The sequence below is a fragment of the Hevea brasiliensis genome, chromosome 16, assembly GCF_030052815.1.
Source record: "Hevea brasiliensis isolate MT/VB/25A 57/8 chromosome 16, ASM3005281v1, whole genome shotgun sequence".
Lineage (NCBI taxonomy): Eukaryota > Viridiplantae > Streptophyta > Magnoliopsida > Malpighiales > Euphorbiaceae > Hevea > Hevea brasiliensis.
This window is the reverse complement of record NC_079508.1, coordinates 69,077,300-69,221,478: the sequence shown is the minus strand read 5'-3', so window position 1 is coordinate 69,221,478 and position 144,179 is coordinate 69,077,300. Positions and strand designations below refer to the sequence as shown.

General features: G+C 35.8%; 10 protein-coding genes, 1 non-coding gene and 1 pseudogene across 18 annotated transcripts; 8 read left to right on the top strand and 4 right to left on the bottom strand.

Moving 5' to 3' along the window:
• Positions 1-32,564: 32,564 nt before the first annotated feature.
• LOC131175169 (small nucleolar RNA R71) lies at positions 32,565-32,672 on the top strand. Its single transcript, XR_009145331.1, has one exon. It is a non-coding gene; the product is annotated as a small nucleolar RNA R71 (small nucleolar RNA).
• Positions 32,673-46,661: 13,989 nt separating this feature from the next.
• On the bottom strand, positions 46,662-48,743 carry LOC110643507 (5-amino-6-(5-phospho-D-ribitylamino)uracil phosphatase, chloroplastic-like). Its single transcript, XM_058137910.1, has one exon. The coding sequence runs from the start codon at positions 48,098-48,100 to the stop codon at positions 46,964-46,966; it is 1,137 nt and encodes a 378-aa protein (XP_057993893.1). The 5' UTR covers positions 48,101-48,743; the 3' UTR covers positions 46,662-46,963.
• A 2,167-nt stretch (positions 48,744-50,910) lies between these two features.
• On the top strand, positions 50,911-51,543 carry LOC131174710 (uncharacterized). Its single transcript, XM_058138492.1, has 2 exons — positions 50,911-51,176; positions 51,254-51,543. The coding sequence occupies exons 1-2, from the start codon at positions 50,911-50,913 to the stop codon at positions 51,504-51,506; spliced, it is 519 nt and encodes a 172-aa protein (XP_057994475.1). The 3' UTR covers positions 51,507-51,543.
• Positions 51,544-63,275: 11,732 nt separating this feature from the next.
• Positions 63,276-65,121, bottom strand: LOC110655169 (uncharacterized). The gene is made up of 3 exons (XM_058138491.1): positions 64,714-65,121; positions 63,543-64,642; positions 63,276-63,461 (listed from the first exon to the last, which is right to left on the bottom strand). Exons 1-2 carry the CDS (start codon positions 65,119-65,121, stop codon positions 63,809-63,811), a joined length of 1,242 nt encoding a protein of 413 aa, XP_057994474.1. The 3' UTR covers positions 63,276-63,461; positions 63,543-63,808.
• Positions 65,122-68,231: 3,110 nt separating this feature from the next.
• On the top strand, positions 68,232-73,108 carry LOC110643495 (uncharacterized). The gene is made up of 8 exons (XM_058138080.1): positions 68,232-68,841; positions 69,413-69,475; positions 69,677-70,414; positions 70,567-70,701; positions 71,802-71,885; positions 72,091-72,150; positions 72,257-72,343; positions 72,660-73,108. The coding sequence occupies exons 1-8, from the start codon at positions 68,473-68,475 to the stop codon at positions 72,942-72,944; spliced, it is 1,821 nt and encodes a 606-aa protein (XP_057994063.1). The 5' UTR covers positions 68,232-68,472; the 3' UTR covers positions 72,945-73,108.
• Positions 73,109-77,055: 3,947 nt separating this feature from the next.
• On the top strand, positions 77,056-78,172 carry LOC110643496 (uncharacterized). Its single transcript, XM_021795885.2, has 2 exons — positions 77,056-77,515; positions 77,598-78,172. The coding sequence occupies exons 1-2, from the start codon at positions 77,235-77,237 to the stop codon at positions 77,704-77,706; spliced, it is 390 nt and encodes a 129-aa protein (XP_021651577.2). The 5' UTR covers positions 77,056-77,234; the 3' UTR covers positions 77,707-78,172.
• A 3,747-nt stretch (positions 78,173-81,919) lies between these two features.
• On the top strand, positions 81,920-85,065 carry LOC110643494 (uncharacterized). 7 transcript variants are annotated; one of them, XM_058138560.1, is made up of 8 exons: positions 81,920-82,075; positions 82,417-82,565; positions 82,645-82,702; positions 83,337-83,411; positions 83,489-83,584; positions 83,872-83,961; positions 84,208-84,290; positions 84,813-85,065. In XM_058138560.1, the coding sequence occupies exons 2-7, from the start codon at positions 82,417-82,419 to the stop codon at positions 84,256-84,258; spliced, it is 519 nt and encodes a 172-aa protein (XP_057994543.1). In that variant the 5' UTR covers positions 81,920-82,075; the 3' UTR covers positions 84,259-84,290; positions 84,813-85,065. The 7 variants fall into 7 exon arrangements, with proteins under 7 accessions (XP_057994543.1, XP_021651572.2, XP_021651571.2 ...); XM_021795880.2 differs by lacking the exon at positions 84,813-85,065 and adding an exon at positions 84,658-84,768; XM_021795881.2 differs by lacking the exon at positions 84,813-85,065 and adding an exon at positions 82,172-82,288 and having other exon boundaries at positions 81,956-82,075; positions 84,208-84,646.
• Positions 85,066-86,007: 942 nt separating this feature from the next.
• Positions 86,008-91,670, top strand: LOC110643488 (AT-hook motif nuclear-localized protein 5). The gene is made up of 6 exons (XM_021795872.2): positions 86,008-86,452; positions 86,613-87,180; positions 87,662-87,729; positions 88,266-88,397; positions 90,513-90,671; positions 91,196-91,670. Exons 2-6 carry the CDS (start codon positions 86,733-86,735, stop codon positions 91,430-91,432), a joined length of 1,044 nt encoding a protein of 347 aa, XP_021651564.1. The 5' UTR covers positions 86,008-86,452; positions 86,613-86,732; the 3' UTR covers positions 91,433-91,670.
• A 1,118-nt stretch (positions 91,671-92,788) lies between these two features.
• On the top strand, positions 92,789-93,665 carry LOC110643489 (kiwellin-1-like; annotated as a pseudogene).
• A 63-nt stretch (positions 93,666-93,728) lies between these two features.
• LOC110643490 (probable glutathione peroxidase 8) lies at positions 93,729-97,011 on the bottom strand. The gene is made up of 6 exons (XM_021795873.2): positions 96,597-97,011; positions 95,498-95,574; positions 95,185-95,246; positions 94,703-94,821; positions 94,092-94,259; positions 93,729-93,980 (listed from the first exon to the last, which is right to left on the bottom strand). The coding sequence occupies exons 1-6, from the start codon at positions 96,648-96,650 to the stop codon at positions 93,948-93,950; spliced, it is 513 nt and encodes a 170-aa protein (XP_021651565.2). The 5' UTR covers positions 96,651-97,011; the 3' UTR covers positions 93,729-93,947.
• A 15,274-nt stretch (positions 97,012-112,285) lies between these two features.
• Positions 112,286-118,445, bottom strand: LOC110643493 (multiple C2 domain and transmembrane region protein 7). Its single transcript, XM_058138120.1, has 2 exons — positions 118,023-118,445; positions 112,286-115,635 (listed from the first exon to the last, which is right to left on the bottom strand). Exon 2 carries the CDS (start codon positions 115,561-115,563, stop codon positions 112,531-112,533), a length of 3,033 nt encoding a protein of 1,010 aa, XP_057994103.1. The 5' UTR covers positions 115,564-115,635; positions 118,023-118,445; the 3' UTR covers positions 112,286-112,530.
• An 18,290-nt stretch (positions 118,446-136,735) lies between these two features.
• On the top strand, positions 136,736-139,792 carry LOC110643487 (glutathione S-transferase T1). Of its 2 annotated transcripts, none has more exons than XM_021795870.2 (7): positions 136,736-136,893; positions 137,027-137,100; positions 137,715-137,775; positions 138,133-138,186; positions 138,500-138,579; positions 139,091-139,296; positions 139,438-139,792. In XM_021795870.2, the coding sequence occupies exons 1-7, from the start codon at positions 136,829-136,831 to the stop codon at positions 139,585-139,587; spliced, it is 690 nt and encodes a 229-aa protein (XP_021651562.2). In that variant the 5' UTR covers positions 136,736-136,828; the 3' UTR covers positions 139,588-139,792. The 2 variants fall into 2 exon arrangements, with proteins under 2 accessions (XP_021651562.2, XP_057994258.1); XM_058138275.1 differs by having other exon boundaries at positions 138,471-138,589.
• The last annotated feature ends 4,387 nt before the right edge of the window (positions 139,793-144,179 follow it).

Sequence of the window (144,179 nt, the reverse complement as noted above, 5' to 3'; positions counted from 1 at the left end):
TATTCTGATACCCAAGCGGCAGCTTCTCGGTCCAGTACCACATTGGTCGGGAACCTTCTTTCAGCAAAAATTTTTCCAACAAATCATGTGCGCAACATTTTGAAGCAAGTATGGAATTTGGCTTTTGATTTTCAAGTTAAAGCTCTCCCGGAGATGCAAAATATTTTCCTTTTCACTTTCTCTCATGAAAGGGACAAAGATAGAGTGCTGGATGGAATACCGTGGTTGATTAATAATGCCCTGATTGTGTTGAAACAATGGTTGCCCAATTTGAAATTGGCAGAAGTTGATTTTTCCTCTAGCCCCTTTTGGGTGCAGGTTCACGGGTTGCCTATCAATCAAATGACTACGCAGAACGCTAGGCTCATTGGAAATCTTTTCAAGAATCTTCTGGATATTGATATGGCATCTAATGACGATGTTTCAATTGGAAGTTGTATTAGGCTCAGAGTGGAAGTGGATATCACTAAGCCTATGTTGGAGGGGTTTACAAACAAGCGACCAGACGGCTCCCTCGAAAGAGTCAGATTTAGATTTGAGCGGTTGCCGGATTTATGCTATATGTGTGGTCTTCTTGATCACCAAATTCAAACATGCTCCAACATAAGCAGAGTTACCAGTGTAGAGAATCAAGGCAAACGTCAGGAATACGGACCTTGGATGAGGGCAGAGATCTTCTCCTCAAAATCAAGAAGCTAATTCAGAGCTCCACCAGTTCAAAGGCCGGTCCTAAGTTCATCTGGTAGCTTGCTAGGCGTGAATCAGGTGGCGCGTGAGGTATCTGAAGTGGACAAACAAGTGAAGACTTCCACTCAATCACCTGTTTCATTAGTCCCTGGCGAACCAACTGTCAGATGTGGTAGACATCATAACCTCGAGCCGATCTCTGTTGCTTTTACGGCTGAAGTGGCTGCTAGACCATCATTACCTCTTGGCAAAGGTAAAATCTCTCCTCCACAGTCCTCTCAAACAATCACTCTGTCTCAGTTTGAGTATTCTAAAACGGTAACTGTGATCCAAGAAGAGTTGAGTACAGATTATACCTTCACTTAGCCTGACATTCCCTCGTTGAAAAGAAAAGGTGACTCCCTCGATACTAGTCTTCCAAAAAAACTTAAAGAAATTCTTTCTTTAAAAATCTGTTCGAATCCACAGCCAAGATTTCTTTCTCTATCAGGGCTTTCATGGTCCAGATAATTGGAAAGCCAACCCATATATCCCACAAGCCAACCCAATTCTCAATCTTTCAGATCTACAAGCTTGCCTCCCCAACCCAAGTCCTACAAAATTATTGCCTAGCCCGCCTCAAATACAACCCAGAGAACATTCAAAACCTGAGCCCAAAGCAAAGGGTACCCGCTAAGGCGCCCGAAGCTTAAATCTTTAGCCCGTAAACCTTCTTCATCTGCTAGTGCAATTACTAAAGGTCAAAACTCCCTTTCATTTGTCTCTCCATGTCACACCTTACTCTTCCCCCTTTACCTTCTTTAATGCATAATACGATCCCGTATTATATTTAATAAATTGCTTAATTTCTCCCACCGATTACTCATTAAATATATGACAAATATATTACAAGTCATTTTAAACTAATTTTTACTTACTTTTAAAGTGGTGAAACATTTTGAACAGGGATTAAAACCTTTCCTTGAAGTTAGTTATAATCAATTTTAATTAATTTAAAATTTTCATAATTTTTACAGAAAATTCGACAAAGTGTCATCTATAATTTAATAAAATAGTTCTTCAAGTACTTGTGAAAATACTCTCAATATGCATTTAAATCCCAAACTCTAATATTCTTAACACAATTTAATCTTAACAAACACCATTTCAAGCAATTCATAAAAAAATATTTGAAAATAAACTGAGCATTTCACTAAATAATATAAGAGGTTTATATTACAAAATTTACACAAATCAAACATAAATTACAAAATTTATTACACAACTGCTCAAGTCTAATGCACTTACATACAGTGACATATACATCAAAATAAAATATACAAGGGTATAATCTAGATGCCCGATAAATATTCAAAATGCTGATCACTCCAGTCCCAAGCAGCCTATTCTGCTACCTTATCTACTTCTTTACTTGCAACAGCAATAAGAAGCTATCGTTGAGCCAAAAGAAGACTCAGTGGTGCATAACTTAAAGAAAATAATAATTTACACAATATTCAATCACAATTTTTCCAAAGTAAATTTATTCGAATATTAACTCATATAGAATTATACTTTATTTCTAAAGTCATCAAATTTCTTAAATAAATCAAATTTCATTCCATGAATTACAAAACAATTTCTTTTGAAATGTCACACAGCTTAATCCTGACATCAATATCAAATTCATCTCAATAGTCAAAGGCTAATGAGGAATACCAAGGCTAGCTAGCAAAAATATATGAGTATTCATTCAATTTCTTCCTCAACTGGCACACACTCCAACACTTCAGTCAGAGAGGGAATATAAAACTATTGCTTCCCACTAGGCAAGTTAGTGAGGAATCCAATCATATTGTTATGATAATTGTGGTTTCAAATCATATTAACTATTTTTTCAAGTATCAAATATCAAACAATTCACATTCAAATTAATTTTCCAAAATTTGGCCAGCAGCATATAATTTGTGTCATTCAAAATTTTCAATATAAACAAAGTCATAAATTAATTTCACAATTTATTCAGATCAAAATCTAAACTGAAATTCAAAAATGAACTAGTTGTTGTGCACAAACTTAGAAGAGTCGTCTCTTGGCCTTGACTCACTTTTTCTTTGTCCTTCTCAGTGTTTCGTTCTACTAAAACACATAATTCAAAGTGTTTCAATACTTATTCAATTTATTTCTATTAAGCAATCTAAGAATTAAATTTTGTAGACTTCATCTACCCCATAAAATTGAGTTATTTGTACTTGGTATAATTGTGGTTACTAGTTCTAATTGCACTCATATACTACATTTTGGGTTACAAATGTGTTAGCATTGATTGCCAATTGAAATTCAAAACTCTCTAGGATAAATTGTAATTTTTTAGTTTTGGTCTCTAAAGTTCACTGTTCCATTTGACCTATTCTACAGTGGAAATTTGGCCAACTTTTCCTCATCAAAGTTGTTCCTTAATGTCTTAACTTTAATTTTCTTTTTGAATCACTTTATTTGGAGTTTTGTAACTTAAGTTATGATTATTTAACCATAACTGGCCGGATTGGCCAAATTTCAGATTTTCAGGCAATTTTAGGGTTCTGGCAGTTTTGGTGACCCAACTTTGGTGGGCAATTTGATTTGGTCATGGTTAGAATTTGGGATTGTGTTCTTCATGAAAGTTGTTCTACTATGTCCTAGCTTTCTAATGGTATAAAAATCAGGTCATTTGGATCTTTCTACACTAAGTCATGACCATTTGAACATGTACTGTTCATATGGTCAGTTTTGCCCAGTGGCAGGGTACCTATTCTAGATTTAACCAATTTTTAGACCAACTTGTAGTCAGTTTTAGGGCAAGGTTTCTACATGAAAATTGTTGTTTTGGGTCTAAATCTTCATCTTCAATTGGCCTTACACCAATTGGAGCAACAGAATTTCAGTTATACTCATTTAAGTGGAACAAGATTAATCTGTCCAGAATTGGACATTATCACATTCACAAGTTCAATTCATTCCACTCACTTAATCATACTCATAACCATACCAATTGACCAATTTAAGCATCAATTAGGTTAATTGTGTATCAATTCACCAAAATTCCCAATTGCTGCCAAACCCTAATTCATCAAGAACCCTAATTTTCTAATTTGCGCAATTCATGAATTTCAAGTGTACAATGCATATCTACATGCTAAATTGAGTTCACATACATATTTAATTCCATAATTTTTCATCAAATCTAACATCTTCCTAGGCTGGTCGAATTTATTTAGGCTCCCTAACATGTCATTTTTGTTTCAATTTTACCAAACCTCACTCAATTTAAATGACTAATTATGAATTGAAAGAGAGGAAGAGAGGGATTTCACTAACCTTTTGTTTTGAATTTCTAATTCTTCAACTCTTCAATTTTTTTCTTTCTATTTCTTACTCCAACCTTCTTTTCAAGACTCAAAAGCAAGGTTTAATTTGAGAAACTAAGGAATTAGTGGCTGAATTTGGGATTTATTCACGCTCAAAATGAGCTTTAATGGAGGATTTATGAGAAAGGAATAGAGAGGGGGTGACGGCAAGGATAGGGATGAAGAAGATCAATTTTTTTTTTTATTTTAATTTCTATTATTTCCTTTATATAATTATCTATAAACAATTATTTAATTAAATAATTATTAAATTTATTTTATGATATCATGCTTTTCTCACCTTGATGATGTCATAAACCTTATTTAAATTTTCTTTTCTCTTTTTATATACACACCTCTTTATTTCTAATAGATTTTATATAAATTTAATTTTCTACATTTTAATGGACCTTTGTGTCACACCTTACCCCTCTATAAGGCATAACATGATCCCGTAGAATACCTAATGAACTACCGAACTTCACCTACCGATAACTCATTAAGTACCCTACAAGAGATTTTAAAACAATTTTCTTATTTTTGATAAGTGGTGAGCATTTCTAATAAGTATTTTAAACATGTAATTAAGTTGAAAGCTAATTGGAAATTTTAGCCCATTTTATTTTTCCGCAAATTTTATAAAAATTTTGACAGAGTTCCCTCTGTATTTTGAGAAAACAGTTCTTCAAATACCTGTAAAAAGCACTTCTAAAAATTTTCTCAACAACTGCTTCAATTTCAAACTCAATCTCAAACAATTTCTCAACACATTTATCAACTTTCAATTTCAAATCCAGTATCCAATGATCATCAAAATACTAACAATCCATTTCATTCAAATTAAATAAAATAGTTCCATTCATATTTCACTGGAAACAAAACAATTTAGATACAACATTACAAAATTCACATCAAAAGAAATACAAACTAAACTTTATTACAAATTTCATATAAATTTTTGTACAAGCTGCTCAAGACCCATTTACATGTCCATACCTTTATATGCAATACATACATCAAAATAAATATTTACAGGCAGGGTATAAATTATACCCGAAGACTTCAAGATGATAGCTCCTCACACCTCAGCAGCTCAGTCTGCTGCTCTTCTAGTCTCTGTATCTGCGACAGCAATAGAAGCTATCGCTGAGTACTAGGACTCAGTGATATACAACATACTAAAATAATTTTTATACAAAATATAAATCACGTTTATTCTAAAAATTTGACTAAACATGAACATTAAACACAAAACATGAATTATGAGGTTTTAATGCAAACCAAGTTCATTTCGAAGTATCAAAACACGTTTCATAAATCCCACAGTTAGATCATGCCATTCGAAACAAATAGAATCTCAATAGCCAGAGGCTAAAGAGAAATCACATCACAAGGCTAGCTAGCTCAAATATATGGATATCCATTCACATCCTCTTCTACTGGCACACCTCAACACTTCTCCAGAGAAGGAATCAAAATTCGAAACTAATTACCCCCACTAATCGTGTTAGTGAGGTGTTCAAATATATGGTCATACTGTGGTTTCAAAACTTATCTTAACAATTTGTTAAACATTGTCATTTCAAATATACACAATAACTTCCAACAATTTAAGTCAAAACATCATAACTAATGTCACAAATAAATTCTCAATAATTCAAAGCAAATGTAAAATACATATTTCATTCACTTTATCAACACATTTTAAAGCATATTGATGTTGTGCACAAATCTCAAATGAGTCACTTTTTGGCCTTAACTCGACTCCTCGGGTTCTGTCCCGGTATTCTTTTCAACTGAAACACACAATTTTACAATGTTTCAGTACTAGAACTTAACATAAATTCAAAATAAATTTAGCTTCACAATTACTTAGCTCTAACGTGCTAAATTCGACGTTCTTTAAATTTTGTGTTTCGGGTTACTATTCACTGCACTATTCAAGTCAAATAGTTGACTTTCTAAGGCTTAATAGGTATGGGAACTCCAACTTCACCTACATACCACATTTTGGTCATTAAATTTGTTGGTTTTGGTCATTTTCTCAAAGCTTAGGTCATTTTGGCAAAATTGCCAATTTTTGGTTTTGGTGCTCCGAAGTTGCACTGTTCCATTGGTCAATCTGCTGTTGAAATTTGACAAAACTTCCTTCATAGAAAATGTTTCTTATTGTCTTAAGTGTATTCTCATTTTTGGATCACCTCAATCGGAGTTTTGTAGCTCAAGTTATGGCCAAAATGCAATTACTGTTCACGTGCACTGTTCATGCTGAGATTTGGGTTCAGGCAGATTTTTGGTCCAACTTTGTTCAGTAATTTGATCAAGTTAAGTTCATAATTTGGTCTAACTTTCTTCACATGAAATGTTCTACTATGTCTTAGGTTTCCATCGATTCAAGAATCGCCTAAATCGGAGTTTTGTAGAGAGAGTTATAACCCTTCAAACATTACTGCTCAATAGAAATTCTGCAGAGTTACAGGTTTGGTAACTCAACTTTGCTCAATAATTTGAATGCGTTAATGGCATAATTTGGAGTGGTGTTCTTCATAACAGTTTTAGATCTATACCTTATCTAATTGCTGGTAAAATTTCAGGTCAATTTGACCTTCCTAGCTCGAGTTATGACCAAATGAACACTGTTCATTTGGTCAGTTTGGTGTAGTGGCAGCCTGCTCTCATTTCACTTTGGTCAATTTGTTCACCCAGTTTTGGTCAGTTTTTGGGCATGGTTCCTTAATGAAAATTGTGCCCTTTTATGTCTATTTTCATCCTCAATTGGTGGCATATCAATTGGGCTTGTAAAATTTGAGTTTTGGTCCTTCAAAGTTGGCTTGGTCATGCTTCAATTGCCCTACGAATTTGGCCTCCATTCTAACAATTCCCACACATTTCCTTTGGTCATTATTGACCATTTTTCAATTCACAAGTGGTCAAACATGCCATTTATGCATTTCTCCAAATTTTGCCTCAAAACCCTAAGTCCAAAACCCTAATCTCACTACTTTGTTACCATTAACAATTTTAAAGTTCTAAACTATCATCATTTAACTAATTAAGGTTTTTACACTCATTCTAATGCATCAAATTCATGCAAATCATACTCCTCTCAAGCTGCCCAAAAATTCAGTTTGGTCCTTCTCCCATGTTTGTTTCATTTAAATCAATTTCTAAGCTCACTTAATTACCTAAACATGCATTTGAATGGAAAAATAGTAAGTTAGCATACTAACCTCAACTATTTTGCCAATTCTCCAATTTCTCTCCTTCTTTCTTCTTTCTTTCTTGTGCTTAAGTTGAGATTGCAAGGTCTAACAAGGTTTTTATGGGATTTATGAAGATTAAGTGGAGCAAATTAAGCTTAAGTGTAAGCTTAAAGGAAAAGCTTTCATGGGAGATGAGAGGGAAGAAAGTGGGCGGCAACTTGGAAGGAAGAAGAAGGCAAATCTAATTTTTTTTTTTTGTTTTATTTTCCTTAGTCTTATCCCTTTTTGAAGACCAAAATTCCCTAATTAATAAAATAATTAAATTAAACCTTTATGACATCATACATGATGTCATCCCTTTGACTTTTCCAACCTCTTTCCTTTTCTTTTTTTTTCTATTTATTTTTTTTTTCTATTAGTTCTTTAATTTAATTCTCGATTCCGAAATTTTCTTTTCTCCGATTTTATTTGACAGTTAGGTCAGGAGTTAGCTCTCGAGGTCAATTGACCAAATTGCCCCTCGCCGGTTCATCCCGGTTTGCAAATAATCCAATATTTCTTAGGTTCACGACCTAATTATTTGGTGACTTAACGATTCTTTTCGTGATTTTCTCTTTTCCACTTTGTGTCCATAAGGGTCTTAAGGACCGCAGATGTCACTTTCTGATTCGAAATTTGAGTTTAAAATGACTTATGATCATTCGAGAAGGTCACCCATCGCTGTGACTCTCGGCTCGTTTAACTTCTTCTGTTCTGTTTTTCTTGTTTATACTTAACTAATTAAACATTACTAATTATTTGTGTTTATGGCTTCTCTAGTTGTCTTAAGTGTGGTTCTAATCCCCTTAATTATCCGGACCGACACCGGTCACCGGAACAGTGAAATCTACCAAGCTATGCAAACGGGGGTGTTACAATTCTCCCCCCCTTAAATAATTTTCATCTCGAAATTTTACCTGGTATCAATCTCTGAACAGCTGTGGGTGCTGTCTTCTCATGTCCTCTTCTCGTTCCCAAGTAGGGGTGTGCAGTTTTCGGTTTAAACCGAAAAACCGAATCGAACCGATTAATTCGGTTCAATCGGTTCGATTTTAAAATTTAATCGGTTCGGTTCGATTTATAATTTTGATAATTTCGGATTAATCGATTCGGTTCGGTTATTTTCATAAAAAAATCAAAAAAACCGAACCGAATCTAAATTATTAATATATATAGGAAATAAAAAAATGGAATCAAATTGAATCGAACCGAATCGAACCGAACCGAAATAAAAGAAAACCAAACCGAACCTTAAGATTTTTGAGTTTTGATTTCTAATTTTTTTTGTTTTTATGTTTTTATTATTTAGATTTAATGTTAAAAATATAAAATTTTATAAATTTCGATTTGATCGGTTTTAAAACCGAACCGAACCGATATTTATCGGTTCGATTCGGTTCGGTTTTCTCTTATCAATCGGTTCGGTTTTTAAAATTGTTGATTTTCGATTTTCGGTTTTATCGGTTCGGTTCGGTTCGGAACCGAACCAACCGTTTGCACATCCCTTTTCCCAAGTAGCCTCCTGGCCCGAATGATGGTTCCACAGCACTTTTACCAACAGTATCTGCTTGTTTCGTAGCTGCTTCACCTCATAAGTCAGAATCTCTATGGGTTCTTCTTCATATGTGAGGTCTGGATTCACTTCAATTTCCTCTACTGGTAGTACATGAGATGGGTCTGATCGATACGTCCTCAACATAGACACATGAAAGACATTATGTATCTTCTCCAACTCTGGAGGTAGTGCCAACCGATATGCCAAAGGACCTACTTTTTCCAGAATCTCATATGGCCCGATAAAACGAGGACTTAGTTTCCCCTTCCTGCCGAATCTCATAATTCTCTTCCAAGGAGAAACTTTGAGGAAAACTTTCTCACCCACTGCATACTCAATATCCCTTCTTTTCAAATCAATATAGGACTTCTGACGGTCTGATGTAGTCTTAAGTCGACCTCTAATCACCTTGATTTTCTCTTCAGTTTGCTGAACGATTTCAGGTCCAATCATCTTTCTTTCACCCACGTCATCCCAACACAACGGGGTTCTACATTTCCTGCCATACAAAACTTCATATGGAGGCATCCCAATGCTTGATTGGTAGCTATTGTTATAAGCAAACTCAATCAAAGGCAAGTGTGTATCCCAACTACCCTCAAACTCAATCACACAAGCCCGTAGCATGTCCTCCAAGATCTGAATTACCCTCTCAGACTGGCCATCCATCTGTGGGTGGAATGCAGTACTGAAGTTCAATCTAGTTCCTAGGGCTCTCTGAAGACTACCCCAGAATCTAGAAGTGAACCTAGGATCTCTGTCTGACACGATGGATACTGGCACTCCATGCAGTCTTACAATCTCATCGATGTATAACTTGGCCAATCTTTCTAAACTGTAGTCCATCCGGACTGGCAGAAAATGAGCAGACTTGGTTAGTTTGTCAACAATGACCCATACTGCATCATGACTCTTCTGTGTCCTCGGAAGTCCCATCACAAAATCCATTGTTATTCTTTTCCATTTCCATTCCGGTACTGGTAGTGGATGTAACAACCCAGCGGGTACTTGATGCTCTGCCTTTACTTGCTGACAAGTTAGGAATTTGGACACAAACTCTGCCACATATCTCTTCATACCCATCCACCAGTAATGCTCCTTTAGCCCCCTATACATTTTTGTGCCACCGGGGTGCATGGCAAAAGGAGATTCATGTGCTTCCTTCAAAATAATCTGCCTCAAATTAACATTATTAGGAACACACATTCTGCCCTGGTGTAGTAGTAGACCGTCATCTCTGATTGAGAATTCTGGTTTCTTGCCCTGTCGGACTTCTTCCATCAACTTCTAATGCTTCTGATCATTCTGAGCAGCCATTCTAATCTGGTCAATCAACACTGGCTGTACATGCCATGCAACTGCTATCTGCCCATCATCATTAATCTCTAAGCTGGCATGCAATGATCTCAACTCATGTACCAAAGACAAAGGAGTAACCCGTAGACTTGCCATAGTCTTGCGACTTAAGGCATCAACCACAACATTAGCTTTCCCTGGCTGATAGTCTATCAGACAATCATAGTCTTTTATCAACTCTAACCATCTCCTCTGTCTCAAATTCAACTCTTTCTGGGTGCCCAAATACTTCAAACTCTTATGATCTGTATAGATGTAACACTTTTCCCTATACAAATAGTGTCTCCAGATCTTAAGAGCAAACACAATAGCTGCAAGCTCTAAATCATGTGTCGGATAGTTCCTTTCATGCGGTTTTAGCTGGCGTGATGCATAGACAATGACATTTCGATCTTGCATCAATACACAGCCTAACCCATTGTGAGAAGCATCACTGTAAACTGTATATTCTTTACCCGGTGTAGGTAAAGTCAGGACTGGAGCCTCTGTCAAACATCTCTTCAATTCATCAAAACTTTATTGGCATTTATCCGTCCACTGAAATTTTACATCTTTTCTAAGCAGCTTGGTCAATGGAGATGCCAACATGGAGAATCCCTTCACAAATCTACGGTAGTATCCAGCTAAACTCGTAAAACTACAATTTACGTGACATTTAGGTGGCCTCCAATTGGGGCGACTTCAATCTTACTTGGATCTACCTTAATGCCCTCTTCTGATACTACATGCCCCAAAAAGGATATCTCCTTCAGCCAAAATTCACACTTCGAAAATTTGGCATATAGCTGTTTCTCCCTCAAAATCTGCAGTACAATCCGCAGATGTCTATCATGCTCTTCTGCATTCCTCGAGTAGACCAATATATCATCAATGAATACCACAACAAACTGGTCGAGGTATGGTCTGAAGATAGTATTCATCAGATCTATAAAAGCAGCCGGAGCATTAGTTAACCCAAATGGCATGACTAGGAATTCATAATGGCCATATCGGGTTACAAGGCGCTTTAGGAATACTCGCTCTTGTACTTTCAGCTGATAATAACCTGATCTCAGGTCAATTTTGGAGAACACAGCTGCACCCCTCAACTGATCAAACAAGTCATCAATGCGGGGCAATGGATATCTGTTCTTTATTGTCACCTTATTCAACTGTCGATAATCAATACACAAGCGGAGAGTGCCATCTTTCTTCTTTACAAACAATACTGGCGCTCCCCAAGGTGACACACTAGGGCGAATAAAGCCCTTGTCAAGCAGTTCTTGCAACTGCACTTTCAACTCTTTCAATTCTGCAGGTGCCATTCTATATGGCGTTATGGAGATTGGGTCCACACTAGGCATAACATTAATCTCAAACTGCACCTCTCTTTCTGGAGGTAATCCTGGCAATTCATCAGGAAACACATCCGGAAAGTCACATACCGTAGGGATGTCCCTCAGTGCTGGACTCCCCACTTGGGTGTCTATCGTATGTGCCAAGTATGCTTCACACCCCTTTCTGATCATCCTTCTGGCTAGTGCAGCCGAAATGATGTTTGATGGCAGTAAATGCCTCTCCCCATGTATTACCACATCACCGTACAAAGGGAGATCAAAAGTGGTATCTTGATCTCTGATCCAATCATGGCGTGATGCCTGGCTAACCAATCCATGCCCAAGATAATATCATACTCTCTAAAGGGCATTTCAATTAAGTCTGACAGGAAAATATGTCCTTGGATCATCAAAGGACAGTCTCTATAAATTCTGTTGACCCGGACCTCTTGTCCTACTAGCACTTCAAAATCCATTTGCACACATAGAACAGCAAGTGAACTAACTATGCTAGTTCTAACATATGAATGGGTTGAACCCGGATCAAACAACACAAATACTTCTTGATCAGAGATAGAGAATGTACCAGCTACCACATCAGAAGTCTCAGCCTCTTCTCGCTGTCTCATTGTGTAGATTCTGGTTGAAGCACTTCCTTGTCCTCACTGACCAATCTGCGTACTGATCTCAAGTAGTGCCTCTACCTCTACCTCTTCCTCTCGCCCATCGTGAACCTGCGAGCGGGACTGCAATAGATCCCTCTGCAGTGGTAGGAGCTGGACTATATCTCGGAGCACTAGTACAGTCTTTAGCTATATGGCCCTTGCCACCACAATTAAAGCAGGCTCCAGTGGCCTAGTAGCACTCCCCCCCATGAATCTTGCCACAAGTCTCACAGGGGCAGGCAGAATGTGAACCCCTGCTCGACTGCTGACCAGACCTAGGGGGTCTCTGTCCGGAGAATCGGCCCCTACTGAATCTTCCACCTCGACCCCTGCTGGGTCCACTAAACTTCTTTCTCTTTCCAGAGGTAGCACCAGAACTCTGTTCAACTGATTTTTTCCCCTTGTCTTTTTCTGATTTCTTAGCTTTTTCTGATTTTTCTTTCCTTGGGGTTGCTTCTGATTCAATTCTCTCCAGTTCAAGTGCTTGCGACATAAGCTCTGAAAAGTTGCTTTGTCGAAATCCCACAACTTGCATCCTTATGTTGAGCTTCAAACTCATCTCAAATCTCTTGCATCTTGCCTTGCTGGTAGTAAGGAGACTCCCTGCATAGTGACTCAGGCTGGAGAACTCCCTCTCATACTCTGCCACTGATCGATTTCCATGTTTTAAGCTCAAAAATTCTTGCAGTTTCTGATCAACATATGCATCTGGGATGTATTTCTGTCTAAACTCTCTAATGAAGTCATCCCAGTCAGCACTGGTGGTTCAGCCAAGCTGTGGGGAATGGTCTTCCACCAATCATACGCATCCCCTTGCAGTAACAACACAGAATATTCAAACTTCAGCTCATCTTGGCAGTGCAACTTCTTAAATACTTTGTCCATTCTTTTAAGCCATTGCTCTGCCTCTAAAGGGTCCACTGTACCCTTAAATTCTGCAGCCCCATACTTTAGTAATTTATCAAAGCCCATCTGGTGGAGGCGATGGTTGTGCCACAGTGGTTGGGGTGGAGCTTGAGCAGGCATACCTGACCATTTCTTTGAAACATCGCGACCATCTGGTGCTAATTGTCTGAGGCTGCGGCATTTGTGGGTCTTTCGACCCACTAACATTCAGTAAAGCTGGGGCTTCCCCTTGTGCCTCAGCTTCAACAGACTGCTCAACTGAGCGATCCTCTTCTTCCATTTAAATCTGAAGTTAGGGTATCTCCTGAACAAATAACATATGGAGATTTCCTTCCGTTAGTTCATATTCATGATGTAATGCACTGTATGTAACAATTATGGACATTGAGCAGTTGTACTTAACAAGGAAAAGATACAAATTCATAAGTTAAAACATACTTCAAAAATTTGCTCTGATACCACTAAAACATGTCACACCTTACCCCTCTGTAAGGCATAACATGATCCCGTAGAATACCTAATGAACTACCGAACTTCACCTACCGATAACTCATTAAGTACCCTACAAGGGATTTTAAAACAATTTTCTTATTTTTGATAAGTGGTGAGCATTTCTAATAAGTATTTTAAACATATAATTAAGTTGAAAACTAATTGGAAATTTTAGCCCATTTTATTTTTCCGCAAATTTTATAAAAATTTTGACAGAGTTCCCTCTGTATTTTGAGAAAACAGTTCTTCAAATACCTGTAAAAAGCACTTCTAAAAATTTTCTCAACAACTGCTTCAATTTCAAACTCAATCTCAAACAATTTCTCAACACATTTATCAACTTTCAATTTCAAATCCAGTATCCAATGATCATCAAAATACTAACAATCCATTTCATTCAAATTAAATAAAATAGTTCCATTCATATTTCACTGGAAACAAAACAATTTAGATACAACATTACAAAATTCACATCAAAAGAAATACAAACTAAACTTTATTACAAATTTCATATAAATTTTTGTACAAGCTGCTCAAGACCCATTTACATGTCCATACATTTATATGCAATACATACATCAAAATAAATATTTACAGGCAGGGTATAAATTATACCCGAAGACTTCAAGATGATAGCTCCTCACACCTCAGCAGCTTAGTCTGCTGCTCTTCTAGTCTCTGTATCTACGACAGCAATAGAAGCTATCGCTGAGTACTAGGACTCAGTGGTACACAACATACTAAAATAATTTTTATGCAAAATATAAATCACGTTTATTCCAAAAATTTGACTAAACATGAACATTAAACACAAAACATGAATTATGAGGTTTTAATGCAAACCAAGTTCATTTCGAAGTATCAAAACACGTTTCATAAATCCCACAGTTAGATCATGCCATTCGAAACAAATAGAATCTCAATAGCCAGAGGCTAAAGAGAAATCACATCACAAAGCTAGCTAGCTCAAATATATGGATATCCATTCACATCCTCTTCTACTGGCACACCTCAACACTTCTCCAGAGAAGGAATCAAAATTCGAAACTAATTACCCCCACTAATCGTGTTAGTGAGGTGTTCAAATATATGGTCATGATACTGTGGTTTCAAAACTTATCTTAACAATTTGTTAAACATTGTCATTTCAAATATACACAATAACTGTCAACAATTTAAGTCAAAACATCATAACTAATGTCACAAATAAATTCTCAATAATTCAAAGCAAATGTAAAATACATATTTCATTCACTTTATCAACACATTTTAAAGCATAGTGATGTTGTGCACAAACCTCAAATGAGTCGCTTTTTGGCCTTAACTCGACTCCTCGGGTTCTGTCCCGGTATTCTTTTCAACTAAAACACACAATTTTACAATGTTTCAGTACTAGAACTTAACATAAATCCAAAATAAATTTAGCTTCACAATTACTTAGCTCTAACGTGCTAAATTCGACGTTCTTTAAATTTTGTGTTTCGGGTTACTATTCACTGCACTATTCAAGTCAAATAGTTGACTTTCTAAGGCTTAACAGGTATGGGAACTCCAACTTCACCCACATACCACATTTTGGTCATTAAACTTGTTGGTTTTGGTCATTTTCTCAAAGCTTAGGTCATTTTGGCAAAATTGCCAATTTTCGGTTTTGGTGCTCCGAAGTTGCACTGTTCCATTGGTCAATCTACTGTTGGAATTTGACAAAACTTCCTTCATAGAAAATGTTCCTTATTGTTTTAAGTGTATTCTCATTTTTGGATCACCTCAATCGGAGTTTTGTAACTCAAGTTATGGCCAAAATGCAATTCGTTCACGTGCCTTCGTTCATCTTTGAGATTTTGGTTCTGGCAGATTTTTGGTCCAACTTTGTTCAGTAATTTGATCAAGTTAAGTTCATAATTTGGCCTAACTTTCTTCACATGAAATGTTCTACTATGTCTTAGGTTCCATCAATTCAAGAATCGCCTAAATCGGAGTTTTGTAGAGAGAGTTATAACCCTTCAAACATTACTGCTCAATAGAAATTCTGCAGAGTTGCAGGTTTGGTAACTCAACTTTGCTCAATAATTTGAATGGGTTAATGGCATAATTTGGGGTGGTGTTCTTCATAACAGTTTTAGATCTATACCTTATCTAATTGCTGGTAAAATTTCAGGTCAATTTGACCTTCCTAACTCGAGTTATGACCAAATGAACAGTTACTGTTCATTTGGTCAGTTTGGTGCAGTGGCAGCCTGCTCTCATTTCACTTTGGTCAATTTGTTCACCCAGTTTTGGTTAGTTTTTGGGCATGGTTCCTTAATGAAAATTGTGCCCTTTTATGTCTATTTTCATCCTCAATTGATGGCATATCAATTGGGCTTGTAAAATTTGAGTTTTGGTCCTTCAAAGTTGGCTTGGTCATGCTTCAATTGCCCTACGAATTTGGCTTCCATTCTAACAATTCCCACACATTTCCTTTGGTCATTATTGACCATTTTTCAATTCACAAGTGGTCAAACATGCCATTTATGCATTTCTCCAAATTTTGCCTCAAAACCCTAAGTCCAAAACCCTAATCTCACTACTTTGTTACCATTAACAATTTCAAAGTTCTAAACTATCATCATTTAACTAATTAAGGTTTTTACACTCATTCTAATGCATCAAATTCATGCAAATCATACTCCTCTCAAGCTGCCCAAAAATTCAGTTTGGTCCTTCTCCCATGTTTGTTTCATTTAAATCAAGTTCTAAGCTCACTTAATTACCTAAACATGCATTTGAATGGAAAAATAGTAAGTTAGCATGCTAACCTCAACTATTTTGCCAATTCTCCAATTTCTCTCCTTCTTTCTTCTTTCTTCTTTCTTTCTTGTGCTTAAGTTGAGATTGCAAGGTCTAACAAGGTTTTTATGGGATTTATGAAGATTAAGTGGAGCAAATTAAGCTTAAGTGTAAGCTTAAAGGAAAAGCTTTCATGGGAGATGAGAGGGAAGAAAGTGGGCGGCAACTTGGAAGGAAGAAGAAGGCAAATCTAATTTTTTTTTTTGTTTTATTTTCCTTAGTCTTATCCCTTTTTGAAGACCAAAATTCCCTAATTAATAAAATAATTAAATTAAACCTTTATGACATCATACATGATGTCATCCCTTTGACTTTTCCAACCTCTTTCCTTTTCTTTTTTTTTCTATTTATTTTTTTTTCTATTAGTTCTTTAATTTAATTCTCGATTCCGAAATTTTCTTTTCTCCGATTTTATTTGTGATTAGGTCGAGTTAGCTCTCGGGTCAATTGACCAAATTGCCCCTCGCGGTTCATCGGTTTGCAAATAATCCAATATTTCTTGGCTCACGACCTAATTATTTGGTGACTTACAGTTCTTTTCGTGATTTTCTCTTTTCCACTTTGTGTCCATAAGGGTCTTAAGGACCGCACGTCACTTTACGGTTCGAAATTTGAGTTTAAAATGACTTCGATCATTCCGAGAAGGTCACCCATCATTTGTGACTCTCGGCTCGTTTAACTTTTTATATTCTATTTTTCTTGTTTATACTTAACTAATTAAACATTACTAATTATTTGTGTTTATGGCTTCTCTAGTTGTCTTAAGTGTGGTTCTAATCCCCTTAATTGTCCGGACCGACACCGGTCACCGGAACAGTGAAATCTACCAGGCTATGCAAACGGGGGTATTACACTTTGGGCCATGAGTCACCTATAAGGGTGAATTGACCAAATTGCACCTTACCAGTCTGATCCGTTTTTCCAATAGCATTTAATTGCTTCCGGAACTCTGGTTCAATTTTTCGAACTGGTTTTCTATTCTTTTCTGTGGTTTTCACATCACCATTAACTTCGCAATAATTTTAGGCCTGGGGTGCCATAAGGTCCCACTCGAAAGTAGAGCATCGACTGACCTCGCAGTTACTTCCTGGTTCGGTTACCCATCGCTGTGACCCCGGCTCATTTAACCATTTATGTCATGTTTTCTTTATTTCAATTTTTTCTTCATATAATTGTTATTAATTTTCATTCATGGCTTTTCTAAATGACTTCAATATGGTTTTACACATCCCAACAGTCTAGGCATCATCGGAACAGTGGAATGTACAAAACTACTGAATATAGGGGTGTTATACCCCACGAGAGATAGCAGCTCTTCCTATGAATTCATGCTCTATCAATGATCATGAGGCTTCGGTGGCTAGCCTAAAGCCACCAAGGGCATCATGACTCTTCTATGTTGGAAATGTCAGATGATTGGGCAACCCCTGACAATGAAAGCTCTTAGGGAGCTCATCAATGTAAATAAGCCTTTTTTGGTTTTTTTATATGAAACTAAGAAGAGAACAGCTTTTTTAGAAAGATGGCGGAGCAGGTTTGGCTTTCATTGTTCTTTCTATGTGCCTCCAGATGGTTTATCGGGAGGGCTAGCACTGTGGTGGAAGGATTTATTGCCTGTGCAAATTTTGCAGTACTCAAAACGTTGGATTGATGTCATGGTTTCTCAATCAATTCCCTGGCATGCATCTTTTGTTTATGGAGACCCCAAAGTTCAAGGGAATATTTCTTTTATTGATAGCTTATGAGGTATAGATCTAAATGATAATTCTCCTTAGTTGATAGTAGGAGATTTTAATATTTGTAATTTTCAATCTGATAAATGGGGAGCCCACCGGATTAATAATGCTGTAGCAAGAGCCTATAATAGCTTCCTTTTTTATGGTGCTTTAGAAGAGTTACCGTTTAGAGGGCATCTTTTTACCTGGTCAAACAAACAGTACGGGCAAGCTAGGATTATGGCAAGACTGGATAAAGCAGTTACCAATTCTGAATGGAGATCATTATTCAGTAAATGTCAGTTGATTCATGTTAATTTAATTGCTTCGGACCATCGCCTATTAATTCTCTCTATGCATCAGAAATTTAAAAAAGCAGCTGGGGTTTTCCATTTTGATTTAAGATAGATGTCTTCATCACAATGTGAGGAGATTATAAAAGTTGCTTGGAATTTTCTTTCTGGTACTTTGGTTGAAAAACTGTCCTTTTGTAGGAATGTTCTAAGTAAATGGAGCAATCGAAATTTTGGTATAACTCAACTCAACTCAACTCAACTAAGCCTTTATCCCAAAATTTGGGGTCAGCTATATGTAGGGGTGAGCATTCGGTTCAAACCGAACCGAACCGAATTAAATTATAAAAATCAAACCGTAAATTTTAAAAACCGAACCGAACCGAAATGGGTAAAAAACCGAATCGAACCGAACCGTTCTATTTTGGTTCGGTTTGATTTTTATTGATTTTTGAATTTAGACTTGATTTTCAAGTTATTTGGTCTAATTTTAACTTTGGTTTGAACCTAATAACCATTAATCAATGAAATTAAATAATTAATATATATATATATAATTAAATATAATTCATAAATTTTTCATAAAAATAAATCAATTCAAAAATTGATTCGGTTCGATTTAGTTTAATTTGACTATATAAATTACTATTCGGTTCGGTTCGGTTTAACCGATTTTTTTCTCTTCAAAACTGAACCGAACTGAAATAACTGAAATTTTTATAATTTAAAACCGAACCGAACCGATTTAATTTTAAAACCGAATTGACTCAGTTCGGTTCGGTTTTTCGGTTTCAACCGAATTCTGCTCAGCCCTAGCTATATGGATTCGCTTTCTCCAATCTAAACGATTTTGGGTTAAATCCTCAGAAATGTGTAATGCTTCTAAGTTATGTTGTACTACTCTCCTCCAAGTCAATTTAAGTCTACCCATTTTTTTCTTTCTATCCTCTAACCTAATGTGTTTTACTTGTCTAATTGGAGCCTCCGTATGTCTATGCTTCACATGACCAAACCACCTCAATCTTCATTCTCTCAACTTATCTTCAATTGGCACCACTCCTACCTTTTCTCTAATACTTTCATTATGGACTTTATCTAGTCTAGTATGGCCACTCATCCACCTTAACATTCTCATCTTTGCAACTCTCATCTTAGACGCATATGACTCTTTTAGTGCCCAACACTTACTACCATATAACATAGCCGGTCATATGGCTGTACGGTAAAATTTTTCTTTTAACTTATTGGGAATCTTACGATCACATAAAACTCCCGTGGCACGTATCCACTTCAACCATCCGGCTTTAATCCTATGACTAACATCCTCCCCTCATCTCCCATCTACTTGAAGGACTGAGCCTAGATATTTAAAGTGATTACTTTGAGACAGTATCACTCCATTCAAACTAACTTCTTCCCTATCACCATTTTGGCCTTCACTAAACTTGCAATACATGTATTCTGTCTTCGTTCTACTTAACTTAAAACCCTTTGACTTTAGAGTACTTTTCCAAAGTTCTAACTTTCTATTGACTCCTTCTCGTGTCTCATCTATCAGAACAATATCATCCGCAAACATCATGCACCAAGGAATATTCTCTTGTATATATTTCGTCAATTCATCTAAAACTAATGTAAACAGGTAAGGGCTTATGGCTGATCCTTTGTGTAATCCAATTGAGATCGGAAAATCTCTTGTGTCTCCTCCCACTGTGTGCACAATAGTAGTTACTCCTTCATACATATCTTTCAACACTTGTATGTACCTAATAGATACCCTCTTTTGTTCTAACACATTCCATAAGACATCTCTTGGAACATGATGTGGCCCAACCGCAAGTGCACGGGTCGTACAAGTAATATAGAAAAGATATCGTTCCCACGAGGAGTTGTGCTAATGATTGGATTTTTGATATAAAAAGTTGACTAAATTGAACTATTCTTGAAATTAAAGTGATAAATTGATGGATATTTGAGTATGAAATCTATATGTGCAAAATTAATAATCTATCCAACAATGTATTAATTAAACTAAAATTGCATCAATTTGAAATAAGCAAGCTGAAATCTATATGGCAAAATTAAAATGGCAAGCAATTAAATTCAATTAAAAATTAACAATTATGAAAAGGCGATTCCGGAGTTCGGGATTTCATATTCGAGCTATTTTGGGATTTTAAATTGGTTATCCAATCTTGTGGAACTTACGGGTTTTAAGGAGATTAATTCTTAAATCCTTTGAATACCCTTTCAAGTGAGACAAAGAGTGCCTTAATCAATCTAATCCTACTTTCGTGGAGTTAGAGTTAATTAAAACCCATTAAGTTCTTTAATTAATCTGTAAATCCTCTTAATCCTTAGTCTATTTCTAGAGCGAAGTTAATTAAGTCCAATTTCTTGATTATCTATCACAAGGCCTTCTCCTTTCGGTGCCTCAACCATGGATTAAGAACATTACTCAATGGGATCCTACACTAAGCATGTCATTAAGCACACACGAAATGAATAAAACTCATTAAGACCAGAAAATATGGATTACCCAATCAAAATCCACAAAATATCTCAAATATTACAACCCTTACTCCAGAATCAAAATAAAACTACTCACTACCCATAAAGTTTACAAGAAATTCTTAGTTTGTATGGAAATAAAGCTTTAATCTAAGCTAGGAAACAAGAAACTAAATACTAGAAATGTAGGAAAAATGTAAGGAATGAAAGAAATCTGCAAATCTTGGTTGAAAATGGTGTGGAAGGTGAAAATGACTCTTCAGCTGCTGCCTCTCCTCTTTCTTTCCTTTTCTGCTCCTTCTCCCCCCTTTCTAAAATGGGAAATGGGACTATTTATAGCATTTTCTGACATGGAGCCCTAAAATAGTGTATTTGAGGAGGGATTTTCTGAGGGAATCTTCTGCCAGCTCATTAATGAACTCTTTATGGGACTGCATAAGTCATGCAGTCCCTTATGCAGTTTTCGGCTGGTTTCTGGTTCACTTATGCGAAATTGCATGACTTGGTGCATAGGTTATGCACAATTCCGTGAAAGTGCATAAGGGAGGCGTGAATGTGCATAAGCTATGCAGTCTCCTTATGCACATTTCGGCAGGTATTGGAACAGTGATTTTTCTCCTTATGCAGATCCGCATAGCTTATGCGGCAAGTTATGCACAATTTGGTCAATGCATATTTCAGCTTGAAAACTTGTTTTTGACATCTTTGGCTGTAGAAGTCACTCCTCAATGTCAAAATTTCTCTTCAGTCCTTCAAAAACACCATTTTTCCTACAAAACAAAGTAAAAATTACAAATTAATGCAAAATTGACAACTATGAAAAACTAACTAATAACTAATGAAATTGGCTAAAAATGACTAATAATAAAATAAAATGGCTATGAAACTAGACCTAAATGACTATGCAAAATGTATGCATCAAATACCCCCAAATTCAAGCTTTTGCTTGTCCTCAAGCAAACTTTAAAATGTGATGCAAAAAATTTTAGGGGTGCCTTATCCAAAGAGCTATGAAAATCACCTATTAAAGTAACTTAACACACCTTTAGCCATACCAGCAATCCATATACCCATCCTTCAAAATGCAAAGAATCTAATGCTTATCCAAGCTTTCACCGCTTAGCCATCAAGTCAATTATCATTCAAAATCTCCAAACCAACCAATCAAAAGAGAAAGTCATGCTCAAAAGAAATTCTAGGACAATCAATAGGCAAAGTGTCTCTATATAGAATGATGGAATTAAATGAATGAATAGATAATTTTCCAATCCCATAGGCAAATTTCCTACTCCTATCTCCACTAATGTAGCAAGTACTATCAAGAAATCAAAGGTCTTTTTAGGGATGCAATGGGGCCATGGGGTTTAAAATGAGGCTAAGAAGAAAGATGGGTAAAAAGGATTCAAAGCATGAGAATATTTTCAATTTTAACAACATAAGGTACACTTTTTATTTTATTATATTTTTTTCTTTTTCTCTCTTTATATATATATATATGTGTGGAGGAGAGAAATACACAATAAGAGTTGTCAAGTGCTAGCACATTTTACAAGACACATAAAAATGGAGGGACATTTTGATACTTTAACTTGTATTTTGCATTTTCTTTTGATGATTTTCCCTAAAATTTGCCACCCCCAAACTCATTTCTTTTAATACTTTGGGTGGATTTCTTTCATTTTGAATGACAATGGTAAAAAGCACATATACTAGCACTTTTACAAGGTGACAAGCATTTCTTCTCCCTTTTATTGCATTTCTTTCTTTTTTTTTTTTTTATGTACCTAATATTATGAATAGTTATTCTCATGAAAAGGGTTGGAGTGTTTGGTTCATTGGCTAGTTAGTAATAAGGGTTTCAAGAAAAATAAGGGACAAAAAGGCTCAAAGGGGTTTGCAATGGTCAATTTTAATTGGGAAAAGGGCCAAAAGTTTAAAATGAGAAGGTTTAAATCAAAGAATGCCTAATCATCTCTCTTTTCAAGTACAAGCTGGTATTTCGCCTTGAAATGTTTAGAAAATTTGTTCTAGGATTGGTGAGACATCATTTGACTACCTTATATCCAATAATTCCCTCTAAACACTTCCATCTCCAAATGACTAGTTGGGTGGCTTTTTGGCTAAGAAGATATAGGCAAGGGATAGACACTTCAAAACCTTGCACCTCTTAGGAAACTTTCAATCCACAAACCTAACTAAAGGTAAGTCAAATCACTCTCATAGGCAACTTTTCAATACTCAAGGGATTTGGCAAAAAATTTTAATGCATGATGCATGATTCCTAAAAATGAGTAATGCATTAACTAAATGGAGGAAATCTATTTGTCTATTTGTGTGCAATGTGTATAATTCTAAGTTGTGTATAATGTGTGTGTAAATGTGTAATGTATATGTATGTATGGATGTATATGCAAAATATTTACAATATATGTAAATGGAATGGGATGAGATGCTCTTATACTCAAGGGATTTGGCAAAAAATTTTAATGCATGATGCATGATTCCTAAAAATGAGTAATGCATTAACTAAATGGAGGAAATCTATTTGTCTATTTGTGTGCAATGTGTATAATTCTAAGTTGTGTATAATGTGTGTGTAAATGTGTAATGTATATGTATGTATGGATGTATATGCAAAATATTTACAATATATGTAAATGGAATGGGATGAGATGCTCTTATACTCAAAATATGAAAAATGAAACAAAAATCAAAATGCACCCCCAAACTCAAAATTAGACATTGTCCTCAATGTCTCAAGCAATGCAATATCAAAACTCAAAGCAAAGGGAATAACCAGGATTAGTGAAAATTAAGAGCAAAAAGAAAGAGTTACCTGGTATGGAGCAGAGGAGAATTCAAGATATAAAGGGATGCATAAGAAGTCGCATGAGTTATGCAGAGTAAAGTCTTTATCGAACATGTGCATAAGTAGGGTGCATAAGTCATGCGGTTCGCATGAGTGGCAATAAGGCTGCCACGTGCTATGCAGGACATTTGCATAAGGGGATTACAGCCTGTGCAGTTCTGCATAAGTGGCATAAAAGGGCTGCACAGGCTATGCAAAATATTTGCATAAGGGAATTCACAGCCTGTGCAGTATATTCAAAAGCTGCTGCATGATACTGAGCAAGGAAAAATGTGCAACCACCAGTAGATGCATGCAAAAATATACAATATATGGACAATTATGCACAAAAGGGCAAAAGGCAATAAAAATCAATGAAAAACTAATGTAATGGCCATCCAATAGAACTGTAATAAAAATAGAATTCAAAACAAAGTAATTCAAAACAAACTAACAGAATTCAAAACAAACTATAATTGTTTGAACATATGTACAAAGAAAAAGTCCTACAAGTTTGAACAAAAGTAAAACAAAAACTAGTCTAGTTCTATTGTTTTGCCCTTGTCCATAGATATTGCTAAGGGGCTGGTTGCATCTGGCTGCTGTCGAAATGATGGTGCTGGAGGAGGTGATGGAGGTGGAGGTGGCATTCCCAGAAAAATCATGAGTTTCTTCACCATATCCTTCAATTCTTTCTGCTTGTCCCTGGTTTCCATGACAAGGTCAAATAGGTGATCATGACGATCCTTGAGAGCATCAATACCAGTGTCAAGCTTCCTATCCACAAAGTATATATCATCACTAAGCCTTTCAAGATAGGTGAATAAGGCTTTAGTGTTGAATATAGGAGGGGCTGTGGATGAGGAGGGTTCAGCTGTAGGAGGTGTGGGTTGTGTAGATTGAGGGGGTGGGGTGGGTTCGATGAAGTCCGTGGGGTGATTGGGCGAGTTGGGCTTCGGTTTGTGCGATGGGTTCAAACCTGCTGCTGGTTGTCTGATATCAAAATGTGCAAATCGAACCTGTTTTGGATAGGTATGCAGCATCAAAATATAAGGTGTCCACAAGTGCTGGTATTTGGTGCTCTTTAGAATTAAAACCAAAATGCTTGGCTATAACTGTTATGAGCCCACCCAAAACAATGTCACCTATGGATTTAGTGGCAATATGCAACACATGCTCACAAAAGAAATAACCAGGAGAAACCTTGACCTTGTGAAATGCACACCATAACATGAATAATTCAGATTTCCCCACAGCACCAGAACTAGTCCCTCTGCCCAAAATAGTGCTAGCAATCAGTCTATGAATAAACCTAAGTGCAGGGTCAAGTATTTGAGAGGTTTTTGATCTGCCAACGGAGAAAGTTTGAGGTTGGTTTGTGATAATTCTCCAAAATTGGGCAGCATTCCAAATACCCTTGTTTGCTACCTCTACCCCTGTATATGGCACTCTAAATAGCCCATCAGTTGCAAAACCAAGAATGCTATGAAATTGATCCAATGATAACTCTCTGTTTTGCCCCAAACATCTAAATTTCATAGTTGGCTTAAAATCTACATCATGCAATTTCAGGGTGGCAGAGAATGAGGAAATAAACTCCAAAACTAAAGCTGGGTAAACAATTTCTTGCTTGTGCACAAATTCCATCCAACCCATACCATCTAGATAGTCAACCACATTGTAAAATAAACCAAGTGACTGGAGAGAGTCCACAGAAATATACCTAGTGGGTTGCACCTTTCTTTCCTTAAGTCGTTCAAATGTTGCTTTGTGAGTTGCATCAGAAAGGGACCAAGGGAGTTTTGAGACCTGTGAAGTTGCTGACAATTGCTTTTTGCTGGAAGAGGGTGTGGAGGCTGAAGTCTTTGGCTTTTTGGGTGGAGGCTCTGACCTTGGGGTGGTGGGTGGTTCGTTGCGCTTTGAGAGAGGAGGTGCAGATGACATGGGCCTAGTGGATTTCGACCTTATTTTTCGTTTATATGTGGTTGTGGAGGGTGGTGGGGGTGTCGCTTGTGGAGGGGAATCGAGATTGAGAGGTAGCGTTGACAATGGTGAAACACGGAGAGGGAATGGGAGGCGACTCCATTGCCGATGGAGAAGATGGAGGAGATGAGGGGAAAAGAAAATATGCACGGGGTAATTAGGGCTAGGGCGGCGGAAATGGGTGTGGAGAAGAAGGGAAGGAGGAAAATGTCGGGAGAAATGGAGGGGAACGGATGGTTGTGAACAGAAAAGACGGGAGGCGAGAGAAATGGGTGCCGACGAAAATTTTTGGATTTGGTTGTGTAAGACTGCATAAGGGGATTAATGGGTGTGCATAACTTATGCACCCTGCTTATGCATGTTTCAACTTGTTTTGGACTTCAGAGAAATAGCTCATGCACAAGTGCATAAGTCATGCACTGTCCTTATGCACCTCTCGGCAGCTTTTGGGATTTTGGGTTGGTGGTCATGCAGTTGTGCATAAGCTATGCACTCTGCTTATGCACCTCTCGGTGGGTTTTGGTTTTCAGAGTTTTCGGTTATGCAGTAGTGCATAGGTTATGCACTCTGCTTATGCAGGTCTCGGCAGCTTTTGGGATTTTGGGTTGGTGGTCATGCAGTAGTGCATAGGTTATGCACTCTCCTTATGTACCTCTCGGCAACTTTTGGGATTTTGGGTTGGTGGTCATGCAGTAGTGCATAGGTTATGCACTCTGCTTATGCACCTCTCGGCAACTTTTGGGATTTTGGGTTGGTGGTCATGCAGTAATGCATAGGTTATGCACTCTCCTTATGCACATCTCGGCAACTTTTGGTTTTTGGGTTGGTGGTCATGCAGTAGTGCATAGGTTATGCACTCTTCTTATGCACCTCTCGGCAACTTTTGGTTTTTGGAGTTTCTAGTTATGCAGTAGTGCATAGGTCATGCACTCTCCTTATGCAGACTTCGGCAGAGAGAGAAAATGCAGAATTTGAAATTATGCAAACGTGCATAAGTCATGCACTCACCTTATGCAAGTTTTGACAGATATGAAATTTGACAAAATGAGGTTATGCAGAATTGCATAGGCTATGCACTCTCCTTATGCACTTGCAATAAAGGTGAAAAATGGCAAGAATTGTGGTTATGCAGGATTGCATAAGCTATACAGTTGCTTATGCACAATTCAACAAGATTGAGATTGCAATGGAAAATGATTTGCAAGTGTGAAAAATACCCTAGAATGAGAAAACATAATTCTATGAAGTATAAATCATGAGAAATTATCACCAAAAACACATCAATATATACAAAGTCCATCAAAGTTTCATCACACAAGCATGTAAAAGTGAATCCTGCATAAAAGGTATTTGTGACCCATTCCATATTGACTCAAATCCTGCAAATCAACAATTGGCACATAAAACTCCATAAAATCTGCATAAAGTTGCATCTATTCACAAATGATGAAATGAACTTTCCAAGTTATGCCAAGAAAAATGCAGCATTTCCACCTTGAATTCCACAACCCAAATAAGCTCAAAACTACAAAGGTGACTCACTTACCACCATATTAACATTATAAGCACATATACTAAAAAGTTACACACCCAACCTCACCAAGAACATAAGCCATCTACTACAGACACCTTCTTTGCTGCAGAATTTCTTCTTCCTCTCTGCATAAACTAGGTAACAGCCCCTGCACAGGTTATGCAGCAAAAACCAATCAGTTTTTGGGAGAGTTTGAAGGACAAAATTTTCAAGTTAAGAATCACTCCCCAGCAGTTCACCAACCTTCCTCCATTGAAATACATCTACAAGGGATAAAATTCAACAATCTCAAAAATTGAATTTGGGGAGATTCAAGATAAAAACAAAAACAATGAAAATAAAAGTAAATCAACAAAAAGTAAAATAAAAGAGCTTGGGATGCCTCCCAAGAGGGCTAATTTATAGTCCTTAGCTGGACCTTTCATGAATTTCACTGAAAAGAGGTGAGGGATTGGAGAGCTTGTAACAGCTTGCTCCCTTTATTGGGTCTCCAGTTATGTAATGCTTCAATCTATGCCCATTGACCTTAAAATTTCCAGATTTTTCACTCCAAATTTCAATTGCTCCATAAGGGAAAACCTTAGAAACTCTATATGGACCAGTCCACCTTGATTTAAGTTTTCCAGGGAACAATTTCAATCTTGAGTTGAACAACAAAACTAAATCACCTTCTTTGAATTCCTTTTTCCTAAGATGCTTATCATGCCAAACTTTAGTTCTTTCTTTGTAAATACGGGCATTTTCATAAGCATCCATCCTTAATTCTTCAAGCTCATTAAGCTACAATAGTCTCTTTTCACCAGCTTGCTTAAGATCAAAATTCAAGGTCTGAATGGCCCAATATGCTCTATGTTCTAGCTCCACAGGTAAATGACAAGACTTACCATATACCAACCTAAATGGAGTAGTTCCTATAGGGGTTTTGTAAGCAATCCTATATGCCCATAAAGCATCATCTAGTTTGATAGACCAATCTTTCCGAGAATTGTTCACTGTTTTCTCCAAGATATGTTTGAGCTCTCTGTTAGAAATTTCAACTTGTCCTGAAGTTTGAGGATGGTATGGGGTAGCTATCTTGTGCACTACACCATACTTCCTCATTAAGCTCTCAAATTGCTTATTACAAAAATGGGAACCCCCATCACTAATTATAGCCCTAGGAGCTCCGAATCTGCTCAAGACAAATTTCTTTAAGAATTTTACTACCACTCTAGCATCATTAGTTGGAGTTGTAATAGCTTCCACCCACTTTGACACATAGTCGACTCCAACTAGAATGTATTTATTACCAAATGAAGAAGGAAATGGCCCCATAAAATCTATTCCCCAGACATCAAATAATTCTACTTCAAGAATACCATTTAGGGGCATTTGATCTCTTTTTGACAAGTTTCCACTCCTTTGACATTTATCACATTCCAACACAAATTTCCTCACATCCTTAAAAAGATTTGGTCAAAAGAAACCAGCTTGCAAAATTTTACTAGTTGTTTTAAAGATTCCAAAATGTCCTCCATAATCAGAAGCATGGCAATGATGCATAATACTCTGTGTCTCCTCATCAGGAATACATCTCCTTATTAAACCATCACAACATCTCCTAAAGAGTAAAGGATCATCCCATCTATAAAACTTCACCTCATGCAAAAACTTTTTCTTTTGTTGCCATGTCATACCTAGGGGTAAAACTCCACAAGATAGATAATTCACAAAGTCTACATACCAAGGTAGTTTAGCAACAAGAGAGAAAAGTTGTTCATCCAAGAAAAACTCATCAATAGGGATTTCATCCAATTCTTCATCATTCAATTTCAGCCTACTAAGATTATCTGCAACTACATTTTCAGCTCCCTTCTTATCTCTAATCTCCAAGTCAAACTCTTATAGCATCAGAATCCACCTAATGAGCCTAGGTTTAGCCTCCTTTTTACGGAGCAAATACCTGATGGCTGCATGATCTGAAAATATAACCACCTTTGAGTCAATGATGTAAGGTCTGAACTTTTCCAATGCAAAGACAATTGCTAAAAATTCCTTTTCAGTTGTTGCATAATTTGTTTGAGCCTCATCCAGTGTTCTACTAGCATAATAAATAGCATAAGCCTTTTTGTCCTTTCTTTGACCAAGAACAGCTCCAATTGCATAGTTGCTAGCATCACACATAATTTCAAAAGGTAGGCTCCAATCAGGTGATTGCATGATCGGTGCAGTGATAAGAGCTTGCTTCAACCTGCAAAAGGCATCCAAACACTCTTGGTCAAATACATATGGTAAAGCGTCTATAGAACCCAGCATGATAAAGCGTGCATAACTTCAACATTAGGCAAAGGTTTAGCTATTTTAGAAAAATCCTTGATAAAGCGTCTGTAGAACCCAGCATGTCCTAGAAAACTTCGAATTCCCTTGACATTGGTAGGAGGAGCCATCTTCTCTATCACTTCAACCTTGGCTTTATCAACCTCTATTCCTCTGTTGGACACCAGATGTCCAAGCACTATCCCTTCCTGAACCATGAAATGACACTTTTCCCAGTTTAACACAAGGTCAGTATCCGCACATCGCTGCAAAACTTTAGAAAGGTTAGCCAAGCATATGTCAAATGAAGATCCATAAACAGAAAAATCATCCATAAAAACCTCCATTATATCTTCAATGAAATCTGAGAAGATTGCCATCATGCACCTTTGAAAAGTGGCTGGTGCATTACACAACCCAAATGGCATCCTCCTATAAGCAAAGGTTCCATATGGACAAGTAAAAGTGGTTTTCTCTTGATCATTTAGATGGATAGGGATTTGAAAAAAACCTGAGTATCCATCTAGATAGCAAAAATAAGATTGCCTAGCCAGTCTTTCTAACATCTGATTAATGAAGGGAAGTGGAAAATGATCTTTTCTAGTGGCTATATTTAATTTTCTGTAATCTATGCACATTCGCCAACTAGTTACTGTTCTTGTGGGGATTAATTCATTATTTTCATTTTTGACCACTGTCCTTCCTCCCTTTTTTGGGACAACATGTACTGGGCTCACCCAAGTACTGTCTGAGATAGGATATATTATCCCTGCATCAAGCAACTTTAAAATTTCCTTTTTAACAACTTCTTTCATATTTGGGTTCAACCTTCTCTGATGTTCAATAGATGGCTTACAATTTTTTTCCAAAATAATTCTATGCATGCAAAAGTGTGGGCTTATTCCCTTAATGTCATCTATGGTGTATCCTAAAACTTTTCTGAATTGCCTCAACACTCTTAACAACTTATCAGCCTCTAAGGTACTCAAGTTTGCATTTACAATTACTGGATAAGTGTTATCGGTGCCAAGAAATTCATACCTGAGCTGAGAAGGAAGTTGCTTAAGTTCTACCTTAGGTGCATCTTCTTCCTTGAATGATGGTTGCTTAGATTCTGCTATTTCCTTTTGTGTGAGTTGAAAAACTGGAGCAGAAATGAATGGTGGACTTCCCTCTAGATGTTGAGCATATGCAGCCACATGAGGGTTGTCATAGTCTATGCCTTCTCCATGAACCAAACAATTTTCAAGTGGATCTTCTGGATATCTTTTTCTGAAGTGTTCTTCAACCAGCTCATCAATGATATCAACTCTCAAGCAAGTATCAGCTTCAGAATGATGCTTCTTCATAGTGTTATTAATATTGAAAACCAACTGATCTTCACCAACTCTAAGAGTCAATTTTTCTCCCTTAACATCAATCAATGCTCCTGTTGTAGCTAGAAAGGGTCGTCCCAAGATAATTGGAATATTAGAATCCTCCTCCATGTCCAAGATGACAAAGTCAACAGGTATATAGAACTTCCCAACCTTTAGAGGCACATTCTCCAAAATCCCTTCAGGATACTTAATTGATCTGTCAGCTAGCTGAAGAGAAATGTGGGTTGGCTTAAGATCTCCCATATTGAGCTTCTCATAAATGGAAAGGGGCATAAGGCTTACACTAGCCCCTAAATCACATAAAGCTTTTGTAGAACATGATTCCCCAATGTGGCATGGAATTGAAAAACTCCCTGGATCCTTGAGCTTTGGAGAAAGTTTCCTTTGGAGGATAGCACTACATTCCTCAGTTAAGGCTACAGTTTCATGGTCTTCAATTCTTCTCTTGTTTGAGAGAATTTCTTTTAAGAATTTCGCATAAGAGGGCATTTGTGAAAGAGCATCAACAAAAGGCACATTTATGTAAAACTTCTTCAAAACTTCTAAGAACTTCCCAAATTGCTTATCAAGCTTGGCTTTGTGAAATCTTTGTGGAAAGGGAAGCTGTGGCTTGTAGGGCTCAGGAGGTATATACTTCTCTTCCTTCTCTTCAATTTTCTCTTTACATTTTTCTGTACTCTCTTGTTTTTCACTTTCTTGTTTTTCCAGTTTCTTTCTCATTTTCTCTCTTCTCACTATTTTCACTCTTCTCATTATTTACAACTTTCCCACTTCTTAAAGTAATAGCTTGACACTGCTCTCTTGGGTTTTCTGGTTGACTTGGAAGCTTACCAAAAGTCTTGGTACCTGAGGAAGATGCTTGTTGTGCAATCTGATTTTCCAGCATTCTGTTATGTGTTTGCATCTGTTCTAGCCTTGCTTTCATCTCTCTCATCTCCTCATCATGCTTGTTTTGGTTAGCAAGAATCTGTTGTAATATAGCTTCTGTGGTGGGACTTTGTTCTTGCTGTTTTGATGGAGGATTCATATTTTTCTGCTGAAAATTAGGCAATGGTTGCCTATTTTGCTAATATGGAATTCCTTGTTGCTGTTGTGGTTGAAAATTTTGATTTGAGACTTGACTTTGCTGATTTCCCCATGAAAAGTTGGGATGATTCCTCCAAGTAAGGATTCCCCATTTGCTTGTTTCCATAATTACCAACATATGCAGCTTGCTCTCCATAGTCTACTCCACAGCTGGTAGTTCCCTCTGCATAAGCCACTTGTTGTGAACTTTCAGATGATGATGATGAACTAACCAACATACTCAAATCTTCCATCTTCTTAGCTAAAACATTTGTAAGTGCATCAAACTTTGCATTAATCATGTTGAATGGATCAAGGTCATACATTCCAGCAGCTTGCCTCTTTTGAGTTGGAGCTGGTCCTCTTGGACTACTCCAAAGATGAGTATTCTTTGCAATTTTCTCCAATAGCTCATAAGCTTCATCTTCATGCTTCATAATAAATTCTCCTCCTGTTTGAGCATCAATAATCCCCCTAATTGCAAGAGTGACATTTGTGTAAAAATTCTGATTTATCATCCATTTCGGAATGGCATGATGTGGGCATTGTCTCTCTAATTCCTTCCATCTCATCCATGACTCATATAGAGTTTCATCTTCTCTTGGTTTGAAAGCTATCATTTGATTCCTCAACTCTTGAGTTTTTCCAGGTGGAAAATATTGTGCAAGAAATGCATCAGTGAGCTGCTCCCAATTTGTAATGGAGTTGTGAGGTAAAGAATCAAGCCAATCCAATGCTCTATCTTTCAAAGAGAACGGGAATAGCTTCAATCTTGCTGCATCATCAGACACTCCAGGTTGTTTTTGCATGTCGCAGATCATAGCAAACTTCTTCAGATGTGTATGTAGATTTTCAGAAGGATGTCCTCCGAATTGAGAATTCTGAATCATTTGAAGAACTCCAAAATCCATCTTGTAACTATTTGCATCAATTCTTGGTCTTGCTATGCTCTCTCTCAAGTCATCAAAACGAGGAAAAGCATGATCCATCATACTTCCCCTAGGCACATTAGCATTTACAACTTCTTCACCTTGGGCTGCATTTTCATTGTTTTGATCATTTCCAGCATTAACACCAATTCTCATTCTTTCATCAGCCATGACTTCTTCTAATTCAATTTCTCTCAATGCTTCTTTTCTTCTTCTGGTTTCTTTCTTGTTGGCTTTACAAAATTTCTCAATTTCAGGATTGAATAATAAGGATGTGTCACTTGTGCTTCTAGCTCTTCTCATAAAAGATTAAAAGTACCTGAAAAAGAACAAACAAACACAAAATGAAAATATAACAAAAATAAAACTAAAAACAACTAAAATAATCAAGAATTCAATTTTAAACAAACAACTCCCCGGCAACGGTGCCAAGAACTTGATGTGGCCCAACCGCAAGTGCACGGGTCGTACAAGTAATATAGAAAAGATATCGTTCCCACGAGAAGTTGTGTTAATGATTGAATTTTTGATATAAAAAGTTGACTAAATTGAACTATTCTTGAAATTAAAGTAATAAATTGATGGGTATTTGAGTATGAAATCTATATGTGCAAAATTAATAATCTATCCAACAATGTATTAATTAAACTAAAATTGCATCAATTTGAAATAAGCAAGCTGAAATCTATATGGCAAAATTAAAATGGCAAGCAATTAAATTCAATTAAAAATTAACAATTATGAAAAGGCGATTCCGGAGTTCGGGATTTCATATTCTAGCTATTTTGGGATTTTAAATTGGTTATCCAATCTTGTGGAACTTACGGGTTTTAAGGAAATTAATTCTTAAATCCTTTAAATACCCTTTCGAGTGAGACAAAGAGTGCCTTAATCAATCTAATCCTACTTTCGTGGAGTTAGAGTTAATTAAGACCCATTAAGTTCTTTAATTAATCTGTAAATCCTCTTAATCCTTAGTCTATTTCTAGAGCTAAGTTAATTAAGTCCAATTTCTTGATTATCTATCACAAGGCCTTCTCCTTTCGGTGCCTCAACCATGGATTAAGAACATTACTCAATGGGATCCTACACTAAGCATGTCATTAAGCACACAAGAAATGAATAAAACTCATTAAGATCAGAAAATATGGATTACCCAATCAAAATCCACAAAATATCTCAAATATTACAACCCTTACTCCAGAATCAAAATAAAATTACTCACTACCCATAAAGTTTACAAGAAATTCTTAGTTTGTATGGAAATAAAGCTTTAATCTAAGCTAGGAAACAAGAAACTAAACACTAGAAATGTAGGAAAAATGTAAGGAAGGAAAGAAATCTGCAAATCTTGGTTGAAAATGGTGTGGAAGGTGAAAATGACTCTTCAGCTGCTGCCTCTCCTCTTTTTTTCCTTTTCTGCTCCTTCTCCCCCCTTTCTAAAATGGGAAATGGGACTATTTATAGCATTTTCTGACATGGAGCCCTAAAATAGTGTGTTTGAGGAGGGATTTTCTGAGGGAATCTTCTGCCAGCTCATTAATGAACTCTTTATGGGACTGCATAAGTGGACTGCATAAGTCATGCAGTCCCTTATGCAGTTTTCGGCTGGTTTCTGGTTCACTTATGCGAAATTACATGACTTGGTGCATAGGTTATGCACAATTCCGTGAAAGTGCATAAGGGAGGCGTGAATGTGCATAAGCTATGCAGTCTCCTTATGCACATTTTGGCAGGTATTGGAACAGTGATTTTTCTCCTTATGCAGATCCGCATAGCTTATGCGGCAAGTTATGCACAATTTGGTCAATGCATATTTCAGCTTGAAAACTTGTTTTTGACATCTTTGGCTGTAGAAGTCACTCCTTAATGGCAAAATTTCTCTTCAGTCCTTCAAAAATACAATTTTTCCTACAAAACAAAGTAAAAATTATAAATTAATGCAAAATTGACAACTATGAAAAACTAACTAAATAACTAATGAAATTGGCTAAAAATGACTAATAATAAAATAAAATGGCTATGAAACTAGACCTAAATGACTATGCAAAATGTATGCACCAAGAAATATTCTCTTGTATATATTTCGTCAATTCATCTAAAACTAATGTAAACAGGTAAGGGCTTATGGCTGATCCTTGGTGTAATCCAATTGAGATCGGAAAATCTCTTGTGTCCCCTCCCACTGTGTGCACAATAGTAGTTGTTCCTTCATACATATCTTTCAACACTTGTATGTACCTAATAGATACCCTCTTTTGTTCTAACACATTCCATAAGACATCTCTTGGAACACTATCATAAGCCTTCTCCAAATCAATAAAAACCATGTGTAGATCTCTTCTAATCATGCTTCTAATGAGAAGGATCGCTTCTATAGTTGAACGACCGGGCATGAAACCAAATTAATTGAGAGAGATAGAAGTATCATGATGTAGTCGATGCTCCACAACTCTCTCCCACAACTTCATAGTGTGGCTCATGAGTTTAATTCCCCTATAGTTTGAGCAACTCTATATGTCTCCCTTATTTTTAAAAATAGATACTAAAATACTCCTCCATTCATCAGGCATTTTCTTTAAGTTTAGAATTTTATTAAATAATTTAGTTAACTATGCCACTCCCATATCTCCCAAACACTTCCACACTTCAATTGGTATTTCATCCGATCCACAGACTTTATCCACTTTCATTCTTTTCTATTGTTCTATAATCTATATTGACGCTATTACCATTTTGACTATTATTAAAGAGATCATTAAAATAATTTCTCCATCTTTCTTTAATGTCCTCATCTTTCACCAACACTTTTCCTTCTTTATCCTTAATGGACCTATGGGAGTGGCATGGTTAACTAAATTATTTAATAAGATTCTAAACTCAAAGAAAATGCCTGATGAATGGAGGAAGAGTATTTTAGTACCTATTTTTAAAAATAAGGGAGACATACAGAGTTGCTCAAACTATAGGGGAATTAAACTCATGAGCCATACTATGAAGTTGTGGGAGAGAGTTGTGGAGCATCGACTACGTCATGATACTTCTATCTCTCTCAATCAATTTGGTTTCATGCCTGGTCGTTCAACTATGGAAGCGATCTTTCTCATTAGAAGCTTGATGGAGAAATATAGAGATGGGAAGAAAGATCTACACATGGTTTTTATTGATTTGGAGAAGGCTTATGATAGTGTTCCAAGAGAGGTCTTATGGAATGCGTTAGAACAAAAGAGGGTATCTATTAGGTACATACAAGTATTGAAAGATATGTATGAAGGAGCAACTACTATTGTGCGCACAGTGGGAGGGGACACAAGAGATTTTCCGATTTCAATTGGATTACACCAAGGATCAGCCATAAGCCTTTACCTTTTTACATTAGTTTTAGATGAACTGACGAAACATATACAAGAGAGTATTCCTTGGTGCATGATGTTTGCGGATGATATTGTTCTGATAGATGAGACACGAGAAGGACTCAATAGGAAGCTAGAACTTTGGAGAAGTACTCTAGAGTCAAAGGGTTTTAAGTTAAGTAGAACGAAGGAGAATACATGCATTGCAAGTTCGGTGAAGGCCAAGCGGTGATAGGGAAGGAGTTAGTTTGAATGGAGTGGCACTGTCCCAAAGTAATCACTTTAAATATCTAGGCTCTCCTTCAAGTAGATGGGGATGTGAGGAGGATGTTAGTCATAGGATTAAAGCCGGGATGGTTGAAGTGGAGACGTGCCACGGGAGTTCTATGTGATCGTAAGATTCCCAATAAATTAAAAGGAAAATTTTACCGCATCTGACCATACGACCGCTATGCTATATGGTAGTGAGTGTTGGGCCTTTGAAAGAGTCGTATGCATCTAAGATAAGAGTTGCAGAGATGAGAATGTTAAGGTGGATGAGTGGCCATACTAGACTAGATAAAGTCCGTAATGAAAGTATTAGAGAAAAGGTAGGAGTGGTGCCAATTGAAGATAAGTTGAGAGAAGGGAGATTGAGGTGGTTTGGTCATGTGAAGCGTAAACATACGGAGGCTCCAGTTAGACAAGTAGAGCACATTAGGCTAGAGGATAGAAAGAAAAAAGGGGTAGACCTAAATTGACTTGGAGGAGAGTAGTACAGCATGACTTAGAAGCATTACACATTTCTGAGGATTTAACTCAAAATCGTTCAGAGTGGAAAAAGCGAATCCATATAGCCGACCCCAAATTTTTGGGATAAAGGCTTAGTTGAGTTGAGTTGAGTTGAGTATCCTTAATGGACCTAACTTGATTGAGATCTTGACATTTCCTTTCTCTCCTCCTTGCTAATCTATAAATATCTTTCTCCCCTTCTTTAGTTCCAAGTTTCTCATATAACTTTTCAAAGGCCTGTGCTCTTGCTTGACTAGCTGCCTTTTTTACCTCTTTCTTTGCTATCTTGTACTGTTTATATGCCTCATTATTATCACATTTAGGTAATTTCTTATACCATTTCCTTTTTCTCTTCACTGCCTTTTGTACTTCCTCATTCCACTACCATCTCTCTTTTGAGGGTGGTCCATGTCCTTTAGACTCTCCAAGTACTTTTCTAGCTACTTCTCTTTGATGCCATTTGTATCCATATATCATTGGCCTCAATATCCAGCTTCCATACTTCAGACTCGAGAAGCTCATTTTTGAACTTCACTTGCTTTGCTCCTTTGAACTCCCACCACTCTGTTCGAGCTTCACTATTTCTTCTGACTTTACTTGAATTGTTTCTAAACTTGACATCCAAGACCACCAACCGATGTTGACTTGTTAAAGCCTCTCCTGGAATGACCTTACAATCCTTGCATAGAGCTCTATTTGTCTTCCTGGTTAAGAGGAAGTCGATTTGGCTTCTATGTTGCCCACTTTTGAAAGTCACTAAATGTGACTCTCTTTTTATAAAGTAGGCATTTGCTAGTATTACGTTATATGCCATAGCAAAATCTTAGATGCTTTTTCCCTCCTCATTTCGACTGCCAAAACCAAAACCTCCATGAACATTCTCATAACCTTGTTTATCACTTTCTACATGTCCATTCAAATCTCCACCAATGAAAACATTCTCTTTATTCGGTATGCTTTGCATTAAATCATCCATATCTTTCCAAAACATTCTCACTGTCTAGTCCTATTTGTGGGGGCATAAGCACTAGCTATATTTATTGTTTCTCCTTCTAGTACTAGCTTTACTAGTATAATTCTATCTTCTACTCTTTTCACAGCTATTACTGCATCTTTCAATGTCCTATCTATGATTATGCCCACTCCGTTCTTGTTTCTCTCCTTTCCGATAAACCACAGTTTGTACCCTGAATTATCCACTTTCTTACTTTTCTCTCTTACCCATTTAGTCTCCTGAATGCAAGCAATATTCACCCTTCTCCTTTCTAAGGTATCCACAAGCTCTATTAATTTTCCTGTAAGTGATCCAACATTCCAAGTACCAACCCTGATCCTCCTCCTATCCTGCTCCTTCCTAATTGGTCTCCTTCTATGATATCTTCTATTATTTTTTATGTCTATCTTGTGTTCTGTTCCACTATCTGTTCTACTATCTGTCCTATGGACTAACATCTTTACCCACACCTGTCCATGATGTGGGAACCCTTGCTCACTTAACACCACACTCGGGCGCCGGCATGACGCGTCGCTTTCGGTGAACGCTCTACACCCGGGCTCCGATGTAGCACGTCGTTAGTAGAGGATACCCCAACATTTAATCGTCAGTTAAACCATCAGTGGCGCATGGAGGAACTTTACTGTCATCAAAAATCAAGAGTAAATTGGCTCTCTTTTGGAAATAAAAACACCAAGTTTTTTCATGCTTCAGCTATTCAACGAAGGCAGCAAAATCAGATTGTGAAAATTAGGAATAGTAGAGGAGATTGGATCCAAGAAGATAGTTCCATTAAGCAGGAGGCACTGGATTTCTTTTATCACCTATTTACTGCAGACCAAGCAGTTGAATTTGAGGAGACTATCCAATTGATTCCCCAAGTGGTATCTCCTATTATAAGTGAAGCATTATATGCTCCAATAGATGAAAACGAGATTAAGACTGTAGTTTTTTCTATGGGTGCTTTCAAAGCCCCTGGTCCGGATGGGTACCAAGGAGTGTTTTACTAGCAGTATTGGGATGCTGTCAAACAGGATATGATTGATTTGGTGCAGGATTTTTATCACAGTGGTATTCTTCCTCGCCATTTGAATTCCACTAACATGGCGTTGATACCAAAGGTGCAGTGTCCTCAATCTTTTTCAGAATTTAGACCAATTAGTCTTTGCAACTTTGCTTATAAGGTTATCTCAAAGATTCTTGCAAACAGATTAAAACTGTGGCTAAATGATATTGTCTCTCCTTTACTAGCTGCCTTTATTCCTGGTAGAAGTATTCAGGATAATATAGGTATAGCTCATAAAGCATTTCATGGATTGAAAAACCGAAAGAGTGGCAAGAAGGGAGTGATGGCTATTAAAGTGGACATCCACAAGGCTTATGACTATGTAAATTGGGATTTTCTTATAGTTGTGATGAGGCAAATGGGATTCTGTGAGAAATGGTTGACTTGGATTAATTAGTGTGTGACAACGGTTGAGTACTCAGTCCTAATAAATGGAGAAAAGTCTTCCTCTTTCTGCCCATCTCGTGGTATCAGGCAAGGTGATCCCATTTCACCTTATTTGTTCCTTCTCATTTCAAATGTTCTATCAAGACTTATTGAGCAGGCAATGGCTAGCAATCTCTTAAATGGTTTCAGAATCACTAAGCATTGTCCTTCTTTAACTCATTTACTTTTTATAGATGACACGATTCTTTTTGGTCAAGCAAATTTGGAGGAAGCAGCATGTCTGAAATAGATTCTAGATGTCTATAGCCAAGCATCAGGGCAGAGGATTAACCAAGCTAAATTAGATATTTTGTCACACCTTACCCCTCCATAAGGCATAACATGATCCCGTAATATACCTAATGAATTATCAAACTTCGTCTACTGATAAGCCATTAAATACACTATAAGGGATTTTAAACTTTTTCTTATTTCTTTTTACAGTAGTGAGCGCTTTTGACAGGTGTTAAATTTTTTTTTTTTTTTTAACTGAAGTGAAACCAAATAAAAAATCTGAAATATCAATAATTTCTGTAAAAATTTCTACAAAGTGCCGTCTGTATTTGGAGCAAAACAGTTCTTCAAAAACCTGTAAAAAGTACTTCCAATATGTTTGTTCAATTCCAAACTCCAATATGACTCAACTCAAATCAGTATCTTCAACACAATTCAAACTCAATTCAATATCATTTTCAGCAATTCCAAAGATAAAGTGCAAAATAAATGAGTATTTCAAAAGTTGATATAAGAGAATTGTAATACAACATTTTGACAGGCCAAAATAATTTATAACTTTATTTTACAACTGTTCAAGACCAAGTACAATATACACACACAGTTCACATACATTATAATAATATTTACAAGGAAGTGGTATACTCAATATACCCGACAAAATCCCAAAGCGAAGTCACAAGCAGCCTACTCTGCTGCTTTATCTGTCTGTCTACCTGCGACAGCAATGAAAAAGCTATCGCTGAGTAAAATTTACTCAGTGGTGCACAATAACAATTTAAAATGCGGTATATAAAACTTTTATTGACAATTTACAATTCAAATAATTCACAATTTCATGTCATAATTTTCAAAGCTCATATAACACAAATTTGATCAAACAATTGAATAACATAGTGTTGCCAATCAATAATACAACTTAGGTCATGACACAAATTTTCCGAACATGCCGTGTTGTACACCACAACAAGGTATACTCACCCCACTAATTGAAATCAATGAGGGAGGTGACTAGCTAGATAATGAGTACTCATCTATACTCACCCCAGACTGACAAGTCAAAGAGGGATGAATATAGTCATACTCACAACATAAATGGAGGAGGAACACATTGATATTGCCATGTCAAGTGTGAATAAAAAATAATTTCAAATCACAATATTTAAATATTTCATACAAATCACAAATCGCATTTTATCTCAAAATTTCCATTTACAAAGTAGGCAACACAATAATTTCCAAATAAAATTCCCAAAGCCAAAACAATAAAAAATTATTCATAACTCATTTCTCCAAATAAATATTCTAGTAAAAGTAGTGAATATAAAAAGTATTTATTTCTCCAAATAAATTTTCTTATGCATTTCAATATCCTTTTCAGCTGAAACACACAATTTAAAGTGTTTCAGTACTCAGTCAGATTATTTCTAATAATAAAATCCAATATCTAAATTTTTTTGGTACTATTCCCTTCAATTCATTTCATTAGTCAACTTATAATGTTGACCATTAATACACACTAGCTGAATTAATTTTAATGTTCCTAATTTGTCACATTTTATAGTCTCTAAGTGTTGGTATATGTTATCAATTTCATTTTAAAGCTTATTGCATTTTATTGCCATTTTTCAGATTTCATGGCCAATGTTTACTGTCTATTGGACCAAGCTACAGTATAAATTTAACAGATTTCTCTTCATTAAATTGTTTCTCATTGTGTCTTCTTTAATTTCCTTTTTGAATCACTACATTTGGAGTTGTATAGCTCAAGTTATGGTCAATTAACCATAACTAGGTCAAATCTAAATTTTAGTTTCCTTTTTAGGCATTTCTGGTTCTGATTTTACTAATTTATTTGGACAGTTTGTAATCACATTGAGGTCTAGCATTCTTCATAAGTATTGTTTCCCTATGTCTTAGGGACAACCAAAAATTTTTCTTACCATTTTTCAAGTCTTATAGAATTTTTTATGGACAAATTGTTAACTTGGACTCAAAGGTCCTATATTGGCATGGTCCTCAATTAGGTCAATGGCTTGATTTTAAATTCTGACTTTATGCATTTATAATTTGAGGAAGTTGTCTAAAACAATGTTTTAGGTCTTTTTCTTAGCTTTCCAGATTGGTATGGCTTATTATATTGGGAGATTTCTTGTAAGAGATATGCCTATTTGAATTTTCTGGACTTAATGGTCAATTGTACCAATTCCAGATTTAGTGTGTCAACTTAATCAAGTTAATTGACCTAGTTTCCTTGATTTTTGGGTTTTGGTCAAATTACCAATATTGTAGATCTATGTCTTATTGAAATTTTGGGACTGATTTCATGTCATTTGGAGTTTTCTATATCAAGTTATGGTCATTTTACTAATGTTGGTCAAGTTACACTTATTTGACAATTCTGGGTCACTTTTAGGTCAAAGTCAATTCGGCTAGTTTTTGTAACCCAACTTTGGCGATTATTTTGATTTAGTAATTGGCATTTCTAGACTTTGTGGTCTTCACCAAAGTTGTAGCCCTATGTCTGAGCTTTCCAACGATATAAATTTCAGGTCATTTGGACCAGTTTTGAGTGAGTTATAGCCAAAATACTGGTTACTGTTCATATGGTCAAATTCTGGATTTACCAAGTTACCAATTCCGGATTAGGTCAAGTTTGAGGTCCTTTTCTGGTATGAATTTTGGCAAGTTCTCTACATGAAAGTTGGTCCATATTGAGTCTAGTGTTACCCCCAATTGGCCTCATACCAATTGGGGTCACACAAATCAGATTATAAGCTCAATTGTATACTGCTCTTATATACTTCATCAAATACACAACCATTACACATCCTACTTGCTTCACCCTAGCTTTCCTTACCAAATTTCTGGATTTATAAGACACTAACATCATTCATCACATCTCAACATGGTCGTGATAGAATATACACATTACACTTATTACAACTTTAATTCTCAAAGTTACATTCCACATTCACATATACATGAATTCACTTACTTTTACTACATACAATTTCAACCATTACTTCCATATACTGCCCTCAATCCATCAATACCATAATTCATTATTTGAATTCATGAAATCAAACATTAATCCATGCTCTTCAAGGCTGCCAAAAATGGTAGTTTGCTAAGGCTTTCAAATATACTTTTCAAACCCCTAAATTCAAGTGCTCAATATTCATACATGGAAAGTAGGTTGCTAATACATCAATTTAACCAAATCAATTCTAATTTTCATCAATTACATGTAGGAAAAATTCAAGCAAACTCACCTCCCATGACTGCAAAAAATGAGCAGATTGCAAACTTAACAATTTCCTTCAAATTTTTCAACCAAAATACTCCCTATAACCTCAACACAAACTTTAGTTAAGCAAGGGAAGAAAATAAGCACTTACCTCTTATTGTAGCTTGCTTAAACCTCACTAAAACTCCTTCTTTTTGCTCCCAATATGCTGCCCAAGGTGTGTAGGCAAGGATTAATGAAGAAATTTATGTGGAAATTGGCTTGATGCTGATTGCATGAAGCTTCCTTCCATGGCCGGCTATGGAGTTTTCATGGAGAAGAAAAATCATTTCGGCAAAGTGAAATGAAGGAGATGAAGATGATGAAAATATGGCTGTCCACTTTGTCTCATATGCTTATATATGTCCCACTAAGGTCCACTAACATTAGTTTAATGATATTATAATTAAAGTTTCTAATTATCTCAAATTCTACCCCCTAATTCCTCTTAATCACATTTTATGTTTAATCTCATTTTTTATTCAATTTTTCAAAATGTACTACCACTTATTTTTCATGGACATTTAGGTCAAAAGCTAACTCTAGGTGTCAAATGACCAAAATACTCCTCTTCGGTTTATATTACTGATTTTTCGGTAACACCAATTTTTGTCGGTTTCTTGATTTTTCACTTTTCTTTGTACTAATTCATTAATTTTTCTTGGACATTTCTAATATTAATTATACTTCAATAAGTCTTTAATTATGTCTCAAAACTTAATTTTGAGAGTTTCCCGCAGTCCTGGGGTCGGCTATTACCTGCGCCGTAACTTCCTCATGCGGTCACCCATCGCTGCGGTGCTAGCTCATTTAACTTAGTTTCATTTTCTCTCTTTTATTTTTTTTTTAATTTTTCTTGTATTTTTTTTTATTTATTTCATCATTTTATGTCTATTTACTATCACCGGAGTGTAGTTTTAGACATCCTGACTTACTTTAGGTCACCGGAGCAGCATAATGTACGAACTACGTAAAGTAAGGGCGTTACATATTTACTTCAGCAAGAACACTCTTGTTCATATCCAGCATTTAATATTTGTTCTATTGGGTATACCAAACTCAGGCTCCATTTCTCAATATCTCGGTCTTCCAGTCGTTTGGGGCAGATCAAAAGGACAAGCATTGGGTTTTATCAAGGATCGCATTTTAAACAAGCTTCGGGGCTAGAAATGCAAATTCCTGTCTCAAGCAGGCCGAGAAATCCTTATCAAAGCAGTAATTCAGGCCATTCCATCTTTCATAATGTCATCTTTCAAACTTCCGGAGGGAGTTATAAAGGAGTTTCATCAATTATCAGCTAGATTCTGGTGGAGACATTCAATGGATAAAGCAAACATCCATGGATAAGTTGGAAAAATTTATCTTTTAGCAAGAGGGATGGAGGGATGGGTTTCAAAGACTTGAGCCTTTTTAATGATGCCCTCTTAGCGAAGCAGGCTTGGAAATTAATTAAACATCCTTCTGGGCTTTGGTTCCGCATAATGAAAGGCATTTATTTTCCCTACTCATATTTCATGGATGCAGTTAAGGGGAGAAATCCATCATGGGGTTGGAGGACTGTTCTAGTTGGACGAGAAGCAATCAAACTGGGGTTAAGATGGAACATCACAGGTCCAACATTTGTCAATGTATGGTCGGAGCCTTGGATTCCTACTCTTCCAGGCTTTAAGGTTAGTAGTCAGCGTCCTAGTGATAGCCCCATTATTTACGTTGCTGACTTAATTAATCCTGCTATAAAGAATTGGGATCTCCCCACTTTGTATGCATCCTTCTCTCCAGCAGAATGTCATGAGATTAGGAAGATTCCTCTTGCCAATTCATTTAGAGAGCCTAACAGAGTTTGGCATTTCTCAAAAGGTGGGGAAATTTCAGTGAAGTCGGTGTATTATCAGTTGAAAGTCCACCAAGCTCGTTCCTTACATTTTCCTCTCACGTCATCATTGCAGGCTGTCCCTCAATCATTTTGGAATAAGTTATGGTCCCTTAAAGTGCCACCAAAGATTAGGACCTTCATGTGGAGAGCATGCCATAACTCACTTTCAACTAGAGCAAATTTATTTAAGAGAGGTTGCTCCAATTCTCCAACCTGCCCTCTATGTGATTACCTAGAAGCATCTCCTCTTATTTTGTAGTCATGCAAAGGCTACTTGGTTTGGATCGATGTTGGGATTCCATCCTACTAGCAATGACTATGGATCTTTTAGAGACTGGTTTCACCGCCTCATGGATTTTTTCTCTCAACCAGATCAGCGGACCATCAAGCTTGTTTGCTTTATATGTTGGAGTATTTGGAAAGCCAGAAACGCAGCCATTTTTGAGTCATCCAACCCAAACCCAGTGCAAACTTTTAAACAGGCACAGAATGCCCTTGAAGAGATGCAAACTATAATGTCTTCGCCAGTTCTTTCTTTGCCTACTTCTCAAGCTCAATTCAGTGATAGGATGAGGTCTTGGTCCCCTCCAGCTATTGGTCATGTTAAGCTTAATACTGATGCATCTTTTGAGCATAAGAATGCTATTGCAGGTCTTGGTATAGTGATGCGCAATGCTACAGGTTGTCTTATTGATGGGTGTGCTGTTTCCAGGTTATCTTATTGATGGGTGTGCTGTTTCCTTTCCTTGCTTTTCTCCTTTAGCAGCTGAAGGATTTGCAGTTAGAGCAGCTCTACACTTTGCCATAAGTCGAGGCTTGTCTTCCTGCACTTTGGAATCTGACTCTCTGCAGATCATTAAGTTATCTTCTTCTCCTTACCTATCAGTTCCTTGGGAAGTTGAAGCCATCATTCATGATATTAGAATAGCTTTGTTAAACTATCCTGGTTTTCTTCTTTGTTATATTCTTAGATCAGCTGACAGGTGCGCCAATTGGGTGGCAAATGCTGTTAGGGAAGGTGTTCTTAGTCCTAATTGGATCTCCTATCCCCACCCTCAATTTGCTAATTTGTTAGCAGAGGATAGTGTTGTTTCCAGATTTTATTGATTGAATGAATATCTTTCTGATTAAAAAAAAAAAGATGATATTAATGAATTTATTTGACCTTTCCGTTTCTGGGTCAAAAGCCCATCAATGTCACTTGTTAGTCATTAAGCATTTCACTTGCATTCATTAAGTAGGCTCTCACCTCAGACTGGCCTTGTAAAGCTACTTGGTCAAAGCTGGAAAGCTAGAAACCACATGCACTGAAATCCCCTCAAACAAATCTGCTTGCTGACATAGATGGAACATTACATAAGAGGTTTACTCTTAAAAGGATGTCTCATAAGCAATTCAAATTTGAATAATGATTCAATAAGCATTTGTGCAATATGTGTACAAGACTTTAACCGTCCAACGAAGTGATAATTTCGATAGGCCTGTTGTAAGCTCCGGCACAAGTTGTGCACAAACTTCCGGAACTAGCACCCTTCAAATTTTCAAGGAAACGTCACTATTTATGGAGCCAGCACAGAAAGCATGACAAAAGAGACCACTTTGCCAATGTCACTAGTCTTATCTCCAACTCTGTCAACATGATCAATGTTTAGTGTGACGATTACATATATGACGGCATAGTTCTAAAAGGTTCAAACAGAAAAGGCACTACCATCAAGTGTATTATCCAAAGACAAATTACATATATGGTACAGATAATAAATACATGATAATATTGACGTAGTCCAATGCAGACTACCTTTCCTTCTTTCTTTGTCTTGTTTTTTCTTTTGTTTTTTTTTTCCTGTTTTTCCTCTCATCTTTTTCCTAACCTTGTTTCCCCCCTCATACACAAGGGCTCTAATGGTTTGCAATGATGTTACAAGAGACATACAGGACTATTGTCCACAAGAATTTGATGAAGAGCAAAGCTAACTGTACAATTCATAGGAGTCACCAGAAAATATCATCAACTCCCACTGCAGTTGATCGATCCTCTTCCTCCTCCAACTCCATCTCTGGTTCAGGGGAACCAAATTCTGGTGATTCAATATCAACAAGATTCTTGAGATCAACAATTGAAAGCTCGTCTAGATGCCTCACCACCAAGTCTGCAGCACTGAGCTCATAAATCCGATGCTTGCTAGCAACAGCAACACACTTCATCCGAACATCATGTGCAGCCTCCACAGTCTGATTGGAGTTCCCAAACACAATACAACGCTCTGGAATAAACTTTAGAAGCTGTGCTGCATAAACAAACATCTCAGGGTCAGGCCTCCCCCTGTGAACATCTTCTGCTGCTACAATCGTAGTGAAATACCCATTGATACCAATGCTTCCAATTGCAGTCTCAAGAGTCTTCCTTGGACGCGTGGATATCAATGCCATTGGGATCTTGTAATGCATCAAAACATTCACAAACTCTTTCGAGCCAGACCGTAATCTATATATCCCACCTTGCAAAGCTTGGTAAATTTCTTCCTTCCTAGTGGCCATTCTTCTCAGTTCTGCTGGGTCTCTTGACCAACACAGAACTTCAGATATTGCTTGTTCATTCTTCATCCCTTCTAGTCGTCTTAAAATGAAAGCTGGTGGAGGGGATTTTCCTTCTTCTTGAGAAAGAGCAAGCCATGCTTGCTTATCAAGATCAGGATTATCCTCAATTATGACACCCTCCCATTCCAATATGGCACCCAACCAGCCACAACCCATCATTTCTTGTCGAAGCAAAGGATTATGCAACGAAGGGTTATCTGCTCTATTTTCTGGTGGCCACAGACCTGGTTTTCGATCAACACCAGTGCCAGGACGGTAACTCCAAGTGCGTGGTATTCTCTCCTCTTCTCTATATGAATATGCCTCTTTTGTTAATTCCATTGCAAGGGCCTTAATTGATGTATTCACAAACCTGTCAGCTTTCAATTTTGGAGACAAACAAACAATCCTTCTGCCCATAAATTCTGATCTTAAGAAGCGACAGTTACTCGAAGTTGAAGATTTCCTTCTGTAGGAAGAATTCGTGACAGAAAATCCCCTGCAATTGGGTCTATACCCCACAAGAGATGTTGCTGCAATCGAGTCCGCCATGTTTGCCAAGTAAATATCCCAAGTACAACTCTAGCTGAATGAACCAAATTCCACAGACCTCTTCACTTCTTGAAAACTTGAACACAATTCTAACCCAACTTTCCCTGATTCAATCTCTAATGGGATTTACTCACCTGCCAATACCAGCAGATAGCTATACGGCTCTGGAATATAGCAACCGCCAAAGGGAAAGAATATAACAGACTTCAAAAAACGAAAAAACCCCAGGTTGATTGTGAAGAAACCAACGCAATTGTTCCCCGTAAGCCAAACTAAGCATAACCCATTAATCCCTGTAATCTAAAACCCAAATAATTACAATAAACAGCTAGAAAACCTATAAAAACACAACCCCAGAAGTAAAAACAATATATACAGAAAACACCGACCAAATAAAATACAAATCACAGCACATAAATGGAGGAAACCAGCGTATAAACAGGAACAGTATGTATATATTCTATATACAGGGAGGGGAAAGGACAGGTAATGACGAACCTGGAGAGCAATTAATATTGAAAAGATTTCAACGGCTGAGATAAGAGAAACAGAAAGAGAAACTAGACTCTTCCCAGAAGATATGTCTGAATCTCTCTCTGCTTTTGGTTTCTCAGAGGAAACGTGTGGTTTCTTTTCCTGTTTTCGTGGTTTATAGTAACGGGCCTTAAACGAGACCTGTGATGCCGGCGAAAGTGCTGAGCTGGGAGTACACGTGCCAGTTTTGTGATGCCATTCTTTTATTATATAATTAATTGAATAATTAAATAAACTGATAAAATTATATTATTTTAATAAAAAATAACTAATTACTTTTTTAAGATGGAATTTTTATTAATTAATCTAATTAAGTGTATTGTTTATGACGAAAATCAAGGAAATTTTGCAATTTTGTGAGAGGAAAACAAGTGCGGCGATGAATACAAGAGAAGCAATGATTTTTGGATAAGGTCTAATAAAAACCTTATCAATTTTGTTAATGATGATATAAGTTAATTAAATATAATATATATATAATAAGGACAATCAGAATGCTACTAATGCAACTCTTACTTACGCTAATACACCAACTCTATACTGTATAATGACATCCCCATGGGGAGCATCGTGAAATGTGGTATATTGACTTCCTGCCAAGAGTTGGCTTGCGATCTATAATAATTTTAAATTAATTAATAATTTCTTAAATATAAAAAAAAAAATTATTAATAATTAAAAATAAAATAATTATAATATACGAAAAATTATTGTATATATTAAAAGTATTAATTTTTAATATTTTCTTAAAAATAAAAAATAAAAAAAATATTCTTTATTTAAAAAAAAAATAATACCTAAATATTCATGGGGATAGTGTGTGCACATCCAATAATCTCTTGGTTAGTAAATTATATGCTTGCGGTCCGCCAAAGTTGACAAATTTCACAAACGTCCAATTTTGCCCCGCTTGAATGTTCCGTGCCAAAATAGTGCTTGGACTTGGATATATGACAGTGATGGGCTGATTTTAGTCCTATGGGAGCCGCCAGACTGGAATTAAACAACGCTGTCTCCCTTTGGGACTTCGGACCCACCTTTTTATCCCATTTCCTCCTACCGTTTTCAGAAAGGGGCGTGCGATTTCAATTCAATTTGAAATTTATTTAAAATTTAAAATTAAATTAAAATTTTAATATAATTTTAATTTAATTTTTATTATTTTAATTTCAATTCGATACGATTTTCAATTTTTTGATTTTAATTCGGTTTAGTATAATTTTAATCGTCTCTTCGTTTCAGTGACCGATGCTTATACTAGATAGCTTGGGAATGTGGCTACTGGCTGGATGAAACTTCTATATAACTTCTTCTGTCCCTTAAATTTTAGAGCAGTGGAGCTTTTCGTAGCGGTGGTTTATACATTGAATGACTGTTCCTTTTTCAGTAATATGTCAATTGAAGTTGCAAAACAATGAGGATTTGGCATCGGTGGATCATCTCAATGTGCTGGAAACAGTTCAGTGCAATTTGTGGACCTTTATGGCAACAACAATAGCTAGCATCAAAGTTTCAATGGCTCACATTTTCAATACATAAAAAACTTTCATGAATAGTTGAATTTCTACAATATTGTAAGTTTCTGAAAAAGTTTTCCTTTGACTGTCTTCGGTTGCCGGTATCCTAGCTTTCCCCAGGGCATCGAAATGGAGTTATTTATCTAAATGAAAATGGAAGAATTGCTGACGAAACTTTTTTTATTTATTTTATAGTTATTATTATACACTAAATTATATACTAATATATAATAATATAAATAATATAGATATAATATATAATAATAGATAAATATATTTTGGTTTCTTTATGGCTTTTGGGCCTGATTCCATGCATTCAAACTTCTACAAGAGTAAAAATGATAAGACATCCAGCTTTTTCAATTGGCTGAGTTTCTTATTGTTAAGCTTTTGTCAAGTATAGTGCTTGAAACAGCTTTCTTCTCTGTGCATAGATTCTGAAGTAACAGTATTCTTGGATATGTTTGTTTGTTTATTTTCATGCTTAACTATCCGTGATGATGATTATTCAATCAGAGTACTACAGCAGGAAAATGAAATGCGATTATTATCATAGCATAGGATGTCTCACTTTGGTTTCATACAAGGGCAATGTACTTATCACCCTTATTGTTGTCTTGAGAAGGATTACAGTTGATTGCATCATGTGTTTGTTGATTCGAGAGTGTAGTCCTGTGATTTTAGCTTGACCTCTTGTCTTTTCCCAAAGCGCTATCATCTTATGATTGGTATGAATGCTTCAGCCTCATTGTAAATCCAATGCGTTGCAGATGTGAGACAACTCTTCAGCCTGGCTTTAACTGCACGGTGCTAATTGAGAGGACTCGAGCAAAGGCAAGACGTAGACAAAAGAAAACTAATGCACCGATGCAGAATAATGTGATTTACTCATGCCACTTCTGTTCCCATAAGAATCTGAAGAGAGGAGCTCCAAAAGGCCATGTGAAAGAAATATGCCCATATAAGCTAAAACCAAAGCCAAAGCCATCTGCCAAAACAGAACCTTTCAGGTTGATGCCTCAGAAGTCTGCCAGCTTGTCACAAAGGGAAGGGATGAGATTGCTTTACCTGCAGTATCTGAGGATCCTTCCATTTTAAATAGTCCAGCAATTGCATCGGTGAGAAGTGCAGCTACTTTATTTGATGCAAAGAAGAGAGAGAGCCAGATCAGGATGCAATGTAAAACATTGGAGAAATCTGAAAGCAGTAATGCTGCAGAACATGGTGAAAAAACTGTTGGTGAATCAAGTAAAAGAAAGAGAAAATCTTGGACAAGCCGGAAGGAAATTACTGACAGTAATGAGCATGAAAGCACTCGAAACATTAATAATTTGACAATCCCATTTTTCATATAAATAGGTCAATCCTTATGATGTTTAAGAAGACAGAAGATTATAAGTTATCTCTGATTAGATGGCATCACTTTTTAGAGAGAAGGATCAGAAATTTGCAGTTTTTAAGTATTTGTCATCGGAGAGGGGTTGATTTATCTCCCCTCATTGGTGAATGACAAGTTTGGTTCTTCATATATTTTTTTTTGGGTGAATAATGAGTTCATCTGTTTGTTAAATTTTCCAGGAAAATCAAAGTAAAGAGATGATAATTTAGGTAAATGGAAGATGGGGAGTTTAATCTTGGATTCGAGGGTCGTTGAGTGCGTCCAGCGCAGTATAATTTGCCTTAATATTGAATTGGAGAGATGATGGCATAGTCCTATCTATGTAGCACGGAAACGGAAACGCGGGCACGCGGAAACGGACACGGGGAAATGGCATTTTAAAAAACATAGGAAACAGAAACGTGTAGAAACATGTAAATATAAAAAATATAGGGGTATATTTATAAATAAATATATATATATATATATATATCATGAAAGATGTTTAATAATAAATAAAGTTCAAATCAACATTTAAATTCAACTATAAAAATACATATTTAGAAGTTTCATACTTATAAAAAATAAATATTAATTACAACACATTCAAATGTTAAAAAAGAAAAGATAATGAAATTTATAACATTTCCTCAGCTTCAATGTCTTTCTCATTCTCCTTCTCCATGCTTGTAGTTGCATTTTTATCAAACAAAACAGACTCTAACTTTGGTTCATCCAATGAAAGGTTGGCAAATTCAAGAACTCCCACATCTTCCATACTCCCAAATTGATCACCACCAACATCCCACAATTTTGTCTTCTCATCATAATATTGGGAGGAGTTTCTCGATAGAAGAAGAAGATTATTATGGATAAAAATCAAGTCCTCTGCACGTTTTGGAGTTAATTTATTCCTTCTGCATGAATGAATGAAGGAATAAATACTCCAATTTCTTTCACAACAAGAGGAGGAAGTAGGTTGTCCAAGCATGTAACACCCCAAAAATTTTAAATTTATGAGCATTTTTGGTATTTTAATTTTATTTAAATTTTAGGAATTTTTTTGAGATTTTTCGGATTTTAAAAAAATCGGGTTCGATTTTCCGAAAATATAAACTTTGATGATTTTTAAAAATTAATTTAAAGACCACGTGGCAAAACTAAAAATATATTTGGAGTATACGTATTTTTCTGAGTTTTCTGGAAATTTTTCGGAATTTTTGGATCTCGTTTTCGGTCCCGAGGCAGAGTAAAAAAATTCAAAATTTTGTATCTTGAATCGGACCGGCCGAATCGAACCGGACCGGATCTAACCGGTCGAATCGGACCGGCCTTTTCCTTCTTCTTCTTTCCTTCCCCGCGCGCGTCGACCTCCTCCCCTTCTCTCTCTCTTTCTCTCCCGCCTCGCCGCCGCCACCATCTCTCGCCACCTGATCGGGCGCCGCCATCCAGCCTCCCAAAGAAGCCGCCGCCCAAACGGCACGGAAATCGCACAATTCCATCCTCACGCGCGGCCGCTTCCCGCCAAAATCCGGCCGATCCGGCCACCAATTGGACCGGGTCTTGTGTCTAAAATCATCTACTCAGCGAGAGCTTTCCATAGACACCAAGAACGCCAAAATCCATCGAGCGGTTTGTCCAATTTTTGCTCGGGAAGTTTTTAGCCCATTTCGACTTTTAGGCTAGATTTCTCGAAAACCGTGAATTCCTCGAGACAACCGAGGGTACCAAAGACGCTCCACTGCCGAGAGCTTCTACGACATAAATTTCAAATTTTTCCGACATCGCTTTTTGGTGGGTCCCACTAACTTCGCAGTTGTTTTTCCGAGCATTTAATGAGCTTAGAAAATTCTGAAAAATTTATGTACTAACCCCGTGTTATGGGCTTCGTAGGTATCCTCGATTCACGAAATTCGATAGTTGACCGGTCTCGAAATTCGGCATGCACTGCATCGAAAAGTCTCCGAATTGCGCCGAGGTTTTGGCTATCCCCCCATTGTCAGACGACCCGAGCGCGCCCCCGAAGTCGGAATCGGCAAAGGTAAACCCGAACCTTGTTTTTACGTAATTTTCTAGTGCTTAAATAGGATTAAAAATCCATAAAATATTCGTGGTAGCTTAGAAAATTATGATTCTTTTTGCAATCGCTTAGTAATATTGCTAAGAACCGCGGGGCAAAGTTTTAGAATTTTAGAGCTGATTTGGGCAGTTTTTGCAAAAATGGTCAATTATAAGGACTAAATTGAAATTTTACATATTGTGATGGATGATTGATTTGATGGGCCCAGAAGGGGCTGTGTGATGGGATTGAGTTGTGGACATATAGATTGTGAATATAGAAGTGTGTTTTGAGTCCTTTTGCAGGTTGGGTAGGTCCTAGGTATAGTGGAGACTCTGCCGGATTTTCGGCACGACTTAGGACGTATTGGTCTTTTTCTTTGTTTGTATTGAGTCAAATTTATTAAATGATTGTAATAAAATTGTCGTGTGAGTCGACAGCCTTTCTTCCTCCGCCCACCGCCTCGGTGACCATCACAAGTCTGTGAGTAAAATATTAATTTTAATTGTAATTTCGATATTATTATATGTTCAAGCATGCCCATGCATCACTTATATGCATATATTTATGTAGTTAAACTCTAGGCACGATTTATGTTGCATTCATAACTGTTAGCGTACCATGGATGTTGTTGTGGTAATTTGGAGCAGCAGCGTGCGTTGGCGTGCGTGTGATGTGGTGTGGACTATGGATAGGACGGTAGACACGCTTGAGATCTTCGCGGGACCCGGCCCTTCGGGTAGACACGCTTGAGTTCTTCACTGGGACCCCGATTTGGTTATTAAGTGGAAGTCCGAAATGAGTTCTTCATTGGCACTGTGTTGGATTTAAGAGAGCTGTATAGGAGATCAGCTCACATATATTATGATTGATGTTACAGGGTGCGTGAGTGCTCCAAATTTACCTTTTTGATGTTATGATGTGAAAATGTTGTTGATGTTGCATTTCACTCTACAGGGTGCATTAGTTTTAGATAGTTATAGAGATTATGGTTAAAATTGATATTTTACTCTCTGAGTCGAACGCTCACTCCTGCTCAATATTTTTCCGTGCCACAGAGGATATTTTTGAGGTTAACCTGCTTCCTTTCCTCGCAGGTTGTTTATCAATATTTGTGTAATTTTATTTACTCATAGAATTTCCGCATGTGTTAGAAATGTTTATTTGATTTGGGTCTGTAAATTAAATTATTATTGTGGACCTGTAAAATTATTATATGCATGTTTGATGGACTGGATGAGGGAGCTGAGCTCCCATTTATCATTATGATGATATGAGTATGTGGAGGGTGAGCTGAGCTCCCCAATGGATTGTTTATTGTGTTTACAGGTCGGGTGAGTCAAAAACTCCCCGTTGGTAGGTCCATTTTATGGCCGGACTCTGTCCGGTTGGTTTCTTGAAATTGGGCCCAAATGGGCCTTAGAGTTGGGTAAATGAATAGTTAAGGCTTACTACGGGCCTCGGGGGCTTTAGGCTGGCCCAGATCCTAGTGTCGGTCCGGCCCATAGGTTGGGTCGTGATAAATGTGGTATCAGAGCTTAGGCTCCAGATTCTTAGGGAATATTTGTCTAAAGTGTTGGGAAGAGTCTACTAGGAGTCACATGCGGAAAAATAGGGTCCACATTCGTCTTGCATTGTCGTCTTTGCTTCTAGTTTCTGCTTCATATATTGTGTGTAAATATGAGTCTATAGAGCTGTGTAATGTGCAGTTTTGAATTTTGTGGGCTAATGTCTGAATTTCGTGAAAATGCGTAGAAGCAGGAGAGCTGCCACTGCACCAGAACCAGATGTGCCTGACGAGGTGTCGGCACAGGATGAGGCGCCTGCCCCGAGGAGGCGGGGTAGGAGGCCTAGAGCTACTCAAGTAGAAGAGCAGCTGCCACCAGTACAGGATCAGTCTTTTATGGCACAGGGTCCTATGGACCCAATGGCAGCTACTCTAGCTGGGTTGCAGAGAACCATCGACATGATGGCGCAGTATATGGTCCACCCTCCACAGCAGCAGCAGCAGTCCACCGCACCAAGAGGAGAACCTTACAAACAGATAATCAATTTCAAGAAGTTGGTGCCTGGTACTTATGATGTGTCAGACGATGCATATCGGTTTTTGGATTCTCGCAGTGTGCAGAAATGTAATTACAGCTTGGATCGATAGAAGACTGATAGAGTGTATGCAGCATGTCATGGGGCCTATGCCTAGACAATGGATGAATGACTACGTGTTACCTCGAATGGAGGGTTTGTCATGGGCTCAGTTTGTGGAACTTTTCATCAATCGGTTTGTGCCAGAAAGCTTCAGAGATCAGAAACAGTGGGCCTTTGAGGCCTTAAGATAGAATGGCAGGTCTGTAGATGAATATGCTGCACTTCGAATTGAGCAGATATGCCTCAGAACGACCCACCACTGGGCCAAGATTGTCCGCTGGCCCGTGGGCCTCACGGATTTGTCCCTTGGGAGGTTTCGCTCCCAAAAGCGCCACGATGGGCTTTAGGCCGACCCCACATATATGGCCCGATTCCCTTCTCCCATTTCCGATGTGGGACGGGCGCACTGCAGCGCATGACGCCGTCCCCACACCGTTACATAACCCACCAACTTCACGGGGCGCCTCGCACCCACTGCATCGGAGGGAGTCCGGCTCGATACCAATTGTAACGACTCACCCAGCCTGGGCCAAGATTGTCCGCTGGCCCGTGGGCCTCACGGATTTGTCCCTTAGGAGGTTTCGCTCCCAAAAGCGCGCTGACCAGTTTAGGCTGACCCCCACATATATGGCCCAGATTCCCTTCTCCCATTTCCGATGTGGGACGGGCGGCACCTGCAGGCGTTACGTATCGCCGTCCCCACAGTCCGTTACATGCCCCTACAGCAGTATCTACAGAGACTATGAAGGTGAAAAGATTCCTAAAGGGGCTTGACAGGAGGTATGCGAACCTGGCCATGATGTCTGATCAGTCTTTTGATGTGGTGGTTGATCGAGCTGCATGATTGAGATTAGCTATGCTGTGGATGACAGCGGAAGAGCAAAGAAAAACAGAGCAGAGGGTTCTTCAGGTGTTCCCCACATGGGTACTACGGATAGTGGTGGCCAAACTACTTACAGAGGAAGAAGCAGGAATAAGAGGAGTGGTTTTAGACACAAATTCCGAGGGTCTGCACTGTGGTACTGATCCAAAGAAGTGGTCAGCTCAGTGGTACGCAGCCTGCGCTCGTTCAGATTCTCTTTGGCACCTTGTGCACAGTGTGGAAGAGGACATTCAGGACCTTGTTTGATGGGTTCAGGAGTATGCTTCAGGTGTGGCCAACCAGGTCACTTTGCTAGGGAATGCCCCGTGTTCAGCGAGCCACAGATGGGGTCACAGGGTTCTGTTGTAAATGTTCCTCGCCAGTTGTATCCGGGTACTTCCAACATGGTAGGCAGTCAGTTCAGTGGCCAACAGGGCCGAGGACAAGGGGGACGTGGATTTGGAGGCAGATCAGGAGGTAGAAGTCGATCGTGGTTACGCCACTCGGTAGGGGTCGCTCGGTTTTCACCCCGACCCACCAGATGCTCAAGCTTCAAATGCGCTTGGGTGTATTCTTCTGGTCTGTTCTTATGAGGCTCGTGTTTTGATAGATCCGGGTGCTACGCACTCATTTCTCCCCTGTGTTTGCCATGAGGTTGGGTAGAAACCCTACAACTTTAGAGTGCCCTTTGTCAGTAGCTACCCCACTTAGCGACAACATAGATGTAGATATGATTTTTCCGGGTAGCCCAGTAGTAGTGGATGGAAAGATCCTCCCAGCAGACTTGGTTCCTTTACCAGTAATGGATTTCGATGTAATCTTGGGGATGGATTGGTTGGCAACTCATTATGCCACTTTAGACTGCAGGAACAAAAAGGTGTATTTCCACATACCTGGTGTGGAAGAGTTTAGCTTTGATGGTGACAGGAGCGTGGCTCTATATAATTTGGTGTCAGCAATTATTGCTAGAAAAATGTTGAGACGTGGATGCCAAGGGTATTTGGCATTGGTGAGAGATACATCTGTAGAAAGTGTCAGCATGGAAAATGTTCCTATTGTCAGAGAATTTATGGATGTCTTCCCAGAGGAGCTTCCAGGGTTGCCACCAGGAAGGGAAATAGAGTTTTGCATTAATGTTGTGCCGGGTACAAACCCCATATCGATGCCACCTTACAGGATGGCACCAGCATAATTGAAAGAGCTGAAGGAGCAACTACAGGAGCTTTTGGACAAGGGTTTTATACGTCCGAGCACTTCAACTTGGGGCGCTCCTGTTCTATTTGTGAGAAAGAAGGATGGGTCATTGAGGTTGTGTATCGACTACAGACAGCTGAACAAAGTGACTATGAAGAACAAGTATCCACTTCCTCGGATCGATGATCTGTTTGATCAGCTCCAAGGGGCTAGATTCTTTTCCAAAATAGACCTGCGATCAGGCTACCATCAATTGAGAATCAGGAATGAGGACGTGTCCAAAACGGCTTTCAGGACAAGATATGGTCATTATGAGTTCTTGGTGATGTCTTTTGGACTCACTAATGCACCAGCAGCCTTCATGGACTTGATGAACAGGGTGTTCAAGCCATTTTTGGACCGTTTTGTCATCGTATTCATAGATGACATTTTGGTATACTCTCAGACCGAGGAAGAACACGTGTGGCACTTGAGGATGGTGTTGCAGAAGTTGAGGGAGCACCAGCTATATGCCAAATTTTCAAAATGTGAATTTTGGCTAGAAAGCATCTCATTCTTGGGACATGTGGTTTCTAGTGACGGTATTCAAGTAGATCCCAAGAAAATTGAAGCTGTAACTGATTGGCTTAGGCCTACAACAGTCACTGAGGTGCGAAGTTTTCTGGGTTTAGCTGGCTACTATAGGCGTTTTGTGCAAGATTTCTCCAGGATAGCGGCTCCCCTAACTAAGTTGACCAGGAAGAATGTTCCATTCATTTGGACAGATGACTGTGAGGTGAGTTTCCAGAAGCTTAAGGAGTGTCTAACCACTGCCCGTGTTGACACTACCTGTGAGTGGTGAAGGATACACCGTGTATTGTGACGCCTCCAGAGTTGGCCTAAGGTGTGTTTTGATGCAGAATGGAAAGGTAGTGGCTTATGCTTCAAGGCAGCTGAAGAGGCATGAGCAGAACTACCCCACCCATGATTTGGAAATAGCGGCTGTAATCTTTGCACTAAAGATCTGGAGACACTATCTGTATGGTGAAGTGTGCGAGATATACACCGACCACAAGAGCTTGAAGTACATCTTCCAACAGAGGGATTTAAACTTGAGACAGAGGAGATGGATGGAGCTTCTGAAAGACTATGATTGCACCATCCAGTACCACCCTGGAAAAGTCAATGTTGTGGCAGATGCCTTGAGCAGAAAATCTTCTGGCAGTTTGGCGCACATTTCAGTAGAGAAGAGACCATTGATTCAGGAGGTACATGAGTTGATGGATCAAGGTTTAATCCTAGATCTTTCAGATGAGGGGGTATTGTTGGCTCACTTTTCAGTGAGGCCAGCCTTGAGGGACAGAGTTAGAGTTTCCCAGCACAGAGACCAACAATTGATGAAGATTATAGAAATAGTACAGCAAGGTGAAGGTGGTGAGTTTGGATTTGCCAATGATGGCGCCCTAGTGCAAGGTTCTAGGATATGTGTGCCCGATGTGGACAACCTCAGGAATGAAATAATGCGAGAGGCATACTATACACTGTACAGTGTCCACCCAGGTTCCACCAAGATGTACCATGATGTGAAAGATAGCTATTGGTGGAATGGCATGAAGAGAGACATAGCAGACTTTGTGTCCAAGTGCCTGACTTATCAGAAGGTGAAGTTTGAACACCAGAGACCGTCAGGGAAGCTGCAAGAGCTCCCTATCCCAGAATGGAAGTGGGAAATGATCACTATGGATTTTGTGACTGGGTTGCCTCGTACCACGCGAGGATATGATTCGATATGGGTAATTGTAGACCGCTTGACCAAATCAGCTCACTTCTTGCCTGTGAAGACTACACATTCTGTGGCACAGTACGCCCGACTCTACATTCAAGAAATAGTCAGATTGCATGGAGTTCCAGCTTCCATAATATCTGACAGAGGGACCCAGTTCACTTCTCAGTTTTGGAGAAAGTTGCAGGAGGCACTTGGCACACAATTGAACTTTAGTACGGCTTTCCACCCTCAGACAGACGGACAGTCTGAAAGGACAATCCAAACACTGGAAGACATGCTTCGCATGAGTGTCTTGGATTTTGGAGATCAATGGGATGAGCAGCTAGCTTTGGTGGAGTTTGCCTACAACAACAGTTACCACTCCAGCATAGGGATGGCACCCTATGAGGCATTATATGGAAGAAAGTGTAGGTCTCCTCTGTGTTGGACAGAAATGGGGGAAGCGAAGGTGCATGATGTAGATCTAGTGCAGTACACTTCAGAGGTAGTTCCTTTAATCAGGGAACGATCAAAACTTTTCAGTAGGCAGAAGAGTTATGCAGACCCCAGACGGAGGGATGTGGAGTTTGCAGTGGGCGACTATGTATTCCTGAAGGTTTCTCCAATGAAGGGAGTCATGAGATTTGGAAAGAATGGCAAGTTGGCACCTCGGTATATCGGACCTTTTGCGGTTACTGATAGAGTTGGAGCGATTGCTCACCGCTGGAGCTACCACCCAACCTTTCTCACGTCCATCCGTGTTTCACATCTCCATGCTCAGAAATACATTCCATCCTTCTCATGTACTACAAATGATGTGATAGAGCTAAAGAGAACTTGACATTTGAGGAGCAAACAGAGCCATAGTAGACTACCAAGTGAGGCAGCTGAGATCCAAACAGATCCCTATGGTTAAGGTTTTGTGGAGGAGTCAGTCAGTGGAAGAGTGCACCTGGGAGTCAGAACGGGACATGCGTAGCAAGTACCCTTATTTGTTCAATGTATAATCATGTGCTTTATTCTGCCTTGTGAAAAATTCGAGGACGAATTTTCTGTAAGGGGGGAAGAATGTAACACCCCAAAAATTTTAAATTTATGAGCATTTTTGGTATTTTAATTTTATTTAAATTTTAGGAATTTTTTTGAGATTTTTTGGATTTTAAAAAAATCGGGTTCGATTTTCCGAAAATATAAACTTTGATGTTTTTTAAAATTAATTTAAAGACCACGTGGCAAAACTAAAAATATATTTGGAGTCTACGTATTTTTTTGAGTTTTCTGGAATTTTTTCGGAATTTTTGGATCTCGTTTTCGGTCCCGAGACAGAGTAAAAAAATTCAAAATTTTGTATCTTGAATCGGACCGGCCGAATCGAACCGAACCGGATCTAACCGGTCGAATCGGACCGGCCTTTTCCTTCTTCTTCTTTCCTTCCCCGCGCGCGTCGACCTCCTCCCCTTCTCTCTCTCTTTTCTCTCTCCTCCTGCCCCTGCCGCCGGCCAGCCATCTCCCGCCACCCTGACCGACGCGCCATCCACCTCTCCACACCGGTGGCGCGCTAAACGGCCGTAAATTCCATCCCTCGCAAGGCTTTGGCTTTCCGGCCAAATCCGCCGATCCGGCCACCAATTGGACCGGGTCTTGTGTCTAAAATCATCTACTCGGCAAGAGCTTTCCATAGACACCAAGAACGCCGAAATCCATCGAGCGGTTTGTCCAATTTTTGCTCGGGAAGTTTTTAGCCCATTTTGACTTTTGGGCTAGATTTCTCGAAAACCGTGAATTCCTCGAGAAAATCGAGGGTACCAGCACGCTCCACTCGTCGAGAGCTTCGCGGCGACATAAATTTCAAATTTTTCCGACACTGTTTTTCGGTGGGTCCCACGGAACTTCGCAGTGTTTTTCTGAGCATTTAATGAGCTTAGAAAATTCTGAAAAATTTATGTACTAACCCCCGTGTTATGGGCTTCGTGTAGGTATCCTTGATTCACGGAAATTCGACGATTGGCCGATGCGAAATTCGGCGAATGCATTCTGGAAAAGTCTCCGAGTGCGCGAGGTTTTGGCTATCCCCATTGTCGACGACCCGCGCGCTCAAGTCGGAATCGGCAAAGGTAAACCCGAACCTTGTTTTTACGTAATTTTCTAGTGCTTAAAAAGGATTAAAAATCCATAAAATATTCGTGGTAGCTTAGAAAATTATGATTCTTTTTGCAATCACTTAGTAATATTGCTAAGGATCATGGGCAAAGTTTTAGAATTTTAGAGCCGATTTGGGCGCTTTTTGCAAAAATGGTCAATTATAAGGACTAAATTGAAATTTTACATATTGTGATGGATGATTGATTTGATGGGCCTGTAAGGCTGTGTGATGGGATTGAGTTGTGGACATATAGATTGTGAATATAGAAGTGTGTTTTGAGTCCTTTGCAGTTGGGTAGGTCCTAGGTATAGTGGAGACTCACGGATTTTCTACGACTTAGGACGTATTGGTCTTTTTCTTTGTTTGTATTGAGTCAAATTTATTAAATGATTGTAATAAAATTGTCGTGTGAGTCGACAGCTTTCTTCCTCCGCCACCGCGGTGACCATCGTCAAGTCTGTGAGTAAAATATTAATTTTAATTGTAATTTCGATATTATTATATGTTCAAGCATGCCCATGCATCACTTATATGCATATATTTATGTAGTTAAACTCTAGGCACGATTTATGTTGCATTCATAACTGTTAGCGTGCCATGGATGTTGTTGTGGTAATTTGGAGCAGTGTGCGTGCGTTGGCGTGCGTGTGATGTGGTGTGGACTATGGATAGGACGGGTAGACACGGCTTGAGATCTTCGCTGGGACCCGGTCCTTCGGGGTAGACACGGCTTGAGTTCTTCGCTGGGACCCCGATTTGGTTATTAAGTGGAAGTCCGAGCTGAGTTCTTCGCTGGCACCAGGTTGGATTTAAGAGAGCTGTATAGGAGATCAGCTCCCATATATTATGATTGATGTTACAGGGTGCGTGAGGGCTCCAAATTTACCTTTTTGATGTTATGATGTGAAAATGTTGTTGATGTTGCATTTCACTCTACAAGGTGCATTAGTTTTAGATAGTTATAGAGATTATGATTAAAATTGATATTTTACTCTCTGAGTCGAACGCTCACTCCTGTTCAATATTTTTCCAGGCCACAGGAGGATATTTTTGAGGTTAACCTGCTTCCTTTCCTCGCAGGTTGTTTATCAATATTTGTGTAATTTTATTTACTCATAGAATTTCCGCATGTGTTAGAAATGTTTATTTGATTTGGGTCTGTAAATTAAATTATTATTGTGGACCTGTAAAATTATTATATGCATGTTTGATGGACTGGATGAGGGAGCTGAGCTCCCATTTATCATTATGATGATATGAGTATGTGGAGGGTAAGCTGAGCTCCCCAATGGATTGTTTATTGTGTTTACAGGTCGGGTGAGTCAAAAACTCCCTGTTGGTAGGTCCATTTTATGGCCGGACTCTGTCCGGTTGGTTTCTTGAAATTGGGCCCAAATGGGCCTTAGAGTTGGGTAAATGAATAGTTAAGGCTTACTACGGGCCTCGGGGGCTTTAGGCTGGCCCAGGTCCTAGTGCCGGTCCGGCCCATAGGTTGGGTCGTGATAAAGCACTTTAAAAGCCAACCTTTGAAGTAAAGGTGCATTAGAACCAAAACATGCCTACAATTTCCTAGGATCTGTAACATACATACTTCCAATAGAATCAGGATCAGCAAAAGGTCCACTTTTCAAAGAAAAATTTGCAAATTCATCATTTGCTTTAATTCGCTCATCTTCATTAGAAAAAATCCTCCTAAAGCATTTAATTCTCTCAGTTAATACTTCTCCATCCATATGAGGAGGCACTCTACCTTCCCCCTCTTGAAGCCATTTTTCACTATAAAATCTTCAAAAATAAGAAAATAAATTCAGAAAATAATAAAAAAAAATTAAAACAAGAAGATGAGTATGTAAGTTAGAAATTTACCTTGGATTTAATGAATGGGCTAAACAATGAAAGGGAGTGTTGCTCTTTGCCCAACGATCAACAAGAATTCGATGAACCACATAATAAAAAGGAGAAAACCCATCTGCTTGCTTTCCTTCATGATCAAAAATAACTTGTTTCACCTTTTCAATTATAGAATCCCACAACTCATAAACCAAATGAAGGCATGGTTTGTCTGTGTCACAAACTCTGATCATGTCATAAATGGGCCCAGTAAAAGCAATGATGTAATCAACCTTTTCCCATCAATCCTCATCTACCACTTTATCACGAACAAATCTAGCTTTGCCTTGGTCATCTTCTCGGTATTGTGCCCATTGATCACTCATAACCATTGCTTCTAAAGCACGCCTAATAAGTTTAAATCTTTTAAGCATCACAACAATAGAAGCAAAACGAGTGTCAGCAACTGAAAGCAATTTCAAAGGGCTAAACCGATTATAAATTGCAAGCCTCATGGAATGATTCATTATAAAATTCTTGATTTGCAAAGCATCCCCATGGATTTCAGTGATCCAGTGACACACATCATAAGTTTCTTGATTAGTTTCCAAATTTTTTGCTACACATATATTCTTCAAAGCAAGATTAAGAGTGTGCACAACACAAGGAGTCCAATAAATATGTGGAAACATTCCCTCAATGATTTCTCCAGCACCTTTACAATTTGAAGCATTATCAGTAATGACTTGTACCACTTTTTGATGACCCACCTCATCAATTACTTCTTTTAGCAAATTAGCAATAAATTGCTTATCTTTCACTTCACCAGAACAATCTACAGATTTGATAAACATGGGGCCAGACTCAGAAACAACCATAAAATTAATCAAATGCCTCCTCTGGGGATCACTCCATCCATCACTCACAATACTAACACCCTTTTCTAACCAAGTGTTTTTAATTGGTTCAAGCAACCTCTCTACGTTTGCTTTTTCTTGCTGAAGTAATGTGGTTCTCAATTTGTTATAACCAGGCGGCACATAACCACCCAAAACATGATTAGCAGCAAAAGAATAAGAACTCACATAATAAGGATTTCTAGCAAAATTAAAAGGTAGACCCCAGTGTAGAACATTCTAGCAATCTCTGCATCTAATTGAGCTCTAGTTTGCAAGTCAAAAGCTCTACCAAAAGGAGAATCATTAACTCTTTTTTTCTTCAAAGCTGCTGAAATACTTGGTTCAGTTATATTCAATGAAGGAATAGAAGTTATACTAATAGGCAAAGAAACTCGCCTAGATTGTGAATTGGTAATTTTGTTTGTTGCCTCATCCTCCTGTTTCCTCATTTCAGAAATACTATCATTCATCACTTTTTTACACACACCAATCCCTTTTCCAGTGATTTTCAATAAATGAGCCCTCACTCTAATATAAGTCCCTTGCTTTTCTTGTCCACAAAAATTGAATATCCATTTACAATTACCCCCTCCTTCTCCAGTTTTCTCTAGTTTAGTTACATATCTCCACAGAGGATTAAATTCTTCCTCCCTAGTTTTTGAAGAAGTGCCACTAGTGCTATTTGCTTGGGTAGAATTTGAGTTTGAAGAATCCATTCAAATATTGTCTTATCAAAATGACAAAAAGAAAATACAATTTTATACAATTTACAAATTATTTAAACAAATTATATACTAAGGATTAAAGCACAATGTAAATTATATATTAAATGATTAAAGAATTAAATAATAGAATTGAATAAATTGACTATATTATAAAAAATTTTAATATATAATATAACGATACATTAAAACAAATTATATTAAACACATTATATATAAACTATTACAAAAATATAAAATATATTAATATAAAATACAAATTTTTAATGTTGGAATTTTTTTTATTTATCATTAATTAGAATTTAAACTTGAAATTTTATAATTTTAAAAATAAATTTAAAAATATATTTACATTTGTGCTTAATTTCCTTCAAAATGTTGATTGTAAAAATATGGCAAATCTTGAAAATTTTTAGTAAATTTGGGAAAATTTTTTTATCTTTTTTTTAAAAAAAAAATATTTATGATAACTCCTCAAATTTAGTTTGAGAAAAATCTAATTATGGAATATACATTTAGAGAAAAAAAATTGATATTAAATATGATAAATTTATGATTAATTAATTGAATAAAATTGTAATTAATTAATAAAAATTGCTTGATAAAATTATTTTACAAAAAAATTAGAAAAGGAAAATAATAAATTAATAATAAATAAAATAATAAATTAATAAAACCACCCCAATATAAACCTAATTACCCAGCTCTCATTCATTTCACAATCGGGAAGGAAAAAAAAAAGGGAAACGCCACTTACCTGGGAGAATCGGCTGCTGTTGCTTCTTCTTCTTCTTCTTCTTCTTCTTCTTCTTCTTCTTCTTCTGTTGATAAGAGAGAAAATAGTTAATATGGCAGATCAGAGAGAAAAGAAGAGAAATGTGGTGTTGCGATTCTTACCCGACGCTGCCGACTGCCGACTGCCGTTGAAGTCTTGAAGGTACTCATTTTCCTTTTCTTTTTCTTCTTCTTTCTTTTCTGTTGTTGGTGAATATTGTGAACTGTGAAGTAATCGATTTTAACCTACCCATTTTTCTTTTTTTTTTTTAATTTTCTTTAAAGAAACGCGTTTCCAATTTTCAATATTTTCGGAAACGGCCCGGAAACGTTTCCGAGCCGTGTCAGTTCGTTTCCTCGTCGAAAACGTTTCCGACACCGAGTGCCGTTTCCGTGCTTCATAGAGTCCTATTACATATAATGACTGGGTGCAAAATTTATTTCACATATTTTTTGTATTTTTTATTGTTTAAACACTCAAAAAATAATTAATGAAAAATATTTTATTAATTAAATAAGAAATAAAATTATTTTTAAGGAAAATAATTCTTCAGAAGAGATGAAGTGATTTTTAATTTTTAAATTTTGATAATTTTATTAAAATATAAAAATATTTTTATATATTATTTTTTTAATGCGCTTTGCATTTACTGTCTATATTCGTGATTTAATATATATATATATATATATATTAATAAAATAATTTCATACTAATTATCTAACTAATCTTAAAATATTTTGAGAATTTTTTTTTTATTTTCTTCTTAATCAATATATCACATTAAAAAAAATTAAAATACATATGAATTAATGAAGGCTATATAAATATACACACATGTACAATGAATCTTATATGGAAATCATAAAATATATACAAATGAAATCACTTTATGTTTTAATAATAATATAATTTTTGATATAAGTAGAATTGTTATTAAAATAATATTAAAATTTAATTTATATTAATTATAATAATATTAAAAATAAATTATTTATTAATTTAATTTATCACATGTTAAAATTATTAGCGATAGATTATTTGTCACTAAAAAAAATTAGCAAATAACACCACTAAAAATAACAAATTATATGTATATTTTAATTTTATAAATATGCTATAATATTTGTATAATGCTAAAAAAAAATGTTTCTTTAACATATGTTTAATTAGAGTAATCAAATAGTTATTTTATATTATAATAATTTTTTTTATGAAAAATAAAATTTGAGTAGAATTCAACTTTAATTAATATTCTTATCACTTTACATATACTATAATAAAACAAATTTTAGTTAAAAAGAAGGCTTTTATTAAAAATAAATAAATAAAAAGTAAGTTTTAATAATCTATCCATATTCTTTAGTCCTTTCAATTTATAGAGTTCTAAAATTTTGTGAATTTTATTATAAATAATGAATTTTTTTATTCTCTTTAAATATTAATATAAAAATAAAAATTTGTTTCAAAATTTAAGAATTTTATATATAAATAAGAATTTTTATAATTTCCTAAATTAGTGGTAGAATTTTACTTGTATTACAATCTACTAATCGAGTTATCAAAAGATAAGCGGCTAATATGCTTTCCCAAGAAAAAATATTAGCAGTGTAATTGGTATTTGCCAAATTCATAATCTAAATTTTTCTTATTTGAGCTATTAAAATATTTTAATTTTTTTTAATTAACTTGATTAATAATATATGAATTTTGATAAAATAGAGTTAAAAATTTTTAGATATAAATTATTTTTAAATTATCATTTGTAAATTTTAATTTTTCATCTAATTGAATAATTATTTAATAAAAATTATAAAAATTAAAATAAAATTTATGATCTATATAATATTATTTTTATTAATAAAAAATATATAATTAAAAAATTTATTTATATATAAATCAATTAATGATATGTTAAAATAATTAATTGAAATATAAATTACATATTAATTTATTTTCGCTCTCTTTTTATTTCCGCTCTCTTTGACTTATTGATAAAAATTTTACTATATTGAATTATTTTATTATTAATATTTAGATACATTTTAAATTATTTTATTAATTTTTTTATAATATAATTTTATAAAATATAATAATTACCGACTATTAAAATTATAAATTTTATATTATAAATATTTAATTAATTTATTATATATACATAAAACATTTATTTTATTTAATTATATATTTTTAAAAATTAATTAATTTATTAAATAAATTAATTAATAAAATATTAAAAAAATAATTATTATTCATAACATCTGTAATGTCTGTTATTCAGTATGAACTTTGTAAGATTTGAGATTAGATTCAAATTTTTAACAATAAATTGAAGTAATCATTCAGGATTTGGATGGGAAGTGTTATTAATTGCTAATGGCCTCCGACTTGTATAATCACACTACCATAGCTCTAATGCTGACTCTGGTACTTCTGGAAGTTACGATGGCATATCTGTAAGTTGGTTTCTCTCACAGGCACATTTCCGTAGTTTCAGCAATTTATACTTCTTCCAGCACCCGAGTGCACCGCCAAAATTTCTGTCATTTGCCAACGGAAACAAAAATCACGAAATGCGAAACCGGAGATTTGCACAGGTCTCCACCAGCGACGAGGAAGACGAAGCCCCACCTCCTCCGCCGAAAACTCGCTCGTCAATGAAGTCGGAATGGAACGAGAGGGAGAGGAAGAGGAAGAAAATAAAGCTTCTGGAAGAAGACGAAGAGGAGGTCGAAGAGAAAATGAGGGGAGGGAAAGCGAAGAAGAAAGCGAGGGGAGAGAAAGCAGTGGAGCCGGACTCAGAGGAGGATCCCGAAGAGGAGGAAGAGGCGCCGCTGGAGGATGCCAAGCCCGTTGGTGAACCAGTTAAGTTTTCGGGAAAGGGAAGAGGACGGAGGAGCCATTACGAGGCTTTCGAGTTCGATGGAAACCGATACGATCTTGTAAGTTGGTTATTTAATTGGATAGGTGCAGTTAGGATTTTGTGCTTGGTTGAATTGATTTGTCTAACACAATATTTGATTTGTTAGGGTTTTGGGGGGGATTATATTTTGTTAACACCCTATTTGACTTGTTGAACGGTTCATGTCTTTGAATTTTGATAAGTTTTTGGCGATGTGGTTTCTTGCTGACAAGAACATGAACTTGTGCTTGTGGTTTTGGTTATTGTTTTTGTTGGTTAATGAATGCACTGGTCAGTCGTCGGTTTTTACTTTTTTTTTTTTTTTTGTGATTGATTCATTAATTCAAAAAAAAAAAAAAAAAAAAAAAAGCTGACACTGGAGCAGGTGGCTAGCCAGTACATTGAACAGCTCAAGAAGGATACACTTCAGCAGTCAAACAAATGATATTACTGTGTTATAGTATCAGACGATTGAAGTTATGAATAAAGATTGCTTAAAATTGTATGTCATTGTATCAAATGATTGTTTCTAGGGTAAGAAATTAAAATATTGCTGTTTTCTTTTATTGTACATAGCATCACCATAATTTTTTGCTTTTGTTGTTCTGTAGGAGGATCCTGTACTTTTAGTTCCTGAGGATAAAATGCAAAAGCCGTATGTGGCTATTATCAAGGTAACTTCATGAACTGCTTTACAGTGTTCCACAGGATTTCTATTACTTTTCTTTTTCTGTGATGTGTCCCTTATTGAAGACATTCAACTTATGGCTTGGTATACAAATTGGAACTGCTTTGTCTTTTCACCAATTCTTCATTATTGGACTATTATAGTTTACAAAATTAATTTCACCATCTATTTGCTTGTGTAAATGTAGGATATTGCCCAGACCAATAATGGTAGCATGATGGTAACTGGACAGTGGTTTTATCGCCCTGAGGAGGCAGCAAGAAAAGGTGGAGGAAGCTGGCAGTCACGTGATACTCGGGAACTGTTTTATAGTTTCCATCGTGATGAGGTTCCAGCAGAATCTGTAATGCACAAATGTGTGGTGCATTTTGTTCCTATTCACAAGCAACTTCCAAATCGCAAACAGCATCCTGGTTTTATTGTTCAGAAAGTGTATGACACTGTGGAGCGGAAGCTTTGGAAGTTAACTGATAAGGATTATGAAGATAATAAGCAGCATGAAATTGATCTTCTTGTTCAAAAAACTCTATCACGTTTGGGAGACCTTCCTGATATTGAAACTGAAGATAACGTTGCTGAACCAGAAGATCTCTCAAAGGTTAAAAAAACTCTCAGGAAAAAGAATATCACCCCTCTTGATGTTTCAAGGGATGAAGAAGCAACAATCAGGACTGATAACTTAAAAGCTGAAACACCAGGAAGTTGTACAGGCAATGCCTCAGAGTACCATGCAATCTTAGAGAAGTTTGATGCATTAACCGGAGATACTCATCGTGACAAATGGTTGGAAAGGCTTCTTCAATGTATTCAATATATGTGCACTTCTCCTGACAGCACATGTGGTGATGATAAAGTGAAAGATGGTTCTGATGGCATGGATCATGAAAAAGAGCACAAGTCACAGGGCACTGCAAATGGATCTAAAGTATGTAGTGAGTTTTGTACATATTCTTGGCATACCCTATTGCATTCTGGTTTTGATATCATGATTGACAAGCATGGACATTGGAAACTGAAATTTGACAAATTTGAAGGTTTTTTGGTGGTTTTAATGTTATTCTTTGTTGCACTTGACAGCGTAGCAAAACTTTTTGCTGGCCAGATGCTGCTGTTCCTGCAGTAAGTGCTCTCGAGAAGGCCTCACATGAAGCCCTTTCCTTCGATTTTCAGAAATATAACCAGAAGTTGCGTCAGCTGCAATTCAACCTGAAGGTCAGTTTATCTGCTTATGCATATATGGTTTTGCCATTCTCTCTCTCTCTCTCTCTCTCTCTCTCTCTCTCTCTATATATATATATATATATAGTTTAATTTACACTTAAGTCCAACTAGTTGGGTGTCCTTATGCAGAAGATTGTTGTTTTCTTCCATTTTACCCTGTTTAGAGGTAAAGGCTTTAGTAGAGTGGATTGGAGTTTGGGAAGCACTCAGAAATGATACACGAGCATGAGTCATGACATGAGACCATGAAATTAATATTTTAAATTGAGTAGAACAGAGTAGAAAAACATATGAATATTCAGATATCGATGGAGCGAAAAAAAAAAAAAAAAAAAAGAATTGGCCTAATATATAAATCAGCCCCTTAACTCTTTGGAAATTTCTATTGCACTCCTGATCTTTTATTTTGACCTATTACTTCCCTGAATTTTTATTTTTGATCTATTGCACCCTTCATTTTTTACTTTTATAATCATTAAGCACAAATTTCTCAACTCAATAATAATGGAATAAATTATAAGGTTTAAACTATTATAACATGAAAAAGCATATTATCAAGTGATATATTTGATCATTTTTCATTGATAAATTTATAAAATTGTGCCTATTAATTACAAAAATTAAAATTAAAATGGTTCAAAAAAAAAGATGAAGGGTGTATTGGGCTTTTTTCCAAATGGTTAAATGGCTAATTTATGTATTCAGCCGCAAAGAATTCAAGTAGATAAGGTGGTATTATCTACTAATATTTCCCCCTTTGGAGTTTGTGGATGTTTCAGGTTTTTGAGCTAGTTTTGACTGTTTTGTTTTTTCTATTAGGTGCTGGGCACACTTGCATGCTTTCTAGTTCGAGGGCTATCCTGCTCTCTCTGTCTTTTTTTTTCCCTTACCCAGCAACATGCATGTGATTTTATTTATTATTATTTTTTTTTTGTGTTGGGTTTTTTTTGGGGGGAGGGGGGGGAGGGGTGTGGTGGTGGTTGCAGAGAGCAAAGTGCATCATGATTGTTTGGAACAGGCAATAGAACAGCTGCAGATATGCTTGCTGGAAAGATGATGTGAAGATGTTTTAAAATTCCTCTTTTTGGCAGCATAATGCACTATTGGCTCGGCGTTTACTCAATGGAGAGTTGGAACCCACAAAAATACTAAATATGTCACCTAATGAATTGAAGGTATGATTTTTTTCAAGTCTCCGACAGTTTTTTCAATTTAATTTTTTTTTAATAAATTGAAATGTACTCTTGTGAATGGCAAAAGATTATCTATATAACTGACTCTGACTAGTATAGGATTAAGGATTAGTTGTTGTTTGTTGTTGTACTCTTGTGATTACAATTCACAAGTGGAAAAATGTCTGAATACATAACATAACTTCAGGAGGGGTTGACAGCAGAGGAGACAGCAACAAAGGAGCCTGAGGAGTCAGCCCGCATGCAGGTCACTTACCTTTTATTAGTTTTAACTGTCAGATTCTAGATAACTTGTTAATTGTGACTTAGATTTGGGCATGTGCTTACTGTCTGAACTGTTGTTCATGTAGCAGATGACAGATGCTTGTTGCTCAAGATGCAATGAGTTCAAAGTGGGCGTAAGGGACATCATCCAAGCAGGACACGGAGATCGCTATCAGGTTCATGCCTATTTTCTCATTTCATTCTTTGTATATTGGAATTGCTATTTTATTTCTCCTTTATGTTTGTATTATTAGTTTATTACATACAGAATTAACCGGAAACCCAAGCATAATACCATAATTGGCCTGAAATAGTACATCTGAGTATTTATTGAGACATTCTAATTCCCTGGAAATGTCATTTTAGTGCATGTTGTCATTGCTTATGACCTGAGCTTTGGTGCAGTTAAGAAGGCTTAAACAGTTGTTTGTTAATTCAAGTGATTTATCATATTTCTGACTTGTGGTTTATCTTCATCTTCTTGGATTTCAGCTGGAGTGCACCGCCTGTGGTAATTCCTGGTATGCTTCCAGGGATGAAGCATCCATGCTGACAATAGATGGGCCAAGTTCTGCAAGAAGCGTTGGCACTGCACCTTGGGCAACAGCTAAATTTGAAGAGGTAGGGAAGAAGCTGGCTAGTCCCCGTGAACCTGAGAAGGCAGATGAGGTTATCAAGAAGATTAGTGAACCATATATGCCTGTTATGGAAACCCAGAGATCATTTAGTAAACCTAAGAATGAAGAGAATTCCGAAACTGCAAAGAATGCTGAATAACATGCATACTGAAAGGAACTTGATTTTGTACAGTTAACTTGATTGGGTTGTTATGCTAATGCGTAGGTAACCTCAGTTCTGAAGCCGAGTTTCTTTCTAGTAGTTAGCCAGGTCAAAGTTGTTATACACTAGACATGAGTAGGACAATGTTAATTTTTCCTTGATATCAGGGTAGGCAATGCAGGTCATCACCATCCGGCTTTAATCTTATGACTAACATCCTCCTCACATCCCCCATCTACTTGAAGGACTGAGCCTAGATATTTAAAGTGATTACTTTGGGGTAGTATCACTCTATTCAAACTAATTCCTTCTCTATCACCAGTTTGGCCTTCACTGAACTTGCAATGCATGTATTCTGTCTTCGTTCTACTTAACTTAAAACCCTTCGACTCTAGAGTACTTCTCCAAAGTTTTAGCTTTTTATTGACTCCTTCTCGTGTCTCATCTATCAGAACAATATCATCCGCAAACATCATGCACCAAGGAATACTCTCTTGTATATGTTTCGTCAGTTCATCTAAAACTAATGTAAAAAGGTAAGGGCTTATGGCTGATCCTTGGTGTAATACAATTGTGATATCGGAAAATCTCTTGTGTTCCCTCTCACTGTGCGCACAATAGTAGTTGCTCCTTCATATATATCTTTCAATACTTGTATGTACCTAATAGATACATTCTTTTGTTCTAACACATTCCATAAGACCTCTCTTGGAACACTATCATAAGCCTTCTCCAAATCAATAAAAATCATGTGTAGATCTTTCTTCACATCTCTATATTTCTCCATCAAGCTTCTAATGACAAAGATCGCTTCCATAGTTGAACGACCGGGCATGAAACCAAATTGATTGAGAGAGATAGAAGTATCATGACGTAGTCGATGCTCCACAACTCTCTCCCACAACTTCATAGTATGGTTCATGAGTTTAATTTCCCTATAGTTTGAGCAACTCTGTATGTTTCCTTTATTTTTTAAAATAGGTACTAAAATACTCTTCCTCCATTCATCAGGCATTTTCTTTGAGTTTAGAATCTTATTAAATAATTTAGTTAACCATGCCGCTCCCATATCTCCCAAATACTTCCACACTTCAATTGGTATTTCATCGGGTTCACAGGCTTTACCCACTTTCATTCTCTTAAGTGCTTCATTTACTTCTAAAGATCTAATCTTTCTAGCATAATTCACATTCTTTTCTATTGTTCTATAATTTATATTCACGCTATTACCATTTTGACTATTATTAAAGAGATCATTAAAATAATTTCTCCATCTTTCTTTAATGTCATCATTTTTCACCAACACTTTTCCTTCTTTATCCTTAATGCACCTAACTTGATTGAGATCTTGACATTTACTTTCTCTCCTCCTTGCTAATCTATAAATATCTTTCTCCCCTTCTTTAGTTCCAAGTTTCTCATATAACTTTTCAAAGGCCTGTGCTCTTGCTTGACTAACTGCCTTTTTTGTCTCTTTCTTTGCTATTTTGTACTGTTCATATGCCTCATTATTATCACATTTAGGTAATTTCTTATACCATTCCCTTTTTCTCTTCACTGCCTTTTGTACTTCCTCATTCCACCACCATCTCTCCTTTGAGGGTGGTCCATGTCCTTTAGACTCTCTAAGTACTTTTTTAGCTACTTCTCTAATCTTTGATGCCATCTGTATCCACATATCATTGACCTCCGTATCCAGTTTCCATACTTCGGACTCGAGAAGCTCATTTTTAAACTTCACTTGCTTTACTCCTTTGAACTCCCACCACTTTGTTCGAGCTACACTATTTCTTCTGACCTTACTTAACTTGACATCCAAGACCACCAACCGATGTTGACTTGTTAAAGCCTCTCTTAGGATGACCTTGCAATCCTTGCATAGAGCTTTATTTGTCTTCCTAGTTAAGAGGAACTCGATTTGGCTTCTATGTTGCCCACTTTTAAAAGTCACTAAATGTGACTCTCTTTTTATAAAGTAGGTATTTGCTAGTATTAGGTCATATGCCATATTAAAATTCAGGATGCTTTTTTCCTCCTCATTTCGACTGCCAAAACCAAAACCTCCATGAACATTCTCATAACCTTGTCTATCACTTCCTACATGCCCATTTAAATCTCCACCAATGAAAACATTCTCTTCATTCGGTATACTTTGCACTAAATCATCCATATCTTCCCAAAATCTTTGTTTACTCTATATATATATATATATATATAAGACCCTGTAGTTTGAGCTATTTCTAAATTGGGTCATGTAATTTAGGTTTTATTTTCGGTCCAATCCTATTTCTCCTCAAACCAGCTTTCTAAAGCCAAGCCAACAAAATTACATTCAAATATACCTGGTCCATGTTACTTGATGGCAACCGACACCAAACCAAGCTTTTAAAAATCTCTCCTTTTCTTGGTTTTCTTCCTGGCTTGGCCAGCTCTTCCTTGCCTTTGTGAGGCTTTCCCTGCATTTACTGGGTAGGGAGTGCTCCCTTCCTCCCGATATTGTGGGTTACCCTCCCCATTTCTCGAGTGGTGTAAATAGTGTTTTTGGTTTGGGTTTTTTTCTTGCAGATGTGTGTCAAATGGAGAGGACTCTTTGGATCTACTATTTTAGCTTGGCTGTGTTGTGAATGGTGGGTCTGTGTTGTGTGGTGCTGTCTGATGAGACGAGGGACCTGGTTTTTTGGGCTTTACAAACTTCTTATGGGAATTATATTATTGACGCCTCGGTATGGTCTAGTTCTCCGTCTTGGCTCTAATTCTCGTCAAAGGTCATCTGTCTCTCTATAAAGCTGTAGAAAACCAAGAATCGCATGAAGTCCGTTGAGTTCTTTGGGTGATGGTTGTATGGGTTGGTTCCCTCTAGCTTTGCTAGTGTCTTATATCTTTGTTTGGGTGGAGCGTTTATGCTATTTGTTTCTCTTTTGCCGGCCAGAGTTTTTGTTAATCGGCGTTGCAATCCTTTGCTTTTGGCTGATAATTTCTGGACTTTAAAGCCCTTTTTTCTTTAATTTCAGGTGATTAGACTTGCTGGGTCATTTATTTATTTTAAATTTTTTCATTTGAGCTGCAAGTCAGTTTTGTTAACTTTTTTTTTTTTTCAATAAATCTATTACTAACTTTGAAAAAAAAAAGCCATGCAAAATTGGTACACCAGCTGCCGCTCCACCCCCAGGGTGACATTGTCATTTCAAATCCTTTTTGGACCTCGTCCTCCCATCAACGTTTCCTTTTTGGGCTGCTTGATTCTAATGAACTTCAATTTTATAGGATTTACCTTTGAAATAAATTATTTTTAAAAAAATTATATAATTTTATATAAATTTTATTTTTTTTAAATAAATTATTTTTTAAATTAAAAAATTAACTTTTTTCATTTATAAAAATTGATAAAAATTTAATTAAATTAAATTATTGCAATATTATAATTTTCAAATAGAAGTCAATAAATTTTATATATTATATAGTTTGTAAAAGTTTTAAAATTGAATTCCAAAATTTGAATTTTATGAAATTAGTTATAATTAAAATTAATTATCCTTAAATTTAAGAAATGAAATTCATAAATTTAAAATAATAAAAATTTCTTCTACTAAAATATATTTATATTTCTTATAAATATATACTATTTGTCTTTACTCTCTTTTTGCTGTTTCTCTCTCCATCCCTATCTTGTTCTCTCTCTACTTTTTCTTCTTATTATTTTTTTTTCAACAGTTTTTCTGTAATAACCTTAATTTTAAAATATAAATTTTATATTTTTATATATAATATTTTAATATTATCCAACTTTTTTATTATTATTATTATTATTATTATTATTATTTTCTTGTTTTTACATATAAGACTACATTTGAAGGCTTTATTTATTATTAAATTTAATTTAATTTAATTTAATTATTTCATTGAATTAAATATGTTAATTGAAAGTTATGATTGTATTTTAATATTAGTTATTAAGTTAATTTTATATTATATTATTTTATATTAAAAAAAAACTGCCTAACTAAGAGGAGAGAAAAATCGTCCCCCCCCCCCCCCACCATTCCCCGATCTCCCTCACGCTCTCTTTTCCCCTCTCTCTTTCTTCCCTCCGTTCTCCCCTTTGCTGGCTAGAGTTCATAAGTGACTACCCCCCAGGAGGCAAGGCGAGGCTTCGACAACCTAGCAGGACCCATCGGCGGTGAGGGAGACTCATCGAACGGTGAGAAAAAAGGGAGAAAATGTTTGCCAACGCACTACGTGGGGGCAATTTTCAGGCCATTTTTTTATCATTTTCGGTGGCCTACTGGCATGGGAAGGGTGGCGCTCGACTCCTGGGACCACGGGCTTCCCATCCCGACCAGCGGTGCTCCATTCCATGGAGTTTTCTGGCGAGTTTCGAAGAGAGATAAAGAAGAGAGAGAAAATGATGGCAGCCACTTTTCGGCTAGTTTTCCAGCTATCCGACTGTTGGATCGGAAATCTGAGACCACCGATAGACTCAGGACAACGAAACCTTCGAAATGGGACTGGCCCCACTTCAATCGAACACCGTTTGAAAAATGCAATTATCGAACAATCCATATTGCATGGTGAGAATTTTGAGCTTTTTTTATTTCTAAAAATTAAAATTAATTTCATGATAATTATTAATAATTTTTTGGTATAATTTAGGTGCGATCGGATCGAAGATAGCTCACCGGCGCCAAGACTGCATTTTCGGTCAGATCCGGCTATTTGGTGGCGTGTCTCTGAACGTGATCAATATTATAGTCAATCCTAGCGTTTTCAGACATTCTGGACACCCTTCAAATGTTAGATTTGGTATAGGTAAACCCGAACTCTAAATTGCTCAATTTTTGCCTTATACTGGATTTATAATAAAATTCATAAAATATTTATGGATGATCAAAAAATTATGATTCTTTTTGCAATAACCTTATAATATTATTAAAGATAGCGAGTAAAGTTTATAAAATTTTTAAAGTTAGTTTGGATAGTTCTTGAAAAATATTAGTTTTTATAATTGAATTATCTGATGTTGGTATTATTGTCTCATTTGGAGGGTCTAGGAAGAGCTATATGATATTGATGAGATATAGGTTGAGTTTAGAAGTGTTATTTGAACCATTTTATAGGTTGAGTAAATTATGCCAGATTTTCGGCTGTTTGTTGTCTCTTTAGAGTCTTATTTTGAATTAATACTAATAAATTTATAATATAATTACTTAGGTGATCGAAGTCAGCTATTTTCCTCCACCCAGTAGCCATAATAGTCCTTAGTGTACTATAAGTAGATATTTATTTTATGTACAATTTCAATATTATTATACTTCTAGCATACTTATGTATCACTTATATATATATATATATATATATATATATATATAGTTAAATATTAGGTATGCACCATAATGCATTTGTATTTGATGAATATTGTTTCAGTTACTGTGTTTTAATAATCTAGAGCTGTGTGCATGTATCGGTGTGCGTGTGGTGTAGTGTGATGGATATGGTTAGGATTGGCAAATTGGCCTGAGCTAGTCTTGTTTGGGACTCAGTCCTTTTTGAGGAAGTCGGGGTGAGTACGGCTTTGAGTTGATCTTACTGACTCCCGCATATGGATTATTAAGTGAAAGTCCGGCTCGAGTTGATCTCGCTAGGAGGCCTTGGATTAAGAGAGCTGGGTAGGGGGATCAGCTCCCCATATATGTATGTGTGAGTGTGAGTTATACATTGGTGCGTGAGTGCTCCAGATTATTTTTTATGTGATTTTATGTGATTTATATGACTTGTATGAAAATGGTGCGTTTCATCTCTAATGATGCATTAGAATTATATAGTTATAAAAATTGTATGTAAAATAAATATTTACTCTCTGAGTCGAACGTTCACTTCTGCTCACTCTATTTTTTCAAGCTATAGGAGGAATTATTTTTCAGAGTAACCTACTTTCTTTCTCACAGGTTTAACATCAGTTATCTATTTGTTTTATTATTTTCTAAATTTAAAATTTATAACTCTGCATGTGTTAGCAGTAGCATGGGTCTTATTGGATACTATATTAATTTAAGTTTTTGATATTAATAAATAAAATTTTTATGATATTTATATAGTTTATAATTGATCAATTTAGAGTTAAGCTGGGCTCCCCTGACTTTAGATTTTCATTGTTATCGGGTTGGATTGACCCGAATAAAAATATAATATAATATTTCATCTTATTTTATTTGCATAATGTGCCGCAATTTTAGGCCCTAATTATGGATGTGAGATTAGTAAGGTTTACTACGGGTCTCGAGGGCTTTATACTGGCTCAGATTCTAGTGTCGATCCGACTCGTAGGTTCGAGTTGTGACATTTTCCTATTTTATTATAAACTTAAATAATGATAATATATTTATATTGTTAAATTGGCTTTTTCATATTTTAATATATTATTAACTGATTTATATATTTGTTAATTTTTATAAGTTTATTAGATATAAGCAAATTATGATTTTTTATTTTATTATTCAAAATAACTTAAAAATAAAAATAAATAAATTTTAATTATAAAATTATAATAAATAAATTTATATAAGAATTAATTAATTTTATATTTTAAATTATATGATATCAAATACTAAAATTCGTATGTATCCATAGATCTTGTTTTAATAATAATAATAACAAACAAGGACAATGAGAGCTTATCCATCACAGGAATCACTACCAGCAGTCATTAAAGGCAATCGTTGCAGCTTCCACTTCCATTGGCTAGATCCCTAATTGCTCCCTTTCCTCCGCCGAACTCCTCGAGACCAACGCTTCCTCCTCTACCGCCCATTCCGACCACCTCCTCCACCAATTGTCGTCTGAGAAGATGAAACACCCGGTGCCGCGGCGCGAGTCTTTGTCCGATGAGAATCATAATATGCACGGGTACTGAGGCATTCTCATGGTCCTTTGACTCATTTTTCTAGAAAAAATTATGCAATGAAGTCAATATGCATAAAATGATTGTACCTGAATAAAGATGGGTATGCTTATTAGGCCTGTATACGGTTCTCAGAAAAATCAAATCGAATTAAAGAATCATTTTCATAGGAATTATATTGAATTAAATTTATTTTAATATTTTAATTTAATTTTAATTTTTTATTAAAATTTAAACTAAAATCATATCAAAATCAAATCGAGAATCGAATTTATATATATATATTTTTCTATATATTTTTTTAAAATATATTATATATTTTTAATATAATTATATATATTTATGTATGTATATATAATTATGAATTAAATATAACTTAATATTATATTTTATTTTTCTATATTTTTTAATAATTTTAATTATAAATATATTAAATTATCTTACCATTCTTAATTATAAATATACTATTATCTTTTTTATATATATATTAATTCTTAATTATATTTATATTTTTCAGTTAAATATTATATGATTAATAAATAGTTAAAATGTATATTATATGATATATTATTATATTATATAATATATTTAATCTTAAATTATATATGCACCTTATAATTAAAGATTATATAGTTTAGGTATAGCTAAAAGATATATTATATGATATATTATGTATTAATAACTAGATTCAAAATTTAAATACTAATTCAAGTATGAATTTTTAAGGAAATAATTACATAAAATTATTTTAAGAACTGAGAGCCGAACTGAAATTATACCGAATCGAACCGAAACCGAAGATTTTAGAACTATATATAATTGAAATCGAAATAATGAAGAATCGAATCAGAATCGTATTGAAATTTTGAAATTTCAATTCGGTTCTGATTCCTAGGTAAATACCGAACCGAACTGGAACCCAACACTCTTAATGCTTATTCAGTTTCAACCAAATCGATAAAATTTAATTATTTTAATAAGAGTAAATTTAATTTTTTTATTAATAACAATATTTTTTATTTTTAATTATCAATTTGATTACTTTCAATTTAATAAAAATGAATTAATTAAAATAATTACATTTTTATTAATTAATGTATTAATTATAATTTTATTAATATTGTATAATTTATACTCATTATTTTTATGATTTTATAAAAATATTTAACCTATAATTATTATTTTATTAATATCAAATTATATTTATTATTTTGTATAAATAAAAAGATTATAAATATAATTTTATTAATATTTTATTAAATAATTAATATATATTTTAATTTTTTTGGATTAATTAGGTTAAAAACGATAATTTACTGAATATTTTTAATTTTGGTTAATTTTGATTTTTTTCTTAATTTTAATTCGATTCGGTTAATATTTTTTAGAATCTGTTAATAATTTGATTAATTGAAAATTCGATTCGATTTGGTTAACCGAATGATCACTCCTATTCATTTTTATCTTTTTTTAAGAATTGTTTCATTTTTTGAAAAATATTTTTAATTTTAAATATTTTAGTTATTTAAAAAAATAATGATTAATTATCACACATAATTACTTAATTTTATAAGTATTTTTATAAAAATTTGTAAGTTTTAATATTTTTTCATAAAATTTATTGAATTTTAATTTAATTTTATAAAAAGTGCTGTGATAAAAAATTAAAAATTTACCTGTTAATATATTAACTAACTTGACTTATCAATTATTTTATATATAATTAGTCATTGCTGGTGAAAAGAAAATTAAAAAAAAAAAAAGAGAATTTGATAGAGAAAGAGATAACTTGATGCATTATATGCATAATATTTTATTTTTTTTTTAAAATTAATAAAATAAAATAATTTTATTTATAAAATAATTAATATATTAATAGATTAATATCAAAATTTTTAATTTTTATTTGTAATAATTTTTATAAAATTAAATTAAAATTCAGTAAATTTAAAAAAAAAATTAAAATTTAGTAATTACTATAATGATCACATTTGATATTTATTCAGAAATTATTATTATTATTATTTTTTAATAAACATTGGGCTAAATCTATATGATAAAAAAGGTGGGTGCAAAGCTGAAATTGAAACAATTTCAGGGACGAATTTGAACTTCGTTACTTAATAAGATCTTAAGACGACGTTCGTTGCAAGGTCCAGCGCGGTCGAGTGCAGTTGAGCTGAGCAACGGACAGAAACCACCAGGGTGGATTGGAAAACTTAACAGTGGAACGGTGCGTTTCTACTGCTCTTTTTTTTTTTTTTTTTTTTTTTTTTTTTTAATAACGTAGAATCCGAGCAAGAAGTATTTTTCTTTGTGTTCTTAGCAGTTAATCGAACCCGCCACCTCATCATCATCCAAGCTTTACTGAATTTGCTCTTCGATTAAACATATCTATCTCTCTCTTGTAGCGTAAAATTGGTCTGCAAACTTTTGTCTGCCAAATGTTTGTGCAAATGCCAATGTGAAATCTTTTTGCGTTTTTAATAATTTCATTAGTGATGCATGAATCTTTCTGATGCTTTATGTAAGGAAGTATATGTAGATTTTCGTTTTGATTGTGTATGATTATAGATGAAGTATTTGACGCCGCTAGCCTTGTTCCATGAGTTGCTGAAGACAAAAGCAAGAGAGCGGGGGAGGTTGCTTGGCTTGGATGTTGGAGACAAATATGTTGGATTAGCTATCTCAGACCCTCATAATAAAATCGCTTCGCCTCTAAGGTATAATCTGATTTCTTGTTGATTATATGTTTATGACTTCATGTGCTTAATAATTTTCGTTTGTTGTTAACGCTTTCAGTGTTCTGCTAAGGAAGAAAACAAACATTGATTTGATGGCGAGTGACTTCCAGAGTCTGGTGAGTTCGCCATTTCTGTCTCTTTCTTTTCCTTGTCTTCCTTCTTCCTTGAGATTTTGGAGGCGAAGAGTTGGTGGAATTAAAAGAATTTTTTAGAGTATCCTATGCACTAATGGATTTGGTGATTCTTCAAGTTGTCATCTCCGGCATGCTTTTATTGACTCTTTATCTATAGAAGCCAATAGATTGTGGGATGGCCCATTCACCTCAAATTTTTTTTTTTACTATTTGCTTTTGGCCACCCTTGGTTTTTAACCATTTTTTTTTCCCTATGATAATGTCACGCTTCACCAAATGCCGCTTCCCTTGAAGAGCCTTGGACATCAGAAAAATGATGCATTTGGTTTAAACTTCCATGATTTTCTGATTCCATGGTAATAGTGTAATATATGAGGCATACGATACCTCCTAGACACGTATGGTCAATTATGTGAAACTTTGATCTGGCCTTGTCCTCGTTGATGGCTACCCATTTGCAAACTTTTATCTTGGATAATCATGGGAAGGCTGGCGTAATGCTAAAGCATGCTTATATTTGAGAAGTTAAGGGAGAACATATGTGATGTATATATGTTAATTTTGACCCATCTTTGATCCTGAGCTCGAAATGCACCTGTCTCCTGTCTATATGCAGATCTCTGAGCTTTCCCTGATGGGATTTGTTGTTGGCTACCCTTTTGAAAGAGGCCGAGCCCGAACTGCTCCTGACGTGTGTTTTCATTTCACTCATCATCAGTATTATCACTCTTACGTCTCGCCCTCATCTCATGTATGTTCTTTTATTAGGCTTTGCATGTGAAGCTTTTCGTCGATGATCTCTCTAAAACAGGGAAACTTGAAGATTTAAAATACACATATTGGGATGAGTGCTTTACATCAAAGGTGAATCCATATATCTGATTGAAACATTAAGGGTTTCATTGTGATCTTTTTGACATGTGCATACTGAGGCTTTTTCTTTGGGAGGCTGTTAGCCTGTTACAACTTAGCACATGCATGCTACCTGGTCAAATGAAATTGGAAAAAAATTAGTTTTCGCTATTTATTGCCGCTTATTAATTATTTCTTATTTTGAAACTCCTTAAACCCTTTTCTTCCTCAACAGAGTAAAAGCATCTTGCATTCATGATATGAATGGCATAGAATTTCATGGTTAATGTTGTTTGCAGAATGTGGAATTACTGGTAAAGCCTTTAGATTTGCATCCAGTTCTAGCAAAAACCATAACTGACAAGTTTGCTGCTGTTGGGATACTTCAGGTATCTTTCTTTTAGTCCATCCATGCAATTCTAATTGGCCTAATATTTCTGAAGATATTTGAATGTGGTTGGAAGTGTAAATTATTGAGATCATAAAACTACTTAAAACACATTGGAATTTGGACTGATTCCTTTACCATGGGGTTTCAATAACCTGGAACCATTAATGCATACATTACTTAACAAGAAAAGGAAAAAATGATTCGTGGTAGGGGTACCTGAACTTAACAATCTGATTCATGGCAGGGGTACCTGGATTATGTTAATAAGAAGGTGGAGTTGGAGGCACCAGAATAAGGAGTTTGAAATGATTCGTGTTTTTCAGCCAGGTAGTAAAGAGGGAGGTTTTATTGACATCGTACCTAAATCAAAGTTGCAAGGTCCCACTGCATGACCACTTCTGATATTGTTGCTTGCTGCATTGCCCAATCAACAGTGACTTGGGATTTTTGATGCTTGCACATGTTTTGGTTTTAAGTAATTGTTGAGTCCCTAGAACCGATATAATCTTTGTGATTTTTGCCTAGGTGTCCTTGGTGAAAAGGCCCCAAGGAAAAATGGATTTTTTTTTGTTAACTTTTTATTTTAAAATTTATTTTTAAGGTAGTTAGCTTAAGAAGAAAGATGACATTTTCACTTAAATTGCTGTTTAGATCATTGTTATGACTGAGATCAATATCTCATATATGGTTGCAGGTAATATGGTGGTAGATTTGTGGATGCGAGCATTAGTTTTAGCTAAGAAACTTAAAACCAAAGTTCATATTTCCTTTTAATTTATTTTTCCATTTCCTTTATGGCAACTTATATTCTGAATCTTCTAACATGAATTTATGCGTACCTTGTAATAGGGTGGTTGGAATGCAATCAATTAGAGCCCCTTAATAATAAAAAGGTCTTTGCCTGTTCTACCTGAAGGAAGTGGTAGATGCCAGTCAACCAGCATTCTACTTGAAAACATAATTATCCCTACAGCAAAATTTCTCTTGCCATGTTAGGAATTGCTGATTCTTAAATTTGATTCTGATTATAGGCCAACCAAAGGACAAGTTTTTAATCACTTGAAACTTGAGATAATAAAGTCGAGCGAGATTAAACTGAAAATTGAATAATATTATTGGTACAAATTGTAGCCTGCTAATTAATTTGGTGGGACGACCTTAAAAATGCAATTGGATGAGGTTACATATTATCCAATAATTTATTTCATTGGATGTTATTTAGGTTTGGTGGGAAATTTTTTTTAATGGGGTTAGGTTAAATTGAGTACGATTAATTGGTGCTATCTCAGGTTTGGTGATAAGTTTTTTTTTTATGGAATTAGGTTAAATTGAGGACGATCAATCAGTGATTCCGGAATAAGAAGACTATGACCATTATAATTAAAAAGTTTTATTTTTTATATGATAAAAAAAATTGAAAAATTATTTTTTTTATTTAAGAATATTTAAATTATTTTATTATATTATAATCGATAAATTAGTTATAGTGAATCATAAAATTTTTTTATTAAAATTAAAAAATATTATTATAAATTAAAATTTAAATGTTGCAACAGCAATTTAAACGCAGATATTTAAACTTACCCCCCTCTTTATCCTAGGCAAACGTCTTCCTATCAGCATTTTATCTCTATTACATTTAACAAATATTTAATGTTATTTACGGCCTTTCCTTGTTAGAGCATTGTTTTGTTTGTTTCTCCAATCTCTCTTTCCCTATCTAACCCTCAGACACGCAATTTACAACAAAATAGAAACAGCAAAAACTGAAGCAAGCTAAAGCATCAGATCGAACCCATGTTATAGAATTAAAAAGCGAAGATAAATATTAAAAAATATGTAAAAGTGCTCACTGCCCGGAGACATGGTAAAATCTGATAAGGACATGTATTGTTTGGTTTAGTACTTTGGTAATGGTAGGCCACCACACTGTCACAGGGTCACTCACTCACACTCTTTAGTCAAACTACTTGCTTCACGTACACTTACACCCCCTTCACGACTAAACAATAAAGAAACAAAAGAATGGTCTTTACTTGGAACCTTTAATTCAAAAGCTCACATTTGCATATTTTCAATTCATTTGCTCCTCCTCCTCTCTCTCTTTGTGCTTTGTCTTTTCTATACTTTCTTTTTTCTTTACCAGCTCCTCCTGCAATTTTCTTCTCAAAACCCTAGATTTGAAAACAATCTAGGGTGTTTTTTCCCCTTTTCCTTGTTATTGCATGGTTTTATGTTGTTAAGCTTATAGGTTTGTGTAGCTGTTCTGTTTTTGATTTTCCTTCATATTTGTTCTCAAAACAACCTCTTCTGTTGGATGGTGAACGCGAAGTTGCTTAAAGTTTAACATCATTTTCTCCCTTTATTTTAGTGGGTTTTGGTTGAATTTCTTGTTGGGTTGCTTTGATCCTCTCTTCAAAGACAAAAACCCCTGTAAAACCCTTCTTCTGAAATTCCCGTGTTCATATTCTGCAGATTTAGGGCTAAAGGTGTTTTTTTTTCCTTATCTATTCTCAATGTTTTTAAGTTAAAAGATTTGAAATTCTTCTTGTCTTTGTAGCTTTTCCTCTGTTTAGAGAAAAAAACCTTGCAAAACCCTTTTCATGAACTCTCCTTTTGGCTCTATGCTTTGTTTGATTTCTATAACAGATGGTTCAGTTTAGAGCTCAGGGTTAAAGGGGTCAATCTTTAGCCAACCAAGGAAGAGGAGAAGAAAAAGAAGGTGAAATTTCGCTGTTTTCATCTCTCACTGTTGCTTATAGTAAATGCATGGATGGAAGAGAAGCTATGGCTCTAGCTAGTGGGTCAGCACCATATTACTTTCATAGAGGAGGTGGGGTTGGTGCGTCTGGGTCTGGATCACAAACTGGTGCATTACATACCCCACCTGGGTTCAGACCCTTGTCAAACCCGAATCTAGCTGTTCAATCCAATGCCAGGGCAGGTTCATCTGGCCCAGCATTTTCAATAGAGCCATCAATTGCGAATTTTGGTCATGGCATTAACATCGCTGTGCCCCCTGGGGTGCCAATGGGTGAACCAGTGAAGAAGAAGAGAGGAAGGCCCCGGAAATATGCTCCGGATGGGCAAGTTTCTCTTGGATTGTCTCCAATGCCAGTAAAGCCTAAACCCTCCTCAGGGCAGGATCCATTGAGCCCTAGACGGGCCAGAGGGCGGCCACCTGGGACTGGGAGGAAGCAGCAATTGGCTCTTCTTGGTGAGCATTCCATTTTGATTTGATATGTTTAACTTTGATATGATTAATGTGAAGTTGGTAAAATGTATTGTTTTGATGGTTCTGCAATTGAAATTTCACATGTCCAATTAATTGGTGACATGTTATATTCTAGAAGTCATCATATGTGCTATTGATAATTGGTATTTGATTTTCAATGTTTGCTACTGTTATCATAAGCATTCGTTCAAAGTTGCATCCATTTCTTCATTTGCTTCTGTTTTTCAACATCAGATGTTAATTCATACCAAGTTCCTCTTGGTTTTATGATGGATCCATGATTTATTATAAAAGTAGAACATAAATTTTGGCAGAACACTTAATTGAAATGGTGATGTTGAAGCAGCTTTAGTTATCTGTAATTGTTGACAAAATTGATTTGATCTTTGTTCCCCTTAAAGGTATATGAGGTCTGTATTTTTTTTTTTTTCAAATTTCTTAAGTGCCTAACTGATTTTGATAGGTGACTGGATGAATAGTTCTGCTGGACTAGCATTTTCGCCGCATGTGATTAGGATTGGAGCAGGGGAGGTATGTTATATCCTGTATGATTTCTTGTTTATTTTACTTTGACTGCGATGATGTGACTTTTTGAGGTCAAGATCATGTTCATTTAAAAACATGCCCATTAAATATGACTATTAGTGGCTGCGATAGATACAATATGAAGTTAAAAGGTTGACCTTCAGAAAACACATTTTTAGGCTTCATTTTTTGCTTTTTAGAATTTTGTAGTTTGTTCAACTTTGGTAGGAATTGAATTGGCGAGGTATTCTTTTCAATTTTGGGGGAAAAAAGTAACACTATGACACTTGGACTTGTGCTTTACCTGCCTTGACATTCACATTATGGTCCTTAATATTTTCAGATGTGATTTTCCTGTTACATTGATGATTGCATCTGAAATAATTAAGTAGATAGATGTTTCATATAGGAAAAAGCATATCTAGAAGTTGATAGTTGGGCACATGCATATAAATAAACACTTGGATGTGCTTTTTCACATATGCACTTGGATCATTTACCAAGAGCATGTTGATTTTTAACCTTTGATGTTCTCTTTGCAGGATATTGTTGCAAAAATACTGTCATTTGCGCAACAGAGGACAAGGGCAGTCTGCATCTTGTCTGGAACGGGTACAGTTTCTTCAGTAACCTTACGTCAGCCAGCATCTTCAGGGCCTACTGTCACATTTGAGGTTAAAGAAATCAAATAGCTTTTCATATCCTCTTCATAAAACTAATGCATTTCAACTAGTTATCTTCCCTTTTTTATTGTGAAATGGAGACATAATTTTCCCTCTCTTTTTGGCCTAGAGTTATTTTGTGGGGAACCTTTCCTTCCAAAATTATTATTATTATTATTATTATTATTATTATTATTATTATTATTATTATTATTATTTACTTATTTGATTTCATATTCAATTCACACTACTGAAATTGAGCATATTTACTTATCTAACTTGGTAATATTGTTGAGTAGTTCTTTAGTTTTTAGAATACTGCTGGTAATTGAGCTATGTCTAATCAATGTAAAACTCTTGAAATATGGCATTGTTTCTCAATTAGCAACATGAATGGAATCAATTAAAAATTTAAAATTAATGCATGGTAGGGTTCTGATAATCTCTGAAAAATTTAAAAAAAAATGATGCAGTCTAATAAATTAGGGTGCAATTAAATACTGAAATGAATGCAAAGTTCAAGAGGAACACTGTATTACAATAGGTTGGATTGATCAGATGTGGGTTCTGGACAATGATTCTAATGTCAATGTCTGCAATATGGAAACATCAATTTTGTGCAACACAAATGAAGATATCAATGTTGATCCAAAATACTGTTATAATTTAGTGTGTATATACCCATTCTTCACATGTGGATGCTTATGATAATGTTGAAGACAAACATGCATGGTCTGGCTGTTTGCAACCAATGTATCCACAATATTGAGGATAATTTATTGATGCGTATACCAAATGCTGAATGATATGGAATAGGATTTTGTATTACCAGTATGTGATGTCTCAATCCATAACTCTTTAACAAAGTTGAAGGTCAGATTCAAAATTGGATTTGGGTTCTAAGAGCGTGATAAAGAACATGGAGCTATGCTTTGATTGAATATTTTGAACGAACTTATTCATGACGAGTTGAGGATTGGCATCTGCCAGTGCACATGATTTAGCTGAAGTAAACTTTTTTTTTTTTGGGTGTTTGAAGTTCGTGATTAATTAATGAGCTTGTTTTCACTCATGGTACTTGAACTTATGGTGAATTTCAGCATATTAAACTTCATTTTGTAGATTTTTATAGAATTTTAGCCAGAATTTTTGACCTGATAACCAATTACAATTTTTCTAGTTTAGCTCTATAAGATATAGAGCTGTACTAATTTTGCTAAATCTGTAAAAAAAGAAAAAAAATTCTAGTAATAGTGACCTTATTGAAACAAAATCAAAGTTAAATAATTTTGCTAATACAGTTTGAAATTCAATGGCCTCACTGAAATTTAGTGAGACTTTCAATGAATATGAGTGAAATTAACCTAATTATTTGTGCTGAAAAATAGTTATTGAAAGGTGGCATCATTTCATGTTCTGAAGATGGTCGGCTTCTGAGTTCTTTGTGACTTCATGTTGTGGTCAATTTATGATTTGATTTAAGTGTTTGGGTGAGTTTCAAGAATAGGATAGTGAGTTTAAGTGGGTGGAGAGCTATGGTGGGTTGGAGGGGGGAAATGATGAATTAACGTGGTCATTTGCTGTTTGAAAAGACAGCAAGTGGGATGATGTTTCTGCAACTCAAGGTGGATAATCTGAAATGGAGTTGGTTAAATAATTTTTTTTCCCTGGTTTATCTTAGTAATAAAACTGCCTGATCTAATTTTGGCTTTGGTAGTGTGTCAATTGCGGTCAGATAAACCTATACTACATAATTCAGGCAGTGAACCTTGCCAGAGAAATGGTGGGATTAGTTGCTATTAATTGGTTTATTCAAGTTAGGATGCCTTCCATGACTGCTAGTTGCTTTTGCACATAGCAGGACTTGTGTCCCTCCCTTTTGCATTCTTATCCCATTTCATTTATTAAAAGGAAAATAAAAAATGAGCTATTATGGCAAGAAGCTGCATATAATCAAATGCCAAACTTGATTCTGCTATGTGCTTTAACCTGCATAATTACTTCTAAACCTCATTTTTGGGATTACCACTGTCCCATCACTTTAGCCTTGGTGTTATTATATTGATAACAATCTCTTGAGCAGTTAAGAGGAAACTTTTTTTTTTTTGATACGTTTTTCTTGTGTAGGGCCATTTTGAGATACTATGCTTGTCTGGTTCTTACTTGGTTGCTGAAGATGGTGGCCCTCGCCATCGAACTGGTGGTATTAGTGCTTCTTTTTCTAGTCCTGATGGTCATGTCATTGGTGGTGCAATTGGAATGCTTATCTCAGCAGGGCCAGTTCAGGTACCATTTTGATTGCTTTATCAACAGTAACACATTAGCATACCATTTTAAATATTGTTGAAAATCCATGAGCTTGAGCTTCTTAACCTGTATTAACATTTATGCAAGGGAAAAGTTTAGAGAAGTACCCTATGATACAGCATTGTTTTAGGACTATGGGGTTTAATTGTTAATTTAACATGTTTGACTGATATTATTAAACTTACATTTCAGTTCCTTTATGGCATAAAGGTTTAACTTGTCAGATGATATCAAATGTTTTTTGAATGATATTGTAATAGGCGTTCTATTTTCCATAATAAATTTTTATTCTAAAGAAATGTGTTACTAGTGTAATGCCCTGTGATTGTCTGATGTGTTGGTATCCACAGATAATACTTTAAAGTAATCGCCATTTTGTGAAATGTGAGTGTCATATAACAATAATTTTAATGATATTAGCAGAAAAAGGTAGCGGATTGAATTTCATGCATATTTATTAGTTTGGGCATGCAAAAATCATCTGTAAATCTTGCTTGCTGCAGGTGGTGGCTTGTAGTTTTGTGCATGGAGGTTCTAAGAGCAAACATAAACAGGTTGGGCGCCCCAAACTTAATAAAGACTCTCCATCCCAGCCTGGTGATAAGTCGGCTACCCCAAAATCAACAATCCCTATAAATCTACCACAAAATTTCACTCCCTCGCCGATGAACGTTTGGCCAGTTTCACGGTCATTTGACCTGAGAAACCCTCACACTGATATTGACTTGACACAAGGATGACTGCTGCAACAGACACGACAAAATTTTTGTATATATGTGTTGTTGTTTAAGTACTGAATCTGGTGATAATTTTGAACATTTGAGTTCCACCTTGTCTCCCTACTAATGGGCCATGTCCAAAGTGTTTGTGCTAACGTAGTTTGTAACAGAAGTCGTCATTTTAAGACTGCAAACTTACAATTGAAACTTGTTGAAAATTTTTCGAGTAGTCAGAGAAAGTACATTGACTTATGGAGTATGATGCGATCCCTGTGCCATGGAAAAATACAACGCCGTTTTATGCCAAGCTATCTTCGTTCCTGTGGCTAATCATGTTGGGGTCTTGCAACTAGACTACGATCAACCCTATGAAGATGGCAGTGCTCAAAGATCCCATGGGGTCCATTAACCTCGCCTGTGAATCTTCCTAGGAGTCATCTTATCTCATCATATCGATTATTATAAAATGTGTATGGTGGGACATAACTGCTTATATTCTCATTGAACTGCTATGCCAGGCAGGCCAAGGCATGCAACCGAAGCAACTGGGGTCCAGCTTAACGCTTTCTTCTTGTTTGCAAATAGGAAATGCTGTTTCTCCATATCTCACATGGGAAGCGTATCATGTATGTCAAGAACAAGAACCCTTCAAATGCAAAGAACAAGAAGCATCTCAAATGCTAGAACAAGAGCACCGAAAGCATGGTGTTTACTTAGTTAGTTGTAAGCATGGAGGATCGCTCAATCTAAAAAGTCAAATATGTAGACAAGGCTTCACAGAACATAACCAGTCAGTAGAAAATAAGGCAAGCAGCAATATAGTTTCTAATTGGCCAAATATGTGCCTTTTAATCTTTTGCATGCGAGTGTTATCTTCCAAAGCAAGGCAGCTTCTTTAAATATTCAGTTGTGTGCTTTGCAGGGGATGAGATACAAAATGAGAGGCAATCACTTGTCAAATAAACCAGCCATTAATTGTCGATGACATTATAGTTGATTTCGTTTATAAGAAAACAAAATGGCTTTCCAGCTTGATCCCTTTTAGATCCTGTGGGATCCCTGAAGTTGGACAGTGAACCTTTCTAGGAATCATATCATATATGCCAAAAAAGAATCTCAAATACAATGGCTCAATGACAGTCATGTAAATATTTTCAATCTGCCCTGGTTAATAAACCTTGCAATTACTGAAATTACACAACATCGATTCTGCACCATAAAACATTACCACAAACAAAAATTCCATGCAGTCTTCTTGTAGTTTCACTTCAAGATTTTAAGTCCTTCTAGCTTCCCATTTTTCTATATATACTCACAATTTAAGCATCCTCTCCACACCCTAATATCACTAGGCAATATCATTCTTAATTAACAAAAATGAAGTATAATCGCATCAGCTTTTATCATCGCCTAGTCTTCTTTGTTCTTGCTCTTCTTATAGGTGGTGCAATGGTTGATTCACAGAAATGCAAGCCAAGCGGGAAAGTGAAGGGAAAGAAACCTCCAAAAGGTGAATGTAACCAGGATAATAGTGCTGATTGCTGCAAGGAAGGAGTGTATTACACCACTCATAAGTGTTCACCGCTGGCATCTAAGCATACAAAGGCGATTTTAACCATCAACAGCTTTGAAGAGGGCGGAGATGGTGGCGCACCAGCATATTGTGATGGCAAGTACCATGATGATGACACACCTGTGGGAGCCTTGTCGACAGGATAGTTCAATAACAAGAGGTGCAATAATTACATTAATATTCATGGGAATGGAAGGAGTGTCAAGGCTGTGGTGGCGGATGAATGTGGCTCTACCATGGGACGTCATGGTGATCATAGTTACCAGCCACCGTGCCCAGATAACATTGTTGATGTCTCGAAAGCAGTTTGGAAGGCGCTAGGCATTAAAGAAAGCGATGATCGATGGGGATGGATGAATGTCACCTGGTCTGATGCTTGATTTCCATTATGTTCTTGCGCTCTCTACAAGAATGTTTGATGCTGCCTCAATAAGGTTCTATTTTGAACCATTTACACTTCCTGTTGGTTGAAGGGATAGTGTCAATAAGATGTTCATGTAGAACACAGATGCATTACTAACAGTAATGCATTAAAGCTTGCAACTACAATGAAAGTCGTCAGGTAATCTGCTCCTGAATCAAATCTCAATTGACATTTTGAGGATCGGAATGTCTATTTAGGATCAAACTGTAAACTGTATTGATCAGGGCACCAGTAAATTTCTTTGATATTTGTCATAATCATAGGAGGAAAAATAGAGGTTTGGAGAAACCAAAGTGAAAAGTACAATTTACAACCAAAACTGGAAGGGGCAAACAACAAAAGATAAATACTTGATTTTTCAAGCATACAACAAGAGGAAATGAGTTTAGAACTGCATCTAGCAACATTCTAAGAGTCCATATAATTATCATATTCTCCAGTGCAGATTTGATAGGCCGTTAAGGCATACAGAACAAGATTATACATTCTATGGTTTGGCATCTCCATGAACCCTGATTAATTCTTTATATCTCAGCACCTTATGAGACCCCCAACAGCTTCTTTATGTCATGCTGAAATAATATATGGAAAAAAAATCTTGAGAATTACTCATAGACTATATACTGACAGATGCCAGTCTATACAAAATCTAGCCATGCTTCAAAAGTAGGTTGCCCTTTTACCTCGAGACTCAAAGGTGAAGTTGTGGGATAGTAACGATCTACAACTTGCCCATCCTTATTGACAAGGAATTTGGCAAAGTTCCATTGAATATCATCACCAAAAATTCCCCATTTGCCAGACTTTAAGAACTTGTACAACAGAGAAGCATTCTCACCATTCACTTCCACCTAATGTCAGCAAAGTAACGATTAGCATACAATTCACAGTAAAATAATCTAATCAAACTTATAGATATATAATGCTAAGCGATCAAGCTGTAATGAAATCTTAGCTATATGAGGGTACCATGCAACAAAATCAGTGTAAACTTCAATATTTGATCTGAAAACTTTAGTAAACTACTATTATACTTTCTGATTAACTTTTAGGCCATATGGTTAGACATTAGTGAACTACCACTGACTTTTCAGGGGGTGGCACTTCTGGATGTTGCTATGATAGTATTATCACAACTCGAGCTCATGTGAACAACTGGTCTAACAACAAGGGCGAGATTGGACCTATTTACATGTTCCAAAAGTCAACCCAAGGTATTGGTAGCATTTCACCCTTATATGGAAATTACATCTGAAGTCCCTTTTCCATGTGGGACTTGAGGTGTCACATTTACCTTGCCAAATATGGGAAATTCTGATTTAAAGCGAGTGCAGACAAACTCTTGAATCTCATCATTACTTCCTGGTTCCTCCTCACCAAATTGATTGCATGGAAATGCCAATATTTCAAGGCCTGCACTAGGACAAATACAAAGAGGTAGATATCATATAGAATGAAGTAACAAAGACCATAGCCATTTTGTTTTTCTTATGGAAATATATATGCTCCAGATAAGCTGCTAAACAACCATCTCAAATGTGCAGATGGTAGGGAATACGGATGAATGGAATATTAACAAAAACAGAAAGTACAATATCAGGCATGCCTCTCAACATGCCCAAAGACATGAAGATAGGATGAATATGTAATTCTCGGTGAGGAAAATGATGCCTCGTTTACATCATCCAAAAAATGGTTTACAGCCTCTAGCCGACAATCTTTTTCAAGTTTGAAACTACAGGCATCAAACATGAAATGCAAGCATAAGTTGCTAACCTTGATCTTTGTACTTCTCATATAACTGATTCAGTTCTGTGTAATTTGAGTTGGTCATTCCACTGTACAATCAACCAACAATGAGGAACACCAAAAGAGAAAATATGAGAGAGAGAGAGAGAGAGAGAGAGAGAGAGAAGGTCTAAGAGAAAGTATGCAGGAGGGACTGCAAAAAAATAAGAACATTGACTAACGCCTTAAATAATAAATAAGGTCTAAGATGCAGCAGTTGCAGCTGCATAACCTATAAAAAACAATGTCAATTTCAAACTTAACCACAGAAAATAAAATGGAAAAAATGATATGGGAATACCATTTTGAAGCAACATTAACAATTAATAAGACTTTTCCCTTGAAAATGCTAAGATCTATATCATTTCCATTAGCATCCTGCAATTGAAAAGATAATGTACAGATTATTTTGTGAAGTAAACCAAATGTTTCAGAGGATGGGAGGAAAGAAGAGCCAAACTACAAAGTTTTGATGGATTCCCAAATAGGCCTCAAAAATAGTTGTATAAAACATGTAAAAAAGCTTGATCCACACACACTATCAGTTCAAGAGGTAAAACGGCCGAGTGCATTGGAAATAGACCTTTCAAATCTTAACAGGAAAAGAAAGAACAGTGGCAACTAGTTTTCCGTTTCTTGCAAATCATACTATAATGGTCTCATTATCATGTTTCCTTGTATTTATTTTGTGACATAGAATAATACCTTCAAAGCATCACAAGTTTTTACATGCATTGCAATACCAAAGCTATTTGAATTAAGCAGTACTTTTTCAGAATCATTGAAACTCATGGTACTTAAAGGGCTGACCCGTCAACCTCAGAATTTTCCATTACTAGCACTTATAGGATGAGTGACAAGAACATTCTAATTGAACCTTATGGGTTTTCCAGCATCATATTATGAACAGAAAATACTTTAAGCGTGAGGCCACCAACCTCACCGATATCTCTCGTAGAGCTAGATATATTTTGTCTACATTTTTGCCCCTTGTATTCTGTGGTTAAACCGTTACTTCAAAGCAAAACACTTTATAAATTATTTCACATAGATAAAGCTAATTTTAGCCAAATATAAAGTACCCAAAATCTAAAATGCTCGAACGGGTTGAAACTTGAAAATAGTAGTACAAGAAAAGCCACAAAATCATCCAATAACCAGTCAATCTTGGAAGAGCATAGCAAACCATGTTAGTAAGAACAAAATGAAGTCACAGACTTAGTTGGAGAACAAAATGAAGTCACAGGCTTAATTTGACGAACAAAATGTCATCTTTTCCTCGTAGTTGAAAACAGAAAGAACTCGCATAGCAGACTATAGAAAAAAAAAAAATTAAGAGCAAAACACTTAACTTGGATCAACTAATCAGAAAGTTTTAAAATTCAGGCCAAGAAACTAACCTTGATAATGAAATCATAGACTGATTCAGGATACTTGGGGGGCTGGCTTGCCATTAAACAAGCAAAAGATATAGAGAGGCCAGAGACAAGCGGGTAATTGGCACCACAGCAAAATAAAAGAACAGTTGAAGGAAGGGAAAGTTGAAAGAGAACAGAATAAACAAATATGCTGCAATTGCTTAAATCGACTTTTGGAATTGTAATATTCCCACACGTGTTTAGTCACAGTGGATACACTTCTTGTTGGTGAAAGCCCTCCTGCCGTTGGATTGATAATGGAGTCAACTTCTGGCTCCCTTCTCCAAATGTTTTCATTACTAATTAGGGTTAGGCCCTGGCTCAGTTATCTCACTAGCGGGTTCAGGATTGTTTCTAGATAGAACAAGTGAGATTATCCGCGTGTCTTGCAGCGGATATATATATATATATATATATATATAAAATAATTTAAACTCTATTATAATTAAATTAAAATTTATATAAATAAAATTATAATTTTATTTTAAAAATCACTTATAATAAGTCATTTTTAAATGTTTAAAATTTAAAATTTTTTCATTAATATATTATTATTATTATGTTTTATTATATTTTTTTAATAAATTTTCAATTAATCATGTAATATTTTTAATCCAAATTGTAACAACCCAAAAACTTAATAATAATAATAATAATAATAAAGTAATAATTAATAAATTAATTAAAGTTAATTTAGTAAATGAGAATAAAATAATTAAATTTTCCTAGACTATATTTATTTTTATCATTTCTAGAATTTTATTAAATTTTAATATAATAAAAATTATTTTGGACCTAATTGTAAAACCCTAAAAAGTTGAGGGACTAATAATGTAAAAAAAAAAACCTAGAAATTGAAAAACGCAGCAGACCCCCTCCCCTCCCCAAACTCTCCTTCTCTTTCTCCCTGACTCTCCTCCTCCCTCCCATTTTCTTCTTGCCGGCAAGGGACCGGCTGCCGGTGACCACCCTAGCGGCTTCAGCGTGACCAGACGACCACCAGGGATGGAAAACGGCGACGGAAGACGGGTGCGGCGACGAGAACTGAAGAGAGAGAGAGAGAGAGCGATGGCGAGGACCATCCAAAGCCATTTCCGTCCATCTCCGACGACGGGAAGACAAGGGACGCCGGCAACGAGCTTCTGGCAGCACTGGGTTCCTCGTCCGACCAAGACTCGCCAATTTTAATGGAGTTTTCTGGCAAGAAATGAAGAGAGAGAAAGAGGAGAGATAAAGCGACGTCAGTGGCTTTCCGGCCACTTTTCCGGCGATCCGACCGTCGGATCGAAAATCGGAGGCTACCGATGGACTCAGGGCGACGAGATCTTTGAGATAGGACTGGTCCCGCTCCAATCGGATACCGTTTGAAAAAGGGCAATAATCGGACGATCCAGATTGCTTGGTGAGATTTTCGAACTTTTTCGATTCCCAAAGTTTAAAATTAATTTTATGATAATTATTAACACAATTTGGACTTAACTTAGGTGCAATCGGATCGAGGATAGCTCAATGGCGTCAGGACCGCGTTTTCAGTCAGATCCGCTGCCCAGCAGTCGGTCTCAGAACATGGTCGATATTACAGTCAATCTTAGCATTTTCAGACGTTCTGGACGCGTTCCAGGTGTCAGAATTGGCATAGGTAAACCCGAACTCCAAGTTGCTCATTTTCGGCTAATATTGATTTAGAATAAAATTCATAAAATATTCGTGAATGATTGGAAAATTACAATTCATTTTGTAATAGCTTTATAATATTATTAAGGACTGCAGGGTAAAATTTTAGAATTTTTAGAGTTTGTTTGAGTGGATTTTTACAAAATGTCAATTATAGAGACTAAAACATAATTTTTAAGATTTTGAGTATTGTTTGGTTTGGAGAGCCTAAGAAGGGTCATATAATGATGATGAGATATGAATTGAATTTAGAAGTGTTATTTGAGCCCTTTTGCAAGTTGGGTAGGTCCCAGATATAGAGAAAACTCTGCCGAATTTCCGGCATGAATTAGGCTGTCTGTTGCCTCTTTAGAGTTTTATCTTAACTTAGTACTAATAAATTTATAATTTAATTATTAGGTGATCGAGATTAGCTATTTTTCTGCATCCAGCAGCCACAATAGTCATCGGTGTACTATAAGTAAAATATTAATTTTAATTATAATTTCGATATTATTATATGTTCAAGCATGTCCATGCATCACTTATATATAAATATCTATGTAGTTAAACTCTAGGCACATTTTATAATGCATTCATAACTGTTAAAGTGTCATGAATGTTGTTGTGGTAATTTGGAGCAGTGTGCGTGAGTTGGCATGCGTGTGATGTGGTGTTGGCTATGGATAGGACGGGTAGACACGGCTTGAGATCTTCGCTGGGACCCGGTCTGTAACACCCCTGATTTTTTTTATATTATTATTGGGTTTCGTGTAGGTATCCTCAATTCGCGGAAATTCGACAGTTGTCCGGATCTGTGAATTTCCGGCATGCATCACCACTGGAAAAGTCTCCGAATTGGATCGAGGTTTTGGCTACCCCACCATTGTCAGGGCATCCCGAGCGTGTTCTCAAGTCGGAATCGGCAGAGGTAAACCCGAACCTTGCTTTTTCGTAATTTTCTAGTGCTTAAATAGGATTGAAAATCCATAAAATATTCGTGGTAGCTTAGAAAATTACGATTCTTTTTGCAATAGCTTAGTAATATTTCTAAGGACAATGCAAGGTAGTTTTATAATTTTTAGAGCTTATTTGAGCAGCTTTTTGCAAAAATGATCAATTATAAGGACTAAATTGAAATTTTACATATTGTGATGAATGATTGATTTGATGGGCCTGTGAGGGGCTGTGTGATGTGATTGAGTTGTATATATATGGATTGTGGATATAGAAGTGTGTTTTGAGCCCTTTGCAGTTGGGTAGGTCCTAGGTATAGGGAGACTCACGATTTTCGCACGACTTAGGACGTATTGGGTCTTTTCTTGATTTGTATTGAGTCATTTGTATTAAATAATTGTAATATAATTGTCGTGAGCCGATGCCTTCTTCCTCCGCCCACCGCCACAGTGATTGCCACAAGTCTGTGGAGTAAAATATTAATTTTAATTGTAATTTCGATATTATTATATGTTCAAGATGCCCATGCATCACTTATATGCATATATTTATGTAGTTAAACTCTAGGCACGATTTATGATGCATGATAACTGTAAAGTGCCATGATGTTGTTGTGGTAATTTGGAGCAGCGTGCGTTGGCGTGCGTGTGATGTGGTGTGGACTATGGATAGGACGGGGTAGTCACGCTTGAGTAATTCTGGGACCCGATCCTTCGAGGGGTAGTCACGGCTTGAGTAATTCGGGACCTCGATTTGGTTATTAAGTGGAAGTCCGAGCTTGAGTAATTACCGGCACCAGGTTGGATTTAAGAGAGTCAGATAGGGATCACCCCATATGTTATGATTGATACTACAGGTGTGTGTGAGTGCTCCAAATTACCTTTTGATGTTATGATGTGAAAATGATGTTGATGTTGCATTTCACTCTACAGGTGCATTAGTTTTAGATAGTTATAGAGATTATGGTTAAAATTGATATTTTACTCTCTGAGTCGAACGCTCACTCCTGTTCAAAAATTTTTACAGGCCACAGGAGGATACTTTTTTTGAGGTTAACATGCTTTCTCCCTCGCAGGTCAATTATTACTGTTTGTATAAACTTGTTAAATCTTAGAATTTCCGCATGTGTTAGGAATGTTTATTTGATTTGGGTGCAGAACTAAATTATTATTTTTGGACCGTAAACTTAATATTCTATGCATGTTGGATGGATTGGATGAGGAGCTAAGCTCCCATTTATTTTATCTCGATGAGTATGTGGAGGGTGAGCCGAGCTCCCAATTGAGTATTTATTGTGTTTACAGTCGGGTGAGTGAAAACTCCCGTTGGAAAGTCCATTTTATGGCGGACTGTCCGTTTGTTTTCTGAAATTGGGCCCAAATGGGCCTTAGAATTGGGTAAATGAACAGTTAGGCTTACTATGGGCCTCGGGGCTTTAGGTGGCCTGTGTCCTAGTGCCGGTCCGCCCATAGGTTGGGTCGTGATGATGTGGTATCGAGCTTAGGCTCCAGCTTCATAGGAAAAATTATCTAAGTGTTGGGAAGAGTCTACTAGGAGTCACATGCGGAGTATAGGATTCTGTTTCGTCTTTTCCTGTAATTCTTTGTTTCTAGATTCTACGTTATACCTCGGGAAGTATAAGATTACCTCAGTTAGTGTCTTGATTTTCGTGGAGTACACAGAAATGTGAAATAGAGTTAGTAGACATGTGAGGTCCATCATGAGGATACGTACTCCAAGAAATGCTATGTTTCTGTCTGTATGGGTTTAAATGGTGTGCCCATTTCGTGCAAGGCACGAGTACATAAACGTGAGTCTTGAAAGTACAGTTGCCCTAGATAAGGATGAGGATACCACTGCAGGCAGTCATCAGTGGATGACCCCGTCAGAATAAGTTTATGATAATAGAAGATTCGAGAGAGATAAGAAATTAAGAGGCCTAGTCGGTCCGGACGTATCGTAGTAACTATACAATGTTCTCGATGTCTGCTCTGTAGTCGCAGATTAAGATCGACATGAGATTATTGTATAGAGCTACGTGCATCCCCGTGGTGCTCCATAATGAGGGTGTTTGCGGGTGGCTTCTGTTTTGGTACAATTATGCCAGAACAGAGTTCTATATCTGCAGAGGAGTTGGGAACTCCTGGTTAAGAGTCTAGAGCTAGAATATCGAAAGGTCACAGTTGGGTGGTAACTAGAGTTAGTGACTCAGTTACCCTAGCATGAGCTAGAGTTACAGTAAGAGTTGCCATCAGACCAGAGGTTTCGGACTAGTTGCAAAGTAAAGTTGATACCTATAGAGTGAGACCATCTAGTCTTCGGTATGGAATTTTGGATGGTTTTTGCAGAACGATAGACGTTTTGCTTAGAACTTAGTGAGAATAGAATACCTTGTGTGTATTAGCAAGGTGTAAAGTGCAACCCTACTACCTAGGGAAGGTCGAAACTATGAATTGATGATTCACAGAGATATGATATGATAGGAGAGTCATTAATTTGACATGGTTTGGGCAAGGTGGTAAATGTAGTACCTTTGATGCAGCAAGTTAGGGTGTAGTCCTATCTTTTCAGAAGGGATCGAAAGTTATTACTAATAATGGTGACCAACCAAATAGTGCCCAGATGGGACTGTAGAGTGTGGTAGAGAGTAGTTGGCTGGGGTATCCTGCAGATGATACAAGTTCCATTATAGGAATCATATATAATCAGATCATGATGGATGTAAATCCTTTGAATTGGATGACGGGTTTGGGTACCCGGAATCTTAAGTTTTGGCTAGTTGAGTAAACATGGAAAATAATAATAATAATAATAACAAATAAATAAAATTACTGCAGAATCAGTTCTCGAGGTAGTAAGGGTATTATGTAAGCTAAGAATATAAATCATACAAAAAAAAGTATGACTGTAATTTCCTGAGTTTCTTTCTAACTTCATATCGTTCAAAACAATAGTATAATCTAATTATAATAGTGTCAAGAGTAATAAATTAGCAAAGATAAATTATAGAAGGCCAATGGATAGAGAAAGTGCAGAATGAAAGTTTGGACAATTGATTGCAGATGCAATATAATCTAAATGCTAGTGGAAGTACTAGCTAGAGTGGTCAAAGGACCAAATCTGAGTAGCATAGACATGTGATAACGTGGTAGAAACTCTGAAAGATATAGTTTGCAGGTACAGCTGTCATGTTAGGAAGAAGAATGGAACCAGGGATAGAATAGTTAAATTCTATTTTGGGTAAGACAAAGGAGATAAACGGAAGGACAACCTGAAGAGCGCATAATAAAAGGAACAAAGTTAAGATATAGGGTAGGCTAAGTGTTATTCTTGGCAAGGTGAATGACAAGGATGGAAAACCCAAAATGGGACCACATTAGTGAGAATAGTGATGGAGGTATGGAATAACATAATAATGAGTAAATGCTAGAAGGTGTGCGATGGTATTGCGGACTACCTAATTAGGTAGAGAAAACGAAGTTAGTAAGTAGTAAGTTGAATAAAGGTCAATCTAAGGGATCAAATAGGTATGATGAGTGGAAAGAATTATAGATAATGACACATAAGCTTTAGGTTAGACTTTTGAGATAGTGAGAAGGTAGTTAGAGGTTCGTTATGAATGTTAGGCAAACATTTTTAGTGTGATCAACCGAATCACTTTGCAGTGAAGCAATAACGATGTAACAACAAAGAGGAGTAGAACGAAAAGTGACAAGTCTGGGTGGTTATAAATCACTAGAAAGTTCAAGGATCAAATTAATGACCATAGATAAGGGTGGAATTGGTGTTGGAAGAATTTATTAGTGAGAGAAATCTTTCAGGAATCAACAAAAGTTAATGGCACAATATAAACGATGATAGATATGAATCATTGGTCGAGTATAAGTAAAGTTAATAAATTATAAAATATTATGTCAGGAAGGACAATGGTACAGAAAGTGTTCATGCAGATGATATCTTATAGGTAGAGCACAATTGTGCTAAGAGATGATGAAATTTGAAGAGAAATACCAAGAAACATAGGTTAAACGTTATTATATGGACAATTGGCGTAGTTGAATATAAGAGGATATTTTCTTTCTTTTCAAGTTTAGCTTGTGCTTTTGGTTCTAGAAGGTTATATAAGGAACAGAAACTGAGACAAGGAGACCTAGTTATTGAGAGTTTGGTAGGCACAAATTCATACATAATTTCCTGATATGAGAATGACAGTAAGTGCATACCTAGTATTAAGTATGAAAGGACGAACAGAGTAATGACATGAGTTAAATTGAGTTAGCTACTAAGGCTTGCAACTGTTTTAAACTATGAGCTGGAGGAAATACTAATTGTGGATGAGTTTCAATAGATGAAATTATTGCTAATGGGTAATTTGAGGTTGAAGTTTGGAAAGTTATGGGCAGTATATGTGATTATATTAAGGAGAATAAACACGTGAAGTATCTTATTTAGAATTAAGGCATGACACACATTTCCCACAGTGTTAGTTCGGATGGAACTTATAGTTTCAAGCTCCTATCCATCCAGATGAGCAATTTCCTACTAAGGTGGTAGGGAATGATAATGTTCGATAGTTAAGTTGGGAAAGGGGTTACAAAAATGAATTTTCTATGGTTAATTATAAGTGTTACAAAAGGTGAAGAATGTTTGTCAGTAGGAGAAAATCGTAAGGTTAGAATTCCCGAAGTAATGGAACTAGTAATCAAGATAAGACTAAGAAATAAAAAGAAAGTTAAAGTTGATGATGGGATAGACATCTTCGAAGGAAAAGGTGTAAGGATGAGATAGGACTAAAATTAAGGAATAAGTACAGCAGGTTGAAAAGATACCAACAATACCCAAAATAGGAAAAGGGAAGTGGATAAGATGCAAAGGACAGGAAGAGAGCTCGATAGAGTCAGTTATAATAATGAGGATAAGGAGTGTCTAACCACTGCCCCTGTGTTAACACTACCTATGAGCGGTGAAGGATACACCGTGTACTGTGACGCCTTCAGAGTTGGCCTAAGGTGTGTTTTGATGCGGAATGGAAAAGTAGTGGCTTATGCTTCAAGGCAGCTGAAGAGGCATGAGCAGAACTATTCCACCCATGATTTGGAAATGGCGGCTGTAGTCTTTGCACTAAAAATCTGGAGACACTACCTGTATGGTGAAGTGTGCGAGATATACACCGACTATAAGAGTTTGAAGTACATCTTCCAACAGAGGGATTTAAACTTGAGACATAGGAGATGGATGGAGCTTCTGGAAGACTATGATTGCACCATCCAGTACCACCCTGGGAAGGCCAATGTAGTAGCAGATGCTTTAAGCAGAAAAATCTTACGCGGTTTGGCGCACATTTCAGCAGAGAAGAGACCGTTGATTCAGGAAGTACATGAGTTGATGGATCAAGGTTTAATCCTAGATCTTTTAGATGAGGGGGTTTTGTTGGCTCATTTTTCAGTGAGGCCAGACTTGCGAGATAGAGTTAGAGTTTCCCAACGCAGAGACCAATAATTAATGAAGATCATAGAAAGAGTATAGCAAGGTGAAGGTGGTGAGTTTGGATTTGCCAATGATGGCGCCCTAGTGCAAGGTTCTAGGATATGTGTGCCCAATGTGGACAACCTCAGAAATGAAATCATGCGAGAGGCACACTATACACTGTACAGTGTCCACCCAGGTTCCACCAAGATGTACCATGATGTGAGAGATAGCTATTGGTGGAATGGCATGAAGAGAGGCATAGCAGACTTTGTGTCCAAGTGCTTGACTTGTCAGAAGGTGAAGTTTGAACACCAGAGACCGTCAGGGAAGTTGCAAGAGCTCCCTATCCCAGAATGGAAGTGGGAAATGATTTCTATGGATTTTGTGACTGGGTTGCCTCGTACCACGCGAGGATATGATTCGATATGGGTAATTATAGACCGCCTAACCAAATCAGCTCACTTCTTGCCTGTGAAGACTACATATTCTGTGGCACAGTACGCCCGGCTCTACATTCGAGAAATAGTCAGATTGCATGGAGTTCCGGCTTCCATAATATCTGACAGAGGGCCCTGATTCACTTCTGGTTTTGGAGAAAGTTGCAGGAGGCACTTGGCACACGCTGAACTTGATGACGCTTTCCACCTCGCATGCACGGACAATCCGAAAGGACAATCCAAACACTGGAAGACATGCTTCGCATGAGTGTTTTGGATTTTGTAGGTCAATGGGATGAGCAGCTAGCTTTGGTGGAGTTTGCCTACAACAACAGTTATCACTCCAGCATAGGGATGCCACCCTATGAGGCACTATATGGAAGAAAGTGTAGGTCTCCTCTGTGTTGGATGAAAATGGGGGAAGAGAAGGTGCATGATGTAGACCTAGTGCAGTACACTTCAGAGATAGTTCCTTTAATCAGGGAACGACTGAAAACAGCTTTCAGTAGGCAGAAGAGTTATGCAGACCCCAGACGGAGGGATGTGGAGTTTGCAGTGGGCGACTATGTATTCCTGAAGGTTTCTCCAATGAAGGGAGTCATGAGATTTGGAAAGAAGGGCAAGTTGGCACCTCGGTATATTGGACCTTTTGAGGTTACTGATAGAGTTGGAGCAGTTGCCTACCGGTTGGAGCTACCACCCAACCTTTCTCACGTTCATCCTGTATTTCACATCTCCATGCTCAGGAAATACATTCCCGATCCTTCTTATGTACTGCAGCCGGATGTGATAGAGCTAAAAGAGAATTTGACATTTGAGGAGCAGCCTGTAGCCATAGTGGACTACCAAGTGAGACAGCTGAGATCAAAACAGATCCCTATGGTTAAGGTTTTGTGGAGGAGTCAGTCAGTGAAAGAGTGCACCTGGGAGTCAGAACGGGACATGCGTAGCAAGTACCCCTATCTGTTCAATGTATAATCATGTGCTTTATTCTGCCTTGTGTAAAATTCGAGGACGAATTTTCTGTAAGGGGGGAAGAATGTAACACCCCTGATTTTTTTATATATTATTATTGGGCTTCGTGTAGGTATCCTCAATTCGCGGAAATTCGACAGTTGTCTGGGTCTGTGAATTTTCGGCCAGACAGACCCGTTACTGGAAAAGTCTCCGAATTGGATCGAGGTTTTGGCTACCCCACCATTGTCAGGCATCCCGAGCGCGTTCCCGAAGTCGGAATCGGCAGAGGTAAACCCGAACCTTGCTTTTTCGTAATTTTCTAGTGCTTAAATAGGATTGAAAATCCATAAAATATTCGTGGTAGCTTAGAAAATTACGATTCTTTTTGCAATAGCTTAGTAATATTTCTAAGGACAGCGGGGCAGAGTTTTATAATTTTTAGAGCTTATTTGAGCAGTTTTTGCAAAAATGATCAATTATAAGGACTAAATTGAAATTTTACATATTGTGATGAATGATTGATTTGATGGGCCCAGGAGGGGCTGTGTGATGTGATTGAGTTGTATATATATGGATTGTGGATATAGAAGTGTGTTTTGAGCCCTTTTGCAGGTTGGGTAGGTCCTAGGTATAGGGGAGACTCTGCCGGATTTTCGGCACGACTTAGGACGTATTGGGTCTTTTCTTGATTTGTATTGAGTCATTTGTATTAAATAATTGTAATATAATTGTCAGGTGAGCCGGGACAGCCTTCTTCCTCCGCCCAGCCGCCACAGTGATTGCCGTCAAGTCTGTGAGTAAAATATTAATTTTAATTGTAATTTCGATATTATTATATGTTCAGCATGCCCATGCATCACTTATATGCATATATTTATGTAGTTAAACTCTAGGCACGATTTATGATGCATGATAACTGTTAAAGTGCCATGATGTTGTTGTGGTAATTTGGAGCAGTGTGCGTGCGTTGGCGTGCGTGTGATGTGGTGTGGACTATGGATAGGACGGGGTAGTCACGGCTTGAGTAATTCGCTGGGACCCGATCCTTCGAGGGGTAGTCACGGCTTGAGTAATTCGCTGGGACCCTCGATTTGGTTATTAAGTGGAAGTCCGAGCTTGAGTAATTGGCACTGGGTTGGATTTAAGAGAGTGTATAGGGATCGGCTCCCATATGTTATGATTGATACTACAGGTGTGTGAGTGCTCCAAATTACCTTTTTTATGTTATGATGTGAAAATGATTTTGATGTTGCATTTCACTCTACAGGGTGCATTAGTTTTAGATAGTTATAGAGATTATGGTTAAAATTAATATTTTACTCTCTGAGTCGAACGCTCACTCCTGTTCAAAAATTTTTACAGGCCACAGGAGGATACTTTTTTTGAGGTTAACCTGCTTTCTCCCTCGCAGGTCAATTATTACTGTTTGTATAAACTTGTTAAATCTTAGAATTTCCGCATGTGTTAGGAATGTTTATTTGATTTGGGTCTGTAAACTAAATTATTATTTTTGGACCTGTAAACTTAATATTCTATGCATGTTGGATGGATTGGATGAGGGAGCTGAGCTCCCATTTATTTTTATGCTGATGAGTATGTGGAGGGTGAGCTGAGCTCCCCAATTGAGTATTTATTGTGTTTACAGGTCGGGTGAGTCGAAAACTCCCCGTTGGAAAGTCCATTTTATGGCCGGACTCTGTCCGTTTGTTTTCTTGAAATTGGGCCCAAATGGGCCTTAGAATTGGGTAAATGAACAGTTAGGCTTACTACGGGCCTCGGGGGCTTTAGGCTGGCCCAGGTCCTAGTGCCGGTCCGGCCCATAGGTTGGGTCGTGACACGGTCCTTCTGGGTAGACACGGCTTGAGTTCTTTGCTGGGACCCTGATTTGGTTTATTAAGTGAAAGTTCGAGCTTGAGTTCTTCGCTGGCACAGTTTGGATTAAGAGAGCTGTATAGGGGATCAGCTCCCATATATGTATTGTTTGACATTATCGAGTGTGTGAGTGCTCCAAATTACCTTTTTGCTGTTATGACGTGAAAATATTGACGATGTTGCATTTTACTCTACAGGGTGCATTAGTTTTAGATAGTTATAGAGATTATGATTAAAATAGATATTTTACTCTCTGAGTCGAACCCTCACTCCTATTCACCTATTTTTCCAGGCTACAGGAGGAGTTCTTTTACAGAGCAACCTGTTTTCTTCCTTGCAGGTTTAACGTCGGTTATTTAATTGTTTTATTATTTTTTCAAAATTTGAAATCTAAAACTCCGCATGTGTTAGTAATAGTGTGAACTTTATTAGAAATCGTGTTAATTTAAAATTTTGAGATTAATAAATGAAGATTTGTGTGGTATTTAAACAATTTGTAAGTGGTGGTAACAGGGTTGAGTGAGGCTCCCCTTACTTCAGTTTTTTATGGTTATCGGGTTGGGTTGACCTGAATAAAAATATTTTATTTTATTTAATTTTATTTACATGTTGGGCCTAAGTTTTTGGGTCTTGGTTATGAATTTGAGAACAGTAAAGCTTACTACGGGCCTCGGGGGTTTTATGCCAGTCCAGGTCCTAGTGCCGGTCCGGCCCATAGATTGGGTCGTGACACAAATATTTAAAATATATATATATATAAAAAAATGTTATAATTTCATTCGTATTATAAATCCCAATAATATTTCATTCAAAGATTATACTAATATATTAAATCGGCCAACACTTTTATTGTTCTTAAAGAACAGTAAAAATACGCTTTTGCTACTAGCTAATATGTGCATACTTGATAATTGAAGGAATTCACATACTAAAGTAATTAAGATAAATTATTTATATTAATTAGATAATGAAATATTTTATATTAAAATTTTATAAATAATTGGTAAATGTAAAAAAGTAAAGATATAATTAAAAAGGAAGGGATAATGTGATACTCCCATGGTTCCTCAAAACATTGAAAATATTATTTTTTAATATGTTTGTATAAAAATAATTTAACTGAATTTTTTACATGCTAGCTAAATATTTTTTAAATCCATTTTTACACTTAAAAAAGTCATTTATCAAAATTTGATAATATTGAATTCATTAAATAAAAATAAAAAATTTAGATAATTTTATGTCATAATAGATTAAAATCAAGTGATGGTATTAAAATATAATAATAAATTAAATAATCATACATGAAATTAATAATTTGTATAAATTAAAATATTATTTTTATTCATCTCATTTTTATTTTATAATTCTTTTTTAAAGTGTAAAATTATTAAAATTAAAATTATTGATTTTATATATAATTATAAAACAAACTGGGTTATTAAAAAGTTATTTCAATGTCATTTCTTTTTATTTTTTATACTTAACATCTTTCAACTTAAAAAGCTAATTTATAAATTGAAAAAAGATGGTATTTTTGAATAAATAAATTAATAATATTTAAAATAAAAAATTATTAATATTTATGCAGTGTTATGATATTCAACATTAAAAATATTTATTAGTATTAATTTTTCTTACCATCATTTTTTTAATAATAAATCTATTCATTTATTCATAAATGTCATCTTAATTTATTATTAGAATGTGGACATGAAAATGTTATTATGTGGACAATTAATTCATATACATTTATGTACGATGACGTTTTTCAAAAAGGAACAATAGGAAAATAAAGGCTTCTGATAAAAAAAAAAAAAAAAAAAAGAAAAAGTCAATTTGACCTGTATCAAGTATGCACATATTAGCTAGTGGCAAAAGCGTACTTTTACTGTTCCTTAAGAACAGTAAAAGTATTGGCTGATTTAATATATTAAGTATAATGCTTGATCAATGTAGTATTGCGCTATTGGTTAGAATAGATCTCAAAGTAGTCAAACCATTGCCCTCTCTCTCTAAACAAAAAAGGCACCAATTATGATTTGGTCTTTGGAGAGGTCCTGCCAACTGACTGTTGACCCTCCCCTATATTCTCTTGAGCTAAATCTCCTTTAATAGTATTTTAGCCATTTTTTCTTTTTTTTTTTCTCCAATCTTTATTGTTGGAGTTTTTTAGTTCCCTCTTAGGATGGATTTTTTGTTCGTGTTCAGAGAGACTACTATGCATGTTACAGTATTTCTTGTGATTTATTGTGAAGTTTTAAAGAGCAGATCATCAGTTGACAGTTAGTATGGTACCGAGTTTGTCTTTCCGTCAAGGCGAGTATGAAAAGCTTATGTTTGTCAAGCCTATTCCTGGTTCATCTGGCACTGGTCTTATTCCCTGCTATTTCCTAGTTTTATTGCAATTTCCTCCATTTTCCTTTAGGTTCGAAAGCATGGGAGAATTATGAAATGCGTGGGATATTTAAACACTCTCTATAACTTTGTTTTCCTTTCCCCTTTCCTATGCTTGGTTGAGTTCTTTGTTAATCTCCTTTGATGGTAGCAGTAAGTTGTTGATGAAGAGGAGATGAAGTCGGCTGAGAATGATGATGGAATCAGGTTATACCTGATTAAGTCCTAGGGTTTTATACCCTTTGAAATTTGAGCTTGGGTTGAAGTTTTATAACATTATTATCTCTTGTAAACTCAAATCTCGTACTCTTATTTTATCTAATGAAATATATTCTCTAATAAAAAAATCTCGAAGTAGTCGAGAATGGTAGTAATCAATCACTCTTAGCATTGGGCATGTTTTGCTTTGAGGTGACAAACTTTGCATAACCACAGGCAAGTTGGCCAATAAAAGCCATTTAATTTATCTTGATAGGCATTAACATCTTCAATCTCATTTAATTTCAGCACCTTTTGGTTTAGAGACAAGGAGATAATAAAAATAAAAATAAAATTGCCAAAATTTTTAATTTTTAGATGAATATCAGATTTTTCGTAATGTCCTTTTAGGTTCCATTTTTCACATAAGAAAATTTGAAATTCAAGAATTTTATGTAAAATTGTATGGTTTTAAAATTTGAGATTCTTTTCGTGGTAGCAGGGGAGGAAGGGAACGCATAATAAATAAACATATTAGATATAGTTGTATAAGTATGTAAACTACATAAAAAATAAATAAAATAAATATATAAAATATTTATATTTATATTTATATTTATGTGATTTATTTATGAGAAATATTTCCTACATTCAATTTATTATAGACACATAAATATGTGAGATCTATGTATTTAATAAATAGATTTCACTATATATCTTATTTTTTGATTCATAATAAATCAAATTTAGATAAGAAAAATTACTCCATGTAAAGCATATCTGAGTGTTTTCAACTACAATGAATAATTAATCTTTTAATTATGATCTAATTAGAAATTTCAATATAGAAATAACACTAAAATAGGAGTTCTACTATATAAAAAATATTCTTCTATTTTATTAAAAATAATTTTACCACTCAGCTCCTCACAAATCTAATAGATACATTAGCGAGAGTAAAAAAAATAACTCAATGCAAGAGTAATAATCTCCCTTGTTTTCATAATTTGATTAAGCCTGCCTTTTTTCACTCATGCAAGCCCCAACAGCTTCTTCACTTTTTTGCGAAGGGTACAATCATCAACCAGGATCAATATCAATTAATCAGACATCTAATTTCTAAAATATCATAGTAGAATATAGGAATGTTGTAGCTTAAATGGTCTTCACCTCAATGCTGAGAGTAGTAGATGGGGCGTAACGGTCGACAACATTGTCATCTTTATCAACCAGGAACTTGGAAAAATTCCACATGATGCCTTTTCCAGAAATTCCACCTCTGCTAGATTCCAAGAATTTGTAAAGAGGTGCAGCATTCTTTCCATTCACGTCAACCTACCAACAGTACGAGCCAAGAATTGACCAAAATATTGACATGGTTTCCCAAGCTCTATGAAGCTGCAATCTTTGTCCTTAATTGGTCAAGTTGTATATACAAGGCACTTTAGGATACATTTTATAATGCAAATACAGAATGCAATGTTAAGCACAAACCCTGTCAACAATGGTAAATTCATGTTCACCTAAGAATTCAACATTTTTTTTTATCGATTTTACCATACAAGAATAAACAAATCATGTCAAGTTGTCAACAATGAAAAATCATGACCACTTTTAAGCTGATTCCTGTTCAACCAAGTTCCACAAATTTTTATGGGGTATTGCCATACAAGAATGATTAATTGATCACATGATTATCCTGGTACATTTGATCTGTTATCGAACAAAACATTTTGTAAAAGAAAATTCCATTCAACACTTTATTCTACTTCCGTGTGGCCGCATATGCCAGATACAAATTATTAATGATCTATCTTCGCAATTACAACTTCGATGGCCAACACAAAGTAAGGAAGAAACACGTAGGGTTCTCTCCATAAAAAAAAAAAAAAAAGAAACACATAGGGAATAAACAGAACACATGAAAAACACTTAACATATTATAATAGACCAGCCTGAAACAACTAATATCAAATTTACAACATACTATCTGTCCTAGCAGGCAGCCGGCGGAAGAAGTTGATGGGCACTGATGGCATCCTGTAGCGAAATCTTGGATGCCTCATAATGTAGAAACCTGCCAAAGCTGCTATCACCTGAAATGGTGTCACAAACAAAACCAGAGCGGCTACAAGGCAAAATAAAATGAATATGGCAGTAGCACGTGGGTCTCGCCAGCTTAACAGTGACTGAAACCGCTCCCCTTGGGTTGCAATATCACCAACAACAGTCTGAATCCTACCAGCCACACTCCGTAGCCTATCATACCTCATTCGAACGAGTTCTGGGCTCCTGCTTGTTGGGAATGTGTCAAACTCCTCATCAAGCTCATCCGGATGCACTGTCTCAGCTTGCGAGATCTTTGTGTTCATATGGGGTGGGTACCTTGGACGATACCGATAATTCCATACTCCTATTAGAAACATATAAAGGAAAACTGTGGGCAGAATGAGTTCTGGGAAGCAAGCAAGCATAAGATAGAGCACATGGACAAGTACTGTTGTGATAGGATTCTTCCACATGCAAATTTCCCCAAACCACTTTCCAGCAGAAAACAATCCTGAGAAAACTGTCATCAGCCTAAAGAAATTTGCCTTGCTTCTGCGCATGCTCCAAAGGTGTGAGTCCACATCTGACATATACTCTACAACCTCCTTTCGAAGTGGAGGTTCTGCCCTACCCAACCGTAATGCCACTATGTTGACAGCTTGGTGACGAAGCATATCCAGCTGCATCACAGTAAAGGGCCTTACATAGTGCATTTTAGGTAACAGTGGTCTTGAGTATTGATAAAGCATGTTGACAAAAGATGTGCAAGTAAATCTTATTGCCAGATGCAATTCCCCCATCTTCTTGACTCCAGTAGGATGTAGAACCAGCAAGGGATAAGAGTGTGTATAAACACGACCAGTTTCAAGTGTAGAGATGCGGATGCGCACCTTCCCAATCTTCAGGTCCTTACCATTTGAACCCTTTTCCCCGAGCTGGTTGTTATCAAATACCCCGACAGTTAAAACTGTAGCTGGATCAAAAACCTCCCAGGTGTACTGCTCATTGTATTTTGCCTGCAGATTATCAATGATGGTGCGTGTTCGAACCCATTTGTGCCCATACTTTGCCACACAGTATGTATCTGATGTACCCCTCCCATCTCGTGTTTTCATAGGATGTAGTCCTACAGCATTTAAGATGCCAAGCTCCAATAACCCAATTGGTGGCCTCCAGAGTTGTTTTGCTGTGGGACGGAGATCACTGCTGTAGTTAGTTGACTCATCAAGAACATGATACCCTCCATCAAGACAGGCTCGAAGATGAATACGGCTAGAGAATTTCTCTTTCTTCAACTGATCCACATCCACGGCAACAGGCTTTTCTAGGTTAAACCAACGGGAATGAATTATCCGATCATCAGCACGCTTTTCTACAGAACTCAATGGTATGATGACCCTCCCAATTATCTCGTTTTTGCCAGGACCCACACGATCCTCAACTGAAAGGACCAGGTGGTCTTCAAATGGTTCAGCTGCAACAAATAAAAGATCCTCATTCCAGAATGCACTAAAAGTTCGCGCCTGACATGTCTTAGTCTTGAAAACTTGATTTCCAATCTGTACCTTAACATACACATCTGGAAAACGGTTCTTCTCTGATGGGACCAAGTCTTGTGCCTCAATAACATTAACAAGTACATACCACAAACGTGGTGCATGATACACCTTGGAGCGTATCATTGTAGAGGCAGCTGGAATGCTATCTACAGGCATAGCTGCATCAGAATGCCATGCCTCAGAAAAAGCCTCATCTGCTTGAGTTCCAATCCAGACAGCAAGCATCAGCTCTCCCTTAATCTTTTCTCCCTTTTTATCCTCAAGTCGATACCATTCTGGAGCCAAAGGACTATCAGGTGGGACTCGCAATGGAATCTCATTGATATCAAACCTTACAATGCCCACAAAGTCATCTTTAACCAGATCCTTATCCTTAATCACAACTTCTAATACAGAAGCTTGCATGCGTTCTCTTGAAAAGGCAAACACTTGGTTCCACTCAGGATTTTGCTTTTTCTCAAAGTGCTTTGTGATCCCCTTGTAGTTTCCAATTTTCACCTCAACAAATGGATCAATACTTCCAGTAACATCCATGGCAGGGAGGTCACGAGCCTTAACAACTCTTACATACAGAAAAAACATCCGCTCGACAAGATCATAAGTGCTTGCAGTCTTGTCGCCATGAATAACACGACCACCAACAACTCTTCCTCCTCCAAGAAGAGGACTTGTCTCTTTTAGTGCATAGTCAACAGGTTGTGATGATGATGCAGAGTGCATGCGAACCAACTTTGGAGGTTGTGCTTCAGCTTTCATCTCATCAGCCACATACTTTGGTACATGATGGTTGACTGGTGGAGCTGAAGAAGGTTGTTGTTGTTGTTGTTGTTGTTGTTGCTGGTGATTTGAGTTAGGGAGATGATGAAAGGTGTGTCTCTCAACTCTGTTTGGAGGTACTGAATTTGAGACAGGATGAAGCATGTAAGCCTGCCTATGAGTCAAACCTGGGTCCTTAGATGGCAAGGATTCAACTACAGGAAGTGGGGTAGAGGACTTTATGGATGGGTCATCAGTTACATAAACTTTCAGGCCAAGCTCTCCTCTTACACGTGAGAAAATACCACGCTTTTCCAGGGGATAATGCAAGACAACAGCATCAGAGTATGGAACAAATGAATTCCCATTGAGGCAAACCTTCCCAAGGAAGGATCTGGAGTTGGTAGCTGTGATATTATTGTAGACGCAGACATCAAGAGCAAGATAGTGGAGGTTGGTTGGGTCAGAAATGTTGAAGTAGAAACTTTCATTCCAAACAGGACTGAGGTCTTTCTCCTTGATGGTGGTACGGAACCTCTGGCCATCGAAGTAGAGCTCCACAAAGGCACTTGATGAACCTTGCCCATCTTTTGGCAAAAGATTGTGAGCACTAACCACATCTACCCCTAGCTTAAGGTTGCTCATGTTGATATCAAGCAGGTGGACTTCTTTAACAAAATGTTAACTACCAGCAAGACAGAAGACAGTTATACGTACCTGCACGACAGAGAATAAATGTTATAGTGCTAACACATAATGCAATGATGGACTCAAATGAAACGGCATTTTAGAAGCAAACCCCAAGATAAAAAGAATCCATGAACGAATAAAGCATTACAGCACTCCCTAATCTAATGAGCAATTTGGAAAATATAATCCAAGAGGTCAATTTATAGACAGACAGCAGCAAAGAGAAAAATGTGTCTTCAGAGAGTAAGAAATAGGTGAATATCCCACAGATTGAAATGACTACAGAAGTAAAATATTTGTATATGCATGAGATAATTACATGCTGGTCAATTAATCAGAATGAATCAAAATTTCCAAATATCTTAACTAAACAATTGAACAGATTATTGCTTTAAATCAAAAGACTAATGATACAATAGGAAAAGGAAGAACTGATCCAAAAGTATCACAAGCAGAAACCAGTTTCTGCCTTCACATGGATCATTGTATAACTAGAAAGCCATGCAACTCTTGACTGACTTCATGTTTCGCTACACTTGAAATATAATCGCTCGTCAACGGCTGAATTGACAGCTATGTGATATTGACAGAAAAGAGAGCAAGCTAAATGCAGTCCTTCTTTGTTACCCACATGTAAACTAGACAACAGTTCTGCTTGCCTCTATCATTTGGTACAATGAAAATGTAAGATGTAAGATATATTTGAAGGAACTTTGTTCCCAAAATCATAAATGGAGGGAAATGGGAAGGAAAGCAACTCTACTAAATTTCTTTCTTCTTTTTTTTTTTTTTTTTGAAATATTCTTTCTTCTTAATTATTTTTCAAGAGTCATAATTCAAAATATTCAATCCACTTCTTTCAAGAGTCACAATTCTAAGTCGGAATTTCATGCTTGTCCATGTAGACTTCTGCCACTTTTTTCCATTTAACAATTAATATCATCTTCCTATCAAGTAATGAATTGCTTGCAGTATCAGTAGAATCCAAAGTCGAATAAAGAAAAGCCATGATACATGATGATATGGATCTCCTGAAAACTATGTTTACCTTGCCTTACATTTGGTAGGATGGAAATATGGGGAAGAGAAAAAAAAAAGGTAACCACAGGCCAAAGGGGAGTTATTTTTTTGTAATCTTGTTTCATAAAGAAGAAAGGAAGAAAAAATGAATGTAAAGGAAAATTTTACAATAATTTCCTTTCCTTCCCATTTCGATCTACTTTTGGATTGTTTTTTGCTCACTTGATTTTCTTCTCAACATAGAATGAGGCCTCCCTCCCACAGTTTATATTGGGTGGTTGTTTGATTTCACAAAGTAAACCTTGGTTAGAACCCAAGCCACCTAGTTTGGGATAGAATAGAATTTTATAGCATTGAAAAGAACGTTCCTTTAAAAATTAGGGAAAAAAGAGTCAGAAACTAACTTCTAGCATTTAAATAAAGAATAGAGACAAAGAGAGTGCCTTAACATGGTAACTAAAAAAAAATCCTTTAAGATTCAAACAATTACAAGTTGAACAGAAAAGTAAAGCAATCCTACCAGTAACTTAAAATGCTGAAAGTGAAGCCTTAAACAAAAGAAATCCTTAGTGGAAGAAGATATTGATATTTGATTAAAGGAAACAGATACACTTTTTAATAGGTGCACCTGCTAAGATCTAAACGCATGTGAAAATAAATATAAATAAATAAATATACATAAGAAGATCCTAAAAGTACGCTCAAAACACATGAGCTTTTCTTTATACAGAAGATGATTCCGCAGACTGCAAAGGTCACAAACTTACAAAAAGAGAAGCAGTGAGACTTTGACCTCTATGATTCCTTTGGGCGTGAGAAAAGGCAGGAAAATGGGGGAAATAAACTAGAAAAAAAAAAAAAGTAAATCATTTTCAAATGCATGGAAACCAAAACGAAATTGAACTTCAATTGAACATTCCAATTTACTCAACTTTCTCTGCAACCAAACAGAGACCGAACCCTCATGCTTGGAATAGAAAATGCTAAAACTTTGAAGAAAATAGAATTTTTTTTTTCAGGATTGACCAATAATTGTCACAAAAAAAATATAACAAAATTTATTCACGAAGCGTCCTCTAAATTTACCAGAACTTCAATTTATTAGATAAATTATCTAGAAATGAATTTCAGACCTAAACGATCATAACCAACTCACTTTCTTATTCAAAAGCAGGGGAAAAAAGTATCAAGAAGCCAACTTTCACATCTGAAGCTAAAAAAAAACACGCATTTCACATAGAGGAGAGAAGCAATTCTTAACATAAACACTCGACTACCATTCCGATCAAAACTAAAGCTTAAACTAAAAATCGGTATTCTCGATCAAGGAAAGTATTTTGAAAGCTGAAAACAGAGAAATTAAAATTCAAAGACAGAAAAAACCAAAATTTCACCTTGGTTATTCAGCGAAAATTCTTCAGATTGTAGCCATTTTCAAGAGATGAAGAGCTCTGCATGAACATATCCCATACATCATCTATATAATTTAATAACGTTAAAAAGAAAGGGTGCATTTAAGTCTACAGAGAGAGAGCATGTGTATGTCATGGCAGTGAAGGACGGGCACGACCAACGAGGAGAGAGATAGAGAGAAGAAGCATCAATGCAGTTGGACTGTGACAGGGAAGCGAGAGATATGGGCCATTTTTTATAGATACAATGCTTTGCAATTGGTGTCTCCGGTGCAGATGCAGAGAGCAAAGCCGGGTTCTCTCTCTCTTTGTTTTTTTCTTTTTTTTTTTTTTAATTTTAATTTTCCCGGTTGCAGAGAGGAATAAATAGTGAGAGAACGTCTTCATTTTGTTACCGTGAGCTCTTCCATTTGGTACCTTCATCTCATCGGTTTTTCGCCAGAGTCTGCATTGTCAAGAGGTGTGGTGGTCCAACTAAGCAAGAGCTTTTAGTTGTGCGTGCCAGATAAAATCCCTAAGAGAAAATTACTATTTAAAAATCGAATTATTTAGTCTTTTTTTTTAATATAATATTTAATTTTTTATTTTTTATTATTTAAAATATTCATTTTTAATAATTAATAAATTTTAATATCAATTAATTTATTATTTAATTTATTATTTTAATAAAATTAATTATTTAATTTTTATATTTTAAAAAATATTAATATTTAATATCTCTATTTTAATAAAATTAATTAATTAATTTTTATATTTTAAAAATATATTTTTAGATGAAAAATAAAAATATTATTATGTAAAAATTAAATTTGAATTCATATTTTTTAAATTATTTAATTATTTTAATTTAATTATCTTGACAAATTTTTATGTTTTTCTCTGTTAGAAAATAACACTTTATAAATTATTCTTTCATTTAGATTTTCAAATTATTGTGGCGATAATGTATAAAATTTAATTTCTAATAAAGAAGATACAAAATAAAATTATAATTGAATAATATGGAAATGATGTAAATTCAAATTTAGTCTTTACACAATAAATTTTATATTTTTCATTTAGAATATATCTTTTAAGATATTGTGATTTTTAAAATATAAGATCAATTAATTAATTTTATTAAAATAAATATATTAAATAATATTTTTATAACACCCCTAATTTTTAAATTTATTATTTTTAAGTAAATATTGATATTTTAATTTTATTTAAATTTTAGGAAATTATTTGAAAATTTTCAGATTTTAGAAATCGGGTTCGATTTTCTGAAATTATAAAACTTTGATGATTTTTAAAAATTAATTTAAAGACCACGTGGCAAAACTAAAAATATATTTGGAGTCTACGAATTTTTCTGAGTTTTCTAGAATTTTTCTGGAATTTTTGAGCCTCGTTTTCGGTCCCAAAGTAGAGTAAAAATTTAAAATTTTGTACTCCGAATTGAACATGATCGGACCGGTTGAATCGGACCGGCCCTTTTCTTTTTCTTCTTTATTCTCCCTCGCGCGCCCGACCTCTCCTCCTTCCCTTCCCGTTTTCTCTCTCCTCCCTCACCCCCAGGCCGCTCCGCCACCACCCAGCCTTCCCCACCTCGCCGACGCACCTCCCCACGGCCGGCCGACGCTCCAGGCGGCCGGAAAACGCGTGCGAAAACCACCCAACGCCCGCGCGCCGTTTCGACTTCCCGGCCGAAATCCGGTCACCGATTAGGCCGGGTCTTGTGTCAAACAACATCTACACCTCGAGAGCTTTCCATAGACACCAAGAATACCAAAATCCATCGAACGGCTTGTCCAATTTTTGTCCGGAAAGTTTTAGCCCATTTTGACTTTCGGGCTAGATTTCTCACAAACTGTGAACCCCACGAGAAAACCGAGAGTACCAGAACTCTCCACTCGTTGAGAGCTTTGCGGCAATATAAATTTCAAAATTTTTTGACACTATTTTTCGGTGGGTCTCATGAAACTTCGTAGTGTCTTTCCGAGCATTAAATGAGCTTAGAAAATTTCGTAAAAATTTTATACTAACCCACGTATTGTGGGCTTCGTGTAGGTACCTTCAATTCACAGAAATTCGACAGTTGTGCAGGTCTGTGAATTTCCGGCCAGACAAACCGACTACCGAAAAAGTCTTAGAATTGGATCGGAATTTTGGCTACCCCACCATTGTCAGACGTCCCGAACGCGTTCCGAGATCGGAATCGGCATAGGTAAACCCGAACCTTACTTTTTCGTAATTTTCTGGTGCTTAAATGGGATTAAAAATCCATAAAATATTCATGGTAGCTCAACAAATTATGATTCTTTTTGCATTAGACTAGTAATATTGCTAAAGACCGTGGGGTAAAGTTTTAGAATTTTTAGAGCTTATTTGGGTAGTTTTTGCAAAAAAGGTCAATTATAAGGATTAAACTGTAATTTTATATCGTGTGATTGATGACTGTTTGGATGGGCCCAGGAGGGGCTGTGTGATATGATTAAGTTGTGGATATATGGTTGGTGGATACAGAAGTGTGTTTTAAGCCTTTTTGCAGGTTGGGTAGGTCCTAGGTATAGGGGAGATTCTGCCGGATTTTCGGCACGACTTAGGATATCTTTGGTCTTTTTCTTAATTTGTATTGAGTCAAATTTATTAAATGATTGTAATAAAATTGTCAAGTGAGCCGGGAAACCCTTCTTCCTCCGCCTAGTCGCCACAGTGATTGTTGTTAAGTCTGTGAGTAAAATATTAATTTTAATTGTAATTTCGATATTATTATATGTTCAAGCATGCCCATGCATCACTTATAAATATGTATCTATGTAGTTAAACACTAGGCACATTTTATGTTGCATTCATAATTGTTAAAGTGTCATAGATGTTGTTGTGGTAATTTGGAGCAGTGTGCGTGAGTTGGCGTGTGTGTGGTGTGGTATTGGCTATGGACAGAACGGGTAGACACGGCTTGAGATCTTCGCTGGGACCCAGTCCTTCAGGGTAGACATGACTTGAGTTCTTCGCTGGGACCCTGATTTGGTTTATTAAGTGGAAGTCCGAGCTGAGTTCTTCGCCGGCACAGGTTGGAATAAGAGAGTTGTATAGGGGATCAGCTCCCATATATGTATTGTTTGATATTATCAGGTGTGTGAGTGCTCCAAATTACCTTTTGCTGTTATGATGTGAAAATATTGCCGATGTTGCATTTCACTCTACAGGGTACATTAGCTTTAGATAGTTATAGAGATTATGGTTAAAATTGATATTTTACTCTCTGAGTCGAACGCTCACTCCTGTTCATTATTTTTCAGGCTACAGGAGGATTATTGTTGTAGTTAACCTGCTTTTCTCCTTCGCAGGTTGTTTATTTAAGTTTGTGTAATTCTGATAACTCCTAAAATTTTCGCATGTGTTAGAAATATTCATTTGATTTGGGTTTGTAATATAATTATCATGATGGGCCTGTAAACTTATTATTATATGCATGTTTGTTGAACTGGATAAGGGAGCTAAGCTCCTATTTATTTATTTTTTTGTTATGAGTATGTTAAGGGTGAGCTGAGCTCCCCAATTGATTATATATCATGTTTACAAGTCGGGTGAGTTAAAAACTCCCCGTTAAAAGGTCTATTTTATAGTCGGACTCTGTCCAGTTGAATTCTTGAAATTAGGCCCAAACGGGCCTTAGAGTTGGGTTAAGGAATAGTTAGGCTTACTATGGGCCTCGGGGGCTTTAGGCTGGCCCAGGTCCTAGTGCCGGTCCGGCCCATAGGTTGGGTCATGACAAATGTGGTATCAGAGCCTAGGCTCCAGATTCATAGGGGAAAAATTGTCTAAAGTGTTGAGAAGAGTCTAATAGGAGTCACATGTGGAAAATAGGGTCCACATTCATCTTATATTGTCATCTTTACTTCTAGTTTATGCTTCATATAATTATGTGTAAATATGAGTCTATAGAGCTGTGTAATATGCAGTTTTGAATTTTGTGGGCTAATGCTGCTGAATTTCAGGAAAATGCGTAGAAGCAGGAGAACTGCCACTGCACCAGAACCAGATGCGCCTGACGAGATGTCGGCACAGGATGAGGTGCCAGCCCCGAGGTTGCAGGGTAGGAGGCCTAGCGCTGCTCAAGTAGAAGAGCAGCTGCCACCTGTAACACCCTTCCTGTAGCAACTCCATACATTCTACTATTCTGGTGACCAGTGTCGGTCCGAACAGCTAGAACGTCCTGAAAAATATCTAAACTAAAGTGAGGAACCATAATTAACTCAAATATTAATAAGAAAAATTTAGAAAAAATTTTAGAAATAAAATACAACCAAGTTAAATAAGCCGGTGCCCAAGCGATGGGTAACCTAGTAGGAAGTTGCGGTTCTCGCAACTAGGAGCCCTAGACCTGAGGAAAAATTCATAAAATAATTTTTAGGACTCCAGAGAAGGGTCATTGAGGTTTCTATGGCATTAGAATGCTAAGAAAATGCTTAGAAAAAATTTTCAATCAGTACAGACAATTTTAGTCTGTTAAGCCAAACGGAGGGTATTTTAATCATTTCGTCTTCAGAGATGATTTTTGGCCGACTTGTCCAGTTAAGTAAATAATTATTATGATAAAAAATGTGAATAAATATTGCTAAAAATTAAATTAAGAATGAGTAGATAAGAAAAAGAAAGAAAATGAGATTAAATGACAATTTTGACATCACATGATGTCATCAACCCTTTTCCCACCAATCACAATTAAGCTAACCTATTAAAAAGGGATAATTGAGACTAAAATAACCAAAAGCAATTAGATTTCATCTCCTTCAACAAACTTGTCGTTTCCTCTTTTCTCACCCGAAACCACTATTAAAGCTTATATAAGCTTTCTAACTCACCAAATCTCACTTGAAACCCTAAGTCTACTTCAATAAAATTTGTCTATACAACTTGGCAAAGTGATTGGCTGCCAAGAAAAGTCAAGAAAGTGAAATTTAAACTTGGGAGAATTCTGCTCAAAAAAAGGTTAGTGTCCAATTCTTGTTTCTTTTGTTTTAATTCATGTTCAATGGCATGAAGTAAGTAGGAAATGTAAGAAAACAAGATAAAAATGTATGTGTGTGCACTCTAAAAATTTTGGCAGCTAGGGTTAGCTAGGGTTTGCTCATGTAATGATTTATTAACCTTGTAATGGTCAATTATTGACCATTTGAATGTGTGTGAGAAGGAATTGAAGTGAGTAAGGATGTTGGATTTGAGTTTAGGTGAGCTGCCTTGGCTGACCTGCAGGACTGAGTATGAGTCCAGCAGGTTTGGGCAGCAATAACTGGAGTTGTAGAGGTTCAATTGGTGCAAGGCTAATTAGACATGAAACTAGACACATAATGGCACAATTTTGGTGAAGAAACCCTGCCCAGAAAATCAAACCAAGTTGGCCTTGTGCCTAATGTTATTATAGCTTATTAGCTATTTTGTTGCACATCGGGAGACACATATGTGACCGATGGTGTGACAGCTCGAGGTACTTGATACCCAGTGCCAGTTTACCCATTTATCCAGTCCAGTTATCCAGTATAGGTTACTTGGGCAACCAAAAATGAAAGTTGATAAATTTAATGAAATAATGAATGTAACAAGTACCAAATAAATAAGACTACCAATAATTATCAAAAACTTGTCTACATGAGACATCAATACACTCACTGTATATTTATTTTTTTTATTAGTTCTTTTTATTTTATTATTAGCACCACTAAGCATTATTGCTTAGCGCGTCGCTTTTTGCCACGCGTAGGTTCTGGAGAGAAAGACAGAGAGCCCAGCAGACCACAAACTGGGTGAGGTCACAGATCTGCCTAGCATCAGAGTCACCTCTCATCTACAGTGCATCAGTGGTAGGACCTTTAGGTCCCTTTTGAAATTATGTTTTTGCATTTTGTAATAGGTAGTAGTTTGTGATTTGTAAATTATGAACTCATGTAAATTAGTAAATTTATGTAATCATATAATGATGTACATATTTGAAGAATTTTGTTAATTAATACAATTTGAGAATATCTTCATGAAATTTTAGTTGATTTTGAATTTGAATGAAATTGTGGATTAATGTTGAGAACTTGAAATGATTGCTAATGTTGAGACCATGTTGATGGTTATTGGAGTTTGAGAATGATTGAAAATGATTATTGTAAGTGTTTTTCACAGGTTTCGAAGAACTGTTTTCTCCATTTTTAGCCGATACTCTGCCGAATTTTCTATAAAATTTTCGGAACCTCAAATAAATTATAATTTCAATAAATGACTTAAATGAATTATATTTCATAAATTGTACTTCATAACTATGAAAAAAATAAATTAGGAAGAATAAAAAATGATTGAATTAAAATAGGATGTTCCGGTACATTGTGTGGCATATCTTGCTCGGTTACACTGTAGATGGGTAAGGGGTGTCACACACCAGTTCAGGATCAGTCTTTTATGGCACAGGGTCCCATGGACCCAATGGCAGCTACTCTAGCTGGTTTGCAGAGAATCATCGATATGATGGCGCAGTATATGGTCCACCCTCCCCAACAGTAGCAGTCCACCGCACTAAGAGGGGAACCTTACAAGCAAATAATAAATTTCAAGAAGTTGGTGCCTGGTACTTATGATGTATCAGACGATGCATATCAGTTTTTGAATTCCTACAGACAGGCAGGAACAGAATTGCAGTTGACTGACAGAAGACTTATTGAGTGTGTGCAGCATGTCATGGGGCCTATGCCTAGACAATGGATGAATGACTACATATTACCTTGAATGGAAGGTTTGTCATGGACCCAGTTTATGAAACTGTTTATCAACAGGTTTGTGCCAAAAAGTTTCAGAGATCAAAAGCAGTGGGCCTTTGAGGCCTTAAGACAGAATGGCAGGTCTGTAGATGAATATGCAATAGAATTTCTGGAATTAAGCAGATATGCCCCTACAGCAGTGGCTACAAAAACTACAAAGGTGAAGAGGTTCCTAAAGGGGCTGGACAGGAGGTATACAAACCTGGCCATAATGTCTGATCAGTATTTTGATGTGGTAGTTGATCGAGCCAGACAGATTAAGATTAACTAAACCGGAGATGACAGTGGAAGAGCAAAGAAAAATAGAGCAGAGGGTTCTTCAGTTGTTCTCCATATGGGTGCTCTAGACTGCGGAGGCCATAGTAATTACAGAGGAAGAAATAGGAATAAGAGGAGTGATTTTAGACACAAATCTCGAGGATTTAGATCAGGATAAGGATCCAGCAGTGGTCACAGTTCGAGATACAGCAGTTCTGGGTCTGGTTTAGGATCCTCCTTGGCACCTTGTGCACAGTGTGGAAGAGGACATTTAGGACCTCGTATGATGAGTTCAGTAGTATGTTTCAGATGTGGCCAATAAGGTCACTTTGCTAGGGAATGCCACGTGTTCAGCGAGCCACAGATGGGGTCACAGGGTTCTGTTGCAAATGTTCCTCGTCAGTTGTATCCTGGTGCTTCCAGTATGGTAGGCAGTCAGTTTAGTGGCCAATAGGGCCGAGGACAAGGGGGACGTAGATTTGGAGGCAGATTAGGAGGTAGAAGTCAGTATCAGGGTTCTGCCACCCAGGGTAGGGGTCAAGCTCGGGTTTTCACCCTGACCCACCAGGATGCTCAGGCTTCCAATGCAGTTGTGGCAGGTATTCTTCTGGTCTGTTCCTATGAGGCTCGTGTTTTAATATATCCGGGTGCTACGCACTTATTTGTCTCACCAGTGTTTGCTATGAGATTGGGTAGGAACCCTACAACATTAGAATGCCCTTTGTCTGTAGCTACCCTGCTTAGTGACAACATAGATGTAGATATGGTTTTTTCGGGTAGCCCAGTAGTAGTGGATGGAAAGATCCTCCCAGCAGACTTGGTTCCTCTACCAGTAATAGATTTCAATGTAATTTTGGGGATGGATTAGTTGGCAACTCATTATGCCACTTTAGACTGCAGGAACAAAAAGGTGTATTTTCACATACCTGGTGTGGAAGAGTTTAGCTTTGATGGTGACAAGAGCGTGGCTCCATATAATTTAGTGTCAACAATTAGTGCTAGAAAAATATTGAAGCATGGATGTCAAGGGTATTTGGCATTGGTGAGAGATACATCCGTAGAAGGTGTCAATATGGAAAATGTTCCTGTTGTCAGAGAATTCATTGATGTCTTCCCTGAGGAGCTTCCAGGGTTGCCACCAGAAAGGGAAATAGAGTTCTGCATTGATATTGTTTCGGGTACAAACCCCATATCAATGCCACCTTATAGGATGGTACCAGCAGAATTGAAAGAGTTAAAGGAGCAACTACAGGAGCTTTTGGATAAAGGTTTCATACGTCCGAGCACTTCACCCTGGGGCGCTCCTGTTCTATTTGTGAGAAAGAAAGATGGGTCCTTAAGGTTGTGTATTGACTATAGACAGCTGAATAAGGTGACTGTGAAGAATAAGTATCCATTTCCTCGGATCGATGATCTGTTTGATCAGCTCCAAGGAGCTAGATTCTTTTCCAAGATAGACCTGCGATCAGGCTACCATCAGTTGAGAATCAGGAATGAGGATGTGTCTAAAACAACATTCAGGACAAGATATGGTCATTATGAGTTCTTGGTAATGTCTTTTGGACTCACTAATGCACCAGCAGCCTTCATGGACTTGATTAACAGAGTGATCAGGCCATTTCTGGACCGTTTTGTCATCGTATTCATAGATGACATTTTGGTATGCTCTCGGACCGAGGAAGAACACGTGTGGCACTTGAGGATGGTGTTACAAACTTTGAGGGAGCACCAGCTATATGCCAAATTTTCAAAATGTGAATTTTGGCTAGAAAGCATCTCATTCTTGGGACACGTGGTTTCTAGTGAAGGCATTCAAGTGGATCCCAAGAAAATTGAAGCTGTAACTGATTGGCTTAGACCTACAATAGTCACTGAGGTGCGAAGTTTTCTAGGTCTAGCTAGCTACTATAGGCATTTTGTGCAGGATTTTTTCAGGATAATAGCTCCCCTAAATAAGTTAACTTGGAAGAATGTTCCATTCATTTGGACAGATGATTGTGAGGAGAGTTTCCAGAAGCTTAAGGAGTGTCTAACCACCGCCTCGGTGTTGACACTACCGATGAGTGGTGAAGGATATACCATGTATTATGACGCCTCCAGAGTTGGCTTAGGGTGTGTTTTGATGCAGAATGGAAATGTAGTGGCTTATGCTTTAAGACAGTTGAATAGGCATGAGCATAACTACCCCACCCATGATTTGAAAATGGCAGCTGTAGTCTTTGCACTAAAGATCTGGAGACACTACCTGTATGGTGAAGTGTGCGAGATATACACCGACTACAAGAGTTTGAAGTACATCTTTCAACAGAGGGATTTAAACTTGAAACAGAGGAGATGGATGGAGCTTCTGAAGGACTATGATTGCACCATCCAGTACCACCCTGGGAAGGCCAATGAAGTGGCAGATGCTTTGAGCAGAAAATCTTCTAGCAGCTTAGCGCACATATCAGCGGAGAAGAGACCGTTGATTCAGGAAGTACATGAGTTGATGGATCAAGGTCTGATCTTAGATCTTTCAGATGAGGAGGTATTGTTGGCTCATTTTTCAGTGAGACCAGACCCGTGAGACAAAGTAAGAGTTTCCCAGCACAGAGACCAGCAATTGATGAAGATCATAGAAAGAGTACAGCAGGGTGAAGGTGGTGAGTTTGGATTTGCCAATGATGGCACCCTTATGCAAGGTTCTAGGATATGTGTGCCCGACGTGGACAACCTTAGAAATGAAATCATGCGAGAAGCATACTATACACTGTACAATGTCCACCCAGGCTCCACCAAGATATACCATGATATGAAAGATAACTATTGGTGGAATGGCATAAAGAGAAACATAGCAGACTTTGTGTCTAAATGCTTGACTTATCAAAAGGTGAAATTTGAACACCAGAGGCCGTTAGGGAAACTGCAAGAGCTCCCTATCCCTGAATGGAAGTGGGAAATGATTACTATGGATTTTGTGACTGGGTTGCCTCGTACCACATGAGAATATGATTCGATATGGGTAATTGTAGACCGCCTAACTAAATCGGCTCATTTCTTGCTTGTGAAGATCACATATTCTATTGCACAGTACGCCAGACTCTATATTCGAGAAATCGTCATATTGCATGGAGTTCCTGCTTCCATAATATCTGACAGAGGGCCCCAGTTCACTTCTTGATTTTGGAGAAAGTTGCAGGAGGCACTTGGCACGCAGTTGAACTTTAGTACTGCTTTCCACCCTCAGACAGATGGGCAGTCCAAAAGGACAATCCAAACACTGGAAGACAAGCTCCGCATGTGTGTTTTGGATTTTGGAGGTCAATGGGATGATCAGTTACCTTTGGTGGAGTTTGCCTACAACAACAGTTATCACTCCAGCATAAGGATGGCACCCTATGAGGCATTGTATGGCAGAAAGTGTAGGTCTCCTCTGTGTTAGATGGAAATGGGAGAAGCGAAGGTGCATGATGTAGACCTAGTGCAGTACACTTCAGAGATGGTTCTTTTAATCAGAGAACGATTGAAAACAGCTTTCAGTAGGCAGAAGAGTTATGCAGATCTTAGGCGGAGGGATGTAGAGTTTGCAGCAGGCGACTACGTATTCCTGAAAGTTTCTCCGATGAAGGGAGTCATGAGATTCTAAAAGAAGGGTAAGTTGGCACCTCGGTGTATTGGACCTTTTGAAGTTACGGATAGAGTTGGAGTAGTTGCCTACCGGTTAGAGTTACCACCCAACCTTTTTCATGTTCATCCTGCATTTCACATCTCCATGCTCAGGAAATACATTTCTGATCCTTCTCATGTGCTACAGCCTAATGTAATAGAGCTGAAAGAAAACCTGACATTTGAGGAGTAACCTATAGCCATAGTAGACTACCAAGTGAGGCAGCTAAGATCAAAACAGATCCCTATGGTTAAGGTTTTATGGAGGAGTCAGTCAGTGGAAGAGTGCACCTGGGAGTCAGAGCGGGACATGCGTAGCAAGTACCCTTATCTATTCAATGTGTAATTCTGTACTTTATTCTGTCTTGTGTAAAATTCGAGGATGAATTTTCTGAAAGGGGAGAAGAATGTAACAACCCTAATTTTTAAATTTATTATTTTTAGGTAAATATTGATATTTTAATTTTATTTAAATTTTAGGAAATTATTTGAAATTTTTTGGATTTTAGAAATCGGGTTCGATTTTTCGAAATTATAAAACTTTGATAACTTTTAAAAATTAATTTAAAGACCACGTGGCAAAACTAAAAATATATTTGGAGTCTATGAATTTTTCTGAGTTTTCTAGAATTTTTTCGAAATTTTTGGGCCTCGTTTTCAGTCCTAAGGTAGAGTAAAAATTCAAAATTTTATATTTTGAATCGAACCGGCCGAATCGAACTGGATCGGATCAGACCGGTCTAATCGGACCGGCCCTTTTCTTTTTCTTCTTTCTTCTCTGTCGCACGCCCGACCTCTCCTCCTTCCCTTCCCGTTTTCTCACTCCTCACTCACCCCCAAGCCGCGCCGCCGCTGCCCAGCCTTCCCCACCTCGCCTGCTCACCGCTTCCCCACGGCTGGCCGACGCTCCAGGCTGCCAGAAAACGCGCGTGAAGACCACCCAATGCGCGCGCATCGTTTCGACTTCTTGGTCGAAATTCGGCTGATCTGGCCATTGATTGGGCCGGGTCTTGTGTCAAACAACATCTACACCTCGAGAGCTTTCCATAGACACCAAGAACACCAAAATCCATCGAGCGGTTTGTCCAATTTTTGTCTGGGAAATTTTAGCCCATTTTGACTTTCGGGCTAGATTTCTCACAAACTGTAAACCCCATGAGAAAACCGAGAGTACTAAAGCGCTCCATTCATCGAGACCTTCGCGGCAATATAAATTTCATAATTTTTTGACACCATTTTTCGGTGGGTCCCACGAAACTTCGTAGTATTTTTCTGAGCATTAAATGAGCTTAGAAAATTTCGTAAAAATTTTATCCTAACCCTCGTGTTGTGGGCTTCGTGAAGGTACCTTCAATTCGCGGAAATTCGACAGTTGTCCGAGTTTGTGAATTTCTGATCAAACAGACCGGCTACCGAAAAAGTTTTAGAATTGAATCGGGATTTTGGCTACCCCACCGTTGTCAGACACCCCGAACGCGTTCCCGAGATCGGAATCGGCATAGGTAAACCTGAACCTTGCTTTTTCATAATTTTTAGTGCTTAAATGGGATTAAAAATCCATAAAATATTCGTGGTAGCTCAGAAAATTATGATTCTTTTTGCATTAGCCTAGTAATATTGCTAAGGACCGCGGTGCAAAATTTTAGAATTTTTAGAGCTTATTTGGGTAGTTTTTGTAAAAAGGGTCAATTATAAAGATTAAACTGTAATTTTATATCGTGTGATTGATGACTGTTTGGATGGGCCCAGGAGGGGCTGTGTGATATGATTGAGTTGTGGATATATGGTTTGTGGATATAGAAGTGTGTTTTAAGCCTTTTTGCAGATTGGGTAGGTCCTAAGTATATGGGAGACTCTGCCGGATTTTCGGCACGACTTAGGACATCTTTAGTCTTTTTCTTAGTTTGTATTGACTCAAATTTATTAAATGATTGTAATAAAATTGTCACGTGAGCCAGGACAGCCTTCTTCTTCCGCCCAGCTGCCACAGTGACTGTTGTTAAGTCTGTGAGTAAAATATTAATTTTAATTGTAATTTTGATATTATTATATGTTCAAGCATGCCCATGCATCACTTATAAATATGTATCTATGTAGTTAAACACTAGGCACATTTTATGTTGCATTCATAATTGTTAAAGTGCCATGGATGTTATTGTGGTAATTTGGGGCAGTGTGCGTGAGTTGGCGTGCGTGTGGTATAGTGTTGGCTATAGACAGGACGGGTAGACACAGCTTGAGATCTTCGCTGGGACCCGATCCTTCGGGGTAGACACGGCTTGAGTTCTTCGCTGGGACCCCGATTTGGTTTATTCAGTGAAAGTCCGAGCTGAGTTCTTCGCTGGCACAGGTTGGAATAAGAGAGCTGTATAGGGGATCCGCTCCCATATATGTGTTGTTTGATATTATCGGGTGTGTGAGTGCTCCAAATTACCTTTTGCTGTTATTATGTGAAAATATTGCCGATGTTGCATTTCACTCTACAGGGTGCATTAGCTTTAGATAGTTATAGAGATTATGGTTAAAATTGATATTTTACTCTTTGAGTCGAACGCTCACTCCTGTTCGTTATTTTTCAGGCTACAAGAGGATTATTGTTGTGGTTAACCTGCTTTTCTCCTTCGCAGGTTGTTTATTTAAGTTTGTGTAATTCTGATAACTCCTAGAATTTCTGCATGTGTTAGAAATATTCATTTTATTTGGATCTGTAATATAATTACCATGATGGGCTTGTAAACTTATTATTATATGCATGTTTGTTGGACTGGATGAGAGAGCTGAGCTCCTATTTACTTTTTTGTGTTGTTATGAGTATATGGAGGGTGAGCTGAGCTCCCCAATTGATTATAAATCATTTTTACAGGTCGGGTGAGTCAAAAACTCTCCGTTGAAAGGTCCATTTTATGGTCGGATTCTGTCCGGTTGAATTTTTAAAATTGGGTCCAAATGGGCCTTAGAGTTGGGTTAAGGAATAATTAGACTTACTACGGGCCTCAGAGGCTTTAGGCTGGCCCAGGTCCTAGTGTCGGTCCGGCCCATAGGTTGGGTCGTGACAATTTTTTAAAATATTAGATTAATTTACTAAATATTAATTTGATTAATATTAAAATTTATTAACTAACATAAAATTTGATAAAATGACTAAATAATTTTACAAAAATAAAATTTAAAGACTAAATAGTATATTTTAAATATAATAAATAAAAAGTTAATATTGCTAAAATACAAAAACTAAATACTAATAGTACCAAATATTAATCTCCTAGGCTATGAACTTTTATATTTAAATTTGAAAATTAAAGTGAAAAGTTATAATTAAAGAAGATTTTATTCAAAAAAAAATCTCAAAATTTTAATTTTCTTGAAACTCCCCAGAATGATAACACACATTATAGACTCAAATTTATATAATAATTAACTTAATAATTATTAAATTAATATATTTGTTATATACTTTATAGTTAATTCTAATTAAAATTTTGATATAATTATTTATTATAATATTTAATAAATTCATTCTCATAGTTAATTATTATAATTATTATAAAAGAAAATCACTTATTAAATATATTATTCTGTCTCATAAAAGTAGACTTTTTTTTTCATTTACTTCAAGTTGTATAATTTTTTTTTATTTTGAAATAATAATTTATTTATTTATTAATATTTTTATATCTAAAATATATGTAAAAACTAAATTTCATGAGTTGCAAGAATAACATAATAATATGAATAATTTAATTTAAAAATTATTAAATACATCTAAAGTATTACTTCTTTATTCACATAGATATGGAATTCATCTTCTACAATTTCTAGATAAACTTTTATATGTGTGAATAAAAAGAAAATAATATAATTATGTGTTTCAAGCGTAACTAATAAATTCTTAAAAGTATTAGTAGTTTTATAAGAAATAATATTAGCTGATGTGTTGTTGGTACTAAATATAGATAGTTTAATGGATCAATATTTTATCCAAATACTTTCAATTACTGTTTTATAAGGAATTAGAGTTATGCATTGTCAATAAATTAAATTTTTAACACGATAATAAACGTTCGATATTATATTTATATTAATAAATAAATAAAATTTATTATTTTAACTATATTAGTTATATGTATTAAAATTATATGAAAATATAAGTAGTTTTATATGAAATAAAAAGTATTAATTAAAAATATCAAAAAATTAAACTTAATATACTTTAATTAAATTATTTTTAAAATATTAAATAATTAAAAAAAAATTCGGTCACAAGCACAAACCAAATCACATTGTACATCATATGACCCATTGCTATCTTATTATTTTATTGTAATAGTAAAAAATTTTTTTATAAATAAAAATATAGAGCTTCATTAAATAGATACAAAATAAAAATATGAAATAAAAAATTTTATATTATTATAATTTTACATAAAAACATTTAAGATAATTCATTTATATAAAATATAATAACTAAATCCGGATATGATAGTGTTAATAAATTATTTAAGTTGGTCATTTAATAAAAATTTATTTAATTTAATGATAGTCTATCATTATTTGATTCTATAATAATTTTAAGAGTTCAATTTAAAATCATCAAATTTTATTATGCTCTTGAAAATAAAATTTATATTTACTATTATGTAAATCTCACTTAAAAAATAAATTGAAACACTTAATAATTCTACGATAAAAAAAAAAAGAAAAAGCTAATCTTTTTAATCGAATGAACAATAAATCTCATAGAAGAGTAAATCCGAAATATTTAAAGGGGGATAATAAAACTTAAATGAATTAAGGATAAACACACAAATTTGTTTTAAAAGACTATATATTAAAAAATTATTAAAAAAATATAAAAAATATACATATAAAGAAGCAACACCGGATTAAAATATTCACCGTTGATTAAAGGGGAAGAAGGGAGAGAATTGACAGGCAGCTCTGTATTTCGGATAAACTTTAAACTGTGTTAAATTTATTTATTTTTTTTAATTTTATTAAAGATAAATTATTTACACTAAAATCAGAAAAATTTGTAAAGTAATTTGAAACAAACTTAATCATGCATTTTTGGCAAAATTTCTCATCCCTTATTTTTCTGAGCACTGGACACAGTATTAATGCGAAGGAGGGGTCCGGTCATCTGCTCTCGTGACTATTACCATTTAAGTAGAAGGATTGTACGCCTGATTGAATTAGGCCGCTTTTATGATCATCATCGGCGCTTATCACTTTCAGTGGGGACCGCATCTGGATGTGAGCTTTCTGGAAGAAAAAACGGGGACATGTAGACAAAAACGTAATCCGAAATGGTGTCGTTTAACTAGCTGTCCTTTTTTGGCTAAAAAAAACGCTTTCCTTTCTTTTTGTTCCATTAGCGATTCCCTCATGAATGCTGATGACTACGGCTTCATAGCTTTTATCACCCACCACTAAAATCAGAAAAGGATATTGGCTAGACGTTAAAACGACAACGTTTAATTTTGGAATCATTTAATGGGCGTCAAGCTTTGGGCCCAATCACTTGCAAAGTGCAGGGCACTCATTCACGCTGCAAAACGAATTGTGTAAACATTGGCCAAGAAAATTAACAGTTGTTGAATAATTTAATCAAGGTGATTTCCTTTGCAACATTTTCATTCCTATGGAGGATTCTATAGAGGAGGAGGATGATGAAACCTTATTTTATTAGTATAACCATCTGGATACAGATGAACGATTGCTGCTGCCATGTTCAACAGCCTTGGAGACTATGTTGTCCATCCTCTCTTGACTGTTCTTCGTTGTTTAGATCTTTGACTGCCGTTTGAAATCGCAGGCCCATTGTTTTCTTGTATTTTAGATTTTTTGATCGTTTCCGCATGAGAATTCATCTGATCTATGGTTTTCTTGTCTAACGATAAAACTTAATTTTATGGGACTATTACAGCTACAGAGGATGTTATATTATAATTAATTTTTTATTCTATTACCAATTTCATTTTATAATTAATTTTATGGGCTTATTATTAATTAATTATCATTTTATAATTACTGTTTTAGAAGTAATTTTATATAAAATTGTTAATAAATTGACAGAAAATCAGTAATAAGTCTTATAAAATTAAGATTTATTCTTAATCTCTTTTTTCCCCCAATATTTTAGAACTAAAAATAAAGAAATTATAAATAGTAAATTTTTAAAATAAAAAATTAAATAGTTAATCTGGGTAAATCTCTACCCAATGATCATTTGCCCAAATCTGTCGGCCAACAAATTCCTAATTGCCCCCTTGATGTTTCTCCTCCACATCTCTTTCCAGCGAATCTGTAACCCAAACCTGAAATCGAAGATGCCCTAGTGGTGGCGTAGGGCATTAAAGATTGGTAATTGCGTGCATTACCATAGCCAACCATAAGAACTCGAGAGGAGGTGACAATATAACGATGAACAAAGGGGCGAAAGGGAGGAGTAGCATTGGTATCAATCAAAGCTACCAGCCTCTTGAACACAGCTCAAATCCTAATACAAAAGCGTCACTGTAGTTGTACATGTTGCAGTTGGCTATGTCCCTGTGCATCCCGGCTTTCATGTATGTTTCTCTCTCTCTCTCTCTCGCTAAGTTTCGTTTATAGGCTGAACAATGTTTTCGTGTGGTTATTAATATGACGAGAGTAGTAACGGTGGGTAAATGAGTGGAAGGGCCATTCTTGAAGTGGTGACTCACATTTGATTTGGTTGAGATATGGGAGAGAGAGAGAGAGAGAGAGAGAGAGAGGTACTTGCGTGGGCATGGAGTTTGTGGTGGCCACGATGGTGCAATGGATTCTCATTGTGTAGTATGAAAATGAGAGTGAATCAGCCAGAACAACCCAAAATTTCTTGGAATGGGGAGTTTCAAAATTTCACTTTATCGTTGTTCATTAATGACAGATGTGAATGCTGATTACAAGCGCCAAGGCGATTGGAGTTGACGGTTATGTTTGAAGATGAAATCACATTAATGCCAGATGACAAGTGGGGCTGAAGATTTTTGCTGCACCTGCGCAAGAGCCAAATAAACTTGGTTTGAAAAATTAGTGTGAATTGAAAACCAATTCTAAAATTGTAGGCTTTAGTTGGTCGTATTCCCAGTTTAGCATCCCAATGTGAAGACATTAACCAGGGGCCCCACATTCTGTGAAATTAAACGAAGGCGGTGGGTGGAGGGAGGGAGAGAGAGAAATGGGCAGATGGGGGAAGGGACACGTTTCCAATCGTGTGACTATAAGTGTTTGGTTTCGGTTCAGTTTTAAATTTTATTAATAATCGAAATTGAATTGAAATTTTTAAAATTTAATATGATTTTAATTTATTTTTTTATTATTTTAATTTTAATTTAATTTTTAATTTTAATTCAATTTAATATAATTTTAATTTGATTTTTAATTTTTAAAATAATTTTATATAATTATTTTTAAAAAAAATAATATTTAAATTAACATTTAAAATTTAAATTAAATTATTAATATATAATATATCATATAATATATTTTTTAGTTATACCTAAATGATATAATTTTTAATTACAAGATACATATATAACTTAGGATTAAATATATTATATAATATAATAGTATATTATATAATAATAATTTAATATATTTATAATTAAAATTATTAAAAAAATATAAAAAAATAAAATATAATTATATTAAAAATATATAATACATCTTAAAAAAAATAAAAAAATATATATATATAAATTTAATTCTCAATTCGATATAATTTTCATTCGATTTTGATATAATTTTTATTCGTTTTTTAATAAAAAATTAAAATTAAATTAAAATATTAAAATAAATTTAATTTAACATAATTTTATCAACTTAATATGATTCTCGAGTTCAATTTCATTCCCCAAAAATGGTGCGCAGCCTTAGTGTGAACTGTATCAATAAGAAAAGTTCCCATCATCATTCGGCCCATACAACAAACACGTTAAGACGTCAGTCCTCAATCGATAATTAATATCGTTGTAGTATCATATAAACATGAGATAAGAATCAATCAACTACAGCACATCTCTAAACACACATAAAGTGATACAGAGAATAAGAGGGAGAGAACGAGAGAGGAAAATGGAGCTCAAAGTGTATGGACATCGAGCGTCTCAGCCATCGCGAGCTATTATGATCTTCTGCAAGTAATTTCATTTTTTGATCACTTATTTCTTGATCATTAACGAGTTTAGATCAGTTCTAGTTGTCATCTTTTAGAGATTTTGCGTTTTTGCATTGTTATCGGGAGCTGAGCTGCTGGCTGATTGAAATTTTCAGGGCGAATAATATAGAGTTTGAGGAGGTGACGATTGATTTATCCAAGGGACAGCATAAGTCTCCCGAATATAAAGGTATATACTGTACGCTATGCATTTCACTAATTCACTTGTTTCAGTGGTGAGGTTACTTTAGATCTCTTTTTGAAGATTCACTAATAGTGTTGAGGATTTGTATGTTAAACATAAGATTGGATGAAAAGAAAAAATAAAAAGGAAGATCAAGATTCCATTCCAAGTGAAAATAGATTGGTTTTCTGGTTGAAAATGACATCAGTGAATTTTTTCAGTTAAAAAAAGTAGATTGTTAGGAGGTTGATTAGGGAACCTTGTTAAAATAAGCTGCAACACTGAGGAGAAGAGCATTTCTATTTGTTAAAAATTTGAGAGGTTTGTTCTTGCTTCCTTAATGTCTATATTACGCACAACTGTTTCAAATTTCTTGACCACAATACTCATTTGCTTCGCATTAACGGAACTGGCTTATTGCTTCTCTAGTCCTAATTCCAAGCCAATCATCAGCTAAGCAACTCTTCTTATCTATAACATAGTTCTCTGTTTTAGTTAGCACATCACTCATTTCTTCTGAAAGAAAAATGTTATATGTAAATGGTGCTTTGTTTAACAAAGAAAAGGAAAGTAGGAACTGCAGATTCTTTTTGTTGATGATGATAATTGGTTAATTGCAGAGATAAATCCTATGGGGCAAGTCCCGGCTATCATTCATGGAGAGCTTCAGCTATTTGAAAGGCATGATCTAAATCTCTTATCTGTTTCCTACCTCCACACACGTGTTATATATTCTATATTCATAGAGGGTTAATTTATTAATGCATATTTCCTACCGTCTAATTCTTGTTCATCGTTAAAGGAGAGTATTATGACCTTACTCTATGATCTATCCAAATACTTACCACCAAACCATCTGCCTACGCGACTATCTCTGGCCCATTGTTGAGTAAGGTGAATGACCCCATGAATCATGGTTGCAACTTTTCTTTATCCGGTTCTATGACATTTTCTGTCATGTGCTCTGGAGCTGAATTTAATTCCTTGTCCAGCCATTCAGATTAATTTGTTAACTAGCTTCTCATTCTCACTTTGCAGCCATGCAATCCTTACTTATCTTGCCTCTGCATTTCCTGGAGTTGCAGATCATTGGTAATCAAAGTTTCTCATTTATTGCTGTTAATTTCTTGGTAATGTTTAATGCTATATGAACCCTCTTGAATGATTGAAGCGATTGAATTGGAAATAGAACAAAATTACTAACTGAGACTTTGTTTTCAGAATATGCACATAGTTGGCTGCTTATATGCATATAAAAAATACTCAAATGTGCATGCAAGTGCTCATCTTCAGTTTCAATATTTATTGAAAGTTCATGTATGCTATGAATAGGAAGTTACTTTTATTTTACCAAAATTTTCATATTCTGGACTCAGTTCTAAACAGTTTCCCATTCATGCTAAAGGTATCCAACTGATCTTGTCAAGAGAGCCAAGATTCATTCTGTGTTGGACTGGCATCACTCAAATTTACGCCGTGGCTCAGGTGCTTCATAGTCAGTCCCATAAGATTTCATTGTGTGCATTTGTATAAATATATATTGCTATCAATGATTCTTTGTTGCTTGAAAGTGATAGGAAGTAGTTTGTGTGGCCAATTGATGATGAAATGTTTAACAATATGTTTAGCTTCTTTCTTGACGGTTAAGTAGGATTAATCTTAAGCTTCAAATCCAAGGCTGTGCAATGGTGACAATGCTTTTGACTTGGGTTTATGTCCAGTTATCTAGCTTATGTTATATGGCATGGATGTTTAACAATAACCTAATCATAATCAAATTAGTGATGTCCAGGAAATTATTATAATGCTTGCCATCACAAACTAAAGATTCTGTTGCTTTACTTGTTTAGTTTAGTTGGTTATTGCTTAATTTGTGTTGTTAAATTGTTATTTGATCTATTTCAATATCTCGTAATTCTTGTGGAATCCATTTATGATTAATTTGGATGTCCTCTGATGGGCTATGGAATATTAATTTCTTGCCTTTGCTCTCCAGCTCCCTATATTTTTAATGCAAGACTAGCGCCTGTATTTGGCCTGCCCTTGAACCCTCAGGCAGCAGCTGAAGCTGAGAAAATTTTGATTTCGTCTCTGTCAACAATAGAGTCCTTTTGGCTCCAGGATAGTGGGACGTTCTTGCTTGGTGGAAACCAACCATCAATAGCAGATCTCAGCCTAGTCTGTGAAATTATGCAACTCGAGGTAAGTACTTTAGTCTCTTAAATTCTTTAAGATGTGCTTCTTTGTTTGCTTTATTCTTGATTTTAACTTGAACGTACCAACACATAGTAGTTCTTTGCGGAAGACTTTATTTTCACGTGGATTCTTATTTGTTGGGTATAGCTACTGGATGAGAATGAGCGCAATCGTTTTCTGGGTCCGTACAAGAAAGTTCAACAGTGGATTGAGAATACAAAAAATGCAATAAACCCTCAATTTGATGAAATGCATGGTGCCCTTTATCAATTGAGTGCAAAAATGGGGAAGCAATAGTCAACAGGAGGAAAGAGTGAGATTTAGACTCACATGAAGATTGATCTGTCTTTGTATTTTCAGAAGATATACAATAAGATTTATGGGCATGTTCAGGAATAAGGAGTTGTTGTATATGCATTTGTGTGTCATAAAAATTGAACAAGATTTCTGAGAATGTCCAGAAGAAGATAAGCCTGATTGAATAAACAGATGTGTTGCGTTATATCTAGTTGCATATTTCGTGATGGGATGTTTAGGGATGTCCTATGGAATCAGAGTATCACATTAGTTTATTCCTCGCGCTCGCTACTTTATTTTTTATTCTTAAATATCTAATTCAAGTAGAACAGTTGATCTCATTATTTCCTCTAATCATGTGGATACTGACGCAATTCCACTTACCAACGATCAGCAACTCCAGGGAATGAACAAACAAGATAGATTGATGAATGGAATTTTTAAGGATTCCATGACTGGAAATAACAATCAACAAATAATATATATTTGGATTGATGAATGGAATTTTAAAGGGTATTAAGAAGGAAGCAATGGAATTTTTAAGGATTCCATGACTGGAAATAACAATCAACAAATTATATATATTTGGATTGATGAATGGAATTTTAAAGGGTATTAAGTAGGAAGCACAAATTCTCAGTTATCACAATTTACAAAAATAAACATTTCTAAGTCCATCCAACTCGGTCCTATATTTGAGTATTTTCAACACCTCTAAAACAGCTTCAATTTTCCTCAACTTTAGCTGGCACTTTGTCCATGGGGAATTATCAGGTGATATTTAAATCATTTTTGTTTTTATTTTTATTTTTTTATTTATAATTATTACTGAGAAAAATATTTTAAATATATTAATTAAAAAATATTAAAAATTAACTTAAAATTTAGTTATAAAAATATTAATGTAATGAAATTAAAAAATTTCCAACTATGTTTTAAGTAATATCTAAAACAATTCTTTTTTAAAAAAATATATATATACTTTTTAATTTAAAATCTTAATGTTAAACAGTCACTTTATTAGTTGCTCCGATAAAACACGGGCTTGTTTCAAGGCTCAATTCACTATTTTTCACTGGGCCGTTTTGAATCCTTACCGTAGGGAATGCACTTGAGAGAAAAAAACAAAAAATAATAATAATAATTAAAGGAAAGTTTTTACAAAGAAAATGATGAGAAGAGAAAAAAAAAAAAAGTGATTTATCATACTTCTTTTGTTTGGATAGCTAAAAAAAAAAAAAATGAGAAGAAATGAAGAGAAATTATATTTCCCAATTTCCCTTCACGATCTCAAAATATTTCACTTCAATTTGAAGTGATAGGGAGATAAATGAATGGAGTTAGATACTGTTTATATTAAAATTACTTATACACTCTTAACATTATATAATAATAAAATTATAATAGCAATTAAATAATTTTATTAGGAGAAAATTTTCATTTCTCCCCTCTTTTAGCAAAGTATTGAAACAAGAAAAAAAATTTTAATTTTTTTTTTTCTTTTCTTTTCTCTTCATTTCTCTTCTTTAATTTATCCTTAATTCCCTTGCTAAATTAAAGAGGGTTAGTTGAGTTCACAGTCTACAAGTATAAGCTTTTATAACAACTTATAGTAAGCCATAAAATGAAAATCAACTATAACTGTCGATAGCTATACTGACAGTTCATTATAATAAATCTCTATTTGTTTCAAATATATACACATATGAATTTTTAGAGATATGAGTAAATAAAAAATATTTTTTTAAAAATTAAATTTTTTTTTTAACAAATACTTTTTTTTTCTTGTTTATTTTTTAAAACTTTGATAACCTTATTAAAATGTAAAAAACACTTAAAGCACACTAAAACTTAGAGTTTAGGTGGAAGGGGGTGTTTAAAGGTAGTTAAGAATAAAATTAAAATATATATTATATATAAATAAATTATATAAACATCATAAATTTAATTAAATAATATTTATTACACATAAAAAAATATATACAATATATTATTTATTTCATTACTTATTTTTATTTTATTACACTATTATCAATTAAATTACATATATGAGTGAACATTATATTAATTTTATTTTTGATTAAATATAATATTAATAATTAATAATTTTAATTTTTTATTGTATTAAAGTTATAATTTTTACTCTATTTTTAATTTAATAATAATACTTATTAAACATAACTTGAGATAATTAATTAAATTTTATAAACTTATTAAAAATAACTTTTTGTGTTTTCGAAAATTTTACAGTGACTTTGCTTTAACAAAGTAAATACTACTTCGCAATTAACCACCTTAGAAGAATAGAATAAAACCAGGTAAATTGTCATACCTCATAGCAAGTTTTCAGGTTATTTCTTTCTTAAATTAACACTTAATTAATATTTAATTAAAATAAATTTATAAATTATTATTCATTATTTTTTTTTGTTTTTATATAAAAATTAAAGTATTAATAACATATTATATACTAATAAAATGATAAATTATTATTATTATTATTCTAAATTTTACAAATTAAATTTTAATTAATAATAAATAACATAAATATAATTAATGATTTTATAATAAATTTAGTTAGAATAAAATAATTTTATTAATAATAATTATTAATTAATTTAATCATAAAGATAAAAAAAAAAAAGAGAAAAAGAAGGAAAAAATAAGAAAAGAGTAATTTTATTTTTTTTAATATGATAATTTATTATTACAAGTTAAAATGACTTTTTTAAAATAAAATTAAAATTAAAAATTTTATTTTAATAAATTAAAATTAAGTAATTAAAATAAAATAATCACATAAACATTGTGACAGTTGATAAAATAACTATAGAAAGCATCATATGTTTAATATAAAGATAATTTACATTTATTTTTAAGTTATACAAAATAAATTTAAAAAAAAAATACATGCAAATTCAAAAGAGTATTAAAAAAATTTTAATTAGATTATAATGAGGCCCATTTAAACGATATACTACACGACAAAGCCCAACCCACATAATACACAACCACACTTGCAATAATAAAATAATAATAAAACACAGCCACCAACTGGCAGCAAAGTTTTTTTATAATATAATATAAATTATTTTAGCCTAAAAATACAAAAAACTTAAATTTTAAAATTTTTTATTTGTAATTTACAAATAACCAGCAGCAATACCACCAAAAAAATTCATCCCTCATCAGCATGACATCATCAACACTCTACAAGCAAGACCGCAGCAAAGAACATAGTCATTAAGGTGACAAACTTTGAACAATCACAGGCAAGTTGGCCAATAAAAGCCATTTGATTGATCTTTCTAGGCACTAACATCTTCAATCTCATTCAATTTCAGCACCTTTAGGTTTAGAGACATGGAGAAATACACCCATCTCGCAGAAGTTCGAAAAGAATATGAATGAAAAACGAAAATGCCAAAATTTTTAATTTTTTTACATGAATATCTTTTTAGGGTCCATTCAAATAAGAAATTTAAAATTCAAGAATTTTATTTAAAATTCAAGAATTTTATTTAAAATTGTATGGTTTTTAGAGTTGGGATTCTCTTAATGGGAGCAGAAGAAACCCTGAGGAGGAGAATGAATAATAAATAAACATGTATTTCCTCGGCGTGTGACCCCGAGGTTATCTGGGGTGAAGGGTTCTATGCTTGTATGCACAGTTTTACCATGATTTTGGAAGGGAAACAGACCCTATAGATGCATTATGCATCCCTCATGGTGCTTATTCATAGTAATATACTCGCTTATTTTTCATAATTCGATTAAGCCTGCCTTCAACATTCATGCAATCCCCAACAGCTTCTTCACATCTTTCTGCAAAGGGTACAATCATCTAACAGGATCAATATCAATTAATAAGACATCTAAAATCTAAATATCATAGTAGAATATAAGAATGTTTTAGCTCAAATGGCCTTCACCTTTGTGCTGTGAGGGGAAGTAGTTGGGGCATACCGGTTGACAACATTGCCATCTTTATCAACCAGGAACTTGGAAAAATTCTACTTGATGCTATCCCCCAAAATTCCACCTTTTCTAGATTTCAAGAATTTGCAAAGAGGAGCAGCATTCTTTCCATTCACATCAACCTATCAACAGTATGAGAAAGGAATTAATCAAAATATTGACATGGTTTGCCAAGCTCTATGAAGATATGTCTGAAGTTCAAAATAACCGAGAGCAAGTAGACCCGGCCATAGTCTGGTTAGGAACCGCACCAGAATGGCCAATCTAGTTATGGGTCAAAATCAGATTTTTTTTTCCTTTCTTTTACAAAATAAAAGTATTGATAAAATTTCAACTGTTAAAATTTAATTAAAATTGGACCAAACTGAATTGAATCGAAATCAAGAGGACTTTGTGGTCTGGTTCCTGTCCTCCTAAACCTTGAATTAGAACCACTGATTCTGGTCTGGACAAATGGCCAACCCTAATACAGGGGACCAAAAGACAACTTGGAAAATAATATTCTTACCATGTCATAAAATTGTAGAGCAATTCAAACTTCAGTTACTACCTTGTCAAATATAGGATACTCAGCCTTGAAGCCAGTACAGGCAAACTCAACAATCTGTTCATTG

Coding starts and splice junctions, on each gene's coding strand:
- LOC131174710 (XM_058138492.1), top strand. CDS start 50,911: ATGCGTTGCAGATGTGAGACAACTCTTCAGCCTGGCTTTAACTGCACG. Junction 51,177..51,253: donor TTCAGGTTGATGCCTCAGAA/GTCTGCCAGCTT, acceptor CATTTTAAATAG/TCCAGCAATTGCATCGGTGA.
- LOC110643494 (XM_058138560.1), top strand. CDS start 82,417: ATGAAGTATTTGACGCCGCTAGCCTTGTTCCATGAGTTGCTGAAGACA. Junction 82,566..82,644: donor AAAATCGCTTCGCCTCTAAG/GTATAATCTGAT, acceptor TAACGCTTTCAG/TGTTCTGCTAAGGAAGAAAA. Junction 83,585..83,871: donor ATGAGTGCTTTACATCAAAG/GTGAATCCATAT, acceptor TGTTGTTTGCAG/AATGTGGAATTACTGGTAAA.
- LOC110643493 (XM_058138120.1), bottom strand. CDS start 115,563: ATGAGCAACCTTAAGCTAGGGGTAGATGTGGTTAGTGCTCACAATCTT.
- LOC110643507 (XM_058137910.1), bottom strand. CDS start 48,100: ATGGCGGACTCGATTGCAGCAACATCTCTTGTGGGGTATAGACCCAAT.
- LOC110643488 (XM_021795872.2), top strand. CDS start 86,733: ATGGATGGAAGAGAAGCTATGGCTCTAGCTAGTGGGTCAGCACCATAT. Junction 88,398..90,512: donor GGCCTACTGTCACATTTGAG/GTTAAAGAAATC, acceptor TTTCTTGTGTAG/GGCCATTTTGAGATACTATG. Junction 90,672..91,195: donor TCTCAGCAGGGCCAGTTCAG/GTACCATTTTGA, acceptor TGCTTGCTGCAG/GTGGTGGCTTGTAGTTTTGT.
- LOC110643495 (XM_058138080.1), top strand. CDS start 68,473: ATGCGAAACCGGAGATTTGCACAGGTCTCCACCAGCGACGAGGAAGAC. Junction 68,842..69,412: donor ATGGAAACCGATACGATCTT/GTAAGTTGGTTA, acceptor GTTGTTCTGTAG/GAGGATCCTGTACTTTTAGT. Junction 71,886..72,090: donor TGTCACCTAATGAATTGAAG/GTATGATTTTTT, acceptor ACATAACTTCAG/GAGGGGTTGACAGCAGAGGA.
- LOC110643487 (XM_058138275.1), top strand. CDS start 136,829: ATGGAGCTCAAAGTGTATGGACATCGAGCGTCTCAGCCATCGCGAGCT. Junction 137,101..137,714: donor TAAGTCTCCCGAATATAAAG/GTATATACTGTA, acceptor GGTTAATTGCAG/AGATAAATCCTATGGGGCAA. Junction 137,776..138,132: donor GAGCTTCAGCTATTTGAAAG/GCATGATCTAAA, acceptor CTCACTTTGCAG/CCATGCAATCCTTACTTATC.
- LOC110643490 (XM_021795873.2), bottom strand. CDS start 96,650: ATGGCAAGCCAGCCCCCCAAGTATCCTGAATCAGTCTATGATTTCATT. Junction 94,822..95,184: donor TGAGAAGTACAAAGATCAAG/GTTAGCAACTTA, acceptor GTCCTAGTGCAG/GCCTTGAAATATTGGCATTT. Junction 94,260..94,702: donor AATTTCCCATATTTGGCAAG/GTAAATGTGACA, acceptor TGCTGACATTAG/GTGGAAGTGAATGGTGAGAA.
- LOC110655169 (XM_058138491.1), bottom strand. CDS start 65,121: ATGGATTCTTCAAACTCAAATTCTACCCAAGCAAATAGCACTAGTGGC. Junction 64,643..64,713: donor CAGCTTTGAAGAAAAAAAGA/GTTAATGATTCT, acceptor AGAGATTGCTAG/AATGTTCTACACTGGGGTCT.
- LOC110643496 (XM_021795885.2), top strand. CDS start 77,235: ATGGGAAGGGTGGCGCTCGACTCCTGGGACCACGGGCTTCCCATCCCG. Junction 77,516..77,597: donor CGAACAATCCATATTGCATG/GTGAGAATTTTG, acceptor GGTATAATTTAG/GTGCGATCGGATCGAAGATA.